We start from the raw sequence: 127,319 nt of genomic DNA, 5'->3' as shown, positions 1-127,319 counted from the left end.
GTTTTTTTTTTTTTCGTAAAGGTTTTTCCAAATAGAAACCAAACCCCCTTCATTGATCTTCTCTGTTGAATTCTAACCATATTAAATAATTACTGGACCTCATTATGTCTGCAAATGAATGGCATCTGCCTGGAGAACAGCTCATCATTTTTAAAGAACTTCAAAAGGATGTGGATACCTTCTGGCTCGGCGGAAAACTTTGATGTCTCCACGTCCCATCAGTGATGCGCTTCTTTCATGTTACAGAGGTAGTTTATTGATTTTAGATAAACCAAATGAGACCATTAATGAAATCAGGACTTCATGATTTCTCCCTGATCTCTAGCAGGTGTTGCATCACTGAATATCACCAGCACCCAGGCACTGTTGTTCTTGTAATAACATATGGACTTTCTCGATGAAAATGACATTAGACACACCAGACTGTGCATTTTGGGGTACATTATGCATAAAACCTTCATCATGAACCCAACTATGAAGCACATATACTTGTAATTTGCAGTGGTCCTGTTTGTTCGAATGGGAAGCAGATATTAGCATTAATGAGAGGGTTTGGATTGTATTTCCATAAGAACCGGTCAGAAGAGGCAATGGAGCACTATAATCCAGATTTAAATGATCTCAATTTGTGGAATGACATTATGCAAGCAGTTACCTTTCAGCAAATGTGAAGCAATCAAGAGGTAAAGTTTCAAATGATGTTAAACCACTGTGCTCTGTCTTGCAGTTAGCACAAAATTTATTAATCTTTGCTTAAAGGGGGGTGGAATGCTATTTCATGCATACTGAGTTTTTTTACACTGTTAAAGAGTTGGATTCCCATACTAAACATAGAGAAAGTTTCAAAAATTAAGTTGTACGTTTGAAGGAGTATTTCTGTTCCAAAAATACTCCTTCTGGTTTGTCACAAGTTTCGGAAAGTTTTTTCGAGTATGGCTCTATGTGACGTTAGATGGAGCAGAATGTCCTTATATGGGTCCTAAGGGCACTTCTGCTGGAAGAGCGCGCTCCCGTATAGCAGAGCACTGAGAGCACAACAGACTTCACTGATCAGAGCGAGAGCGAAATGTCACAAAAGAAGTGTGTTTTTGGTTGCCAGGGCAAGACAACCCTGCACAGATTACCAAAAGATAAACAGCATTAAGGGACCAGTGGATGGAGTTTATTTTTACAGAGCATCAACGGAGTTGTGCAAGTGTTTTTGTTTGTTCCCTGCATTTCGAAGATGCTTGTTTTATAAACAAAGCCCAGTTTGACGCCGGATTTGCACATCGTTTATTTCTTAAGGATAATGCAGTCCAAACGAAAAAGGGTCACGATCGTGTGTTGGAACCACAGGCGGTGAGTAAAATTGCTTCAAATATCTCTGTGTTGTTAACTTAGCTATCGGCGCGTAAGCACATCAAGTAAACAACATGCGACGTTGTCATCAAACTGCTCTTTCCACATGTACAGCTTAAAAAAAAAAAAAAAAACTATATAAAGTGGAACTTAGTCATTTTCCAAAACCGCTAAGGAAATATATACAGTTTCAGTACATACCACATAGAGACGTCGTTGCTGATGCTGCTCTTGTTAAATTTCATCCTCTGGATCTGATTCTGGATCATAAATATACGCTGAATCTGACTGTTAGCCATGGTTTGTTTTGAATGATTTTTTTTTTCCCTCACGGTAATGTCACAGCTTCCAAACGCTCTCAACGCAAAAGCCTACTGGCACTCGTGATTTTTTAGCTCCGCCCACACGTCACGCCTCCAGCCGGTCGTGTTTTTCTGGGAAAAATTGGTACAGACTATCTTTCTCTTATAAATATAATAAAACTAAAGACTTTTTGGAGTAATGAAGGATGCAGTACTACTCTATAGGTACTCAAGATTAACAGGATATTGAGTGAAAATGAGCATTTCACCCCCCCTTTAAATAACACTGAAGTATCATGGTCTTGAGCCTGTCTAATGTTCTATCAACTGCATTTTAAATTTTTTCATTTCAGGCTGCAAAGCAACAAAATTTGATTATTTACAAGGGGGGGGGGTGATTCTTTTCTATACCCACTATAGATGGTAAAGAATTTGAACCTTGGAAGTTTCCACATCCAGGGTTTTTTGAGTGAAACACCTTTGCTGTAAATACCATGTGACTACTTCCTCTGGACTGCAATGCAATGCAACTTTTGATTGGCAAGTAATAAATAAAGATTCTTTATGGTTAAGTTATGGCATCTATCAGAAGGGGCTAATAAGGCAATGTTATTCAGCCAAACTTTGATTTATTGGCCTCCACAACAGACACATTCTTCAATCTAAAAAAAAATTAATTATGAAACAAGGAATATAAAACTGCACCAGTCCTATGGCTATGGATAGATGTTTTCTGCTGGTTCAGCACCATTACTACAACAACATAATTGTATGAGTCTCCTTGCATAATACGGTGTTATGACCTCAAAAGTCTTTTATCACAATTCATGTTTTGTAAAATTATTTGTAAATACATTACATAATGCATAACAGTACCATATGCATGGCTTTTCTTAAGTAGGAAATTTGTCCTGTAACCATCTGGTACAGCATTGGACTTGCAAAGCAGAGCACTCAGATGCAGTCCGGGGAAATACAAATTATGAGAAAAGACATTTAAGGCATCTAAGAAACAAGCTAAAATGGCATGGTTTCTTCAGCAAATGTATTTTCATCTCACATTTGCTTTTGTTAACACTACTGGTCAGATTTAGAGTAGGGTTTAATATTGGTGGTAAGGTGTTTTCAAATGAATATTTCAACCATAATGCTACAATTTCAGCTTCATCTGTTTTGCATGAAATGGAACTTGCAGTCAGCACCACTCACTAGACATTTCAACTGGAAAGTGTTGAAAAACGTGCAAGAAGCAATCATATCAGAAATGTCGCCACTGGCACATTTTCCATTGAGGCTGGTTGAATTACATTTTTAATGTATAAAATGAGAAAAAAGTGCTAAATGTTATATATGATGTACCAGAAGCATTTTACCTAAGTGGTAAACTAATTATACAGATAGTACCTTTGGAGCAACCTGAGCGAAATTGGGGGTCAATAACCCTAAAGTTTATGGTTTGCCCTTTAACATTTTACTTTAACCATTACTCACAGTGGAAGATTGTTTTGCATTCAGAACCAAATTTTACCAGTACTAATGATATAAAGCAATGCTGTTGGATATCTTCGGTTGCATTTAATGAGGATGTTTCAGTTAGCTCTGTTAGTAGTAAGCTGTAAAAATGTACAGTAAATGAGCTGTAAAAAAATCTGTCATTTTCCATGTATTAATTCAAATATATTTTAGTATAGCCTAAGTATCATTTCAGATCTGACCCGCAGGGTAATTGTCCTCCGCCTCCACACCTGCTGGGTCTGGATTAATCTGTGCCTCTCCACTAACGTCAAAACTCTCCACAGGCCTTAGGAGAATTCCATATGATGGATCGCCTCTGCTCTGCTTGAGTCAGTGACCAGCCTTTTGCCACCATGTTTTCCCAATGATAAAAGAGCATAATAATCATCTACATGATGAGATTAAATAAGGAACCCTAAACCATGGTTTTTATGTGGCCTGTTTTACAGCAAAATCTGGAATGTCAAATCTCAGCGCCAAAGGTCATGTTTTAATTTCTCCTCTGACCTCTCCATTCCACTCAGTCTTTGTTGTATCAGTATTCTTTCTGTGACATCACCACATTCACGTATCTTGTATCAGCTGTCTTTAAAGACCCACTCGAGTGGCTGAATAGCAGGCATCCGATTTGATTAAAACTGACATATCGTCATCTTGATCTGATTTACCTATAATTCCCTCAACAGGATTCAGTGTGTATGCATCAAATTGCTGTGAGGTTGGGTCTGTTGCAATATGATAGTGTTAGTTTGCCACTGTTGTAAGATTGCTGTTGTCTTGAATTTCTTTGGATTTAGCAGTAGCAGTTACAGAGTGGCACAAACTCTGAGAAGTTAGCTTATTCATCTTAATAAAATATTATATCAATACCAGAAATGGCTATTGTACAATGCAATGCACAAATCAATCTTTTTATGTGATACTAACATTCATTTTAACCCCTACTGGAACAGATAACATGGACCTTAATCAGGGTAGTGAAATTGAAGTCATATTTTATTTTTGACAGGAATAAAAATCAAAATCAGCCTCTATATTTCAAGTGAATTTACATTGTGTTACCAAGAATAGGGAATCCCAATTTGAATTTGATTGTAAAGAAGTTGAATAAAAATGATTTGAATTTTATATTTTAATAAATGTTAAAGTTAAATTTAAATCCATTGTTAAGTTATTGTATAACTGTATACGTTTGCATTTAGTAAATATAGTTAATCATATTTTATAATACATATTATAATATATATAATACATTTCATCATATGTGAGGTTTGGCCAATTCCATTTAAACTCATAAATTGAAAGGGAGCCAATTCTGACTTGCTGCATGCACCTGAAAATTCCTTTCTTTATTCCTAGTCTTTATTTCTCAATCCAAGGCCATTACATGTCTTTTCAAAATGACTGTATTCATTGTGCCATAAAAAAGATGTGATTTTTTATGGCTGGATGATCAGTGAGGTCTGGATAACCCCTTCATTCATTCCCACAGCTCGGATTCTGATTATAATAGATCAAATCTCCTCTTCGTTCTTGCCATAACAAACCTTTGTACTTGCCAGGCTGATCACTTGCAATGTAAGCTCTCAGCAGGAATTTTTCACAAGTGGAATCAGTCATCAAAGCTTTTTGATTTGCAGTTGACCCCATTGGCGTTTGGTGTGATTGCATGAGGATGCTTTTGCTGTCTGCATGTGCTGATGTTCAAATGATGTGCAAGGCCTATTTGTCTAGCTGCTCCTTTTCTGCCATGATACTGAATTTATTAGTATGGTGTTTGTATAGAAGCATGCATTTTGCTTTAACACCCTCTTGTATTTTATGAATTTTAAAGACAAATGCAGTAGGATGATAAAATAATGGCATATTTTGACAAGAGGATGCAATGCATCAAAAGAAGCTATTTAATAGTCTCTCTTTAATGTAAAACTGCAGGAGGTATAATAGAGTTGAGCATTTGGAATATACATGAATTATTTGTGACATTTTGAAGAAGTCACCTCCATGAATGTTAACGCATGAAATAAAGTGTTTTAATAAAAAAAGATGCCCTCAAAACTACTATTTCTGCTTTCCATCGAATAAATGCACAGCATAGAGGTAATTTTTCACTTTTCTGTTCTCGTCTGTTCCATTTGACACTTTTATTCTCAGTAGGTGGATCACGAAACTCTCTAGAATTGGTTTGTTTCAAAACAAGTTTTCACTTTGTGCTTTAACAGGTCGGTGACCGTTCCTCAGGCGTATAGGCCTCCTTATTGATGCCTGCATTGGGAGAAAATCTTTAGCCATGGTGCTGACTTCAACAAATGTGCAAATGACAAACAGCACCCTATAGATGCAGCTGAAAGAGTGGAAAATCTGCTAACTGCCTCGTAACTTTTCAACCTCTTTACATCATCCATCTCTCTGTCATGGGACTCTACTGTCAGACCAGAAGTGTGTTAGTGCTTTAAAGAACCATATGCCAAATGTCACTTTGAAGAAACCAAGAACCCACTTCCCAGAGAAAAAGATTAATTGCTTCTATTTGTCCCCAGATACAGTGCCTGTCCTGTAGTAACGATGAAAAATATATCAGTATCATCACTAAGTTCAGATGTGAAATAACTGTGGCAGGGTCAATGTTAGTGTAGCCTACATTAATTTGAAGTGGAAAATGGGGCTTGCTGGCACGATTTTCATTCTTTATTATATCTCTGATGTAAATTAGTGAGTGATGTGACATGTGGCCAAGTATGGTGACCCATACTCAGAATTAGTGCTCTGCATTTATCCAATCCAAAATGCACACACGCAAGCACAGCCACGTATGCTACGCCCCCCATAGGAGCATTTGGGGTTTCATTGCCTTGCTCAAGTGCAGTTCAGTCATGGTAATGAAGGTGGGAGAGAGTACTATACACCCCCCCCCCCACCTACAATCCCTGCTCCATACAAGCCTCAAACCCACAACTTTTGGGTTACAAGTCCAATTCGATAAACCATTAGGCCACAACTTCCCCAAATGAAAGCTTAGGTCCTTGGGTATAAAACAGACACTTTAATGGCCTCATAATATTGCCTGAATCCTGTCAACGACAAAAGTAACATCTATGGAAAAAGTATGCACAGTGTCCTATTAATCATTTTCAAACTGAAGTAACACCACTCAACGCATTATTGACACTTATTTGTATAATTAATTTATGATATTTGATTAATTTTACGATATTTTGTAGTGTTTTACCACTTTGCATTTACATTTAGTTGACGCCAAAAATATTTAAGGTTGGAGCAGTCTTTACATGAAAACATTTTCAACTTAAAACTATGCGTTTTTTAGCATTGTTGTCGCATAAACCTGCCTTTTGTTTTCCACATACTATAAGTTATAAAAAATAAGTAATAAAAACGCGCAAAATTTCGCCATGTTTGTGGTAACCATTCGCTCTTTTTCGTTACGATAATTTCATCCACATAAATAAATGCTGATTTGTTTATCACTATTACGTTTACATTCCATAAACATAAAATAAGAATAAATGTAGTTGATGTGTGTGTACATTTTCCTTTACACATTCTTATTTAACCGGACCCCTTGAACGCCATTGTATAAGTTACACACTGGCTAATTAAACATAAAAGAAATAACGAAGGCAGAATGCTAGCTGTCATTTTCTATCATTGCCCCATCCGAGTTCGGTTTAGAGCGAGAAGGCACAATTTACGCACACTCAAAAGAGCGCACACCACAGCAAAGCTCGCGGAGCCCTGTGAACACACACGAGATGGGTTGGTGGGGATGAACATAGACACAGACCGACGCTGAGCTCTATTGTATATAGCGTCACATCACCTCGAGCGCTGCGCGTGGACTGTCCTCGCTGCAGTCGTCACTGCGTCTCTGCTTTGCGCCCCAAAGAAAGCTTACCGCAGCTGTCAGCCTATTAGTGAGCACTTTTATCGCGTTTACCTTTTACAGTCGCCCGAAGCAGGAATCGCCAGACCTCCCTTTGGTTTTCCTTTCGGTAAGTCTCTCAATGACTGTGTGTTTTCGCTGGAATAAGAAACCTTAAGAAAGTCACTATGGAGCTGGTTCATCTAGCCTACCTGCAGCATTGCAATGCATTGATTCATCACAGAGGATGTAATGTGTAGGATTATGATATTTAAGAATACTATCTTGTATACAAAATAATCACTCTATTAAACCACTTAATTGAATGTTATAGACTATATTGTAAGATTTTTTAAGTGTTAGTAATATTTATAAATGCATCACTGTATTATGAGTTCAAAACATTCAAAAGGGGGGCAAAGGGCTCACTAGTAAAGTTGAGGTAAAACATCTGAGCTTGCCTTGTCAAATGAATAGACATTAGTTGACAATGGCCCCAGGTGTACACGTCTGAGACAGCTGTGTCTTACGTAGCTATATCTACTGTGTGTCATAAGGCTAGGTGAGAAATGTGTTTGTCCACACAGGTTGGTGCATATAATAAATTTTGTATGCTTTTGACAGATTAGGTAGTCAAAAACAACAACAACAACAACAAAATAATAATAATAATAATAATTGTGTCCTGGATTATTTTTGGAGTTGAATATTTTTAACCATGCTGCTTGTATTTTGTTCCTGGAGAGTTAAAGAAAACCTAAAAATGAACTTTGAAATGATAGTTGTACTGTTGGTTCTATATATCTATTTTTGTCTTGTGTTATGATTTAATCCTATAGGAATTTCCCATTAATTTCACTTGCAGATTGGTTGTTTGTATGATTATGATGTTTTTTAGTTCAAATTTGAAAATACCTACTTGAACGAATGTCCTCAGTGCTAATACAGCTTCTTATATTCTGCAGGATCGATGCATAATGTTCAAAAGTGATAGAGCAGAAATAACAGCGTAGTGTAATTGTAAGCATGTATTTATATGAATCAATCTTACACTCTCAAGGTCATAATGTAAAATGATTAAATAAATGAAATATAATGTAACTTTAACTTGGCTGGCTCGTGTGGATGTGAACACTGTTGTAATGAGTCAACTCTGGGTTTAAAATGCCTTTTGATCTCTGGACAAGGCTCAGTTTGCACAGTCGTCATAACACCTGCTAATCAGTTCTTAGATGACACAAATGCTTGTACAACACATTGTTGTGTTGATCATAACACGACATTTTCTGTGCTACAATCATAAGATGAGCTCAACACAAACAGCAGATCTGAACATTTGTTCCACCGTGCTGCTGCTATTTTGCATTAACCAATGCTAGTAGTCTGTGTGTGTACACCAAAACCAGTTTAATCTATATGCATTACAGCAGTGTTGTGTGAAAAGGCAAAATCATTTTAAGAGATCGATTCTGTCTGCGCGATATAGTCACAGGGGACAGAGTATTCTCTATGGTCTCTTGTTGCAGCTGAAATAGCACTGATGCAGCCTAAATGGAAAATGGAGTGGACTCTTGCTTTTTAGGTATATAGGCTCTGCGGTTCCTTTTATAGCCTGCAGTGACCAATTCTTCCCAACAGTATCAGTAGATTAGTGCCTCATGTTCAGATGGATCTTCTTAATAGTTAGTAAGGTAGTTGATAAGTTTAGGTATGGGGCAGATGAAGAGATCTAAAATACCGTCACTGTCGCGATCTCTAGCTGAAGTGACTGTGAGCTTTGCTAGAGGACACTGACACTCCATTCCAGACTCTTGCCATTTCACCTCCATTTCCCATAATCCTTTGAATGGACTCATCATAAATTGCAATCACCTGTCTCTCATCTTCCATCAGTCTCACACTATAAGAACAGCACACACACACATGCTCGAATCGCTGGTGATTGAACGTTTAGCCCTTCAGTGTTTCCTAGTTTCCATGTTCTTAAGTTTTGCCTTTCTCGTGTTTTTATCCATGGACTGTTACCTTGTTTTTGGTTGACTGCTGCCTGCCCTGATTGTTGCCTGTCTTGTTGGATTACTCTTTTGTCTGTGTCTTGGATGTTATTGTTTGCTGGTATCTGACCCTGCCTGTCCTGACTACCCTCTTTTTTAATGAAGCCTGTTATTGGATCCCCACTTCGTTGTCACGGCGCCTCTATCGTTACAGTCATGCATACTAAGACATTAACATGTGCTTTCTTCTTAGTGAACTGGTTGAGCCAGTTCACCAAATTGGACAGAAACGTTTGAAATGTTTCACATCTCCAGTAAGCATTAATCCACAAATTACTTAAGTTATTCACTTTTTTTTTTTAACGTGGCTGACACTCTCTCTGAGTCAAAATAAACCAATATCCCAGAGTAATTCCTATCTATCACATTGTTGACTTTATTACTGTGCTATACATTTAAAAGACACTTATTTTATTTATATATAAATATTTCACTAGATTTTATAACGTTATTGTGCACCCTTGATTTTTCTTGCTGCTGAATTATCCGCTAACCTAGTTTATAGTAGTATTTTTGTGATAGATTGTAAATTAAGGCCAGGGCCAGGGACTGTAAATCTCTGAAAAGACTGAAAACCCCCATATGATAGCTTTGTGTGTGATTGAAATTTCAGTCACATGATGTTCACATGACATTAGTAAATTATGATTTATTTATTTTTATAGTTAAAGGTGCCAGATTTCTCAATATATGACGTCATACTCGGGGAAAGTCCCGCCCACCTGTGACACTCTCTGCCCTACTAGCATATATACGGCCCTGAGTGATAAACAACTTTACTGTTTACTTGCTGTTGCTGCTGGAGATACAGTGTCGGTGCCAAAGAGCCATTAAAAGTATTGTGTGTTGGGATGCACCAACGAACATAGGAGTCTCCATAGACCGCTGACGCTGAGGACATGGTGGTCACATTTCATTTTTGAAGGAAATGTCCTGGAGAAAAAATTTAAAAGTCCTATATGTTTGTGCTAACATTCTACACCGGACTGCCTTACTAAGAAAGGTCAGTTCAGCGCTGGAGTTATGCAAAGATTGCTTCAAAGAGGGATCCATGCCAATGCTTTGTGCGCAAATGTCCAGACTCCAGACAAAGTAAGCATCATGCATCACATTTTGCCACCATTGTCTGGTTTTCACTAATGCTGCCTTCACGTGTTACCAGAATGGTCGTGAATGTGAGGCAATGAATGTGAGCAATGTGAGGTCAGTAACATGGTCAGCACCAGTTGAACCGTAACCTCAGTATACCCATGAGAGTGAGCTCTTGAAGCTCCACACTCTTCTGAAAAGGGAGGCGGGAGTAGCAGCTCATTTTCATTTAAAGGGGACAAACACAAAAAACTCCGCATTTTGACTCATACCCTAAAAGGTGGGGTATTTTGAGATAAAACTTCACATACGCATTCTGGGGACATAACAGATCAATTTAAAATATTGTGTCAATGTATTCTATGGCACCTTTAAGTTAACTATTCCATCCTTTATTGGTAGAAATATTGTAAATCTTTGAAATGAAGAGAACAGAATGATTTCACAAATCCTATTGACCAATTATTGGATCTCTTGAACCTTCAGTTTTGTTTGAAAATGTAGGGATCAGCTGGATAAGGATTCAATTTTAGAATGATGCTGATTGTCTAATTAGTTTGGTATCATAAATCACACTTACAGAATGGGAACGAGCTACTGTATATGGTGATGCATTATTGCTGATTCATAGTCAGTTTCAGGGCAACTGTTTTTAGCACTCAGAATTTGCAGTGCTGTGTTTTTTTCCTTGTGGGTGGATCCCTCATAAAGAGAGGTATTCCCCAAGGATACAGGTCTCCAATGCAGTCTGCAGATCAAGACAGGCTATGCTCCTATCTTTAAAAGCTCCCCAGCTCAAAGTCTGGGCTTGGTGGCCTCATTTTCACCATATCTAAAATGTATAAATGTTTGTTTTGTAGTATTTTCTGCATCCATGTCTTTAGAGAACAGTCAAGATGCATGTCTTTGCAATTGGCTTGAAAATAAAATGCTGTTGTGTGGGAAATGAAATTAGTACTCATTATCGTCAGCATCACTGCTCGTTTGTCAGTCTCAGGCTGAAAATTTATTGTAATGAACTTTGAAGCGCAATGTTCCCATCGAGTGTTTACGTGAGCCTCTATGAGTGTGGTGAGAGCTCATCTATATGATTAAGTAGTGGTGAAGAAATTAAAAAGCAGGAGAATTACTCAGCATTTCATCCACAGCACTACTGCCATGCTTCTCTCTCTCTCTCTCTCTCTCTCTCTCTCTCTCTCTCTCTATCTGCTTTCATTGTATCCTTTATTAGTGTAACAGAAGGAAGGGCTTTTTCAATTTGCAAAAAAAAATTAAATGTCACATCGAAGCTTAGGATGTGATGACCTTTTGGTAATTATGTGAATGATGCTTTGTTTAATTAACCCATTTCCCTGACAGTAACGCTGTGTGTGACAGCCATCTAGGGGGAAATGTGGCTACTCTTATAAGCATGTGGGCAGGATAAAACACTGCTCATGCTCCAAAGGAACAGACAAATTTGTAATAATAATTATAAGCTGAAATAGGGGATTTCTTATGAGAATGCTCTTATGCCTAGTGAGATATTATTTACTGACACAGTCTATTCTGGAACATCTTTAGGCACCTTCTCATTTTCTCAGTGCTAAGACTACTGTATGACGTCTTTGTGTTAATGAAAGTGATGGGATCTTTCAAGGAAAACATTAAACAAGAGGCTTTACTGGTGGTCACAGACTTTTGGTGTGTTTGTCCCACTGATCTAAGCCTCCTTTAATTGTTATCAGCCAGCATTAAATGATATAATCCACAATCACTCACTCAAGCCATCATATTTATTCAGCTGCATGGCTTACTTAGTTTTATTTTAGCCATATTAATTATGAAATGAGAATTCCCGCTACGTATCTTTAGTATATTAGTGTTTGTGCACTTAGTCAAAATCACTTAATATCCCATTTTCTCAAATTCAATTCAATTTGTATAGAGTGACACCTATATATATATATTAAATATTCTGTCTTTGTTTATAAATACAAAAGTGTTTATTTTTATACTATACTGTTCAAAAATTTGGTGTCAATAAATATTTTGTATTTTTTTAAAGACATTTATAATTGATTCAGTAAGGATGGTTTAAACTGATCAAAAAGTACAATAAAATAAATTGTTTTTCAAAATACTGTCCTTTTGAAATTTCTATTCATAAAAGAATCCTTAAAAAAGTATCACAGTTTCCAAAATAATATTAAGCAGCACAATTGCTTTAAACACTGATAATATGATTTTTTTTTAGCACTATATCAGCATATTAGAATGATTTCTACAGGATCATGGACTGGAACAAGACTGGAGTAATGGTCACTGAAAATTAAACTTTGCCATTCCAGAAATAAATGATGTCTTAAAATATATCAAAATAGAAAGCATTTATTTTAATTGGCAATAATATTTCACAATGTTACAGTTCTTACTGTATTTTGGTCAGCATAAGAAATGTGAAAAATTGCCTAAGTCTTGTAGGACGACTTTTATATAGTTTATACAATTTATGTGGTTAAAATGAGCTCCAGCTCCAGGCAGAGTGAGATCACAGCTATTTTGACTTCTGTGCCTTGCAGACACCATGGGGAAACAGAACAGCAAGCTGACCCCTGAGGTAATGGAGGACCTGGTGAAGAACACAGAATTTAATGAACATGAACTCAAACAGTGGTACAAAGGCTTCCTGAAGGATTGCCCCAGTGGCCGACTTAACCTGGACGAGTTCCAGCAGCTGTATGTTAAGGTAGGGATGCTAGTCACTCTGTGATACAATTTTCCTACATGTTCTGGCTTTTCGTTGGTCCTGTTCCAGACTGAAGAGGTCACTGAGGAGTGCATCAGATGCAGCCTTCTGACTCATTCAATTGGATAGTCTGATGTATAACTGGCACCAAACTGAATTTAAATCTCCAGGGCTACGCTAGCTGGCTATTCAAATGGCTGGTTTGTATGGCATCTCAAGCACGAGCGGTTGCTGTCATGACAGGTTTTACTCTCTTTAGTAGTTTAGTCTTTTAGATTTGTTGGGATATATATTACAATTTTGACTGTTTAGCAAGGAAACATTTTGCTGCAGATAACACTTTGTCTGTTGAGTTTATCTACTGTACTGTACAGCCTTGAAGTTCCAATTATAACATTACAATACCTGCTGAATAATATGAATATGAATTATGTAAAGACATTATGCAAGATCATTTCTACTAACAGCCAGAGTAAATAACCACAGGTCTCACAGCTCTGCTCAGAAACCACAATGCTTACAGATTGGCTTGAAATGAAAAGAAATAGCAGCTGTATGCAAAGCCTTTAAGTGATCTGGGATGGCAGTTTTTACAGCAAAAAGATATCAATTTAAATCCAAAAGAGAGGAAATAGATGATCTTGCATTAGCAGGGCACTGAGTTCCTGCGGACTGGACTGCATGATTGCTTGTGTGTGTGTGCGCGCTGATACTTAAACTGCTTGTGGCATAGGGATACTGGGAGGAGGTGTTTTGTGTTTGGCTTTAGTCAATGATAATTCATCCTACTTGCCTTTTAATTTAAAGGTTTTTTTCTTTCTTTTAAGTTTAGTTTAGTTTTTTGCACAAACTGCAGAATTACTGTAAATTTTGTGCAGCATTACTCAATCTTGAAATCTCTATATTATACTATATAAAAAATGAATAATTAACAAATAAATAGTTAACAAGTCATCTCTCATAACTAAAACACCTAAAGGAAAATTCTAACAACTATACAGACATTTTTTAAAACAACAAAAACGAATAAAAATGACAAACAAAATTAATAAAAAAGCAGAACATGTAAAAATAAAATCTAATTCAAAATATTAACAAAAACTATAATAGTATCTCAATGATACTAAAATAACGCCGATATATATATATATATATATATATATATATATATATATATATATATATATATATATATATATATATATATATATATATAGTATATATGTATTATTTAATTGTATGTAATATATAAAACAATATATTATTATTTAAATATATTTCTGAAGTATAATATAGTATATATTTATTATAATATTTTATATTTTATATTTACATTATCAGCATTAACCAATAACTGTGCCAGTAAGGTGAAGGTTTTCAGATAATTTATTTAGAATGAACACCACTTGCAAAACATTTAAAATGGATAAAAATTATAGCAGCCTTTTTCCTTACCATTTATCAGTTTTAAGGTATTTGACATGCTATCTGTGTACCAGTATATAATCTGAGAGGGAAAATTTTGAGCCCATAAATGAGCATGATTTGTAAGTTCAAAGCTTGGTAGGCTGCTAGCATTGTCTTTTGCTCTGTTTTTGTGGAAGCCATATTGGCTGCTAAATTTAGCATCTTTTCAATGATTCATGCTTTTTTATAATAATAAATTGCCAGATTTTCCAAACAAATGTTATCACCGGAGGACCTGATTCTGAACACAGTTATTTTAAATGGTAATATTTTAATTTGTAAAACTTTTATATAATATAATTTTTTATATAATATTATATAATATATAATTATAATATTGTTTCAGTGTTCATCTTGCTGCTAGGCTGTTGTTTTGTACAGTGACTATTTTTAGTTGAATTATTTTTATGTGATTTCTGTTCATTGTATGATAATTGTACATAATTCATAATTCATTTATAAGTATAATAATCAGTATTGCATTTACATTTCAGTAAGTAGCTATATGAAATGATAGATAACAACCAGCCAGCTGGTCATTATCGCAAAATAAATCATTTTAGGGTGACACAAAAGCCCTCTAAATCATGGCAGGGTTTATTGGTTGACTGCAGAGGTTTACTGGGCTTGAATGGCTGACTGTATATTATCCCTTATGTGTAACAATGTAAATAATGGAAGGGAACGTGGAGTCGTGAAAATGGCTCTTTATAGAGACAATAGTTGGAAAAGTTCAGATTCTATTCTTGGCATTTTATTCCATGGCTAAATATCTCAGTGCATCCAACACTAACTACAGTACATTATTAACCTTGTATCCAGAAGTGATGGCTGCACATGGTGTCAGTAAAGTGATCCCTTTGTCTCCTGGTGTTTGATTGTTTGCTGCGGTTTCAGATGTTAATACTGTGACAACAGTAATGAGGTGCTGTGTAATGTACTTTAGGTTTGTGCTGAATGAACACTTCAATAGTGCATGTTAAAATCTAATTGGCAGTTAAAGAGGTGACGTATAAGGTGATGAGGTAGTTTTTAGGACTCAAAAAATGAGACAGTAAAGCCTCTGTCGCACAGAGATTCTGGAAAATGGATAATGTGTCCCATGATTTGTCCAGAATCTGTGCATGCATTCACACACACCCCATAAAGACAGGTGACATTACGATGGGACGTGTAATGTGACGCATACCGTTCCACTCTGCTGGTGAACGATCTCAGCTTAAACGCAGATGGTGTGGAGCTCCCTGATCAATGCTTCATTCCAGTTTGTATATATGTTTTAATTGTTAATGTTGATGTTAATGTCGTTAACGTCTGTCATCATTATAAGACACATCCTTTATGGCATTGGTCCTGCTTTTTGTTCACACAGGGCTTGTTCCTTCCCAGCAATGTTACTAGTTCCTCATCCCAGGATCGATCCCAGAATCAATCCTGGGTCGGGTTTGCATTCACACAGAAGGCCTGTGTGAATGGAGCTTAAAAATCTCTTGAGTAGAAGTGGGGTGGGGTATGCCAGATTAGCATTAGGACATTAGCTTTGCCAGAGGATTCTAACATGCTCCTGTTTGACATCAGTTTGTTACATCACCCTCACCAGACAGCTCAGACCTTCATCTTGTGGCCAAAAAGAGAGCTGTGGTGGATCGAACAACAGCCCTGATCTGAACTCACAGCACACGAATGTGGAATGACAGGATGACGTCTGGTTTGCAGCCCTGGCGTGGCATAGACAATGATGTGGCTTGACATTTTTCAAAAAGTAAAATAGTCTTGGTGAAGATTTTGAGTGTGTGTGTTTGTGTGTGTGTTTGTGTGTTAATCTAATATAGTTAAAGTCACCTATAGCTGATGTATTTCTGAAAGTTTACAAAATTAAAAAAAATCTAACTCTGTTACAAATCTAAAATATTATATTTGTTAAAATTATATATGAAGGGGTAGAAGGAATGGGATGGTGGTCAGGTTGATCAGGGCATCTAGAATTGATGGCTCAGAGAAAATCATATATTTAGGCTACAATTAGATCCCCCCGATTAAACTTGAAAGAAAGAAAATGTGGGATAAAGTTGTCTGAATGAATGAGAATAAGACAAACAGAATGGTATAAAGTGCAGATATATGAAGGTTTCGGGAAGTCAGGTGATCGTTTGGGGCATGGCCCTGCTCTTGAATGTCAGCTAACCAATTAACTCCCTTTACTGTTATTATTAATTTTGATTTGAGAAAACGTTTTACTTAAAATTGTAATAATCAGTTTTGTTTTAATACATCAACACAAGTACAAAAAACTGTTCATCAGGGCATTTGATGGGTTTTAAGTTATTTTATGTTTGTCTGTCACTGCCCTATTCTGTCAAACACACACACACACACACACACACACACACACACACTGTCTGTTACAGCAGGCACATCATTGAAGTTGACTTCCAATTCCAGCCACAACCAGCAGATTTTCTAAAATTAGCACACTTTCTTTTTCCAACATGCTGAGCAAGAAAAACATGCATAGGCTGTCTGGGCCTGTATCTTTTTGCACTTGTTTTGTGTTTACAAAGATACAAAGCAGGTGTCTAGAGTTTCCGGTGCTTAATTTCTAGCACAAAGATCAGTCATCACTTTTAATAACATGTTACTTAAACTGTGTCATGGGATTTTTTCATCCGTTCTTGAGTTAAATTAGATTTTCTGTCAAATATAGACCGAAACACTCAGTCCAGAAAATTAATTCATGTCGTCAAAGTTATACACCAGAATGAGAGGAAATTCTATTTCTCCTTTTTTTTAATCATGGCATCACTTAATCATGGCTTAATCACTTTTAATCATGGCTCTTCTGTCATAGATGTTTTAGTGATTGTTTTTTTCTGTAAAATCAGATTATACGCGGTAACAAAGTGAACCAAACTAAAACGCATCCTTAATGTCAGATGGTGAGATGTGGCAGGTGAATGACTGCCCACATATGTTGAAGTACTGTAGCAGAAGGGGTAAATCAACCCTTGTGTCGGAATGCAGTAATGAATGTCCTATGAACTCTGGATTTATTGACGTATATGTTGTGTGGAGAAGATGGAGGACTTTAAAGTCACACAAGGTTGTCTTTGAGAAGGAGACAAATTGCCATCCTGCGATCAATAGGACACCATCTTATTCCCCATCTACAGTTCTTGTAAGATGACCTATCAGGGGTAACAAGCCTTGTTTTTTCATATTTCTAGTATCATTATCATAAATCCTTTTCAGTTCAGGCTATCAGTTCATTTGCATTTTTAACATTGATGTATCTAATAATAATTATCATCATAATAATGGCTTTTTTAGAAGAATAGTTTTTGGTCTCCAAAAGGCGGTTTATGACTTACACATTAAAAAGGATTTATTATTATTGGATTTGTAAAAAAAAATGATTCAGCTTTATTTTAGATAACGACAATGTATTTAATTTTGCAGAATTAATATAATATCAAGAAAGTGATGCTCTTGAGTCATAAGTGGTGTATCAATGGTATGCACAGGTTCGGAGGTCTCTGCAGCGGTGGAAGAATCTTAATAAAATTAATTTAAACAGATACAACTTATATATCTAACTAACTGGATTTACATTATTTTAAGGTAAAATATGCATCTTTATTTGGTGCTAGCATAACCAAAATGAATTGTAAAAAAAATGCATCAAACTGAACACACCCCCTGCATTCTATTGGTCAGTCAAACAGAGAGTCCCGGCCCAAACTCACACCATTGGTTGAACCAATGTTGATGTATCAGACCAGTCAGAATGCTAAAGCATAACCTTGTACAATGTGTAAACAGTGCAATTTGAGAGGGTTCTGGTTGTGTTGTGTCACCTGGTTTCAGTTGTGTATGTCTTTTCATGACATTTTATGAAAGGCATTGATATAAATACATTGAAATGAACTTCAGTGATGATTAGATGGGAATTTCCAAATGTGAGGATGGCACCTTCACCTGCCTTCTTAGTTTAATTAACTTAAAACTTATGTGATTTTACATAAATGCCACCAGGTTTCAATGTGTCTAAGAAATTAAATTAAAATAATGCTCCCACAAGCTAATCTTATGAATTAATTAATATTGATAAATAAATGTTATAAATATTATTATTCTTATTGTTGTACATTAATTACCTATTATGTGTTTTATTTTATTTTATTTTACTTTACTTGACACAAAACAACACAACTCTTCTTTAGAAAGGCTAGAATATGTGTTCATGTGTTGACAGTAGTCTTCCCCATTTAACTTCTCATGATGTGCAAAGGCTGAATGCATGGAAAATGCTCTGAAGTTTCTCAAAATTTAAATTAGCCAGCATTCCCTATAGCAGCCTGGTACTACTCTTCCCAATGTCACCTCAAGGGTACCTGCCAGCAGAGTACTGTGCTTGTCTGTGATCCAGACACATGAAATGGGGCTTGTGATTCCTATATTATTTTATGTGACATATTCACCTGGGGTTAAGTGTCTTGTTGATGGGCACAATGGCTCTCCAGCTCCAGGGTCACTCCCACTGGGGTCAGAACGCACAACCTTTGGGTTAAATGCCCAGAGCCTAAACCACTCCACAAAGTATGAATGGAATTGGAGAGTGTAAAATATAATCATAAAAACACAGTGTAACAAAGTTACACCTCTAGAAGCATTAGTATGAATTTGCTTGATTGTTTTCAGGATTTATGTTGTGAACTTTCACTAAAGCAGAACTTTTATAAGGAATGTGGGCCATTGATTCAACCCTTATTACAAATTCCAAACTTACTGAGTGCTCAGCTTTAAGTTAAAAGTTTGATTGCACTGAAAAAAAAGCAGTTCTCAGAAATGTCAGCAAATATGTAATTTCGAGTGAATTGACAGAATTGCATTGCAGCAGCACTATGTATGTGTCGTTAAATCAACCCTGACCATTCATGAAAAGAAATGAACTGTTTGTTTTTTCTTCCCATTCAGAATCAGATCCGAAGTGAGCGGTTAGGAATAGAAAGTGTTTACATAATGCTATTTGGGGCTGTGTTAGTAATGGAAGGGTTGTGACAGCCAAGCTCAATTATCCCTTGGGCTCATCGCCCATATATTTCGATCAGTAGTGCAGGGGGGGACGGTGATTATCCATGACCCCTGTGTTAGTGAAGTCAACTCAGTTTGTGGTACTAACCCACCTTCTCCGGATATTTTGTTAACTTAGTCCTGTTCCTTTGAAACCTTATTATCTGTTTGTTGAAATGCTTTGTGCTGTAGAGGCCTAAGGGCTGCCTGAAGCTGCTTTGATACACTGGATCATAGGAAGAAGCTGTTAGGTTTAAAGGTTAGTTTGGACTGGCTACAGGATGCAATTATATAATCATATTTAAATGAATGTTGTAGTTTGCAGAACTCACTAACAATGATGGATCTTGTAGCACTTTTTTTTTTATTAAACTTGAAATATGACAAGGATATAAACGTGTTCTATAAAATATTCTATTAGTCCTAATGGTTGCAGGAATGGGCTGCCATCTGAAAGTAAACCAAAATCATTTAAGCGAAAGTCGAACTAAATGTATTATTTCTGTTCAAGTGCATTAACTTTTTCATTCTCAAATGATAAGACTTGAATCTTGGCATTTTAGGAAAACCATACGATTTGAAGTATGATGGTTTATGTATCCAACATGACAGCATTATAAATTGGCCTTTGTCAGGCTACACATTTTCATATCCTAATTATCTCATTATGCTTAAATGATCATACTTTATTAATTGATTTTAAAAAAAAAAAACACACACACACAAAACCACAAATGCGCATTTTGAACTAGCTCTGTGATGCAAATTCACACATTGTGTAATGATGTTGGAAAGGTCACGTGTGGTTAGTCTTTTGTCTGTGTACTCCAGTTCAAAAAGGTATGGTAGGGCGGATTTTTTCCTCCAACTTCAACATTTTCTAACATCGTTGTCTAACCTTTTTTTTTTGTAAAGGGCATTTGAACTTTCTTTGCACATTTGCTTTGTAAACACTGGGTCAGTACTTCTGCCTACGTTATGCGTGACCTTTCCAATGTGATTTCGTAATGCATGAAGTTGGTCTAGTGCGAGATTAGATTTTATTTTATTTTTTATAGAAAATGACTGATCGTTCTGCTAGATAAGACCCCTATCCCTTTGGCTGGAATTATGTAAAGCCCTTTGAAGCTGCATTGAAACTGGACTTTAGACCTTCAACCCGTTGGCCACCACTGAAGTCCATTATATGAAGAAAAATCCTGGAAAGTTTTCCTCAGAAACCTTAAAGGGTTAGTTTGCCCAAAAATGAAAATGATGTCATTAATAACTCACCCTTATGCTGTTCCAAACATGTAAGACCTCCTTTTATCTTCGTAACACATTTTAAGATATTTTAAATTTAGTTCGAGAGCTCTCGGGCCCTCCATTGAAGCTGTGTGTACGGTATACTGTCCATGTCCAGAAAGGTAAGAAAAACATCATCAAAGTAGTCCATGTGACATCAGAGTTGGAATGTTTTGAAGCATCGAAAATACATTTTGGTCCAAAAATAGCAAAAACTACTTTATTCAGCATTGTCTTCTCTTCCATGTCTGTTGTGAGAGAGAATTCAAATCAAAGCAGTCTGGATATCCGGTTCGCTAACGAATCATTCAGTTCACCAAATCGAACTGAATCGTTTTAAACGGTTCGCGTCTCCAACATTAATCCAACATTAATTAATCTTAATGACTTAAGATGTTAACTTTTTTTTTATGTGGCTGACACTCCCTCTGAGTTCAAACAAACCAATATCCCAGAGTAATGCATGCACTCAAACAGTACACTGACTGGTCATTCAGGTAACACAATGACTAGTAAGTTTTGAAAATATGTAATTATGTACAATGTATCAATTATGTTGTTTTGTAACAGATGCTGGAGATTTTTCTGACCACTGAAAATGTCATTCTCATAGCTGCATCACTTGCACATATCAAGCACACTTTCACATCAAGCATTATAGCATCGTTACAACAAACCGAGGAAATCCAGACAAACCACTGGGTTAATCTGTATCATGACTCACATAACATGACATTGCAATTACCAGTACAAAGTTGCCTTTAGAACCAAACTAAAAACACTTTAGACTATGAAGAGGAAAAGAAAATGCTTGGGAGATATACAAACATTTTATTTGAAAATTTGCTTGAAATGTCTCCAGGTAAGGATGTGCATTATGTCCCAGAAATGGCTAATTAGACATGTATTGCCATAACATGTCATTACTAATTTGACAGTTATTGCAATTGAATAGGTACAGTGGATCTGAGGAGCTTGAATTTGCTTTGTAGCTTCAACTCAAGTATAAAAGCAGGCCGAACTCAGAACAGCATGCCACCATCAGTTTACATAATCCATAGCAGAGCATGAGCCTAGCCATGCTCGTTTTCATGCTAATTTAAACGTATTGCAGATGGCACGCTGTCTTTTGCTGAATAAGAGAGTTCTTTAACTTCGCTCATTTTCTCAGCAGGAGGATGACATCATATCATTGTGGCATTCACCTTCTAAATGCTTTCTTTGGCCTGTTGTGAAATAACTTGTGTATGCTGGGAGGAAAGGAAATGTTGCATAAATTATAGGACAATGTTTTTCCTGAAACATGGGCTTGAAGAGAAGGCTCTTAAAATGGTCTCTTATATGGGAATGGAGGAAAATCAGTCATGTGTAATTTTTTTTCTTGGGACATTTCTTGTTTTGTGAAGTAATATATTCTGTGACAAAGTGGGTCATTTTTCATCTTTAAAGGAGAAGTGTGCAATTTCTTGGTATGCAAAAAAGGCAAGTTTTAGCTTTAGCTTTAATATTTTCAGAGATGATACTTGAAAAAGTACGGAGCCCTGCACATGACATGCAGGAAAAAAATATTAGTCTAAATCGTGTGCGTGATTTACTAATTTGTTCCCTCAATGTACTAAAATGTGCACATGATTACTATTTTGTTCACTCGATTTATAAATTGTTCGCACCATTTACTAATTAATTCGGTAGATTTGCTAAATCGTGGGAATGCAGTAGTAATCGTCTGCATGTTTTAGTACATTGAGGGAACGAATTAGTAAATTGTGCACACAATTTATTTATTTTTTCTTGCTCTGTAAAAAAGTAAATTTAGAGACAGGACTTATTTTGTCTTTTCTAATTCAATGTGTAAAGACTATTATAAAGAAAGACATTGTTAAGTTGTTTGTCTAAACCAAGGCAGGCAGTCAGGACAAGGCGAGGTGGTGGACTTGTTTTTTTAAAGTAATTATTTTTGCAGTACTTTAATTAACACAGAAATTACACAATTCACCTGTAAAGTATTGGTCATGCAACAACAATGCTAACAAACCAGTATAGTTAATATTAGCTAAAACTAAAACTATTAAAAATATTTTCGTTAATTGAAATAAAGCTAATGCAAAATATAAATATTAGATAAAAAAACATAAGAAAAATAGAAATGTTACTTTGGCAACTAACCAACATAAAATTAGTTTGTTGAAGTACTAAAATTACAAAAATTGCAATGAAAAAGCAATAAGATTGGCAAAAGCAAATAAAATGGCAAAATATAAAAATGAGCATTTGTTTTCATATGCTCATGTTTTCATATGCGATCATAACATTGATTATGATCAAAATGTGCAGCCATAATCTTGCAGCTGTTACTAATAACAGGTGTCTGATTGTGTTGACCACTATACAGTGCATTTGCGTAGGTGTGTGTTTGTGTGTGTGTGTGTGTTGTTGTTGTGAGATATGGCAATCTTCCAGCTCAAGCATTATCATCCACCCAGTTAGTATTATAACCGCTGAGGTCAGACCTGTTGTAGAAGCCGGTTGGTTTGAACTACACACTGAGCCCTCAACAACTGCCTCTCCTTTGCTCACTGTGGATGTTTATATGTAATGAGAGTGATAATAGCTTGCATTGTGAATTAGATGTTGTAGGATTGTGCTTTTGGTGCATGTCTTGATAGCAAGCAGAGGAATAAGAATCTGTATTTCTTGCTGAGCACACCTATGACATGTAGTACTGTCTTCTGTTTCTATAGCTTGACTATAGAGCTTAGTGCTAACAATGCCACAGTCATGGGTTTGATTCACAGGCTACACACATTCTAATAAAGTCATTAAATGCAGTTGATTGATGGTTTACCAGTCAATTAGTGAAGCTGATTAGGTAAATATATGAAGAATCTGGCCTATTAATAACCATAAGTCACTTTTCCATGTTATGACAGATAATCAATGGCAGATAATGTCTAAATAAAAATTTTAATTCTAAAATCTAAAATTGAATTGATGCAAGTGAATATGTCAAATACAAATATATATATATATTAGTGCTCAGCAACGATAATATATATTTTTTAAATCGTGATAAATCACATGATTGTTTGCAATTAATCGCAATTAATCACATTGTTATGCACATAACTAATTATGCATAAAAAATAGTCATTTGTGCACTTTTTTCATTTAAAAGTACTGCTATATAAACAAGTGCAATAACACTTGGTTTGCAAAGACTTTAAACAAATAAGGTGCTTTTTTACAGCACTATTCCTTTACATAGTAGCAGTTAAAATATTTCTTGTAAATCTTAACTTAAAACATTAATGTAATTAAATTAAATATAAAACAAGCGATCTGTCACTGCCCAGGACATTTATAGAAAATATTTTATAGTTTGTTAAAGGAAAATAAGTTATGCTCAGAGTTCAGAGCCTTGATCATAACATTATAACAGGCACCTTCCTATTAGAGACCTGCATGATCGCAGGACCCATCGCAGCAGAGTGTGGCGCGGACAACACTTGATGGACCGGTAGAGACTCGTGTGTGGGGTGCAGGAAAATAATAAGGGTGTGCTCACACTAGGCAATCTTAACACCCAAAGCCTGGTTCGTTTGACTAGTGTGATCGCTCCGTTTAGCAGTCCCTGAAGAGGTGGGCCAGAGAACAGTTCACTTATATAAAGATCAGTAAGTGTGAGAGCTAACCACACCGGAGTGCAGATTTTCTGATACGTGCTGCATGATTGCGTGAATATTTCTTAGCAGCAAAAGTGATAGATACCGCGTCCCATACAACTCAAAATAATAAACCACAAAGTTAACAAACAATGCACTCCACTGTGCTAAGCAAGCACTTCTCTTCTGTCTTCACGTGCTATCAGAACTTACTATTTCCCATTTATGAAGATGTGATTATGAGCTTTTCTGTTAAAAATAACAGTGGTTTGTGAATGCTGATGCTTAGCCTAAATAATTTGATCGGGACCATTGATCCCTCCTGTGACCTATAATTTGTCTGTATGTGTATTCAGACCCAGTGAGCAACGGACTTTCATAATATTAAAAAACTGCGTTAACGCACGATAAAATAAATATCAAATATGTTAATCAATTAATGCGTTAACAAGATAATAATGCGTCAACTTACATATATATATATACAATCACTGGCCACTTTATTAGGTAGGCTACATTTTGCTAGTAACAGGTTGGACCCCCTTTTGCCGTCAGAACTGCCTTAATTCTTCGTGGCATAGATTCAACAAGCTGTTGGAAACATTCCTCAGAAATTTTGGTCCATATTGACATGATAGCATCACGCAGTTGCTGCAGATTTGTCGGCTGTACATCTGATGCGAATCTCCCGTTCCACCACATCCCAAAGCCGCTCTACTGAGATCTGGTGACTGTGGAGGCCATTTGAGTAAAGTGAACTCATTGTCATGTTCAAGAAACCAGTCTGAGATGATTTGAGCTTTGTGACATGGTGCATTACAGATATTAATTTTGATTTAAGTTATTTAAGATTAGATTGAATAAAAAAAAATTAAGAAACAAAAAATATCCTAGGCTGTACCTGGATGAAAAATCCATGACTTTTGCATTGTTAAATGGCCTGCATTAGGAGCAGCGTGACAGGGATAGTGTAGACTGGCTGGCAGGACAGAGGCTGGTATCAGCTTGTGCTCTGAAAACACAGGCTTTTATTGGCTGGACCCTGTCTACAGGGTGTTTCTGTGATTGTGCAGTTTGCCTCACACTCTATACATCAGTTTAACTCAACAGCTTTGTAAGGGCAGGTTGTCTCTCTCACTCTTGCATTCTCATCAGGAGTCATTCTCACCTTCATTTTGCTCTTCTCACTCATTTATTTTGATTAATTTAGCAATCTAAAGTGATAAAAAAAAAACTACATAGACACTCTGGAGCAGGTTGAGGTAAAATGTCTCATTGTCACAATAGTAGCTAACAAATCAGGGTTCAAACCTACAGTGTTTTAGCTACCATCATAGATCTTTAACCAAGACTGCCCTGTCCTCTAAAGTAGTTTGGAAAATGTGTTCTTAGATTAAATGGTCTTAAATTTGTCTACTTTGTGTCATGATTATTTAAAGGGGGGGTGAAATGCTATTTCATGCATACTGAGTTTTTTACACTGTTAAAGAGTTGGATTCCCATGCTAAACATGGACAAAGTTTCAAAAATTAAGTTGTACGTTTGAAGGAGTATTTTTGTTCCCAAAATACTCCTTCCGGTTTGTCACAAGTTTCGGAAAGTTTTTTTCGAGTATGGCTCTGTGTGACGTTAGATGGAGCGGAATTTCTTTATATGGGTCCTGAGGGCACTTCTGCCGGAAGAGCGTGCGCTCCCGTATAGCAGAGCACTGAGAGGCTGAGAACAGACACTGATCACTGATCAGAGCGAGAGCGAAATGTCACAAAAGAAGTTCGTTTTTGGTTGCCAGGGCAAGACAACCCTGCACAGATTACCAAAAAAACAGCATTAGGGATCAGTGGATGGAGTTTATTTTTACAGAGCATCAACGGAGTTTGTTTGTTCCCTGCATTTCGAAGATGCTTGTTTTACAAGCAAGACCCAGTTTGACGACGGATTTGCGTATCGTTTATTTAAGGATGATGCAATCCCAACGAAAAAGTGTCACGATCGTGTGTTGGAACCGCAGGCGGTGAGTAAAACTGCTTAAAATATCTCTGCCTCCTTGTTAGTGCGTCCGCCTCCCATGCCGAGACCCGGGTTCGAGCCCCGCTCGGAGCGAGTCGTTGCTGCTGCTGTTCTCGTTCAGTTTCAACCTCGGGATCTGATTCTGGATCATAAATAGACGGCTGAATCTGACTGTAAGCCATGGTTTGTTTTGGATGATGGTTTTTCCCTCACGGTAATGTCACAGCTTCCACATGCTCTCAACGCTAAAGCCTACTGGCGCTCGTGATTCTTTAGCTCCGCCCACACGTCACGCCTCCAGCTGGTCGTGTTTTTCCGGGAAAAATCGGTACAGACTATCTTTGTCTTATGAATATAATAAAACTAAAGACTTTTTGTTATGACGGATGCAGTACTACTCTATAGGTACTCAAGATTAACAGGATATTGAGTGAAAACGAGCATTTCACCCCCCCTTTATTTAAAGTATGTTTACAGTATGCATCCATACATTAATGGAATTTCACCCAAATATGCAGATTTGATTGTCAATGACTCCCCATTAATTCTTTCCTCCTTAAAACACAAAAGGAGATGTTTGGAGGAATGTTTGAGCTGTTCTGTTGCATACAGAAAAAGTGGATAGATGTTTATAGCGTCAAGCTCAAAGCATATACTACCATTTAAATTAAATTCATTCTAAAAATCATTGCAAAGCATTTTCACAGAAAATTAAGGTTTCTACTTTAGATTTAGGAGTAGCTTATCAGTGGTGGTGACTATATCAAGGTGATGTTCATATGGCAGAAATACAGTAAACATTAATGTGTATATGAATGATTTGTCTATGATTTTAAATGCTTGTGGTACAGGTTGTAGGGTTGGTGACTCACTAATTAATCACCTTATGTACGCTGATGACTTGGTCATTTTTAGCCCATATAGTGCTGGTATACAACAGCTTTTGAGACTATGCACACAGTATGGGGTAGATTTTGATATAAAGTATAATCCAAAAAAGAGTAAAATTATGACTATAAGAAGTAGAGATGATAAACATTCTCATTTTCCTGATTTTTATCTATCTGGTACTGTACTTGATGTATGCACAGATATTACATATCTTGGCCATATTATTGCAAATGACCTGTCTGATGACAAGGATATTTATAGGCAGCGTCGTAAGCTGTATGTGCAAGCGAACATGTTGTGTCGTAAGTTTAGTATGTGCTCTGTCCCTGTGAAGATTTCACTCTTTAGAACATACTGTACACCGTTGTATACTGCCTATCTTTGGTGCCGTTATAAGCAAGATAGCATTAGAAAGCTTACAGTGGCTTATAATGACAGCATGAGGCTGCTGCTAAGAGTCCCAAGAGACTCCAGTGCAAGCCATATGCTTGTTAGTGCTGGGGTACCTACCTGTGCTGCAGTCTTGCGTAACTTAATGTTTAGATTTATGGGTAGGGTGTCTGAGTCAAAAAATGATCTAATTGCTGTGTTGGCTAACCCTAGACGAAGTTCTGTAAGATTTTCGTCCAGACTGTGGAACCAATGGTGTACATGTCTGTATGCTAGACACTGAACACTGTGGAGGGTTAATTTTTACTTCTTGTATATTTATTAATTGTGGTTTTTTTTTTTTTTTTTTTTTTTTTTTTTTTTTTCTCTCTATGTATGTGTTTTTGTATTGTACTATGGATCCCTCTGGGTCTGGAAATAAAGTTTATTATTCTTCAGTTAGTTAATGACATGCATTCAAACAAACAAACAAAAAGTGAACACTATATTAACAGCAATGGTTATATGTTTCAATCAAACTTATAGCAAAATTTGGATCAGGCTTTTCATCATCTGAGGTCCTTGGAGGGGTTTGCACCATTTCTGTGATTGGGGTCGGTAAGTTTTTCTACATGTTTTTTTAAAGACATATAAGGCTGCCTTTATTTGATCAAAAACAGCACAGTAAAAACAGTAATGTTATGAAAAATTACATATTTTTATTTAGAATTTTAAATAATTGTTTTTATGTAATTACTCTCATGATGCCAAAGTGGATTTTTGAGCAGCATTTACTTCAGTCTTGTCACATGATCCTTCAGAAATCATTCTAATATGCTGTTTTTTTTGTGATTAACTTATTATTATTATACATGTTTAAAATGGAAATCTTTTGTATCATTGTAAATGTCTTTAATGCCACTTTTGACATTAAAACTGACTAAAAGTCTTTTTTTTTCTTTAAAAACAAACATGCTACTGACCCCAACCTCGAAATGTGTGTTAAACACAAACTGTATGAATATTTACTTTTATGATACTTATATCATAAGTATTAAACAATATCATAAGTATTCACTTATAAACAACCATCCACTTTCCATATGGAAAATAGACTTACTTCTCCTCATGTGTTTCACACAAGAAAGAACAATTATTTGGAGAGTGATGAGGTTGTGTAAATGATGGCAGATATGTACGTTAGTTTCCTTTAACACAACCAGTTTACTGCAAAGTTGTGACACAAATGAGCTGATATGATATTATGTATTGTCTTGAATATGGCAAATTGCTGTTCATCTCCTTTATGTACTCATCAGATAAAAACAAATACTTGGATCCTGATCAGGTGGCATTCCCATGTGATAGCATATCTCCCGACAGAGTGCACATGTGCAGATCTATTTCTACATTCGGATGTGCTTGGATCCAAAAGAAAGTAAAAAGAAGAATATTTGAGAATTTCATACAGCCATGCCCTAGATAGTTTCTAAAAAAACAACAACACTCTTTTACGTAACAAAAAAAAATTATAACCTGACAGATTTGCAAGGAAGAACTTTGGGAGGGGGCGCCCAGCACAGCAGCAGCTCTCCAGTTCTTCATGACTTGCACTTTCTTTGTTTTCTTTTGCTCTCCTCTAGTTTGGTGAAGGGCAAGGCCATATGGAGCAGAAGGACCAGCCCCATGAGAGAATCATTTTGCATGTGTGCAGGGTACATCACAGTGTGCATTACTTCCTGTCTCATTTCTCTTCTAAACCCAGTGCCAGTCTGGCAGGGCCTTATGACCGGACCTATGCTATCCCAGAGGGTTTCTGCTTTCTGGAGAAGTTTGACAGTGTGTGAACTCTTTGATATATGAGAGCTCGCTGCATCTTCACAGGGTGGTGCTGTGTTCGATCATTTGATTTTGTGCTGGCTGGGTTCTGATGAGATCAGAGACTGCTGACGTCCCATCAGCCTCAGCTAGTGGGTTTGTGAGTAGGTGTCTTGCGTTCAAGTATATGTGCATAGGATACATCTATTTCTTTCTACAATACTAGTTGGGGTTACAGTGGAAAAAATATATATTTATATGGTCAGTATTTTGTCTGGCTTTTCAGTAAATGTAAACATTAAACATTTCAGTATTTAAAATCCTTAAAACCAGATAAATTTACTAGGAGAAGCATGCGGTATTAAAGGGGTAGTTTACCCAAGTTGATGGTAGCCATTGACATCCGTGTTATGGAAGAAAAGTCAATGGCTACCATCAACAGTTTGGTAAGGTTTGTTTAAGACCTTTTTACAGAAAATATGTCTTGAATTAAGTTTTGGTTTTGGTACTGCAGTGGCAAATATATGAACATTTCGAAAATGTAAATGATATTTACATATTATTTTGGCAAGGCAAGACAAACATCTGATTAAAGGGTTCCTATTATGCTCTTTTACAAATAATTGATTATGTTTTGGGGGTGTGCTAGAACAAGTGCTCATACTAGGTTGTTTGAACAAAATATTTTTTACATATTTTACATTTTTAAATAACCTCTATCCCCAGTCTGGCATTAACGGCTCAAATAGTTCCTGTATCAAATGTAGGCACCTGGTCAGGAAATGTCATGTCCCTTACCATAGTGCCTGCTGCGAGCTCAAATCAGTTTGAGTGCAATTTAAACCCGGGTGATTATAACCACTCTAAGCTAGCGTGTCACCAGACTGTCATTTTTGAAAAGTGATTTCTGTTAAATAAAATATCTCCTTTTGAATTGGACACTTGTTTATGCTCAAACAGCAACATTACAGACTAACTAAAGTTGAAAAAATGTAAAAGCATAATAGGACCCCTTTAAGCAAATGATTCATTCATTCATTCATTCGTTTGTTCGTTCGTTCGTTCGTTCATTCATTCTATATTTGACTTGCATTGTTTAAAATCTTTTAGCATTTATATATTTCATGTATTATTTTTTTTTTTACATAGCCAAATAAAGTTAAATGGATCTTACAGGAGCATGTTTAGCATAAACAAGATGTTATGTGATGACATTTGGACCCTCTTGTCCTTTAAAAGATGAAGAAGAGTATAAAGCTCAATGGCAGATTCTGGGAAATTCTTGGAAAACACCTCATCTGTCTATATAGAGCACTATGAGATATTCAACTCCATCATTAACCTTCTTGAACCCCCTGAAACACACATTATCTTGGTGGAGACTTTCCATTGACTTATTTGGCTTTTATATTGAGCTAATGAGATTTTCTGTCATCCATCCCAATCCCTAAACACACAAATATTTCTGCATATTTATATTTTTTAAAAGACATGATTTAGTATGTTTATTATTTTGTTTGAACCGGTCCAGTCCATGAGGAACTTTGTCTGCTCCCCACTATGTAAGTGATTTCAGTTTTTGCTGTCCTTGTGGCACATTTGCTACACACTCACACTCTTTTCTCTAATTTGGTGAAAACTATGAGAATCTTATTTCCCAGTCTCTGAACATGGAATCTGTTCCTAAGTGTTCAGAATTTATTACTGGCTTAGTTCAGCTCTGCCATCACTCTCCAGTGATTCCATCATTTAATATTTAACAGTCAAATAACTCTACACTCATATGTGAGGTTAGATAACTACGACACTTACACTGGATTCTCAGATATCTAGTGATAAATTTGCAATTTTCAGCTATTGATCTTGCTAAAAAGCCTTCATGTAAAGTATATTTACAATTGTTTTTTGGTTTATAAAACATGCTAAATTATATCTATTGTCAGTGGTGCACATGCATCTTTACTTGAGTCTCTGCTGCTAATTTCTGCTCTTATTTACTGAAAGGGTAACGGTATTAGAAGGGGAAGGATGCCTTTTTCAAAGAGGAGCTATGTGCTGCTCTTGTAGTGGCACAGACCGATTACACAGCTCTTGTCCGCATTGCAGCTCTCTTCTGCAGGGAGGCAGGCACTGTGCTGGACATTGATGGCCTTAGTTAAACACGCATACATATGCTCACCCACCTACCACTAAATTCTCATACATTCATAGTTAAGTTCCTGTTTTTAGCTTGATGCAAAAAAAAAAAAAAAAAAAGAGAGAGTTGACAAGCTCTGCAGCACTAAAATGAAGCAGGTTTTTTATGGGAGCCTGAGCATTTCTGCCAAACAGAAATAAGAGTCATTCTTATTATGCTGTACCTTTTTAATGTACAGTACAGTTCAAAAGATTTTTGAATGTTTTTGAAAGATGTCTCTTATGCTCATCAAGGCTGCATTTTATTTGTTATTAAAGTTTCATTTAAATATATTTTATATCTGAACATTTACTTTATTCCTGTGATGGCAAAACTGAATTTCCAATAGCTATTACTTTTGAAAGCATCAATGTTGAAAACAGTTCTTTTTATTTTCTTTCTCAAGTTTCTTTAATTAATTAAAATAACCACATTTATTTTCAGTTTTATAACATTGTCTTTAATGTCAATTTTGATCAATTTAACAAAATTTGGTCAAGCTCAGAATTCGCTTACATGAGGGGTAGCTTGGGTAACTGTATTTTGATAATAGGATCCAGGCTTTTGTTATTTTAAAGGCATCTTACTAAAGGCATTTCACAAAATATGTATTCCAAATAAAATAATATGGATTATATATGCTTAATATATTTTGTTCCCCTTTTTTCAGTTTTTCCCTTATGGTGATGCCTCAAAGTTTGCTCAACACGCTTTCAGAACCTTTGACAAGAATGGAGATGGCACCATCGACTTCAGAGAGTTCATCTGTGCCCTTTCCATCACATCACGAGGCAGCTTCGAACAGAAACTCAACTGGGCCTTTAACATGTACGACCTGGACGGAGACGGCAAAATCACACGAGTTGAGATGCTCGAGATCATTGAGGTACTTAATTCAGTCTGTTCTCCTGTTTATTTGCATAAAGCAATGATTAATACATTTTTTTTAAATGTTGTACTAATTAAAGCTCCAGTCACTTCAGCCTTCTAGAATAAGCTAGCTATATTATTTTATGTATTTATATTTACATACTCAAAATTTCTACCCAATGAAATGAGTTTGGCATAACTATAAAAGTCAATATTCGTTATGAGAAGGCCCATAGAGAGATTTTAATTTACTTGACTTTTCCAGGCCTATGAATCTCTTTTATAAAATTAGGCTAGGTTTTTCAAGACTATGGGAATACATATATATATTGATTTTTAGTCGTTTTGGGTTATTTTATTGCTTGTTATGTCTTATTTTAAATCATTTTGAGGCCTAGAAGATAAACTCTGGTTCTATATATGGACTGATTCGCCCCCTAATGGTCAAAGAGAGTTATGTTACCTTTATTAGTGCCACAGCTCAATGGGTCTCTGACTCCCCAAAATAATTTAATCCATATTGTTCTGTTTTTCTCATTTAAAGGCAATCTACAAGATGGTGGGGACTGTTATCATGATGAAGATGAATGAGGACGGCTTGACGCCCGAGCAGCGGGTCGACAAAATCTTCAGTAAGATGGATAAGAACAACGATGATCAGATCTCATTGGAAGAGTTCAAAGAAGCAGCAAAGGGTGACCCGTCCATTGTATTGCTGCTGCAGTGTGACCTGCAAAAATGAGCGTCTCAGAAAAGAGCCAGGGACTGCACAAATGATTAATGTTCCATTCAGTTTGCAGCTATTTCCACTGATAAAAAAAAAATTGCTTGGACTACCTTTCAATGAATCCGCTTCCTGTGTTTGAAACACTTGTGTGCATGAGAATGGTCTTTGCTAACGAATTTCACATATGCCCCCACAAGAACACCTTTGCACACACAAATTCTCTCTCTCTCTCTCTCTCTCTCACACACACACACACACACACACATACAGAACATGCCATGCACAAATAGAATTTCTGAATATATTATATGGATATTAATATACATATATATATTGACTGGTCAAAATTAACTGCAAAATATAAAGAGTGTGCAAAGTACCTTCTGAATCCACTGGAGCTTGCGCATCACTGATGTGCTGTATTAAATCCAGCTACTATTTATTGTACTGATGCTAGCTATGTGTACCATATACTGCATAATGTCAACCGAATCGATTCTTATGGTAATCGAAACTGTTCCGGGTTTACCCACTCGTCTGGATGGACAAAAAGATAAGCTTATGTCCACTGAACTTTTCCCTTCAAATGTGCTTGTACTGTTGGTGAATATAAATGTAGTTTATTTGCATGCCATTAGGTTTGCCTTAAGAGTACTTCCCTCATTTGCATCCTGCATAATGAATGATAACACGCCTTATTTAGAAGAAACATTAGAGATCTGAAATAGAATTAGATGGTTAATTCATTGGTTTTGAGAAGGTCTGTGATGCATTGATGGGAAAAGGCTAGTTTACTACACCTTCTATGTCTAGCATGTACATCACATGAGAGGGATTCAGTGTGGCCGAATGTAATCTCTGAGAATAATTCAGCAGCTGATAGCATATATTCATTCTCATGGTGGAAATATTATGCCATAAAAAATATTCCCATATAAAACCTACAAGCTGTGCAGTTTCAGAATGTCATCAAATGTAATAAAATTGCATATCAGTGTGCAAATTTATGTGGGGCCTGTGCATGGAATGAATTTATAAAAATCATTTTTGGGTTTAAAGTGATATAAAATCTAGACAGCCAAGATGTCCAAGACTGTATTTATTTCTACTTTTTACATAATGGTTTTAAAGGTGAACTCCACCTGAGGGTTTCAAAGGTTAACCCTAAAGTGATTACTTTTTAAATCCTGACATGTGCACCAACTGCACATTTTGAGCACCGACTCGATTTCTAAATATGCACTTTTCTGTGCTCCATTTGAAAGTACATTCTGCCAGTGTCAAGAGCTTTACACAAGCATAATCTTGGTCATTGTAATGTTTACCTAGGCACTGCTCCAAATTCATGGCAAACTTTTCCAATTTAAAAGTTATTTTGTACATGTAGCATGTATTGTGCCCCTGATGTCATGGCTGCTCTACTTCTTGTGTTGTGGTTTAAACTAATAAAAGAATACAAGGGATTTTTTCCTCAATGTCTGAGTTTGATTTGAAAAGATTTTGGTGGTCAGCATGTAGATATTGAAATGTATTTTTACCTGCAATGAGTAACTGATATGAGTAACTTTTATGCAGCTGCAATCACTTTTTAAGAAGGAATATACTTCTGTTGTAATTTAAGGAAGAATCTGACAGGCTTTCATTTTCATAAGAGAAATATATTGGAATATTTTTGCAAAAACTGTCAGATTATAACAGGAATGACCCATATAATTCTGGACAGCAAATGTGGTCTGTAAAACATAAGACGTCCGTTAGATGGCAGCAGAGTGTTGAATTTGTACGACATGAGGCCTAGATATGCATTTGAGTTGTATATATCATGCATATCTATAACATGAGCGGCTAAATATTGAAACATTCACGCCGATGTTGGTGTTTTTTGTCAATTAATTAAGTATTAAAATGTTATATAGTCATTTTCTCTTCGCTATTTTGATTTTTTATATTGCCAATGTATCTTAAATATATACATGAACATACAATAAATTCTTTAAAATAAAGGCATTAATATATATATTACATTTCGTCAAAATATATTGAATTCTATAGCTAAATAAATTAAAAAGGCAGCAGACGTGTTATGAAATTAAATATGAGTAATTTGAGGAAGAAATTGCTTGGATATATAAGCTAGCAATAGTAAATGTGTTGTTGATGACTGAATTTACTACAATTAATATGAGATTTGGCAAGGAGCAATAAAAAATAATAATAAAGTATTACTTTCTTGTTTTGTTCACGTTAGAGAAACCAAATAACATCCTAGAACAAGCAAAAGTATTTTTTTTGTTAATAAACAAATGAATATATCTAAAAATAGAAACTTTTGTCTTTAACATTTTTTAGAATGAAACCTGAGTGGAATCGCTGCTTGACGTCACCTCAAAGGAACCTGACCGCAGCCTTCCCGGAAATACGTCATCGCATTGCGCCATCAAACATTGCAAAGTGCGCAGCTACCTAGCTCGTGCTAGCTGCTACTGATTAGTACTGGTTAAGGCTTTTATTTTTATTTATTTTTTGGTAAAGTTTGAGTGTTGTTTTCTTTAAAAAGGTCCAGCCATGGCGATGCAAGCAGCTAAACGAGCGAATGTAAGTCCAGATTCGGTTCAAATGATCGTGATGTTGGTAGTGTAGGGCTCAAAATAGACAATCGGTACATTAGCGATTGATGTTTACTGTTGTTTTCCTGGTATAAACGCGATCAGTTACGTCTAAGACAAAGACATAAGAGTTATTGATATTTGAATATTAAATATATATTTTTCCTGCTTTTGTATTTTTATGATTAGACGTATTTAGGACTCGAGTGCCCTCTCATGTCGAAAAAACGGTCAAAATGTTTACCAAATTGCGTCCATGTCGGAATTCGTGAATTCTTTTTCGTGATGTTTGTGTTTTAAAACGGTAACATTTCATGTATGTGTATGTTTATGTTTCTCTTTGTTGGCACGTTTCAGATTCGTTTACCTCCAGAGGTGAACAGGATATTGTATATTCGTAACCTTCCATACAAAATCACCGCAGAGGAGATGTATGACATCTTTGGAAAGTATGGGCCAATTCGTCAGATCAGAGTGTAAGTATCAGGTGTCAGGTTTCACTTTTATTTAAAGAAAGTACTGATTGTGTATTTTGATAAGCTGGGTAACCGATTGTTCTTCTATTGTTTTAGTGGAAACACACCAGAGACGAGAGGAACAGCCTATGTCGTTTACGAAGACATCTTTGATGCCAAAAATGCCTGTGATCATCTTTCTGGATTCAATGTCTGCAACAGATACTTAGTTGTATTGTACTATAATGCAAACAGGGTGAGTTTAACTGTTTTTGCCTTTGATTCTCACATTAACTTTATGGCATGTGAAACTGAAATATTTCCATTATATTTTGTTGTATGTTAAAATAGTAGTTCACCAAAATATTAAGATTCTGTCCTTTTACTTTATTTCTGTTTCAAACAATTATAATTGTATTTCGTCTGGGGAGCACAAAAGAAAAAAACAAAAACAAAATAGTATTAACTATACAATGAAAACAGACAGTGACTATTGACTAACCTCAGAATGAGCCTTATTTGCCAAGTCTATGCAAACACATAAAATTTGTAATCTTTATACCGTTTTGTCAGTTCTTTTAAAAGTTTAATTCAATGAGTGTGATTTAAAAAAAAAAACTCTAATGTTACCTGTTTCCCTCCTCAAGGCTTTCCAAAAAATGGACACAAAGAAAAAGGAGGAGCAGCTGAAAATTCTCAAAGAGAAGTACGGGATAAACACAGACCCACCAAAATAGTCAACATTTGATTATTTCTGTTGTGATATTTTTCTTCCTTGTACCCATACCCATCTCACTTTTAACCTTTAAATAAAAAAGTACCTGTTGAACAGTGTTCATTACTAGGACTGAAATCTTGTTATATATTGACCTAATGTCTTTTTCAGTTAGTTTTCTGTAAATTTTTGAATAAAGTGGTAAAAATTTGTTAATCAGCATTTGTTTTAATAAATAAGTGTTTTTCTTTTTTTAAAATAACTGCTTGGTGTCTTATTTGCATATTTGTATTATACATGTAAACTAGTACATCATTTATAGCCATACATACATTTATAGCCAGCTTTTACAAATTAAAATACATAATGAACAATGATTTGACTGGAGAACATTTTGGATTCACATTTAATTGGTAATCAATATAATATTGCTTATAAGTTCATATACAGTATATTACTTTAAAAAAAATATATATATATATATATTTATTTATTATAATTGCATTTTAAGTAATTGCATTTAAATGATTTTGGTAATACAATAACATTAAAGTTGTTAAGAGATGAGTGAGGATAAAACATTAACCTGGAATTAATTTCATTACAACATATTCATCTTTATAGTCATACACTATATTAATTATTAATAATTAAATATCTTGCGTTGGATCAGGATTTAAACTTTGTTAAGTATCGTTGCCTCCGTCTCTTACTGAACTTCCGTCTGACCATAAATGAGCCAATCAGGTGAACGCGCCAGAACGAGGCGCGAAAGCAACATTAGTGGCATCTAATTAGAATCTTTTGTTTTCTTCTTGAAATTATCGGCTATAGAAGTTGGTCGTTTTCCCCGATTTTCGTATAAACTGAAACTTAGTTGATCGCTAAAACTAATATAAGTATCACGGGGTGAAATTTCTTCCTCATCGGTCCCATAAAAGAAGCCAAGATGTCGTTTGTCAGCACTGAAATAAAAGCGGAGTATATCCTGCAGTGGTGAGTGTTTGTCATAAAGGTTTTTTCATGTTGTAACGTGTGGCTTTATCTATTAAATGTGTGTTGATTGAAATGATTGACATTGGTCGAAATGGTTTTGTCGCGTTTCAGGCGTTTGTAAAAAAATGAAAGTCACAACTTTGAAACTGTAAATGGTGTTTTGTTGAGTTTATTAAATCGTATTTAATTTTCGAGGGAGTAAGCCGAACATTTAATGTCTGTGAATAAATGTCCTGACGCAACATAATCTAAAGTCATTGTCGGGAATTTTCAAAGGTTTGTTAAAACTGACAGCTTACGCCAAATACGAGGCTGAAGGTTACTTTACTAAATTGATTTTATGGACCAGTGTGTATGACATGCAAGACATTGCAAAATGTGAATTTCATGTGTTCGCTATCAGAGGCTGCACCAGTTGCCTGTAAATTAGCCCACACCTGTGATAACAGCCAGTTGACATACTCCTTCCAACACCTTCCCTAATTACTCGAGTAATTTTATACTTTTAACGTGTACTCTAGCTGGTACCTTGAGGTAAACTACGGTGTTAATGCTCATACTATGTATTGTCTTATGTCATATTCAGTGGTCTATAAATAAAAAATGTACAGAATAAAGTTTTTCAGTAAAGTATTTTTTTTCGTAGTGCATTTTCCTCTTTCCTGTCCCTTAGAGTTATAAATGTAACATTAAAAAACCTGAACATGCTTACTTTGATGCATATAAATTGTAGTCTAAACTCTTGACATTGGTTGTCTAATTGTTGGATGTTTGTCTAATGTTGTCCAAATTTATATATATATAAAGTGTGTCCAGTTTATGTCAACTATTTACAAAAGTTTACAGAGTAATGTAAGAGTCCTTTTTTTTCTTTCTCATACATCCTCTCTCTGTTTCTAGATATATCCGGAGAAATTTAGTCACAGAAGGGGCCACCATGTGTTCTATTCCAGGACTCCCATCAGCGGGTTCAAATGTACCTGTACTCATTACCAGAGTAAACCTGAACCCAGCATGTGCTCTGGTAGAGTTTTGGGGGAATTTTGATCAAGACAGAAAATTTGCATATCAGCAGCTGAAAAAAGAGATTCAGTACCCCAGAGAGGTTTTTTGTGAATCGGATGGAAACCCTGGTGACTTGTGTCTTGTACGAGTGTATGAAACATGGTACAGAGCCCGTATAGTGTCCAGAGATACTGATGAGTACAGTGTGTTTTTAATTGATGAAGGCAGAACGCTGCGTGCCACTTTAAATACTTTAGCATGGGGCAAAAGTGACTTTTTCTATCTTCCCCCTGAAGTTGAATTCTGTGTTCTTGCCAATGTCCTACCACTGTCTCCTGAAAACAAATGGTCAGCAATGGCTTTAGAGTTCATGAAGATCTTCTGTGGTCGAAGAGTCAGTGCCACTGTTCAAGATGTTCTTGTGCCTCACCGAACATTCCTACTTGACATTCCTTGTCTGTCCAGACAGATGTTTGAAATGGGCTTTGCAAAGAAGCTGTACAGTGATCGGTTCAAGGAGTTTGTAGCCAGATCTTTGCAGGCCAACAGTGGGCCTGGAGAAACTCAGAGAGTTTCTTCCATTAGGACCAAACCAATTGAGATCATCAAGCAAACACCGAAGCAGCAGGCCTACATGTACCCAGAGCTACAGACCGACACTGTTGAGACCGTTGTGGTCACGGAAGTAACAAGTCCATTTAGAATATTCTGTCAGCTTAAGGTTTTTTCCCAGGAGCTGAAAAAGTTAACTGAACAGATAACTCAGCATTACGAGGGAAGAGTTGGTTGCAACTTCGCAAAACTTGAGAATCTAGGCAGCCCGTGTGCGTCAAGAGGAAGTGACGGCAAGTGGTATCGGTCTGTGCTGCAGCAGGTCATGTCTGCCAACAATGTGGTTGAAATTTTGCAGGTGGATTATGGGAAGAAACAATTTGTACAAGTTGAGAATGTCAGACCACTTTCCACTGAATTCTTCAGGATGCCTGTCGTAACGTATGTGTGCTCCCTTCATGGAATAGTCGACAGAAGTGTTGGCTGGACAGCTTCAGAAATTGATTACCTGAAATCTCTCCTGCTCAACCGCACAGTGATTGCCAAGTTTCAGTATCAAAGCACTTCTGAAGGTGTCCACTATGTCACATTTTACGGAGAGGAGAACATGAACATCAACAAATTGTTTGAACTGAAACAGAAATGTTCACTGGACTCTGATATGACCCTTACAGACTTTGCTGTTCAAAAGAGCCCATTATCTCAAAAGAGCAAGATTTTGGAGACAACCAAGGCCACACACATCGATGAAACCCACTCTGACGTTAAAGGGAACAAGCCAGTTTTTTTTCACAGAAAGTCTTACACTTAACACTTCACATGTGGCAGTTGTACAGCATGTTGAGAACCCTGGAAAGTTTTGGATTCAAACTCAGCGATACGCAGATGAATTCAGTCAGCTAATGAATGGTCTTGGAAATCTGTACAGTGATCCAACAAGCACTGATGGATTGATAAGAAAGCCTGTTGTCGGTCTCCTCTGTGCAGCTAAAGCCCAGGATGGTGTGTTCTATAGAGCGGCTATCTATAAGGTAATTGACAAGAAAGCAGAAGTTTACTTCCTTGACTATGGTAATACAGAACTTGTTGATTGTTTCAACCTTAGACAGTTGCCTCTGAGATTTCAGCAGTTACCTGCTGTGGCAGTGAAGTGCTCCCTCTATGGCATTAAGTCCAGATTGAAACATTGGGACGAGAGGGCTACATTGTTCTTTTCAAAACTTGTTGAAGACCGAGTACTTGATTTGCACATACAAGACAAGCATCAAGAAACTCACATTGTCCAGTTAGTGGATCCGAGATTAGATGGAGAAAATGATGTGAGCAAGTTGCTGTGCAATGCAGATTTTGCAGACAGTGAAAAGAGCTTTGTGGATAATTCTACCACAAGATCTTGTAGTTTAAAAACTACACACACATCTGGTGTATTCTTGACAGGAGCTTTGCTTAAAATGCCTTCCAGCTCTTCTGCCATAACAGACAGTGCATCTGCTTTTAAGGAATACTTGTTTCCCATTGGAAGTTCACTGGAGGTGACTGTATCCTACATTGAGAGTCCAAATGATTTTTGGTGTCAAAAAGCCAAAAATGCAGCATGTTTACAAGTGCTAATGCAAGACATGCAGCGTTTCTATGCTCATAGTAAATTTCAGCCACCTTTGGAAGCAGCTTGTGTTGCCCGTCATCCTGAAACTGGCATATGGTACAGAGCCTTGGTCATTCAAAAGCACCAAACACCTCATGTGGATGTCTTGTTTGTTGATTATGGACAGACAAAGACGGTTGCTGTTGAACATCTTCGAAAGATCACTCCAGCATTCTTGAAGATGAAGGGACAAGCCTTTCGATGCAGTTTGTATAACCTGATCCAACCAGTTTCCCACTCAGCTTTAGACTGGAACCCTGAAGCCACATTGCAGTTTCAAGAGTTTGTTGACGCAGCAGCATCCATGAATGTGCCATTAAAGTGCACCATATTTGCTGTAATGTATGACTCCCAGAAAGTTGTATTCAATGTGGTAGACTTGGAGACCCCATTCCAAAGCATTTGCAATCTCCTTGTCCAAAGACGTCTAGCTGACCGTGCTCCCTCTAAGAAAGCTCCTCTTCCACCCTTTCACCTAGACACCTACTATTATTCTTCACATGGAGTCAAGACTGGGTGTGAAGAGGAAGTGAGTATCACCTGTGTGAAAAGTGTCACTCATTTCTTTTGCCATCTTGCCAGGAATTCGGAGGAGATTGAGAAACTTTCAAAGAAGGTCACTTTCCTATGCCGTCAGCTAGAGGAAACCAAGTGTCCTCAGACTTTTGGAACAGTTTGCTTTGCAAAATACACAGATGGACTTTGGTACCGAGGCCAAATAAAGTCTACAAAACCATCAGTTGTGGTTAATTTTGTGGATTACGGTGACACGTTGGAAGTAGATAAATCAGACTTACTGCCGGTTCCAATCGAAGCAGGAGAAATTATGTCCATCCCAGTGCAGGCAATTGAATGTGGGCTCTCAGATATGCCCGAAGATGTGTCATGTGAAGTTGGAAATTGGTTTCGGAATTTTGCGGACAGTCATTGTTTCACTGCTTTGATCGTGGCAAAAGACCCAGGAGGAAAGCTTTTGGTGGAACTTTATGAGGGAAAAACTCAAGTGAATGCACTGATCAGACAGAAGTTTCACAATGAAATCCATAGAAATGAACCAAGTGCATTCAAAGGATATAGTTCAAAGAACAGAAGTGCACAAAATGGGGCAACCCATATGAAGGAAAGTTACAGTGGTCTAAAGCGAGATTTCGTTCATCAAGTTCCCCAATCCCGTGACCGTTTTGCAGCACAAGAAGGGGAAGTTGAATCAAAACAGCCACAGAGCAAGTGGGGATTCCATACAGATGGTAGACCAGAACCAACAAGAGATTTTGAGACCTTGCATAATTCCCAGAAACAACATGATCCACAAAGAAAGTGCAATGATCGAGCTGATGTGCGGCACCCCTGTACGTCTGACGAAACTGATTTTTTAAAACCCAAGTCGCAGGCTCTTCTTAACGAATCAGCACTCCCTGTGAAAATAATAAAACCAGGTCTAGAAGCTGAGGTATTCATCTCTCATTGCAATAGCCCCTGTAGCTTCTTTGTTCAGTTTGCAACTGATGAGGATGACATTTATTCACTTGTGGAGAAGTTGAATGCCGACCAATCAAGGTGCGCAAACATCGATCCCAGTGATATTCATGAGGGAGACTTGGTTTGTGCAATGTTTCCTGAAGATAACTCCTGGTACCGTGCAGCAGTAAGAAAAAACATCGGTGACAGCATCGATGTTGAATTTGTTGACTTTGGAAACACGGTTACAATTTCTGCCTCAAAAATATGTCGTCTTGATCAATCATTTGCTTCGTTTCCTAGGTACAGCAACCACTGCTCTGTACATAAACTAAATGTTGAGAGTGGAGACCAAGAACTTGCACCCAACTTCAAACAAGTAATTGAACAAAACATTGAAAAGATCATGTGCACATTTGTGAAAATGTCAGGGACCATTTGGGAAGTGAAACTTGATGTTAATGGTGTAGTGCTTGGATCCACCTGCAGGGGTGATGTTACACCAGCAACTGAGCTTACGACCCCGGGTGTCAAGCAGACATCTGATATCAAAGTCTGTACCCATTACAAGAACCCTACCATATCAGCTGGTCAAATAATCACTGGATACACCTCATTCATCAAGGGTCCTCAACTCTTCTGGTGCCAGTATGCAGCAACTGACAAACTTCAAGAGATTTCAGATACATTACAGAATGCTGGTAATGCATCAGAAAAAACTATGAGTGAGCAATCTCTGCCAGTTGGAAGTGCTTGCATTGCCCTTTTCACTGAAGATAATTTGTGGTATCGAGCTAAAGTTACATCTAGGGAATTTGACACTCTCTCCATTACCTTTGTAGACTATGGAAATGAGGCAAAAGTCAATATTGGTGACGTTAAAACACTTCCACCTGAGCTATCAGATGTGCCCCCTCAGGCATTCGACTGCCAGCTTGAAGGTTTTGATCTTTCCAAGGGTTTTTGGGCTGAAGAGGCAGATGATGTGTTCTTTGAGCTAGTTAATGACAAGCTTTTAAATATTACTGTTGAGAAAATGGAGAACTCTGAAATGCCACACTTTGTCAAGCTGGATTGCAATGGTGCTGTCATTAATGATACCATGAGAAGCTATTGGAAAAGTCAAAGTGCTGAAACTTCATCTGTTGAACTATTAAGTGAAGCAAAACTGGTGCCCACCGATGTCTCTGTGGCTGCTGAAGTTAATATTGACTTAGTAGTTATCCATGATTCAGACACTGACAATGTTGACAATGAAGCCTGCACATCAGTTCTCGAAATGCAACATTCTGAGCAGGAGCAGTTTGATTTACTGACAAGTACAAAAGTTGGAAATGAAGCACCGGATGAGTCACTCGAGATGATTACTGAAAACGTTGCCTCCCTTGATACAGTGAGCATAGTGCCCTCTGATGCACAAGAGGATCATGAAACCATATGTGTCATGGAAGATGAACCAGTTTCAGCTTTCACAAGTCCATTAATCACAACACCCCAACATGCGTTTCCTGAGACAGACCCAACACCCCTTCCTGTAGGTTTGTCACAGCACTCTGAGGGAGCTACATCTATGATTTCCTCAGAGAATATAAATAGCTTCTTGATGAATAACACCGATTCTCAATTATGCATTGTTGAGGAACCAGAGTCACCATCATTTGAGATCATTAAATCAGGTAAGCTTGAATGTGACATACAATTTGTCGTGCAACTTCTAGAGATCCAATATTCACTGTATGCAAATGGCCTTCTTTCCTTTATATATATATATATATATATATTATAATCTTCATATTTTTAAAGACTTGGGCTATTTAAGGCGAGCAACAGAGATGAAGCTTGTTGGATCAGAATGTGTGATATGGTCTCATGCAAGAAGAAATTGGTGCAAAGCACAAATTTTAAAAATTTCTGAAGATGCTGCATTGGTGAGAATTTCTCTTCTCATTCACACTTTTATTTGTTTGTTTGTTTTAAGTGTTACTGTTAGATGTGTTTTCTGGTAAAGAAACCTGGTTTTGTTTAGTATAACAGCAGATTCATCTTCAGACTTATTTATTTATTTTTTTCAGGTGTTGCTTGTGGAACATGACTCTGAAGTGGTAGTAGATCCTCTCAATATCTTCGAAATTCTGCCAGACAAGCCATTGCAGGTGTGGAATGCTGGAGTCTTGTTTGTTTATAATCAAATTATTTTTTACTCATCTACTTCTTTAATTGCAGACCTCATGCATTGAAGCTGCATTTCTAAGTGGTAAGTATTGTATTTTTGTGTGTGTGTGTGTGTATGTATGTATGTATGGTATGTATGTATGTATGTATGTGTATAGATAACATAAAAACATAAAAATTATTTTGTAGATGAAGTAACCAGGGAGAAACGTACTAAATTGAAGAAAAGTCCTTCAAAGGTAAATGGATGTTTAGCTGTGTTATGTAGAATGTTTACAGCAGTTGAGAATTGAACATGTACTTTAACAACCAATTCTACCTCTGATTACACAAGGTGGAAGATGCAGAATATGGAACTGTTGTCACGTCTGAAGAACCAAATGGTAAGTGTTTGTAGAGATTAGCAAAATCACTGCATAACATACTGCATTTTTTTAATACACATTAAAATATACTATAGTTAAAATTGTGCATTTTCTTTTTTTTTTTTTTATTCATTTTTTTTTTTTATGTCAAGGTGAAGAAACACGCATTGCCCAAATGGATCCAGGTGATGAACTTGCAGACCAGGTACAGTGTGATGCTGTTGTACCAATCAAAAGCTAGTACAGTTGAGTGATGGTAATCTGATAGGGGTGTGTTCACTTGCAGCCTCAAGCCACAGGGTGTGTATCCTGCTCCATTGTTTTGGTTGAACATTCTAAGGGTAAGTGAGCTTGCTTGATTTACCTTCTTATTAAAAAGTATCGGGACCTCAGTTCCAAATTGTGCATAGTACATTTTATGAATGTACTGTAGAATGTCTGTTTGCATTAAAAAGTGATCTTCTATTAAATCTGCATTTAAATGAATGTCTGTGTTCAGACAGCATGAAATATCAAGTCTATGTGAAAAATTCACATTTTCACATTGACCAGGTTTGCATGCACATCATCGTTCACACAAAACTTTACTGGAAAAAACAACAACATTATTGTCCTGCTCTATCCTGGACATCAATGCCAATGACAGTGGCGATTTATTTTTTTTCAGTTGTAGATGTGTCAGGGGAAGGTACACAAGTACATGATCTTGTTGAAGTACTTACTGTAAGTACACAGATATGACAAAAGACTATTGAGGTTTAAAACTACTTAAATGGTTTTTAACAAGGACTCTTCAATTTATTTGTACTCCAGCCTGATCAAGTAGAAAGCAAGGAGCCCCAAGAGGTTTTACATACTTCAGATGGAGAGCATGGAGGTTACCTTTCATACTTTGAGATATAAACTCAAACTTCATTAAAAAATTAGCTGATTGTGCTATTTTATTGTAATTTGTAAAATATGACTTTTTAGAAGATGCTGCCAAGATGACTACTGGAGTGGAATTAATGATGGATTTCCTGGATGTGGCTCATCATAAGGTGTTTTGTCCTTTCTCTCTCTTATCTTGTTAAATACCTACAACAGTGGTTGAAAATATATTCCTTTCATATGTTTTTGCAAATACAGGATGTGTGTGAAACTGCACCAGAGACTGATGACTTGCTTGAGGAGTTTAAAAGTATGTCATGTTTGTGTTACATATTCAGATGAAAGTCTTTCAATTTTAACATACAGAAATGATGTTTAGCATTTATTAATTGTAGTTATTTATTTTTATTAGATGTACCTGAAGATCTTATTGTTCTTACCAGTGATGGAACGGAATCTGATACTGCATCTGATGGCACGGTATTATAAGCTTACCGTTTACTCAGTTCATTAACCACAATCATTTGAGGTGTTTATTGGTGTTCCTTACTTTGAATACTTCAGCTTCAGGGAGATACAGTTACTGTGGAACCCAATACTGATGCTGAAGAATCCTCATGTAAGTCATTTAAGTGTGAATATAAATTAAAAAATCATTAACAGTCCCACTGTTTTTATTTGAAATTATATTTTTTGGTTTTAAGTGAGAACTAACAAAGTCTCTTTAAGACGAGTCATGTCACTCGGCGGCCATCTTTGAAACGCCTCTGGGGCATCCAAGTGCAGCTCCTGTCTCTTTGAATGGGGATCAAATTCTCCAAAACTTTTCACTAAGCTTAGGATAAAATGTCATTTTTGAAATCGCCAAAGAAATCTGACAACAACTGTCATAAATGTTGTTACTTTTGCTCCAATCGCATTATAAAAAGCTTATTTCTCAGGCTAGATCAGCTAGTGCGCAACTGCGCATGCACAGTCCTAAGAGCACGTCTCAGAGATCTGGCTGTTTCAATAGCAACCGAGACTTCTAACGGCAGCTGTGCTGACTTTACCGATTATCGATTGGCTCTTTAATCCAAAAGGTGGGGCTTCCTGCAATTGAGCGCTGCATTTTTTTTTTCCCCCATTCAAAACTGTATGAGTGACATGTCTTGGGTATTCTATAGTCTTTGGAACTACAACAGCAGTGTGCTTCACAGGTGTACGAGAAAAGTCTGATGCATCTGATTGCACTAGTGCAGAGGATTCATGTGTCACTCATCTGACCCTGAAGGGTGAGGACACATCTGACGATGTCATTTTCGTTGGTGTCTTGCAAGAATCCCAGGCAGACGTATTTGAGCCAGAGAGAGAAAATGAAAAACAGAAGCTTGACTAATGTATACCTCTCGGGAGATGGTTGATGTATCTTAAGAGGCAAGCTACTTATGTAATGTTTTTCTTTTGTTAATCACATTTATGGTCTGCCTAATACCATTAACAGTATAATAGCAACAATAAGCACTACTGCCTGTTCATAGTGGAGCTGTAGTTTATTTCATCCCATTACTGTTCAGTGATTTCTCATTGCAGATGAAGGCTGTTTTGTTTGTTTTTCAGTTATTACATAGCCTTTCATTGTTTTCCTTTCTTGCATTCTTAAACAATATTTCTAAATTATACTTCTTGACTTTGGATTTTGTTGTTTGTTCAAAAGCTCTTAAATTTAAATTTGTGGGGAAAAGCAATTTGCTGCATTTTGTGGAAACTTGAAGTTTGCTTTAATAAATATGCAACCTTTGTGTAGCACTTGTATGAACATTTCATTGTTATTCAGACTATGTATGTGGGGGAAATAAAAAACAATACCAATGGTGAGATATTCTGTTTAATATACAAAATCTCACATACATATAAAGAACTTAGGCATTTTTGTGGCTTTACTGGAAACCATAGAAATCTTAATCCAATGTGATTGTGATTTTTTTTTTTTTTTTGCTGACCTGAAATTAGTAGTGTAAAAACTGATTATATTGACTTAAAAAATCAGAAGTTTAAGTTACAGATCCATAAGCTATGTGGCTAGTTTTGTGTTAAAATCATTGGGGTGAAACAAGCAGGCTATGCTGAGTATTTCACAGTATGGTATTTCATATTTTCAAATGATTTGCTAACTTTTGCCATGTAACATTTGTCACAAAATTAATTGAAAACACTGATATAAAAAACCCACTTTAAGTAACAACAGGAAGGCACATGATAAAAGGATGGTGAAGTGTTAAAAGTCTATTGCACGGTTTTGCAAGTGCTACCTTTCATAAGTCATCCTGTATAAATTGTAGTTTGTCATGTTAAAAAAAAAAATTAATTTACATGCATAGTTACAATCCCTAGTGCAAATTCAATCGTACTCAAAATATAGTCTTTTATGGAATTTCATAGTGATAGATTGGCTCTTGCTCAAATATGTAACCTTTTGACTCCATTTGTTACATGTGCGTTTGCAAGATTACATATATTTCATCTTAATCGATTAAATAGATGATGGAGGGATAGTAATATTGGTTCCTGCAATCAAGTTGTCGTCTTTTCCATCAATTAAAGGATCCCACTGATTAAAGTCTCTGTCCATATCTGGAAAATAAAGAGATGTGTTAGATATTGCAAACAAGTTTACAGTATTACATTACTGATGCAATTTTTTGGGGAAAAGTCTCCAGTTTAACATAACTCCACTGATTTGATCAAAATGGAGTACAACATTAATATTGTGAAATTGTATTACAATTTAAAATTTCAAATGTCTTACAGAGCTGAATTTTCAGCAGCCAGTACTAGCCTTCAGAAATCACTCTTATATGCTGATTTGGTGCTCAAGTCATTCATTTTTATCAATGTAGAAAAAAGTTGTGCTGCCTAATCTTTTTGTGGAAACATTATTTTAGGATTCTTTGATGAAAGTTTTTTTTTTTTTCTCACGTTTGATTAATTAGATGCATCTTTGTTGAATAAACACATTCAAACTTACTGACCCCAAACTTTTTAAAAGTAGTGTAAAAAAAAAATCTATAGAAAGTGAGATGAGGTACACTAACCCGAAAAAAGTAAATTAACTCACTTAAGTGGCGTTGAAGAAAAGCCAAAGTTGCTTTGTTGGAAAGATCCATGGCTATGTGTGGATCTATATCTCCTTTTAGCTTCATGAACCTTCCAATACACTTCCCGGTAAGAAATGTGAAATCTGGGAAGCTCTGATGGACTGTCCCTCTGCCAAAACACAGCACAGCACAATTAATTGAAGCACATTTTTCAGACTGAATTACAACTTGTAAAAAAAACAAAACAAAAAGGAATTACATACTTGATGGTTATCATTTTTCTAGAAAAGATGGCAGAGTCCAGCTTCTTCATACGGATGATATTCTCAATCCACTGGAATTTTTCAGAGTTAATAAAAAAGATTGGCTGCTTTACTCCAGGGAAGATCTCCTCATCCAGAGGAACCATCCAGGTGTCCAGTGCCACACCACAGCTAGGAAGCAACATTGATGACAGGATTAATCATTTGTTTTTTAATTTTTTCTTGCAAACTACATAGCACTACCACTGTGCTACTGTAATTAGTTTACCAAGTAAATGTGTCTTTTTTGGCTAGTTTAATTTGTTCTTAAAAAAAACCCCAACAAATTTATTGCTATGTTTTTTTATTATTATTAAATGATTCTCTCTTTGATGCAATTTTGAGTGCATGACAAGATTTCAAGTAGCATGACAGCATGTATAAAAATCTAAAAAACAGGAAACTTGCAGAGGGTTTCACAGACACCAGTGTGAAGGATAAAATAAAGGCCAACTGCACTAACTGAGAACATTGTTTCTCAGATTCCCTGATATAAGTTTATAATCTACCCACAAGATCTTGTAACACACAGACTGTTATGATATGTAAAGGTCACATGACTTTCTAGTCAGCTCAAAACATACTTGAATTTGACATCCTTGCTCAAACATTCGATCACCGTCGCGCCTCCAAAGGAATGTCCCATAATCGCTGTTCTAGACAAGTCCATGGAGTTCTGAAATGCAAGAAGGCTCGTCATCAGCAGACCGGAACTGAAAAATATAACTGAGCAGTTCTTAATTTGAACTAAACTAACTTAAACTAATTTTAATATTCACCTCCATTGCTGACAAATCAAAGTCACTCTGTAGTACGTTCTCCACAGACTTTCCTGAATTGATGTCAATGAGAATATCCAAGGCTCTGATGCATTCATCTGCTCTTTGCTTTACCTGAAAAAAAAAAAAAAAAAAAAAGATTAATTTGCATGGAACACAGACAGTTCTAGACAACGTAGAAATAATAGATAACGCTTATTGCTTAAAAGGATAATGATTATTGTTGGATTTTCCTTGCAAAACAACACAACACAAACATTTTTGGCTGCAAATATCACCAACGGGCCTAAAAATTTTAATGTGACTGTTTAGCATATCTGATATTCTTGATATCAGATGAGTAACGAGAGGATGATTTCCTCACTTGCTTGTTTCTAAGAGGAAACTCCTTTTCGTCTGGTTTCAACGGCCTGTAGTACATCCAAACCTCTTCTAGATTATCAGACACAGGCTTGGCTAGGTCACATGATGGATGCTTTTTTGTTCCTGGCTCAGTATGTTCTCTGAAGTAGAAAGTTGCAGAAGCAGATTCATCCCTGAAATTAAAATTTTTACATTTAAGTGAAAGAAAAACAACACATTACTATTAGTGATCTTGAGATTTTTAACAAGAGTGAGAATATTTAATGTTTTAGAGAAGCAAAATCACATTTCTAGTTAATGGACCCCAGAATGGATACAGATTTCCAGTCTGTAAATTAAACATATCCTTTTTTTTTTTCACATGTACATTTATAACATTATATTTTGTCTGTTTTTTTGTTTTTGTTTGTTTTTTACAAAGATGTTAAATTATATAATACGGTTAACGCTGATGCAAGAGTGTTTAAAATACAAGATTTAAAAAAAAAAAATACAAGATGAGGAAGTGATGGCAAACATGATATCTTTCTCTTTTGACAAATGTACTGTAATCAATCTCTCAATATTTTTTTTTTCCTTTTTTGGAAAGCCGTTGAAACAATATATATATATTTTTGCTATTGGGGCAAATGAGAAAATATATTTGTTATAATTCTCATTCACCACTATAGAAGTCAGAACTCAACTATAACAATTTGCACTTGGTACAACTAGTAATTAGATATAACAAATTTGAAAACTTTAGTTATAGAAAAAATTGTGTTCCCTACAATAGCAACACTACAAAGTATTTCCATTGCTACATTTCGATTTAAAGGGGTCATGAGCTGAGAAATTAAAATCTTTTGACAAATTGTTCTATAAAAACATTCTGTAAGTTTCAGAACTCAAAAATGTCTTGTTAGTCTAAAAACAGCTTATATTGAATGTACCACTTTATGAGGTAATAGTTTGGTTAAACCCCGCCTCCATAGAAAAAGATTAACGCTTGCTTCTTCATCACTGCCTGCTTAGCTCCACTCACCGATTCACACATGCAGTGTAAATACTTAAGAGAGGCAAACGCAGGTCTATGCAGAAACCAAGGGATAAAGATGCTCAGAAGAAAACAAGATGCTGTGCAGTGCCAAAGTGTGGAAAAAGAGTCTTTGCATAGATCCAACATTAGGAAAGAGTGGATTAGCTTTATTTTTAATGAAGTTCCACGCCGCATCAGTAAGAATTGGGTCCTTTGTTCACTACATTTTACTGTGGATTCATTCACAAACAAGGCACAATTCGACGCAGGATTTTCAGAAAGACTGATACTAAAAGATGATGCTGTGATGATTATATTGGAAACGACAGTAATGTTAACTGTTAACAGAGTAACTGTTTTTATTATGTGGCCACTATTGCTTTCCCTGTTATTACAGATTTTTTGATATACTGAGTATCTGTGCATTTTTAACCTAAATCATAGCAGCTTCCATCTGTAAAGGATATAGGCTGTCAAACATAAACAACTGTTAGCGAATCAAAGCAGTGGGTGTATACTTCTGAATCTACAATCCGACCAAGCCTATTCAAATATAGCATTGTGATGAGGGGAGTCAAAACAGGACAGAAAATAGCCTATTACTTCTAAATTATGTTTTTTTTAATGTAAAAATTTTGATAACATTATAAATGGACCTCAGGCAACAGCACAAAAAAGGCAGTTCACGACCCCTTTAATTTTAAGTCTAGTTGAATTCAGACCCTATTTCTTTTTTTTTTAAACCTGAAATGCAGTGTTTCACCAACACTGCTGTTCAGTGTTACTTGTCAGTCCACTGGTCAACACTGTTAAGAATGTGATGACCTAGTTTACACTATTGTTTGCATTCTTCTCACACACTTCGACTACTAACATACAAACACTTTCACTGGCACAGGGCAAGGAGAGTTTACTGAACAGCAATTGTAAACGAGTCAGTTTGTAGTAAGTGTAGTAAGTAATCTCTTATCTCAATATACTGGTCCAGTTGCAAAGAAAAAGAAAACTTTTATAGCTAATAAATTCCAATGGAAATCAAGCACCTGTGCTCCACAGCTGCAACAATGAAGCCCTGGGAAGCCATTTCAACGCATATGGCTGAGTACAATGTTCTGAAAATACAACACAAAAACACAGTGGCACTTTAAAACACTCAATCAAGGATTGACATCACGTTTGCTCCTGAATCTTCAAATCAAACACACCTGAAAGCTCCCAGTCCATGAGAGAAAATAATAACAGGATATTTCCCATCTGGTTTAAATGATGCATTCCAGGCTGCTGGGATTTTATAAGACCCTAATGCAAAACAAACACCACACACATAAATGTCCAAAGCATGACAACAGCGGCAACCAATGCTTTAACCACATCTCAAAGTGAGGAAGTGGCATGGTTGGCTGACATTTTCGAAGGGCTCAGCGCTCAACCAAAAATTCTTACCAAAGAGGTAGTTAAAAATTCTTTCACTTAGTGCTCTGCTCATATTCATAAAGTCTGCGAGGCCATTGAAATACTCCTTGCACGGGACCCAATCTGGCATATGAGGATTCTTGAATGCATGGCATGGATAGTAGAGTCTCAAGAATGCACCCTTGATGAAATATACATACATTGTTTAAACCTGATGATGACATACAGACAATTCAAGTACACTGAATTCAAGTGCATACTTACTTGGACTGTGTGCCCCACCATCAGGTCTGCGCATCCCACTTGGTGGGGTCCTTTTCCTGGCGGGATACCCAGAGTGTTGTGCCCGCTTGAATTACCCATTGTGCAAACAGCCAACCAGTTCCACTTAGGTAGAGACTTTAAACCTGAAAAACAAGATTACCACACTGTCACCACAGTTCATGACAGAGCATGACATGACATGTTTTAACAAGATACTTGACTCATCTCAGCTGGCACAGTTCTTGGTGCCTGACAACTTTTAGTTAACTCAGTGCTTTAACCATTCTGGTTTATCAGTCATATGAATACTGCTTATTAGAGAAGTAGCTCATGTGAGCTCACTGACTGTGCATGTGGGTGTAACAATGAAAGCCAATACTGTTATGTTTTACATAAATACAATATAAAAAGTTCAAACGATGGTCGGAAAATTAGAAAAATATGCAAAAACTTTTATGAAAATCAGTGACAAGATAGGAAGTGGCTGTCAATAGCGAAACCAGTGACAAAGACCAGCTTGTTTACTATTAGCATACAAGCCACTGCTATGACGAGGTGTCGAACAGCTGGTAAAAAAAAATAATTTCTTATGACTTACTCGACGTTGACTTGGACCATTCATATATCCTCTTGACCAGAGTCAGCTGAAAGAGTCTGCCAACAGAACACATCGACGTTAGCAAGGCTAACAAACATCGAATCTCAGCTTGAGCAGCAGGAGGAGCCTCGACTCGACTCAGAGTCAAAGATCCTGCTGAGTTTGAATCAGTGTGAAAATCGTACAGATTTTTTTGGGGGGAAAGTATTTTAAACAAATCTTTTCAGTGAATGATTCGTCGAAAGAATGATTCGAATTGAAAACACATCCCAGCGTTCTCGCCTTTAATGACAGATTGCAACGCAAGCCAATAGCATTCGAGTGCGGGCTTGTGAAGCAGCATTTCATTTGGTAGACTAACTGAAAGGAACACGCCCCTTCAATGAACAAACCAATTCAGAGTTAAGAATCGTTTCCAGAGTCTGAACTCTGAAGTTGAACAAGATTCGAAACGGCGAAACTGCTTAAAATGAAACACTGGAAATCTCGTCCACGAATGAACTAAACCAGTGGTTTTCCAACCGGTCCTGCGAGCACCCCCAGCACTGCACATTTTCTGTGTCCCCCTTATCTATCATTCACAACTGATTCAACTTATCAGATCATAGAGAATGAGAATGCAAGAACTGAAATGGGTGTTAGATAATGTGAAGGTGCTACTATGGTGCTTGCAGGACCGGTTTGAAAACCAGTGTACTTAAAAAAACAAAACAGATTTTCACGATCGAGGATCCACACGGCAGAGTCAAAAGCAGGCATATCGTTGGCTCGATTCATCACGTCATTTTGTGAAGAACGATGAAAGTAATTGTACCAAATAATTCTGAAAACGTAAAGGCTATTAGGCTATAGCCTATTTGTTACAAGTTTTTAATAAAGATTGTGAACAACTCCTTGTTTTGATTCTTCGAATCTTAAACTGATTCAAAAGATTCGAGTCACTTTTGATGAATCCAATCAACTCCATGCTACTTTAAAGCCTTCCTCGTGTGTTAATTGAATGCATTTAAATTCACACATTTTTGCTTTTAAAATCGTTGTATTGCCAAAGTTTTATCACAATTTTAGCACTTATTTGGCTATCATCTTGATTTATCTAATACAGACATAGGAATTCTGTTTTCTGTACTTTATAAATAGCCCAGTTCTTTTTGTTTCATTCAGTTACAGAAACATTTACTAGAATCTGGATTGCTTGAGCTGATTTTCAGTATGTTGGGCTGCATTGAGTTGCATAAGCTTTGCAAACTGCACATAATTTGCTAACACTCAGACACGTGTTCCTTGGGTTATAACAGTACTGTCAGCGGTGAGATGTTTCAAAGCCATTGTTCTAATAAACATGGTCAAAGGTTAAAGTTCTCTATATATAATTTAAGCAGTCACAATTTCTTGTACTCCAGATATTATCAGGATGCTTTTACCAAGGCTGCTTGTCTTTACAGTGCTGGCTGCAGCACTTCACGCTGTGAGTGAACAATTTTCTGAATTTATAATTTAAATTTGATAACATTTACACAGGCTTTGGACCCTGTTGACTGGTATCTCTAAATGCATTTAACCATATTCCTTCGATGACTTTCAGATTCCACTTTCAACTCGTATTCATGGTAAGACTTATGATTTTAATTAATTACTGTAAATAATACATTTTAATTCAATTCATCTAATTAATTATATAACACCATTTCTTCTACAGAGGTTGAAGATGAACCCGATTTTAACCCTTTCATCAATCTTGGTAATCTATATCAACTTTGATATATTACATTACACAACGAAGGCAACAAAGTTAATTTTAATACTACTGTATATTCAAATGCATACTTTAAGAATGGATTAATGTACAAATGCCTGAGGAACTTCTTTACAACCTTACTAAAAATTCATTTTTAACTTGTTTGTCAGGAGCAAAAACCCAGCTGATTGAGGGAGACATTGCCATACCTGTAGGTGCATAATCAATATATATATATATATATATATATATATATATATATATATATATATATATATATATATATATATATATATATATATATATACACACACACATATATATATATATATACACACACACACACACACATATATATATATATATATATATATATATATATATATATATATACATATATATATATATATATTTTTTTTCATGTGTTAAAATGTTCTTAATTTATCAGTATCTATTGTTGATTTTGAGAAGGTCTATTAAAATCTATCTCTTTACAGCCTGGCCGTGTTGGTCTTATTGACGAAACATACAGATGGAAGTTCCCTATTCCATACATTCTGTCTGACAGCCTTGGTAGGTGATTTTTCAGTTGCTTTCAAGTACAAAAACAGAAACTGACAAATCAGTATTTTAATATGACAATATGATAATATGGATAACTTATTTTCTTTTTACACAGACCTTAATGCAAAAGGTGCTGTTCATCAGGCGCTTGAAATGTACCGTCTAAAGTCCTGTGTTGATTTCAAACCCTACGAGGGCGAGAAGACATACATCAAATTTGAGAAGCGAGATGGGTATGTGTGAAGCCAACCACTAGAAAATACAAAATACAAATTTTGAGCATAAGCAGGTTCACACAGTATTTTGCCCCAATTTCAGTTCATCTGGGCCTGACACTAAGTGTGTACATGATGATAATAATAACAACAGATTTTTAAGAAACACATAGACTAACCCTAGCCTTCAAATAATGGTGCTCTTTAGGGGATTCAGCCATCAGAAAACATACAAAGTCAAATTTTATAAACAAATCACACTAACAGGACTTGCATTTGGTCGCAGGTGCTGGTCGTATGTTGGAGATCTACAGAATGGGCAGGTGCTTTCTCTAGGGCCTGGCTGTGATCATAAGGCCGTGATTGAGCATGAACTGCTGCATGCCCTTGGCTTTTACCATACACAGTCTCGCCAGGACCGAGATGACTATGTGAAGATCTGGCTAGATCAGGTCAATGAAGGTTAGTTTGTTTGGTGTCATTTGCTACAGCATGTAGTTTAATATTCATTACATACTCTTACAATTTAGCAGGTGCCTTTTTTATGTCACATATATTTTTGTTTTTTAGGCATGGAGCATAACTTCAACAAATATGACGACAGTTTTGTCACAGATCTAAATACTCCATATGACTATGAATCTGTCATGCATTATCGTCCATTTGCTTTCAACAAAGACCCCAATATTCCTACCATCACCACCAACATCCCAGAGTTCTTCAACATCATAGGGCAATACCTGGACTTTAGTGAGATGGACATTGTCAGACTGAATCGAATGTACAACTGCTGTATGTTAATAATGTTAATATAATGTATGGAATAGAATATATATACACATGTAGATGTAAACATATGAAACAATATATAATTATTTATAAACACTATTTATTTAATTATTATTTATTTGCTGCAGCCTCTTCTCTGACCCTGCTGGACCAATGCACTTTTGAAAACATAAACATTTGTGGGATGATACAGAGTTCCACTGATGATGCTGACTGGGTCCATCTTAAAAGCTCTCCTGGCTCCGAGGACCATACACTCAGTGGACAATGCAGAGGTTACAAATCTCAATCACCTGAAAAGTATCTTTTTTAAAATGGCTGCAGTTTAATCACATTCTTGCCTTGTGATTTTTAGATTTAGGATATACTGTGCACTTTGACACCTCCACTGGACATGCAGAGCAGTCTGCTCTCCTCGAGTCCCGCATCCTGTATCCAAAGAGGAAGATACAATGTCTCCAATTTTTCTACAAAATGACTGGAAGAGTAAAGGACAGGCTAGTAATTTGGGCCAAGATGGATGATGGAACCGGAACCGTGCGTAAATTAAAGAAACTCCACACAATCTGGGGTAATTGTTTGTCTTTTTGAACTTCTAGTAGCCTATATGTAGAACTTTTAATATCCATGGAATCTTAACACTGATTCTTTATGGTGAAAAAAGGATTCTTTAAAAAGTTATTATTATTATAATTTTTTTTTCCCAAAAAGCTGCATCTGAAATTGCATACTGTATATTAGGTACTACATTTAGTTTAAAAATAATAAATAGTATGTCATCTGGATATTTTCGCCCACTGATTTATGAATATGATGAATTTAGACATACCATTTAGCTACAATTACTAAATAGTATAAAAGTAGGCATATTCAGATGCAGGTTTTTTTTCTTTTTAAACGTTTAGAACTGAAAGGTTCTTTGTGTAACCAAAAATGTCTCTTTTTTTGGCATTGCTGTGAAAAACCTCCTTTGGTACCTTTGTTATTAATAGTGTATATTGCAGGAAAGCTATAAGATATGATACGCACAAGATTGTAAAATAATTTTAAGTCAACGTTCAAAGTCCGCTTATTCATTTATTTATTGTGTATAATCAAAACAACATGCTTAATCATTTACTATCTCTTAAATGATCCCTTATGTAATTGCTTATCATAAAATGAATGTGATGAAAACAAAAGGTTTTTCTCCCCCAGCTGATGAAGACAAAACATGGAAGATTGCTCATGTGCCGATACAAATAGGGGCAAAGTTCCGCTATGCATTTCAGGGAGTTAAAGGAGACCCCACTAACTCTGAAGGAGGCATATTCATCGATGACATCAGCCTGACAGAGACGCACTGCCCTGCCGCTGTCTGGCGCATCCAGAACTTCTCAGGCATCCTGGAAACAGCTGACTACAACACTGTGCTGAACAGCCCACGTTTCTATAGCCCTGAGGGTTATGGTTTTGGCGTTCAAGTACGACCACTGTCTGGTTACTCTGATTACACGGGCAACTACACTGGTCTGTACTTCCATCTGGCCAGTGGTGACAATGACATTGTGATGCAGTGGCCTGCTCTGAACCGCCAGGCCACCATAGTGGTGATGGACCAGGATCCAGACATTAAGCTGAGGATGTCCTCTGCTCGTAGCCTTACTACTGACATGAGCACAGGTATACTGAGAGTTATAGTGATTTGTATTGTGATTAAATTAATACAACAAAAACACATCATTTTTGTCTTCCTGTTCCCTAGTCAGTGGAGGCAAACTAATATGGGACAATCCAAGAAACGTTGGGACCTTTGACCCAAGTTGCCAGTGTTATCGTGGAGATTCATTGGGATGGAGGAGTTTCATAAAACACTACGACTTACGCAGACGGAATTACCTGAAAAATGATGACCTCATTATCTTTGTTGACTTTGAGGGTATGTTACACTGACTGTCACATTCGGTCTTAGACATTTATACTGTTATTGTCTAACGTATTTTTTTTTTGTGTCTTTTTGAAGACTTAACAAGCCTGATAAACAGTGAAGTTCCAATTGCACCAAAGGTTTGAGGCCAGTAAGTCTTTGCTAAGTTACGGTAAATATAGCAATTTTATTCTTATTGACCAAAAGCACTCACACAATTGAGTATTTTTTGGTTTAACTACCACACCTTTTGAATCTACTAATAATTCATTAGGAAATATCACTTTTTTGATAAATGAGTGATATATTTATGAAATCATATGAGAGAATTGACTTGTTTAATCTCTTGAAACAGGTGTCAAATTCTGAAGTCTGAAGAGAGAAAGCTGTGTGCATTGGGAGAACGTCATTCAAAACAATTTTTTAAAATGGAAGCATGGCAGTAAAATCTGTGTTTAATATACTCACACTGTTTTTAAGCACTCTCAATAAACTCTTAAATTACACTCTTTTGCCAAATTGTCATTTTAATGCAGTGAATAGTAGAGGTTTTGATACATATTGCACTGGCATCTGAAGTGATATACCTACATGCAGTTGAACCTTGTTTTCTCTGTGAGCTTTAATGTTAATGATATGATAATATCTTAATCTTATCTGAAATCTCCCTGATATGATATGACTGTATTCACCTATGTTTTAGGGCTGAGGTTAAACTCATCTCCATATCTTGGCCTGTAGTAAACCTAGACATTTGCAGATTAAATATCAAAAAGATCATTTACATATAAGCCTTTGGACTTGCCAACCGATGGTTTACCAAATCAATTCCACTAAATTAATTAAAATACATAAACATTGTAATGGCTGTTATTGATTATATTCATTACATATTTTTCATTTACATTTCAAGCATAATATGTATTTCCCCCTTCCATTCCAATGTTTATGATTGGCCATCAAATACAACATTGCTGCTCAAATATGGGCTGATTAAGATTAAATAATATGTTGTGCTTCATTGCTCATCAAATGATATGAGTGACTCTTTTGTAACAATGTGACCCTAACCATTCTGACCGATTTAACACCTGATACTGTTGACATAAAGATGGATACAAATAATAATAAAAATGATAGTGATAGAGAAGAGCTAAAATAGATAAAGAAGAGCTGATACAAGCAGTATAAAGACACTTCACTACACATGACAGCCCAGTAACTAACACTTTCCACGTGGGTCACTTCACCTGGTAATTGTCTCTAGTTTTCAGATCAAAGTTCCACTCCAATTCTGACTTTATAGATATGCTTGTATAAGTGTGTTAAAACCTGTTCTCCACTCTCGGAGTTGACATGGACTCTGTGTGGAGAATCATTTCCTTCATAGTACTTCTCATGCTCAAGGTATTTCAAACTTCATTTAATTATTGATATTTTTGGAATTTAAAACAGATGAACTGAACAGACTGAACTCTGGAAAAGCAAACACAACATATGTAAATATATTAATCTAATCTATAATCAATTTACCTTGCAGGGGCATGCCCTTCCAACTCAGTATGGTACAACACTTTAATGATCATGTTAAATTAAATGTTATCTATAGTATTTGTAGGGACTCTTATAGATATTTATGCTTTGTTAAATGTTAGGTGAGGATGCAGATGCAGGTGAATTACGGGAGGACATTCTTGAAATCAATTTAGGTCAGTAAAAAAAAGAAAAATGTATACTAAAAGTAACTTTATTATTTACATAAGTATCCTCTATGCAGTAAAATCCATATTATACATTGTATTTGTTCAATATGATTTTATACATTCAGATTCCCAAAGAGATTTGTTTGAAGGAGATATTGCTGGAGATGTAAGTCTTTCCTTTCAAAACAAAAATCCATTGTTCAAATCTCTATGCTTTTTGTTTTTTATATTTACTATTCAGTCTGATCATTACTAAAATTAATTCTTCCCAGCCACGGAGAAATGCAATATTAGATGAAAAAGCAAGATGGGAGTTTCCCATTCCATACATCCTTACAGATAGTTTGGGTGAGATTATTTTCTATTACGGCGAATGCAAAATCAACAAACTGATTTTCAAGATGAGAAAATTCATAAAGCTTCTCTTGTTTAGATCTTAATGCAAAAGGAGTGATTCTTCAAGCTTTGGAAATGTATCGTCTTAAGTCTTGTGTGGACTTTAAGCCCTATGAAGGAGAGAGCACCTACATTTCTTTCACAAAGCTGGATGGGCAAGTAAAATTCAGCCTTTCTGACATGTCACGAAAGTTGGAATGTCACATTTTTGATATTATATATTTCTTTGTTTTGTCATGGTTACAGATGTTGGTCATTTGTCGGAGACTTAAAGACGGGGCAGAATGTCTCTATAGGGGACAGATGTGACACTAAGGCCATTGTAGAACATGAACTTCTTCATGCACTGGGTTTTTACCATGAGCAGTCACGTTCAGACAGGGATGACTATGTTCATATCTGGTGGGATCAGATCATTCCAGGTTATTATTGCATCTATTATAATAATCTCTCTTCTGATATTTTGCTCATTACAGCTCATGCAGATTTGTGCATTGCATTGCAAAATTGTTGAGGAAGGATGGAAAATATGCACTTTTCTATTGTCACCTTCATTTGAGCAGGAAAGGAGCACAATTTCAATAAGTATGAGGATGATTTTATAACCGACTTAAACACGCCCTATGATTACGAGTCCATCATGCACTACAGGCCTCTGTCTTTCAACAAGGACCCTGATGTTCCCACCATAACCACCACCATCCCTGCCTTCAATAACATAATAGGACAGCGCTTAGACTTCAGTGTTCTTGATCTGGAGAGGCTGAATCGCATGTATGAATGCAGTAAGTTAGAACATGCTACAACTACCTCTCACAAACATTGACATATTTTGTGCATGTCTGAAAAGCAAATAAAACATAAACATTCCATACGTGCAGTATTGTCATGTCTACTTGGTTTCTTTCAGGTGCATCCCTCACTCTTCTGGATCAATGTGCCTTTGAGCAGATCAACATTTGTGGAATGATTCAGAATGATGAGGATGATGATGACTGGGTCCAGACTTCAAGCTCTACAGATGTAAAGGACCACACACTTGGAGGGCAATGCAGAGGTAAGGAGAAACTTTGAGAATTTCAGTTTAAATTAAAAGAATAAATCATAGTCAGGGCTTAACAATAATGATTTTTATATATATTTTTGTTGGAAGTTACATTACCAAAAATATAACAGATTTCAAATAATAATAATAATGTCCTGGTCTAAACGACATTTCCAAGACTATCCTATACTCATGCAATTTAAGTTTTCTTCTGTTTTAGCAAACTAGTTAGCATTATTTTATTTTTATTTAAAATAAGCACAATTTGAAACTTTCCTCTTGAAAATGATTAAATGTAAATGTAAATATTAAAAGTCCAAATGTTTATTAATGCCATTTTGCATAAACACTATGATTCATTGTTATTAGATGCTGGCTATTATATGAAGTTTGATACTGCTAACAAAGCTGAGGGACACAGTGCTTTGCTGGAATCACGGATTCTTTACCCCAAGAGGAACCAGCAGTGCCTTGAGTTCTTCTACAGGATGAGTGGAGACCCTGGTGACCAGCTTATCATTTGGGTCAGAAGAGATGATGGGGCCGGAAATGTTCGCAAAGTCAGCAAAGTTTACACATTCACGGGTCAGTTTTAATGCAACATAGAGACCCTATGTAGCCCCGCCCCTTTTCAGTACTGCGCTCATTATTCTCTGTCTTCCAGATACATACTGTACAGGGCTGTGTTTCCCAAAAGCATCATAAGCCTAAACTGATTCCATTGGTGGCAATGGGTCTACGATGCACTTATGCTCATTATGCTTTTGGGAAACACAGCCCAGTACATTATATATAATATAGTTAATATTTGTTATATATTGAATATTGTGTGGCTTTTCGATTTCTTCAGGTGATGGGGAGGAGTCATGGAAAATTGCACACGTCTCTCTAAATGTTGAGGAAAAGTTCCGGTATTTCTTCCAGGGTATTGTTGGCTCCAACAAAACATCAGGAGGGATCTTTGTAGATGACATTACTCTGACTGAAACATCATGCCCAAATGCTGTCTGGAGGATCCAGAACTTCACCAATCTCCTTAAATCGGTCCCACATGGTGAAAGAGTCCAGAGTTCCCGTTTTTACAACTCTGAGGGTTATGCTTACGGAATTAATGTTTATCCAAACGGCAGGAAAGGCTCATCTGAAGACTTTGTTGGAATCACATTTCACCTCTTTTCTGGCGAGAATGATGCAGTTTTAGAATGGCCTGCAGAGAATCGGCAAGTCACTGTATCGGTTATGGACCAAAATCCAGACACAACACTTCAAATGTCTAACAGCAGAAGCTTCACCACTGGTGTGTTTATCTGTCTGTCTGTCCCTCTTGTTATATATTCCAGTTTGATATCACTTTGCAGGACTTAAGGATTTATGATTTTTCAATGATTTAATGAAATCACTAACTTAGATGCTGAGTCGCGGTGGAATAAACCATCTTCATTTGAAGAATGGGATGAAAGTTGCTTTTGCTACAGAGGTCCAGAGTTTGGCTGGGGCACATTCATCTCGCATGATCAGCTCCGCAGGAGAGACTTCCTCAAGAACGACGACCTGATCATCACTGTTAATTTTGATGGTGAGAATCTTCTTAAATGGAGATATCAGAAAATCTGAATGTAGTGCAAAACTGTTTCACCCATCCCCATAATCACTACAGTATATTTTGATAACTATAGTGATAAATATATTTGCTAACTGTTAGAAGTGTGATCTTTTACAACCAGATTTGGCACATCTTTTAAGATCAGAAGTTCCAATCAAAGCTGGCCTCTCAAGCGACCCTCAATCTGTAGAAGAAAGCTATGACAGACCAAAAGTCCGGCAGCCACGAGCGATCAGTGACCCATGTCAGCCAAACCCCTGCCATAATGGAGGTGTGTGTGTCCTACATCGGGGGAAACCAACTTGTAGGTTAGTGCACCTAAATCTGACTGTTATCTCACCTTATTTCAATATGAAACCACAGTTTGCTGTTTAAGAAGTGTGTCGGGTTGCATCACCTGATTACATCAGGAGATCATTTGGCGTAAACTTGTGCCAAACAATTCCACTGTGATGACCTCTAACATGAGCAGCCAAAGGATAAAGACAGTCTGTTGTTTAAGAATAAAAAATGTATTGTGTTTATGTGGCTTATACAGTATGTTGACAGTTATATGCATTCTGCAGGTGTGTCTCTGGACAGGCCATTGTGTACACAGGAGACACCTGTGAGAAACAGCACATCGATGGAGGAATTCTGGGAGTTCTGATCGGTGGTGCTGCAGGAACTATAGCTCTTACTGCCGCCATTATAGCTGTGATCTACAGGCAGAACTAAACCTATGTCATCATATTTGACATCTGAATAACACCACTCTTTGATAAGCAAAGTATTTTATTGATGAATCATCTTACAATAAACATCTTTATTAACAATCCTATCTCTCTATTTTTCCATATCCCTTTACAACAAACAAGGAAACAGGTCTAACAAGAGAAAAAACTAAAAAAAAATATGTCAAGCTCAAGAAGAGTGCTTAAGAGCTGTTAAAATAACTTTGGTTCTTCGGATATTTAGTCACAATTACTAAATAGTACATAGAAGTTGATGTCATAGTTCCTTATGTTTTGCGAAATAGAAGCAGAGCTAAAACTAAGTAGCTTACAACCAAGCTTTGTGACCAATTTTTACATTGCATGTAGAGAGACATATTTACCAGACATGTAGAACAGTGTTAAATAAAAGACAACAAACAATCAGGGTAGAAAACTATAGATAATTGCTACATATATACAGCAGCACTTGTATTCACAATCATGAACATCTATATATATTTTGTTTTTAAATCTGTTTCTCACTGTTTGTTCCTAATGTTATTCAGTAAATAAAAAGGGATGACCACAGCCTACACTTTGTTCCATAGATGCTAAGTCTTTTAGAGTACTTTCAGGTCTTCACCAAACAGTTGTGCTCCCTCTTACATTTTTGTTGCTGCTGTGGGTTCAGACGTGGATGAGTATCCTGTAATTTTTTTTAACATGTTTTTTCTGCAATGCAAATTGGAAACAGAAAATACATTGAGGAAATTTCTTAAGAATTTTGATTTTCTTTTGTAAAGATGCCTTTGAAGTTGTTAAATAATGGATGAACACCGACTCTGACTCCGTTATGGAAGTGAATTGAATAAACATTGACTGACCTGATTTGAATAATGCTTTAGAGCTTAGTTTAATTAGTTTAATAATTGATTAATTTTTCAACATTTAGATTGCTACTGAATTTAATTAAATCAATATTTGAAACAAACTGGGTTGAATAATGAAAAGGTTGTCTTTTGTAGAGCTGCTTTACAGCTGGAATGGGATGTGCTATTTTCCTGTTTATTGCTGTGAAGCTGCTTTGAAACAATCTGCATTTTTTCAAGCTCTATATAAACAAATGCTGACATAAACACTCTTGGTTGTAAATCAAGCAAGGAAATGAATGTACATCCAAACACTTACCCTGTGTGCATTTACTTGTATGGATCATTTATTTTGTGGTTGTTACTGTTCCTTGATCTTTTGCTGATTTCTGATGGAAGGAAATCAACATTGAATATTTTTAATCATGATTTTATTATTATTAGTAATATATTTTGAATCAAGAATTTGATGCGTTCCCCACAACTTACCCCCAGAACTATTCTCAGTATTTCATCTCGGACCTAAAAAAAAGAAAAGAAAAAAGAACATGAGTGTCCTGTGGTGCTAACTCTACAAATAGCTGTAATGTCAATTTCAGTGCATACCCTTTTTTCTGCAAAACATCCTGTCAACAAGATGAAGAAGCCCTAGAAGGAATAGATGATACAGAGGAATCAGCTATAAATGATTTAATACATCTATTGTAATTATTTAAGTTTTATAATTTGCATGTAAAGACTGGTTTAAATACCTGCAGGGAGTTGACAATGGTGAATGCGTAATGCACTACGTATGTAATAAACTGTGTAAAGTCGTCCATCAGAAACACAAAAAGCCCCAGAATCCAAGTCCCACCAAAAATAGGCGTGAGAAAGATAACCACTTTGATGATGCTTTTCGCCGCTTCTTTGTCTCCCTTTTTGTTGCTCTCAGCTCCAGACGGCTTCAAAACGGTTGCAATGACCACCACCATGGAAAACACATTCACCAGCACGATGGTCCCGACTGGGAAGAGAAATGCGTGGATGGATCCCTGCATGGCTGACTTATAGGTAAGCCAGCACGTTTTAGAGCTGTAGTATGGGATGTCCTTTGTTTGGTCGTAGTACACATATGTAACAGCCACAGTCACTGTCGGACAAACATAGCCAATGGTGAATCCGAGGATCATGTACATCTTTTTTCCGATATGACTGAAGACGAACATGAGCTGGTGAACCAACATGACGCTCAGACACAGCATCCAAAAGAACATCGCAAGGAAGAAGTAATGCTTCGCCAACACCAATACCAGGCACAGGGATTCATTTAGGATTGATGGGAAGGAGGAAGCTAAGAAGCTGCAGTCTGCCAAAAGCAGACACAGAGAGATGTTGAGGAGAGCAGTGTGCCGGAAGTGGGAAAGGTTGGATTTGACTACGGCTTTCCAGACCAAACACTCGATGATGATGTATACGATGAGAGAGCAAATGGAGACTCCCAGTCCAACGTACGTGAGCTGATCTAGAAAAGGCATGCTTACTGCATGCTTAGACATGAGCATGGAGAAGGAGGTGAGATGGTTGCATTGACAGTACGCAAGGTTCCCAGAGCCTTTAACAAATTCGCAGCCCTCATCTGACCATCTTTTCTCAGTAACGTTCCAGAAAACGCAGGTCATCTTAGTACTGCCGCCCTGTTCATTCGGAAAAGCCATTTTTATGTTCACTGATGACTGAGTGTTGTTCTCAACTGTGCTGGATACAACTATGCTAGGAAAAGTTGAATCCTCATAGCCCAGCTTTGGCATGCGGTTGGCCAAGCTCTGTAATCCTACTGTTTTCACCATATCTGCTGTTGCATTCAGCTCAACATCCACATTGAAAACGGTTCTGTTGCAACTGCTGCCGTTTCGGCAGATCTGAAGCTGAATATTTGTGGAGTTGTAGCCTTCGCTGGCATTTATTCTGATGTTTTTCACGAGACCTTCAACGGATGACAGATATTGTGTGGCCACTGAATTGCTCTCTTCCTTGTCTCCCACATCCCAGGTTACATTCAGCATGCTGCTGGCTGAGTCGATGAAATCCTATAAGAGAACAGATTTGTTTTTACTGTAACTGGTAACTGTGAATAGAGCTTAAAGAATAGATTTTCTTTTACTGTAACTGGTAACTGTGAATATATTAACAATTTTGATAATGATGGAACCTGAGATGCATTTCAAGACTGTAACATGATGAAATTATATTGATTTAATATACTGTGTTAATCAGTTTTTTTAATTATCTAATTATATATTTATCAAAAGTAAGTGAAATGGATGAAATGCTTACTGCAAGAAGGTTCTCGCCTAGTGGCATGTTTGCTGATGCCTTGTTCATAGTTTCGAAAACAGAAACTGCTGCCTTGACATCACCAAAAGTGTTATCACTGTCATCAACTGTGTTATTTTTCAAGCTCTGAAAGATAAGCTGAGCGCCTTCTTGTGTTGCTCCAAGTCCTTTTTCAAAATCCTGGAGAGAGATCAAAATGAGACATTTCCACAATAAAGGCACAGTTCAGATGCTATGATTACCTCTTCTAGATTTGCATACCTTTGCTTGCAAAGCTACACTATTCAGGATTGCTTTAACACACAGAGAGACTTCTTCCCCCCATTGTTTTCCATTGCATTTGCGTTTCATTATGCCCTGTCTCCCAGGCGCAGTGCAATCTATACTGGCTGTTTCATTATTCTTTGTTTTTGGCCATATTCTATCATCAATTTTGTCCTCTGCACAAAACATGTCACTGGCTATAAAAACAAACAAACAAACAAACAAAATGAATCATCCATTCATTTTTTTTTTTTCTATTACTTTGCCAGTAACCAAAGGGTTTTGGACAATGACATATACACTTGCATTAGTAAAACATGACTTTCAGTACTTACGGTAAATGATTGGTACTTTTATTGTTTGATTTCGCAGCTGACCCAAAGAGTTCTCTAAAGTGCAACTGGCATCAAGTGAACTTGGTTTGCTTGCCGCTACACAGTCAACAGTGAATACCGCTGTATAACTGATTATTCCATTGATTTCTGCAAAAGATAGGTATCCTTTTTTTTTATCTGTGTTCGCTTCCAATTATGTATAAGTACAATATTCATGTAACATATGTAACAATGTGGATATGCTAAGCTTCTATCTATCTATCTATCTATCTATCTATCTATCTATCTATCTATCTATCTATCTATCTATCTTTTTTTTTTTTTTACTATTCTTCTAATAAAATGATTTCATTCATTCATTTTAAAATGTGACATATATCTAACTCCTTTTTTGGGGGCCACTGCAAGGCACATTTTTGAAGTTTGCACATTTTCATCATGTTTAATGAAACATGTTTACATTAGCGATACTTGGTAAATTGCTTCATTATAAAAACGATTAAAACTAAAACTATGTCTACATAAATATAATATAAACCTTGTGCGACTTGCAGACTCAACTGATCATCTGCTGTAGATAATAAAAAGTCAGCCTCACGTTCCATCGAATGAGAGATTTATAATATAATTATACCTGCTTTACTTGCTGAATTTTCAGTATTTCCGAGTTTTAGCTTTGCTGTGTAGGTTTCAGTGCTGTTTTCGATGGTACATGCGATGCTGACTTGGGTGGATGTTGATGCAGAACAGTCTGCAGTTTGTGGATTGCTTGTCACATTAATGACCTCTGGCAGCAGTGCAATTTGAATAGGTGCTATGGCCATGTGAGCTAAGTTCCCTGAGACAAAAAGGCAGCTGTATATTCCTGGAATATCAAAGAAATGATAAATTAGCACAACAAGTCACAATATAGTTAATGGAATCCTGCTTTATTCACATGATAGGATTCAACACACCTGACCAGTATCCATTTGTCTTGAGCAGTGTGACTGTTGAGAGATCTGTACAAGTATCTGACAGCTGTACTTCACTTCCTGGTCCCAGAATCAAAGGGTCCTCATCATCTCTGGACATCTGCCACACGCACTTGCTCATAGCTTCGATACTGGTACAGTTCAGTTGTTGTTTTGAATTATAACACACTTTTCCTGTAGGTGCCTCCATGTATACCATGCCTGCAAAAGATAAGAAAGTACTGTGGTGGTAAAAATTTGGGTAGGAATGGCTGGATAGATTGAACAAGTGGCCAAAAATACTAGTGCAAGTGTTTTACCTAGAGACCTAACACTGAGACTGTAAACTGATTTTTGCGTCAACAGCGTAGCAATTATGCCTTGGACTTTGCTGGTGGAAAACACAGAACTAAGAGACACTGTGAAATTGTGAGCGTACGTACTTAACCCTGTGTAACTGTGTGACAAAAGAGAAGAAACGTGATGTTTTTGGTTAGAAATCATCATAAATGGCATTAAAGAGGAAATGAAAATAATGATAGGAAGAAAGATCTCACGTGGTGCTTTGGATAGTCAGTGAGTTGAAGGCATTCAGCACATTAAAAGCACTCAGCAACTGAAAAGCAAATATGTTAGGATGATGAGTATAGAGCTTTGTCATAAATGAATAAATAGCTGCTCTGTATTTTTAGGATTACGTAAACTTTTCACTTATTTCACTAATATCATAGAACTTTATTATATGGCGCTCTCTATACATGACTTGGTGTGTAACTAAAGATACTTTTACACTTTCATATGGACCCTTTTCACAGACTGAGTTTTTGTATTTTTACTTTTGCATAAAATTACAAATCCGACCAAATTCTTTAATATGGAAACCAAATGAACCCACATCATACAACTGACCTGAGACCAGTTTAAACCATTAAACACTCATCAAATTACCAGATCAGAGCCACCTGGTGGCGAATGATCAGAATGTTGAAATGTTTCGAAACCAAGTTTTAAAAAAGTATGACATAACAATGCCTCATGTGGAGAAATCACATGGCTTGGCGACTTTGACACAAGCTGCATTCCACTGATTCCAACCAAAAGATGTTGCTAGGCCATTTGTACTGTATTTTTAGTGGACTTTTGTTATTTTAGAACAAGCCTCAAGATAGCATACAACAAAAAACTATTAAGAAATTTAACTTATTTCATCTCAAAGAAACATTTAGATTCCATGTCTTTATTTAGTGGTGTGTAGCCATGTAATAAGCAGGATAATGTATGGCCTTTGGGTCTCTCATCACTTCAAAATAAATCCCTATGCGTCAGTGTCTTGATCGCTGTGTGGGTTTTTATTTTGCTATAGTGACCTGCTGACTGTACATTATCTCTTACATATTTAATATTATATTATTCCGTTTTGTAGCTGCTTACAGATAGCTACTGCCTTTCACAACGAATGATCATTTCAAATGAGGAGATGTACACGTACCGTGGCTTCGACTGTTGCGTTGCTCCCAGTGAGCATGCCAATGAGTGAAACTGTAGGGTAGCAGCAGTGAGACAATCATAAATGCTGTAAATTATGAACTGACTTTAATCTAAATTTAAGACAACTTACCGTTCATTTTGGGCAGACACAGAGGTGTGTAGGTTGATATATTTGCCACACATTGTTGCACATTGCAGCATTTATTTACACTGTCACAAACAAGATTGCTCCAAACATAGTCTGTTCCACACCAGCATGTTGAGTTTTGGCCAATTATCTCACACTCTACAGCAAACATATGTGAACATATACACATATTTATACACACACACACACACACACACACACAAAATGCATATTTATTCTGTAAATGAAATGTAATCTGTCAAACTGGAATTTTTATGCATTTAATCCTTATTCTTAAAAGCCTTATCCTATTCCTTTTTACTGTTAATTACTGTCTATCCTGAAATGTTTTGATACCGATAGACTTGTGATTAAAAACAGAATAAACACTGTCTCAGAAAGCATAAACCATTACTCACATCATGGTAGATTTAACGTACCTGCTGCTATTTCAGCGCCTGTGATAGTTACTCCCGTTGTATCCAGAACAGTCCCTATAAGTCCAGGCAGATAGACTCCCACATTTAAGGTTTTATTTCCCTCAATCATGATCTCTGCCCAATAGGTCACCTCTGTGGACCCTGAAAACATATAAATTGTAAAATCATAAATCTGCTGCACTTTTTCTTGGTGTGTGCTATAACTCTTTATAGTTTGTGGATTTTAAAATTAGATTGTGGAAAAGATTACGTCTGGTCAAATGAAAACTTACCCACATTTGAAGGCTGTTGTGTAACAGAAGAAGAAAATAGTTAGTACCTTTGTTCTGCTTCTGCTTTTTAGTTTTTAATCATAAACAATTGATAATGTGTACCAACAAGAATGGAATTCTTACAGTATGTATTAGAAAAAAACTGTAAGGCATTGAGTCAACAATACATTTAAATGAATTTGCAGCACACAGGAGTATGTGACAATCAGGCAATTATTAATGATTTGTATTATTCAGGATAAAATCTGTTGTTTTGTAATACTGCCTTTATAAACTTACTTGGCCAAACATGAATAGTGCAGCAAAAAGCAGCATTCCTGCACCAGAGAGTGTCTTGATCCTAAAGAGGTTAGATTGGATTTTTGTTTTTTAAATACAGTCACAAACGTAGTCCTCTGAAAGAAACTTACAAGTGAAACCTTTCTCTGAACTTGAGTGAAATTGTTCTCAAATTTATATTTATACTATTTTATATGATAATACAATAAACTGAGGCATGTAATATCTTGCTTAATCAAACGGCAAAAAACACAACTTCACCAAAGCTAAAGGCTGCCTTCAAAAGCAGCAGTTAAATACATTCACATGGAACATTATTTTCAATAATTGTCACATAAACTGAACAATGATCTCGCATATCAAGTTTGAAGATCAAAAAATAAAAAATAAATTAAAAAAAAAATCAATAGATTTAATTAATTGAATCCAAATGACACAATGATAATTAAAATGATCAACATATATTGAAAGATGAGTTTTTTTTTTTTTTAATAAGAGCCTTAGTATTCTTATTTATCTGCTTTTGCTATAAAATATCAACTACAGATTATATAAACAAAAGTACTGACCTTATAATCTGCATTTTAAAAGAGATGATCCGCAAGTTTTAAGCAATTTTATCTGTCATTACAATGTTCCCTGTGAAGAACAAGTTTCCAGAGTGAAAGGTGGTGCTGAATGAGAATTAAAGAAAGTTGACGAATGCAGTGGGGCTGGTAAAAGCTAATTTACAAAGCTCACTCTTACATTTGCATTTTACATTCCCCAAGTCCATAGGCCACCTGGATAAGTTAGCACACGATAGTCATGGCTTCAGACTTTCCATTGAGATTTGGCTAACAAATGTAGCTCAGAGCTGCTTTGTCCAACTATATTTGCTAGATAGCCATTTGTGACTGATTTAGATAAATCATTTTCATGTTATACATGCTGTACTTTTAGAAATAAGACTTCTAGACTTAATAAGTTCTGCTGTTTCTGACTATTGAATGCCGGGTGGCCGATGTACGAAATTGTTTCAATTAAAGCTTCTTTTTCTTTTTCATTTGTTGTTTTAAACCACCAGTGTTGTGGTTATGTTTTCCTGTTATTTTGACCACAACCGTATCCAGCTCATCTAACTCACATATGACTATGGTAATATGTGGTAACACACAGGAGCTCCACCGACCATGTTTATTTAGCATGAAGGGTGAAAACACTGAGCCTCATTATTTGGCTGTGGTGGAGAACATGAATATGGACAGTTGTGTAATGTTATGTAAAGACAGATTTAAAGGGTACAACATTATTAGGGAATTAAAAAGCATCAGTGTTAATGGGCATGGTTTTCATCATGCACAATACAAACTCAAATCAAACTGCTGTTATTATTGACATCATACCTTCTGTGTCCAAGTACAACTTTACAGATTCAAAAGGTTTGTTTTCTCATCAAAACGTTACTGTAAACATGACTACTGTAAATACACTACCGTAAACATATATTAATTTAGTATAACATTAAATGAAAGTAAAGGTTTTAAGAACAATTTATTGTTAGGGAACACACTTGCAAATTAGATTCTTATTTTCTTCAAATGCATTTGTTTGTTAAATAAGCATCCATGGAAATCTATCTATTTTGCATTCTCATTCAAAATTCCATTCAAGAAACCATGTAAAATGTAAGCTGGCATTTTGTCATATCATTTGTTTGTTTCCTATTGATTTATCCTATTCTATTTATACTATTCCAAGGCAATGTAGCCTTCAGGTCAAAGCTGCAGCATTCTGTGAGGTGGAGCTGAATGAGAATGTCTGCTCTCCTATATACTGATTTTAATATGGGTCATTTTTCAGGTTTTATTTTCAGTGTTTACCATAGCAATAGGAATGGTGCATGTACAGAAATCAACTTAAGTACAAAAGATCACAAGGTAGAGTGTTTTGAAAAGCTGAAAAAAAGGACTTTTTCATTAAGTGATTCAGAGAAACAGTATGAACAAACCCGCAGCACCACAATTTACATCCTTTCCGGTACATTCAGGCATTGACGTCAAACCAGTGACTAATGCATTGATGGTCTCCTAAAAGTGTACTCACCAAAATGAAAGGAACACAGTAGACATATGCAAAATTCAGACTGTTTGGACATTCAAAATAAAATCTCCTGTGGATTGGAGCTTATGTAAAAGAAGTAATTGATAGTACCAACAATAATTTGTTTATTTTGTAAACAGAACAATGTACTAAATATAAAAAATAATGCATTTTTAAAAGTCATGGCTTCACCAGAATGGTACGAAACTTGGTGATTTTTATGGCATTTGGTATGTGAACACACACAAAAAAAAACGAAGGCATGAAAAGCTAAATGGTTGTAAAAAATAACAATTGTCACACTCATGGTCTTCGGTCAAAAATGTCCGACCATAGGAAATGAATGGGAAATGGGGAATTTTTTTTTTGGTTTTGTGTACAATCTACAAATCCCCCACAATGCAGAAAAATGACTATAAAGGGATGAAACTCTAAAACATCTAGAGTGCAAAATCAGCACACCAACTCACACACGTGTGGACACACACATACACAGCTATGAACAGGTGTGACTGTAATACTGTAACTATTAAAAAAAAAATTATATATATATATATATCTGACTGCAAGACAAAAAAGTGAAAAAAGTGGACGGCACTCACACACGCACTTACTTACACACACACACTCGCAGACACACACATACAGAATTATACACACTGTAACTGATATGGCTATAACCATATAGCCAGTCAGTGAGGGAAATAAGAGGTTAAAATCAGATCTGACTCAGAAGGATTAAGCTCTGATAAAGCATTAATGTTCATTTTTGTTACATTTGAATAGAATTGTAATGTTTTGTGTAACAAAGTGCTTTCTGTGTTCAGGTTTGAACTAATGAGAAAAAAAGAAAGAAAAAAAAACACTACACTTCAAAACAATGTTTAAAACATTTAAAAAGTACTCTATAAGAATGCTTTAATATACATTTTAATCCACAACCTAATAAAGTAAATAATTATGTATAAAAACAACTAGGGAATTCACAAGCCTCTCTAAAGAGTCCTATACAGGAATCTAGCGGTTACACCATGAAATTGTTATTATTTTTTTTTTTTTGCTCTCTTTTTTGCAATTGGATTTTAAAGGCCAAATCTCTACTTTAATCTGAAATACTGCATTTTTCTTTTGTATTCTTTCAAAATACAAAAGAAAAAATATTATTAAACAAAAATTAGATTGATTTTACAGAAGAAAATAATAAAAAGCAAAAAGAAAAGTTAAATGGACATTGAGCAATTGTAACTTCTCAACTGATTTATGCAGATGGAATTTGGACCACATACAGATGGATGGAACAGTGAACAAACATTAATTTACATCTATGAAAAAAAGAAACAAAATAACAAATATTGGATTTTAAATTAGACAGACACCTCAAGAAATCAACGACCTAAAGACATTGAACCACAATCATTATTCCAGAACGACGAAAAGACAAAAAACAAATAATCTGTTGGGTGATATTACACCTCAAGCAGGAAGAGCTAAAGCTCACAGTAGTGTTCAAGCTGTAAAGACGCATCAGCTCTGTACACTCAGGTTCATCAGATAAAACTGAATACAAAAATAAAAACAGTTCTTAATAGTTACCATGACATAAATTATTGCAGCTCACAGGACTGTCTTTATTAGAGATATTAAATCCACTCCAGCATGAAAACATGTCTCCCAATGATGTTAATACAGTCTGAGTATTGACCACACACTGACACTGCATCTTTACATTCATTGATGTTTGGAAATTAGTGAGGTATTCCATAAATGATAAAAAAAAAAAAAAAAAAAAAAATCCTAATTTATAATCATACAAACTTTGCTCAGAACACCTCTTTCAGGCTTCCAGAAAGTTATGCGTTTGTCCACATGATGGAGATAGTCTTGACTGACTGTATATATTTATATATAAACTGTATTTTATAATACCCCCCCCCCCCCCCCCCCCAAATGAATTACATCTCTGTGTCTGTGGATGAGTCATTTGTGTGAGAAGCACTGTGAATTTCTTTTTTTTTTTAAGATTAAACAAAATGGTCCAAATATGACATAATAACTATAGTATAATAACTGTAGTGAAAACTGCATATTTTTGACCACTGTGAATTTCATTACTAAGGGGAATTACAAATCAGGTGAACTTAATGTCCAATAAATCCAAAACTCAAAAAATGTTCAGCTAACTAACTTGATAGACAAGTTGACTACAGGAATCAAGAAAATGGACTGTAAGAAGTGGTGCTCCAAAAAGACTATTTAATTTTCATCTGTTTAATGGAAATGCACATTCTTGTAGTGCAATTATTATTTTTTATTATCTTTTAATCTTTAAGAAGTTTTATTTTACTGTAAGCAATAATTATTTTGTGTTTGATGCTAAATATATTCAGTTAAAAAAATAAAAATAAACACTGACTGAACTAAAAGGTACTATCATCATTGAAACCATGGCTATATTCATTTACTTTTATATTCATAGACATTTTGTCCCCACATTTGTTGTAAAGTGAAATGTATCACATATGTATTTTTTTCTTTTCTTTTTTTCTTTCAACAAAAGTCACTTAAATTACTCATGTCAAGTATAAAATAAAGAAAGCATTTATGAAACTCTCCGTCAGTATGTAAAAATATATTATGGGAGTGTTTATGTTATTGTGTTAATATCCAAGGACAGTCTTCACTTATATGGCAAAGAGGGAAATACATAGTCTCGCCACCAAAACCCAAATCGAACATTTTATGGAATCTTAAAATTTACAGTAACGCGATGAGCAACATAAAGCTCGTCAGTGAAGCTTTTTGATCTCACCAGTAGTCATGTCGATATTTAAAAAGTTGAGCTATTATTCAAACAAATAATTATGATGAATAGTTTGACTGTGAATAATGTTGTTGGTAACAACAATAGCCGCGTTTCCACCGCAGAAACTTTACCCAGGAACTAGGGACTTGGTCCGGTACTCGGTGTGTTTCCACCGCAGGAACCAGGAACTAAATAAAAGTTCCGGGTAAAAAAATGCCCCCCAGAAAGTCCCTGCTGGCGAGGTGGTACTTTTTTAAAGTTCCGGAACTTTCGGGGGCGGGACTTTGGCGCTAAACATGCTGATTGGTTGAGTTCACGCAGCATTGGTTGAGTTCAACCACCATTTATTCGGATAATTTTCAAATATTACTGTTATTGTGTCATGAAATGTAATTTTAAAAGTATTTCAGGCGAGAATGTAGTTGTTTAAAACTCAAATATGTTGTTTATTTATAAAGACAGCGCCTATTTAAAAATGTGTTTCGCCGATCTCGTAGACGGTGAGCTCCACTCGATCAGCGGGAGCTCAGTCCTCATGTATCCACAGAGAGCAGCCTCTCCTGGGATAGATCTTCTGATATGTGCCGCTGGCTCTGATGTGTCTTTAGTGGTTAAACATAACATAATTCAGCTGCGGGGTAAATCTAACAGGTTTTCTTTGGTCTGTATTCAATTTATCTATATGTTAAAATGAAAATAAAAAAGGCAAATTTATATAATATTTCGTTTCATTGTAATGGCTGCACATTTCCCTGAACTAAGTACATTTCTGCAGCTGTTATTATGCTTAAATGAAAACGAAAGGAGGCAGTGGTATTTGATATCATATTTCGTTTTATTGTAAATATACAGTAAGGAAAATTGGAGTAGCCATGACGAGCTGAGTGAAGTTATCAAGTACGCTGCTGTTTATAGATTTACCGGACTTGCGTCGTCGCGGACATCACACTCCTGAGACGAATGCACAGAGTCTGAACCAACTACCGAGGATGCACGTCCAAAATCAGCGTACCCTTTTTTTTGCGTACACTTCATTTTTTTCTTTTTATCAGCGGTACTTGGTTTTGAGAAACGCGCGCAGACCTACGTCACCAGTCTATTTGCCTAATCTACCCGGTACTTTACACCGCGGTGGAAACGCAGAAAGCAACAGGTCTGGGGGGAAAAAAGTTCCTGGGAAAAAAAGTTCCTGGTACAAATGTTCCGGGTAATTTCGGTGGAAACGCGGCAAATGTAAAAATGTGAAACACTGAAATTACAGGTGCTGGTCATTTAATTTGAATATCATCAAAAAGTTGATTTGTTTAACTAATTCCATTCAAAAGTGAAACTTGTATATAACTGTATATTCATTCATTACACACAGACTGATATATTTAAAATGTTTATTTCTTAAAATTTTGATGATTATAACTGACCAATAAGAAAAATTCCAAATTCAGTATCTGGAGCTGGATTCAGTGCTTCAAGAACCAGTACGCACAGACGTGTGCAAGAGATGGGTTTCAGCTGTCGCATTCCTTGTGTCAAGCCATTCTTGAACAACAGACAGCGTCAGAAGCGCCTTGCTTCAAAAAATGACTGGACTGCTGCTGAGTGGTCCAAAGTTATGTTTTCTGATGAAAGTAAAAAATGTTTATGAAAGTAAAGGGTCAGAGTCTGGAGGAAGATAGGAGATGAGGTCCAGTGTAAAGTTTCCACAGTCAGTGATAGTCTGCGGTGCCATGTCATCTGCTGGTGTTGGTCCACTGTGTTTTCTGAGGTCCAAGGTCAACACAGCCGTATACCAGGAAGTTTTAGAGCACTTCAAGCTTTATGCTGCTGACCAACTTTATGGAGATGCAAATTTAATTTTTCAACAGGACTTGGCACCTGCACACAGTGCCCAAGCTACCACTACCTGGTTTAAGGACCATGGTATCCCTGTTCCTAATTGGCCAGAAAACTCGCTTTACCTTAACCCCATAGAAAATCTATGGGGTATTGTGAAGAGGAAGATGCGATATGCCAGACCCAAGAATGCAGAAGAGCTGAAGGCCACTATCAGAGCAACCTGGGCTCTCATAACACCTGAGCAGTGCCACAGACTGATCGACTCCATGTCACGCTGCATTGCTGCAGTAATTCAGGCAAAAGGAGCCCCATCTACATATTGAGTGCTGTACATGCTCATACTTTTCAGTTGGCCAAGATTTCTAAAAATCCTTTCTTTGTATTGGTCTTAAGTAATATTCTAATTTTCTGAGATACTGAATTTGGGATTTTCCAATTGTCAGTTATAATCATCCAAATAAAAAGAAATACACATTTGAAATGTATTTTGAATGGAATTAGTAAAGCAAAATCAACTGAACTTATCGACGATACTCTAATTATATGACCAGCACCTGTTAAACATCAAAATCAGTTAAAAAAGTATTATTGCAGCAACATAATAATTGTATTTTAGAGTGTTGATACGAACAGTTCATGGATGCCATACTTTACATGGAATTAAAGGGATAGTTCACCCAAAAATGAAAATTATGTCATTAATAACTCACCCTCATGTCGTTCCAAAAGACCTCCATTTATCTGTGGAACACAGTTTAAGATATTTTAGATTTAGTCCGAGAGCTCTCAGTCCCTCCATTGAAGCTGTGTGTACGGTATACTGTCCATGTCCAGAAAGGTAAGAAAAATATCATAAAAGTAGTCCATGTGACATCAGAGGGTCAGTTAGAATATTTTGAAGCATCGAACGTAAATTTTGGTCAAAATTAGCAAAAACTATGACTTTATTCAGCATTGTCTTCTCTTCCGTGTCTGTTGTAAGACAGTTCAAAACAAAGCAGTTTGTCATATCCGGTTCACGAACGAATCATTTGATGACAAATGACTTAAGCTGTTAACTTGTTTAATGTGGCTGACACTCCCTCTGAGTTAAAACAAACCAATATCCCGGAGTAATTCATTTACTCAAACAGTACACTTACTGAACTGTTGTGAAGAGACTGTAAAGAAAAAAATAGTGAACCAACAATATTTTGTAGTTAACTGTACCTTGACTGGCCATGTTTCTAATTGATGTATGTTGGTCAAAATCACTTCAACATTCTTTAGAATGTTGTACTTTTAAAGTACAATACTGAATAGCACATTTCAAAGTCAAGGTAACAATGTCCTTCCATTAACTGTACTGCAAAAAGGAAATTTAAAGCGGTTACATATTTATAAGAATAAACACATTTTTACCTTCTTCTTTAAAGTCTCTGGAAATAACCATGAAGAGATGCCAAACTTGTTTTTTTTTTTTTAGGATCTGAGATTTAGTTTTCTCGTCAAATGTTCCAACCACAAAATCTGTGTGTGGATCAACGGCTAAACAAGTTGGATTCCCTCTATTATTTACTTGTTCTCTTTTGTGAAGAGAACATAAAAGAGGGCAGACGGCCGGGTTATTATCTTTTCTTTTTCATCTCGGGTTATGTAGGTAATCATGGTTTCCTGGGAACTTAGACTGAGAAGTAGCATGATGAGGGAACAATTGTGACTCCGGTTGGGGTGTAGGTGTTCTCTTCTCCGAGAAGCATGGTTACCTATGTTACCCCACACTTTCTCTTTCGAACTCACACTGTGTCCTAGGGCACTATGGAAAGCAGAACACCTACTATACATACAATGGGAGAGCTCAAAGGTCTGTTAATGCTAGCCTGCCAGCCAACATACCTAAAACATCTCTAGAGGGATTTAATTCAAACCTGCATTTTACTCAATCCTGTCAGATATGAGTCTGCATCCCGTGAGGCCATAGCTCCTAACAAGACGGTAACCAATGGGAAAGGATGCAAATATATGCAAACCCACTTTTCACCAGGGCCCAGATATGGGTATCAGAGTGTACAGTCAACAGTTATAATAATGGCAGAAATGTTAAGGGGTTTGCCTGAACCAAAAACAGAACATTGAGGACCCAAGTGAGAGGAATCCCAGTAGCAGGAATTACATTTTTTTTTTTTTTTTTTTTTACTATTTACTATTTTTAATATTTTAAAATATGCACACTTTCACACTTATTTGTAGGTCTCAATATGTTAATGTCTTGTCACAGTTAGTTAGGAATTACATTAATCATGAACAATGATACCATATTTTCAAGAAAAAAAAGTTGAGTAGTTTGCATCACTGCATATTAACTTTTTTTTTATGTAAAACAGGTTTTAAATATTAAATGTTTTACTCGTTCTTTACTCTTTTTTACATTGACTAGTATTGAACTCAATATCTCCCTCAAATGTTGTTTCACTTACACAGTGGATTTATGGAATTGATCTGAACTGCAAATTATATTTTTATTTGACAGTATGCACCCTCTTCATTTTTATTAGTATTCCTTATACACACTGAAATTGCACAACTGAAAAATGCTCTTGTCTCATTGTATTCAATTATAAATTACATGAATTTGTATGATGTGTAAATGAAAGCACTACTTTCGATTCAAAACAGCATTTGCATCACTGAAAATTGTTGGTCAGTTACATTAGTATAATATAATTGTAAAATATTACACATTTTCTGTAGTTTACTGATCGATTTAAATGTTTTCTGTTATTAATCAGTGGTTTAAGTACTGTACTTATACTTGATTAAGTAAATAATATATATTTTTATTACTACTTCAGAACATAGAAACACCTCAACCCAGAAATCAGTAGCAGATAGTGCAGTTTACATATACTTCTGGTATAGAAAACCTGCTTAGGAAAGGCTGTTTAACATGTAATTAAGTAAACTATAGTTTATGAAGCAGCTGATTATGCATTCATAGTATCTGTGCCACTGGAGCTGTGTGAAGATGTAGCTGCTGAGAAAGCATTGGCTTCAGATATGTTGAACACATCTGCAAATAGACATTCGCACATTATTTAAATATTTATTGTCTATTGTAAATAATGTTGACCTACTAAAGCTATTTTGACCAAATAAAAGTCTGTATAGTAAAATATGTAGACAACTTTATCTATTTTAATAATAAGACTTACTTCTCCGGATCCTTTGAAAGAAACCCAGTCCACTTGAAGATGATGGTCCTGCACTTGTACTCTGTAATTTAAAGATTTAAGATATCAGCTATAAACTTTGCATATCTATAATCTGGTAGCATAACTAAAGGAGTAAAAGCCAACTGTAATATGTTTAGCAGTATCGCATGGATCATATGCCTTGTTTTGTTAGTATTTACCCTGGTGCGGTTAGAGCTGGTAAGGTTTCTTGGTGACAGGCGTCCTGCCAGAGCCTCACGTAACTGCAACCATATAAGACAAAACAGGTTAAAGCACTGAAGAAGTACTGAATGACTCGATAAAAGTTTTAATAAAATAATTCTGACAAAATGTATTGTCAAATTGTCATGCAACAAAAATGAATTCATACCTTGCTGTCTAAAAGCGTTCCAAACACCAAAATAAAGAATCCCTGCACAAGTGATACAAATATATGATGAAATTGTCCTGAGTAAATAATTATAATAGTTGCTGTTCAATTTCATTTTAATAACAACAAAGAACATTTTATATTTTGTATAATAATACTCTGTTGTGAGGTTTCATAATGGATTGTTAGAATTATAGAATATAATAATTTGTTGTAAGTAAAGAAAGTAGTACCTGCAGTGAATTGAGGAGTGCAAACACCACATGAATGCCTAAATCTTGTGACACCATGGTTCCAATGCCAAATCCCCATGTTAGACCAAAGATAGGAGTCAAAAAGGCCACACACCTGGCAATGATCACCAGGGCATGTTTCTCATCTGGTTGAGTTGTGCCACCAACTCCTCTGCTCAACATCTTGTACAGAACCACAATCAAAACCACAAGGTTTATGGCTACAATAGTGAGAGCTGGAATCACAAATGCCAGCAGGGCCTTTGATTCGTACCAGTTCAGCCAGCATGCATTTTGTTTGGAAATATAATTTTGAGGTCCAGCTGTTGATGCTACAGTAATAACCGCTATGAGCAAAGGTGCACCATAACCGGCTATGAAGGCAATGACCATCATTTTGGCCCTTGACATTTGAGACAAGACCATAACTGTACGATAAAAGAGCAACAGCGCTGACATTAACATCCAGAAGAAAAGAGCCAAGTAAAAAAAGTGCATGAAGAAAACCACTGGACTGCAGCGACCCACTGAGGTTGGCTGTTCTGCGATCGCAGCTCCAATGATAAAACAGATGTTTGCAATCAGAAGGGACACGGCAATGTTGACTATGGAGACATGCCGCATGTAGGATGTGTCATTTCTTGTCATTGACTTCCACACGATAATCTCGATAATGAGGCACAAAATCAAGCTGGCCATCGAAATAGCTACACCAATGTAAGTTATATAGGCTAAGGGTATGTTCTTAATGGAAAATGGTGACATTAAGATTGAAAAAAGAGGTTGTGTGGTTGCATTCACATTTAATCTTGCCAGTTTCATTCCCTTTACTTATATAGGGCTTTACTTCACATCCAGTGGAATCCCATGCATCAAGATTGAAGTTCCAAAAGACACACTGAGGATTTCCCAAAGACGGATCATTAATGTCAAACGCAAAAGATATGTTGTTAATTGTTATGATGTCAATCTTAACTACAACCACATCTCCATTGATGTGGACATCTGATTTGCTAGTGTTATTACTTCTACTGGTAGTAGTATTACGGGAAGGTAGGATTTCATCAAGAGTTGTGAAGACTATGATGGTTATAGGGGTGGATAAAGGAATCTGTGGAATCTCAATCTCGGTAGTTGAGTTTGGCAGGTTTGATATTCCACTGTATGAGGTGCTGGTTGTTACAGTTCTGTTCAACTCAATAGATGTTTTATTAATCAAAAAACTGACATTTGTGAGACGGGCTGCTATGTTCTCAATAGCCCTTAGAAGTGCAGTGCTGGTGTTATCAGTCCTGCTGTCATTGTTCAGTTTTTCCCATGAATTAAAGGCCAGTTCCGAAACAAGGATATTCACTGTGTTAAGAAAACCCTGGAAATTAAAATCATGTTTAGTAAAAACATTTTTTTTACAAATATTTTATTGCTAAAAAAAAAGTTTTTGCCACAATTTGACTGATGTTTTTTGTGCATACACACTGTAAATGTACATACCTCCATCACACGCTGATTAATGAGAATGTTTTGTGAAATACTAGCTACTTTTAAAAGAATTTCAACGATTGTTAGGACAGTGACAGGAGACTGTGTTATTTCATTCTCATTCTTCTCTGTTACATTACTAAGCTCAGTGACAAACTCTGGTATGTCCTCCACCAACAAAACCTACAAAATAAATTACATAGTAAATATGAAATGTAAATATCAGAATATTTTAAATATAAATGGATTAAGATTACCTGAACTTTATTTGCAAGGTTGATGATCACTTTAAGAATACAGTTTGTCTCCTCAGGCTTCCATTCACCTGATATACATTTATATTTTATGGTGCCTTCCTTGTCTCTTTCACAGGGACCTATCAAAGTTTGACCTTCCTTTCCATCTCCAAGTTTTTCATTTTTACAGCTGAACTCTAGAGTAAATATTTAAGAAAAACAGAAAAAGTTATTTCTTTCAGAGAGCTGAAACAGAAAAACTATGTCACATGATAAAGAAAACTGAAGCTTCACCTTCGTTTACTTTGATAACTGTAACATTTGAACTACCATAGCTGAAACTTTGAAGTGCCTGGTTCTTGAGTCGACAAATAAAGGTTTCACTCCCACATTCTCCTTGTTTGATTATATGATTTAATGTGATGCATCCATTCTCTGATTGTATGAAAGAAGTAAATGCAATAATTGAAAACACATGAAAACATGTTGAATTGAACAAAGCAATTCATCACAACTCAAATCTCCAGTCAGCAACTTCTGTAAAAATATGTATTGTATGTACAACCTGTAGGTACCACAACATCCCCAGAAGATATTGGGGTCCACTCCACACTGTTTTTTTCTTCACAGCATTCAAGTAAAACACTCTTGTTTACACATTGGAACTTTCTTTTATTTTGACCCACTATGATATCTGGAAGTGGTTCAATAACTACATCTTGCCACTGAATGTAAGGTATTGTCCTGTTTATGATACATGCGTATCGACCTGCAATTAATAAAAAAAAAAAAAAAACCACAAGATTATTTATGCATTTATTATTTTCTAAAGCAATAAAATAATCTGGTTTACATAATTGTATTTATTCAATAACATACCTACAACTTACCTTCAATAACTTAACTACATTTGCTAGTTGAAAGCAATGTAAGCATAAGCAGTTATGCTATGGCATAATACAAGTGGAACATCATACTAGAACAAGAAATTGTTTTTGCTAGTCCACATTCTTTTCATAAAAAGAAAGTAAATGGAATCCAAAATGTCCCAAAAAGGACCATTAAAGTTTAATCACAAGTGCTTATTACCTGTGCACTATATTCTAAAATTCATACCCTCTGATATATATATGTATATATATATATATGTATATATATATATATATATATATATATATATATATATATATATATGTATATATATGTATGTATATATATGTATGTATATATATATATATATATATATATATATATATATATATGTGTGTGTGTATATATATGTGTATATATATATATATATATATATATATGTGTGTATATATATATATATATATATATATATATATGTATATACATATATATATATATATATATATATATATATATATATATATATATATATATGACGAACATTATGAAATTATTTTCTGGGAAATGCATGGTGAACATAGTTCCAGGCAGCACTCTTGACCGCATTACAGTTCCATATCACTTCACATAGTTAACTGTAACGACAGAAATTAGCATACAGTACCTATACAGCAAACAGGACTAACAAAAACAGCAACATGAAATCGTATGTGTATCAGTATATTAGATCTGTGGAACAATGTCTCTCGGGACATGGTGACAACACACTACTAATACAACTCAACCCGGTCTTGCGCCCTCTTACTTTCTTTATATATTCCTTGGGCAGGATTTATTTTAATGTGGGGTATTGTGATGTGTACAATCCTGAAAAAAAAACCTCAGATCTTTTTCATGTATAAAAAGCAACATTATTAAAGGAAGTTAAAAGATTAAAAATGCATAATAAAATTTTAAATCCTTTATTTTAAAAAGTAATCTATTGAAAAAATTATCTGAACTTGATAAATCTGTATAATATATATATATATATATATATATATAAATATATATATATATATATATATATATATATATATATATATATATATATATATATATATATATATATATATATATATATATATACTTTAGATGGAAAATAATTTGTTATAGTATGGTGTACTGCACCTTGCGTCACATTGCACCGGGTGTATGATATGTATGATATTCTCTTATCTTTACTGATTAAGCTTTAACCCTTTTTCCTATGCCAACTGTGTGTGTGTGTGTGTGTGTGTGTGTGTGTGTGTGTGTGTGTTAGACTAGTTTAAGTGTTTATGTAGTTAATAAAGCCTTACTTGTAAGATTATTGCTGGTAGGATGAAGATGTGTTACTCACCTCTGTCAAGCACACTGACACTCTTCACAGTGAGAGTACTATTGTCAGATGAAATTTTGTATTTATTGGTGCTTAATGGAAGATCTTGGTCATTTACTGTCCATCTCATTGTACCATCAACATAATCTGGGCGTGTGCATTTTAGCTCCATATTTTGCTGAGGATACCATTTTTCTGCAGTGGACAGGTTCTTTTGTTCTGAAAGTAGAGTCCACAAACAATATTTGACCTTTTTATATTTTATATTTATGGTTCTTTTAACATTTTTAAAAGCAGTATTAATCCTTATAACAAACCAGAATTTTGTAAGCAACAGATTGTAATCAATAAAAATTATAAATGATAAAAAAATCATTGAATTTACATTATTCACAGACATGAATAATGTCTAGCATTACCACTTTGAGCAAAACCATCCAGATCTACAGGGAATCCTTCTGTTATGAGAATGTTTCCAACTTCTTTGTTTGCTGCTGCAAATTCAGGGCTGTTGGGGCTGCTGGTTGTTGAGTTAAATTCATAGTCTGCTATAATGCTACTAGGCCTATGGAGCATAAATACAAACCACAACAATGAGAACACACTGTTTAATACAAGTCAATCTTTTAAGTGAAAACCTTACCTAAAACGAGTGACTTTTACTTAAACCGTTATATAGACTGCCAATTTTCTGTAACTTTCTTCAATCTGTACAAAATAACAAATGCACATTAGTTTACCTTATGATAAAACTGATTTAAATGTATGTCAAGATGAATTACTCTATGGTAAGAACCAAAGATATATAGATGACACCTGAGCATACAGATTTGGGCTGCTTTACTGTCAATAAACAGATTGTATCTTTATTGACTGTTAATTATTTATCTAATGTGATTTAGAATGATAATAATTCACAAGAAAGATTAAGTAAAATAAATACACATATTTGCAAAAAAAAAAAAAATAAATAAATAAAAAAATTACATGAAAAAAAAAGTTATACTCTGTATTACAAACTCTATAATTAACATTCGCACAGTATTTTTTTTAATTTAGCTTTATCAATACGTTTTTATTTACAAAATATGGAACTACTCACTGCTGATTCAATTTTACTGGCATAGCGAATGAACTTCTCATCTTTGTTGTTGCTGAGACTGGTATCAAAATCTTCTTTTATTCTCAATGACATTTGAAGAACTGTTAGAAAAAAAAAACCATTTATTCATCTGTTTCAGTCATATGACTATTTCCACCATATTCATGACCAACAGCAGGGCAAAGTACAGAAGATCCCAAAAATGTTTGTGTTTTTGTATTCGCTGCCATTATTTTGCTCTGCTCATGTTCATGAATATGTTGGCTGAATTGAAATGTCAAATGACTACTTTATAGAATTGTAGAATTGATGATAATACAATATAATAATAATCCAATATCAATTATTAAATCCTGATCACACGAAGAACGATAACTATGATGGCGGAAGATATCGTCTGGTTATTTTAAGTACACGCTCATCTGCTGCATTAAATTCTCGAGCTCGTTACAGCAGGATTGATTCGAATTGGGTATTTTTATCATTCATTAAATGGAAAAAACGAGAGTGATTCCAGTGATATCATGTATGTGTGCCTTTATCGTTATAGTTGCGTGTGGACTCTGCTATTCTTTAATATGGAGTATGATTTATTTATTGTTATCTTTAAAGTTATCGTAATTGATGTGAACAGACCTTTAGACTTGCTGGGCTGGGCAATACATACTGGCTGCCACTATTGTCAGTTAAAAATATTTCAGAAAAATCTAAGTAATAATAATAATAAATAAATAAACAAACCCTTGTATTACTTATTTACTTAAAACAGTGTCTTATTAGAGCAGAATAAACAGAAACACATACACAGTGTCTGTGTTGGTCTGGGTGTTGTCTATAATTAGTTTCCTGAAGATTCAAAGCAATTGATCTACTTTAGACTTTTTTTGTGTTTGTGATTTCTCAAATTTACTTTTTATGAACTAAGCTCTGTGTAAAATTAGTACTTGACTTCAAAGAGTTGACAATACTCATATCAAAATACGAAGCTATCATTGTTTTTTTTACTGCAAAAAAAAAAAAAAAAAACTAAATACTGAAAAAAAAAAACTGTTATATGTCTTGTCATTACATTTGTTTTGTGTTTTAATTTTTTATTTTTGGAAAAATAATATCTTCATTACAGATGGGGCGGATATGAAAATATAAAGATATCATCAATAACTTCAAACTTGCAATAACTGTAAAAAGGATCTATTACACGTGAGTAGTCATCAAATACATTGTGCGGTTTGTCATTTTTTGTTTCTATTACATTACATACCACATGTTGTTGCAGAACATTACTTAAAAAAATAAAATTGCAGCAAAAAAATCTGTGTTGAATTGGTACTTCACTTTGTTACTGTTGATGGGACTGATTTCAGAATTTATCATTCAAATAACTGTAAAAAGGTTAAATAAGTGTCGTGATCAAATACATTTTTCTGGTATATCAGGTTTTAACAGTACATACCTGTTGTAGGTGTTGTTACAGGTACTACGGCAGAAAAAAAGAACCAAATAAACCTTTAGCATTTTAAAATGTAATATTTATAATTGTAAAATGTAAAATACCCCCTGTCGTGTTGCAAGCAACCAATTCCCCTGTGCGCCTCAGCACTAAAAGAGCATTTCTTAAAGAGCAAATTTAAAAGAGCTTCACGGGTGCATCTTTGTAAAGACGACGGATCGGCCTTATAAGGATGCCGTTTCACCCGTGTGTTTCTGGGTGCTGTTGTTACCTGCCAACGGGTGATGGTCATGATCGCTGCCAAACGTGTCTGGGTGTCGAGCACGCTGAGGTGGCCTTTCGTGGATGAGTCATGTTCCCACTGTGGGAATATGACCATTTCGGAGCTGCAAACCAGGCTCTGCAACCTGCAATCTGGGGATCGTTCTGGCGCGGGTGGTTTGATGATTACAGTGGTGGCAAACCTCGCAGGGACCAGCGGTATTCAGTGGGACTCCCCCTGACCAGATGTCGATCTCAGCATCGGAGGGAGAGCTGTCTGATGAAGATTCGTCCTTGCTGCCGCCCCCCGGGACGATGGCAAAGTCTGGGTCAGGTCCAAAGATGGCACCTATGCTTCCCCAGGCCACCGAGATGGTAGGGCTTGAGTGGAATCCTACACCGTCTCCAGAGCCAGTACTGTATACTGCCTTCCCGTGCCTGTAGGCATTCGTCGAGTCTAACTGGCGGTGCCTATGTGGGCTTGCGAGGAATCTGCTTCCGCCTTACATGCCATGGTGTTATTGCAGGTGCACCAGGCTCAGGCACTGAAGGACCTGCACTGAAGGACCAACCGGTCATAATCCAGCAGTTCTGAGAGAACTCTGAAACACCACAAAGGTGTGCGATGTCCATGTTAGTGGTTAGTGCTATCTCTGGCTGTGTCTGGCAGACATGAGGGACACTGACAAGGTCCGGTTTCTCAATGCCCCTGGGTCCCAGGAGGGCAAGGAGAGTTGCCTACAGCCAAGCATTGGACCTCACTCATCCTCCTCCTTCGCCAGATGGCAACAGCGGGCGGTTCGGGAGCATCAACAAAGGCCCTATGCACGCACCCTCTGCAAACCTCTGGAACCAGGTGAGCCCTGCACCCCACACTCACACCACATTCCGGCCTGCTCACAAGCCACCCGAGTTGGGTTCCTGGGTTCCACCTCGCTGCCCCACCGTGGGTGCAGCTGTGGTTCCGCTAATCCTGCTACAGTTTCTAAACACCTGGTCAGCGCTGCCCTGCCCATCTAGCTGGCTTCTACGGACCATCAGCCTCGGTTATGCGATGCAGTTCACCTGGTGTCCACCCTTGTTCAGCGGCATCCGCTTCACTACAGTGAAAGCAGCCGATGCCCCGTTCTGTGGGCAGAGATCGCAGTCCTACTGGCGAAGGACGCGATAGAGCCGGTTCTTCCAGCTGATATGAGGACGGGTTTTACAGCCATTACTTCTTTGTACCCAAGAAAGGCAGTGGGTTACGTCTGATCTTGGATCTGCGAGTTTTGAATCAGGTCCTTTATCAGGTACCATTCTAGATGTTGACACAGAAACGCATCTTTGAGATTTGAGGTTTGCAGCGATCGACCTGAAGGACGATAAGCTACCCATGCCACACACACTCATGCAACCCCATACCATCAGAGGTGCAGGCTTCTTAATTGTGTGCTCATAACAACTTGGGTTGTCCTTGTCTTTAGTACGGATGGCATGGCGTCCCAGCTTTCCAAAAATAACTTCAAATATTGATTTGTCTGACCACAGAACAGTTTTCCACTCTGCCACAGTCCATTTTAAATGAGCCTTGGCCCAGAGAAAACACCTGGGCTTCCGGATCATGTTTAGATATGGCTTCTTTTTTGACCTATAGAGCTTTAGCTGGCAACAGCGAATGAATGGTAGATTGTGTTCACCGACAAAATTTTCTGGAATTTTCTTGAGCCCATGTTGTGATTTCCAGAAGCATTCCTGTATGTGTGCAGTGGCGTCTAAGGTCCCGAAGATCACGGGCAACCAGTATGGTTTTCCGGCCTTTACCCTTATGCATAGAGATTGTTCCAGATTCTCTGAATCTTTAGATGATATTATTAATTGTAGATGAAGATAACTTTAACTCTTTGCAATAGTTCTCTGAGAAACTCCTTTCGGATATTGCTCCACTTTTTTTTGCTGCAGCATTGAGGCAATTGGTGATCCTCTGCACCAATCCTCTTGATACTGAGAAACACTACCACTCTGAGAGGCTCTTTTTATACCCAATCATGTTGCCAATTGACCTAATAATTTGCAAATTGGTCCTCCAGATGTTACTTAAATGTACATTTAACTTTTACAGCCTCTTATTGCTACCTGTCCCAAATTATTTTGAATGTGTAGCTCTCATGAAATCCAAAATGAGCCAATATTTGGCATTACATTTCAAAATGTCTCACTTTTCACATATTTTTTCATATGTTAGCTATATTCTATTGTGAATAAAATATAAGTTTAAGAGATTCGTAAATTATTCCTTTTTTACTCACAATTTGTAGTGTTTGAATAACTTGAACTACATGATGCCAGCTATCAAATTTATCTTAAAAATAAATACATAAAGAATGCTTTCTACTAAAGTCTGTGTAAAATAGGTACTTCACTTCCTTACAGTTCACTTCAAAATGTAAAAATGTCATAAATAGACATTTTGATTTCAGATTTGTAAATAAAATGTTTAATTATTGTATATGTGAGTAGTCATAAAATACATTTAGTGTTATTACTTTTTTTCACAGTACATACCTGTTGTAGTAGTTAATGTAGGGGTTGAAGGTGATTTTACAGTTGCAGCTGTTGTTGAAGTTGTTGCTGGTAGGTAGGTAGATAGTTGGAGAAACAAAAACAAATCAATCAAAACTAAATAGAAAAGAAATCATCAAACCTTTTAAGATAAAGTCGTTTTTTAAACAGAACATACATATTGCTGGAAGTGCTGTTGGTGTTACTGCAGAAAAAATAGAACAAACTACTTTTATAATTTTAAAGAAAATTAATATTTAAATGTATTTATTAAAAAGATGACACTAACTAAAACAAAAAAAAAAGTAAAAGGGATTGTTCACCCAAAAATGAAAATTAGACTATGATTTACTAATCCCTTTTATACGTATCTTACATCCCTCTTTCAGACGAATCCAAACTGAGCTTTATTACAAATTCCCCTGGCTCTTCAAAGCTGAATAATGGCATTAAATGTTGCCTCTGTTTTTGAAGTTGAAAAAAGTGCATCCATCCATCATAAAACTACTCCACACAGCTCCATGGTATTAATAAAGACCTTCTGAAGTAAAACTATCCACTAGTGAAACAATATATAGATTTTAAAAATGTATAAACTGAATACACTCAAGCAAGTGTGTTAACAACAAGGCATTTAAGTGTACGAGATAGTGTAAGGTGCGACGTAAGCTTTTCAAAGAATAGTGCAGTCTCACGACAACCATGTTTTGTTTACACCACACCACTTAAAATACATCTGTGGTTTATGCCACCAGTAGTTTTATGATGGACGGTTGCACTTTTTTTTGGCTTCAAAATTAGGGCCACCATTCACTGCCATTATATAGCTGTCATACTACATGAGGAGTCAAGTAGCCAGGAACGAGGAGACGAGGAATTCACAAAATGAGAGTCTATAATAATCCAATTGGAAAACATAAAGACGCGATGTTCAAACTGGTGTCATAGAACGCACAGAGTGTGTCATCTGGGTAGTTAGTGAGGTTTGCCTGTACCCAGAAAAGTTCTCCCTCTGCTCCAGCAGGAGAAGGAGGTATTCCAGGCGAAGTGGGGGGTCAATGGGACACAACAAAATGTACAATTCTAATAACTGTAGAAAGGGTATCTTATAAGTTTGTTGACATCAAGTACATTTTGTGGTATATAAGTAACGGAACATACCTATTGGTGTAAGTGCAGGTGTTATTACAGCTGCTGTTGGTGATACTGCAGAAAAATTGAACAAACAAGAACAAACTGAACTTTTATAATTTTAAAGAAAAATAATATTTACATTTATTTATTAAAAAGATGACACTAACTGTCAGGGTTAGGCAAGGAGGAACTCCGGTGCAGACAGGAAGTAACGAAACAGGATTTATTTAACAAAAAAAGGGGAAAACAAAACCCACGAGGGGGAAAACAGGACTAGGGCAGATACAACAATAACTAAACAGGACTGATTAATCAAGATAAACAAAGACTCAAAACAGGAGAACACTAACTACAAATAACACTCACGGTTATACAGGATACAATATCTCAATCACAGGTGAGGAACACACAAATCACATCAGAGGTACAATCACAAATGATGAACACAATGAACCGACGCAAGACAGAGCACACTAGGAGATCTAAATAGGGGGAACAATCAAGAGACAACAGGTGGCACAGATAAGGCAATCACAACAAGACAAGGATAACAAGGGGGGCGGGGCAAGGGAACGAGACAACACAAGCACATGGCCCAAAGACAAGGCCATGTGCTTGTACACAAAACACGGGTCTGCCATGATCCTGCCTCAAGACTAGGAAAAATCAGGGACACGAGGGCAGGATCATGACACTAACAGTAAAAACAAAACAAAAACAAACAAATGTCAAAAGGATAGTTCACCCAAAAATGAAAATTAGACAATGATTTACAAATCCTCAGGGCATTCTAGACGTATCTGACATTACTCTTTCAGACGAATCCATTCTGAGTTATATTAAAAATTCCCCTGGCTTTTCCAAGCCGTATAATGGCATTAAATGTTGGAAAAAAGTGCATCCATCCATCATAAAACTACTACAAGGCATATTTTTCTTACACTAATGCATTGTTTCACTTCAGAAAGCCTTTATTAACACCACAGAGCTGTGTGGAGTAGTTTTATGATGGATGGATGCACTTTTCTCAGCTTCAAAATCAGGCCCACCATTTGCTGCCATTATATAGCTGTCATACTACATGAGGAGTCAAGTAGCCAGGAACGAGGAGATGAGGAATTCACAAAATGAGAGTCTATGATAAAAGAGCACATGGAAGACATATAAGAACCGACATACACAAACTGAAAGGACTAGGGCTTATAAAGATAGAATAATTAGGGAAACACAGGTGCATAGAATAATTAACAGGGACATGGAACACATGAAAGAAACACAATTTAATGACTCCAGGAGCTGATGGAGGGAGGAGCCATGGAGGAGGAATGGCTGCCGACTCCATGGTGCTGAGCAATGGCGGCATTTGTGAGTGGCAGGCACTGGAGGGCATTTTTTAGGAACAGGCACTGGAGGGCACTTTCTAGGAGCGGGCACTGGAGGGCACTTTTTAGGAACAGGCACTGGAGGGCACTTTCTAGGAGCGGGCACTGGAGGGCACTTTCTAGGAGCGGGCACTGGAGGGCACTTTCTAGGAGCGGGCACTGGAGGGCACTTTCTAGGAGCGGGCACTGGAGGGCACTTTCTAGGAGCGGGCACTGGAGGGCACTTTCTAGGAGCGGGCACTGGAGGACACTTTCTAGGAGCGGGCCTGGAGGACTGGAAGCCCCCTCAGGGCTGGATGAAGGAATTGAGGACGAAGGAGGGCTGGACGGACCAGCGGAGATGAAAAAGAGAGGAAAGGGGGCAGTTCGATCTCCAATTCAGACTCCCAGTCTATTAAATCCCTCTCCCGGTTTTAAACATTGCTACGAACAGGCATTTAAGGTCGAGCAGACAGCTGCATTCATCTCAAAGAGCAGCTGAGCCCAGGACTCTGAAAGTGGGTGCCTCTATTATCAGAAACATCAATAGCTGCTTTCATCAAGCAACGTTCTCTTTTGTGAACAAGGAACTTCGGATGAAGCAAAATACTTCAAATCAAATCATCATCCATGAGGGGAAGAATTATATTTTGAAAAAGCAGTCAGAAATCCTTAAGAAAGATTTCAGGGAACTCTTTGAAACACTTAGATGATTCAAAGTTCAGTTGCTCATCAGTGGACCACTCCCAGCAAGGGGAAAAAATACGTTTTCACTGATGCTTGGGCTGAACACAAAGATCTAGCAAGGAGGAGTGAATTTCATAGACAACTTCAATCTTTTCTGGGGACCCTAGACAACTGTTTAAACCAGATGGCCTCCACTCAAACAAACTTAGTGTTAAGGACAACATCTACTTCTCCCTCCGTCATCCTTCAGCAGAGTGTGTGAAACCATTCAGCACACACACACACACCTGGTCTGAGTTGTCATGTGATTGACACATCCCACCAGGACCTGGGATATGTTTCTGCATTCTGTCACAGATGGAGTTCTGGTTTCTTGCCACTGTCGCATCTGGCTTGGTTAGTTGGGGACACTTCATTTACAGCGATATCGTTGACTTGATTGCAAATGATTGCACAGATACTATTTAAACTGTGTGCTGCTGTGCGTCCCTGTGTTTAATAAGCAGCATGTACGTGTGTTGCGGACCTGCCTACACTAACTCGCTCTTTAAATAACAAAGAAAAAACATTGGGCCAGTCTTTAGACCAAGTTTGAGTTGGTCTATGATGCAGTCTATTTTCAGTTCCTTAAAATAGCAATGCGCTTTAAAACACCTCTTCTTTAGACCAGCACGCCCATGGGTGCACAAATTAACACAAATGCATTTGCTAATTAAACGACGCGGCGCTGGACGGGAAAAAGCGAACAGCACCAGACTGAAATGAGCAAACACACTTGCACTGCTCCTTGCGTTGCATTGCACCGGGTGTATGACAGGGCCCTTCATCATTAACACCAAGCCTTTCTTCAGACTCTGTTGATCTTCTCCTTGATTACTTTAAGACTGTTAATAGCTGCGTTTACATGTACTCTACTAATCCGATCGTAATAGGACTAGAAGCACAATCAGAATACAAAAGTCACATGTAAACATGTCAATCGGATTGAATTGGCCAGATCCGACTAAAATTTTGATCAGATTGTAAGGGGTGGTTTATTCCTTTTGTAATCTGAGCGAGAGGAAGTGTAAACACTTGATCGGATTGAAAACCAAAACTGGAAAGTACTGCGCATGTGCAGTGACATAGGAATAGCGTAAAGACGTATGAAGCGTGGAACGAGCTGTTCTTCCTGGTGAATAAAGTGCCATAAATAAGTGTCCTGTTATTATAAAACTCCTTTCACTCTGCGTATGTGATGTGGAACAGGACCATGTCCCACCAATCCTTGTTTAAGACTCTCATCAACTGACGACTCGTTTTGGGAAGGGGCACATTTACACCTTTTTTTTAAAGTAATGTTAAGCTGCACATCAGTTCATGTGCTGGTCGTCGCCTACTTAGGACCCGAAGTAGATAAATATCACGTGTGCTTTTTAAAACAGTATGCAACAGCAGCAGGAAAATGGGCATGTCAAAAGTGTAAATCCGATCAGAAGCTTGTGACATATAAACGAGCATATCAAACCGATCACTTTATTCAGCATCATGCAAACACTATGTTTGGATTCGTCAATCAGAATGAATTAACCGATGGAAGCAAAAAGTGTAAACGCACCTACTGATGGCATTTCTCCCAATAATTGTCAGTGAGAAAAGAAACAGAAATCAGCTTGGAGAAAATCAAAAGCAGTACAGAGTATGAAAAGACAAAGCAGAAAAGCTGAGCAGATGTGGTGGAAGACAAAACTTGAAATTCACTATTGTATCTATAAGCAGTGTTGGGAAGGTTACTTTGGAAATGTAATAGGTTACCCGTCAAAATAAAAGTATTTGACAGAAATCTATTACTATTGTACAGCAGAATGTAGATAGCCCACTACTACTACTATTAAAATGAAACGAACATAATTTTATAAGGAATAATCACACAACATTTCTCCCATGTTTTATTTTTAATAGTAAATCCCCTTTGTTTACCAAAAAATAAAGTTTGCTTAATTTTAAATAATGAAAAGATAAATTAAATGAATGTTTTATGCCTTCATTTGATAATCAGAAAAATTTTAATACACAGAATTTCTGAAGGGAAAAAAACATTTCACATAAGGCTATTTTAAGAATTGTTTTTAACTAATTAAGTTGTTTTTATGCATTTAAATAATTGCACATGCTAAAACACAGAATTAGGTAACAATAAAACCTCACATATGGGGAAGAAAAAAATAAAATGTTTCATAGGCCCCTTAACATGTAATATTTGCCATATTTGTTTTTGCAGTAGTTTTTTGGGGGTTATTTTTCCTGTAAAGATATCGAGATATATATCGTATATCGAGATATATTTTTTGCTCCATATCGCCCAGCCCTAACTGACAGCTAAGGAAAATCCCAAATTCAGACGCAGCAGAGAGGAGTGAGTATGAGAAACATTCAGATACACAGGCTGATTCAGTCTTCTGAATTGGGAGTAGCGAACATGCATTATAAACTTCTTTCAAATTAGAATCTGTTGGGGAGATAAAATGTGCAACATATATGTACTAATAAAAACATCAAACAAAAAAAATGTATCTTTTACTCTCCAGTACTGAAAGCAGAACTGATAAGGGAGCCCTTGATACTGTGACACAGCTCTTTCAAATTAACATTACCTTTTCTGCAGTGGCGGTAGTTTGTATGTCCATCTATAGTTGCCATCATCTAAGGTCTTTTAAGTACTGGTATCATCTGAAGTCCTCACAAGTCCTGCAAGTCCTGTGCTGTGCAGTTTCTAATAACCCTGGGATGGACATTTGCAGAAACAGGAAGGCAAAGGGAGAAAGATTAGCATAACTGCTGTTCATATCATTTCAGGCAATGTGCACTTTTTACTATTTCATCAATGGAGTACATTGAGTACTATTTTTAATCTAGTAGGTTTAAACTGAAATAATTTTTCTAGATCCCTTAATAAACATATTATTTGTTGTCTGTTTTTGGGGAACAGACACAGTCTCTATAGAATGGACTGCATATGCCATAGTAACATTTAATACATTTTAATAAAATTTAACTGGGAGGAACATCATAATTGTAATTTACACAACCATTCAAGAGTATGGGGACTGTAAGATATTTTATGCCTTTATAAAAAATCTCTTATGCTCACCACGGCTCCATTTATTGAATCAAATTACAGTAAAATAGTAACACTGTGACTATTACAATTCAAAACAACTCTTTTCTATGTGAATATTATGTTAAAAAGTCATTTATTCCTTTGATCAAAGCTGAATTTTGAGCATCATTACTCCAGTCTTCAGTGACACATCTTCAGAAATCATTCTAATATGATGATTTACTGCTCAAGAAACATTTCTGATTATGATCAATGTTAAAATACAGACGTGCTGAATTTTTTTTTTTGTTGGATTCGTTGTTACACAGACTCCAAACATTTGAATGTTAGTGTTACATGCATAAAATTGTCCAAAATCATCTGTTTCAAATAGTGTTCCTGTAGCTCAACTGGTAGAGCACTGCGCTAGCAAGCAAGCAAGTGCAAGGTTGGGGGTTTTATTCCCCGGGAACACATGATATGTAAAAATTGATAGCCTGAAATAGAGATCGACCGATATGGGTTTTTCTATAGCCGATGCCGATGCCGATGTTTAGAGGTCAGGGTCAGCCGATGGCCGATATGTGCTGCTGATTTTTAGGGCCGATATCTTGGAGTGTTCCCCTTGATTTGCATGCTAAAATGTCACACTAATAATAAGTGGATGCACAACACATTTTTTCTAAACCTATCATAATTTATTGAGCAGTGACTTGAACCATCTCTTCATTCATCTTAATTTAGTGCACTGCACTGTATTAAAATAAAAAAAAAATGTATCCAAAGTTAACCAAACAAATTAATAAACTGACCATATATAAAACAGGTAATCTATATATATATATATATATATATATATATATATATATATATATATATATATATATATATACATACATACATACATACATACATACATACATACATACATATATATATATATATATATATATATATATATATATATATATATGTCAATCATTTACATAAAAGTTCTACATTTATCAAGTAGAATTTTTCAAGTTTGTTGGAACATAAATGTAAACTTAAATATACATTTAAATAAATACAATTTTAGAAATAAAAATCAATTAAACTGAAAAATATAAAAAAATAAATATATAAAAAATAAATAACAGTGGTGCTGCAAAGACACTAGCAACCAGCAACATTTGTGTTTGGTATAAATGACACAGAACATCTAAAGTGCATTCTAATTTCGAACTTACATCGCAGTTTGTTCATTATTAAAATAAAGTAGAGTCAACCAAACATTTAAAAAGTTACACTGGTCAGTTTAAATACACCCTATACCGGTCCTCTCTGCTGTTATGCAAAGGACGTTTTTGCTCATGTGAAGAGGATGATTTTTTCCGTCTAGTTTACATTTAAAAAAAAATTATAGTTTAACATTCAGATACATTGCGAATATGGAAACATTTGGATATGTGCAGAACGAGACGTGAGCAATAACCGCCAAATACAGCTAGTCAAACCCGCGCTCGCTCGTCCTCGTATGGACTTAGTGCACATGGCATAATATCTTCTTTTTAACATAATAAGGACTTCTCATCTCCCAGTCTGCTGTGAAGAAGTGAGTTCTCCGTCCCCCTGGACGTCCACCCGTCTGTCGTCAGCGCAACAGAGGATGCTCGGGATAGTTCATCCACAACTTTTTTCTTCTCCTGTTCATAAAGATCTGGCACAATCTTTTCACTCTAACCTCTTTCCTTCATCATTATATCTGACAGGGAAGCCAAAATGCGCGGGGCGTTCAAGCTCCTCCGCTCGGCATTATCACTGAGTGTGGACTGAACATGCGCAACTTTTTTTTAATTTTTTTTCATAAATCAATCCGCGGGTCACGCGTATGCCGAACTGAAGATATTGATTTGAACGGATCACGGCTCAATGATGATCCGTTGCACAACTACTATTGAGAATGAGAAGTTGTCGTCATAGCACAAAGCCCCTCCCACGATATCACAGTCTCCGCCACGTTGGAAGGATACCGGCGGCGAAACAGGATTGTTTACATGTGTTGTTAAGAGGAGGTTCTCGCAATTCTGCACTGTTTTACCATGCCTGGAAGTTACTGCTACGTTAAAAACCGCTGCAGTACCTCACACGATACATATGGAAAACATAATACAGTTATTTTTAGGTTACACCAAGCGCAAAACAGCGGTATTTGGAGAAGCTCTCAAGCATACAAAATATCGACCCATACGAGCTCCCAGCAGCGGAATGGCACAGAGACCTGGACCATTTTCCTCCATGCACACATATGGACATTGGGAATTATATATTTTTTTGGTTTAAGTTACTACACAATGCAGGAGTTTAAAAGTCACAAGTCTTTGGAAAGTTACGAGGCTTTCTGCTGTGGCTGGGTCCATCTACAGCAGGTGATGAAAACATGTTGTACTGGCCAAAGTAAGTTTATTCACATGCGTTTTAGCGTATTGTAATTACATTGCATTTAGAATGCACTTCTTGACCAAAATGACAAAGTAATTAACTGCGAATGAACACTAGATTGTAAGGAGATGTTCAATGTATACGAACGTTTCCAACATATTTTGATGTAGGCTAAAGCTGTATATGTTTAGTTATAATTTGATTTTAACCCAATGACACATACTGTACCAGGTTTTTTTTGTTGGGGGCTGCAAAGTGGACAAACCAGTTCTGGGTTAGCTAGGGTAGTTAAATCTGTGATTGCTAGATGTAAATGTCCGGGTTAGATTAAGCCATTAACAGCGTGAATGCAATGTGACTTACATTGTAAACAATATAATTCCCAATGTCCATATGTGTGCACTGAGGTATATGGTTCAGGTCTCTGTGCCGCTGCAGGGAGCTGCCCGAGAGCTTCTCCAAACATCGCTGTTTTGCGCTTGGTGTGAGCTTGTTCCTGTAAGGTCCCCTTTCTTTCGCCTTATGTTTTTGCATTGCTTTACTTTCTTCCTTTTCTTTCGCGTATTCGTAGATCCGTCTCGATCTGTTCCGCCGACAAAATAAATGCGCAAAAATGAAAGCGCTCTGAAATGTTTAGTCGCGCCTCTGTGAAGTTCTGAAGGCATTGCCCCTGGCAACAGATAGCGTATCCTTCCATCAGGGCCGACCGGCTCAGACCCCTCCCATATCAACCCAAATCGGCACGTGACTTCTCATTCTCAATAGCAACAACGAGCACCACGAAACCATTTAAAGAGGCGCATTCAGCGGTCTCCTTGACAGAAAACATTCAGCAAAGTAAAATGATCTCAAACGTATGGCGCGCTCTCTTCATTTTATCAAACGATCATAATCACATTTATTCATTTTACAGTCCTGCTACTAGAATTTTATTAATACTAAAACCCCTTTAATTCAGGTGAGAAAGCTTTTTTTCCAAGTGGCTTTTGCACATAATAATAATACCGCTGCAGACGCATTTTGCAGCATTAAGGTTATTACTTGATCGTTAATTTAAACGACGATCGATCATGGAAATTATCAAATATTGACATCCCTAAATACAAATCAGTTGGATGGAAAACTGGTTATTGGCTGCATCAAACCATGCTTCCGAACACATGTTAGTCATTGCTCTGGGCAGCTCCAGGACGTCTGTCTCTCAGAGCGCGGTGCTGTCTGTGAGCGGGGCGGAGTAACGGAGCCCTCAATCACGCTGCAGTGTTTGTAAGAGCTGACAACTTCTCCACCCCATTTACAGAGTGAAATTCTCTGACTACCTTTATCTCGCATGTCTGTTGTTGAATCTTCCAAAAGTTTTGGCTTGGAGTGCTTCACATGCAGTGGCTGCAGCAGCACTTTCCACCGCACCAATAACACGGGGCTGCCCACCGACGTGCCTGACTTTAAATAGGCGCTACTAAACACAGATATCGGCCGATGCCGATATATAAAAAAAGACAAATATCGGCCTGATATATCGGCCGAGCGATATATCGGTCGACCTCTAGCCTGAAAGCACTGTAAGTCGTGTCTGCTAAATGCATAAATAAATGCAGGTCTTTTGAACTTTGTATTCATCTGTGAATCCTGAAAAATAAAATGCATCATGGTTTCCACAAAAAAATTGAAGCAGCACAACTGTTTCAACGCTGATAATAAGTTTCTTGAGCAGCAAATCAGCATTTCTGAGGGATCCATGTGACACTGAAGACTGGAGGAATGAATGAATCTAGGAACAAAACAAGCTATTTGACACAGAGCCAACAATATTTAGTCCGATATATGTTGTGAAAAAAATGCATATTAGGTTACTTAACCTTTTCAGCGCTTCCTAGATCTCCGTCAGCAGCTCCCTTCAGAAATATTGAAATCTTGGACACTCCCTTCTGTTGCAGAAGGTTTATTGTGTCACTCTTGAAATCGCAGAACAGTTTTATGTTTACAATAAAAGATCAAAACAATTTTAGTTTTCTGCCAATTTTCGCGCTCCTTGATAACTTGACGTCATCGATAAACAGAAAATGTTAAGGTTAAATAAATTAAGCAATTTCCAATCATCCATTGAAAGATTGCCAACAAAACAGTCAAAAGCTATCTACAGATGAAGATTTGATTAAAAGCCCAAACTTTCATAAATAAGAGCACAATAAAGTTATCATACCTGACGGTAAGTCGCCTTAAAACGGTAGAAATAACGGACTTTTTCGAAGACATTAAACCATTCCTATAAAGTAAATAAACAACAGAAGCGAATCAAATACAAGTAAGAGAAGTGTCAACAACCGTTATAAGTAATATTTGTGTAATTTTATGGACTTAACTCACCTGAAAACAGTGAAATCCGCGAGAAACGGGGTGTTTCCTCGTGACATGTGCAGTGTTGCGCTCCGTTTCCATGGCAACTCCATCCGGTCCGCGCGCACGCCCATGAAAGCACGTCACGAATTTAAAGTCACACGCTTACGTTACATAAATAAACATATGAATAAACATATGCCCCTTATTTTTTTCTGTAAGAGGGGGCGCGGCCATTTGTAAATTTAATGTGTCTGGCTTTCGGTGTCATTCCAGCTATATTAGCTGTACAAACAGCTTGTTTTGCTGTTTACTGTTGCAAACTGCTGTATCTTATGTTATTTTTAATGTATTGTCTTAATTATGAACGTACTGGTTTGTAGTGCAAACAGTTTTACCGTTTACTGCACTTTGTTCTTCTTGTTATGTCTCTATAACAATGACCATAAGTCTCACACATTCACATACAATTGTTTGGTGGATAGAATTAGAACACTACATAATTCAAAATGTCTTTCAATTATGATATTGCTAATTTAAAATTCATTTTGTAGTTCTATAGCCCAGTGCAAAATGCCAGGCCTGCACATAATATAGGGACAAAGTGGCACTTTTATATTTTAAGATTTTGTATTGTTGCTATTACGAACACTCATATATGTATGTGTGTGTGTGTGTGTGTGTGTATAAGGTGCATCTTGAAGAAATGTGAATATCATGAAAAAAGTTCATTTTTTGTAACTTTTTTTATTAAAAAGTGAAATTTTCATATATTCTAAAGATTCATATTTTTTTATGATTAGAGCTTAATTTAATGAATGTAATTATTGCATTTAAAAGTATAAAAAAGGAGTTAAACAAATATTATTTAATTATTTAAAATTATTTTTAAAGAAACTTTGTCCTGTGGTGTGACAGTACAGGTGTCACAATGGAGGACTTTTCAGCCTTTTCTGTCAATTAATGACCTTGCTATTCCAAGCTAATCTGTCATTAGTGGCAAGCAGGACACATTTGCAAAATTATAATTTAGGGGTGTCATATTAATGCACAACAAAGCATAAAAAATTTGTAGTGGTTCCGAAAAAATTCAAAGCACATGGTGTCACACCAGAGGACATAGTACAAAAATGTAAAAAATTCAAATAACATTGCAGCTTCATAACAGGTCCGTGTAGGTCAAATAAATGTGTGTATGTATTTATATTAAGTGTCCTGAAATATTATGGGCGTCCAGTACTCAAAATAGTTTTAGAACCACTGACTGGTAAAGTAAGGTGATCTGCCAGGACGTGTCTTCAGAAAATGGCACATCTGGTCACCTGGTATAGGCCATAAATGGCCCACATACAACAAGCCAGAACTCACCCTAAAACCGGTTTGTCACACACGAGCTGGATCTGGCCCACAAACAGCAAGCCACGACTCAAATTAAAGCCAGTTTGTCACACACGGGCCAGATCTGGCCCACACACAGCAAGCCACGACTCAAATTAAAGCCGGTTTGTCACACACGGGCCAGATCTGGCCCACACACAGCAAGCCACGACTCAAACTAAAGCCGGTTTGTCACACACGGGCCAGATCTGGCCCACACACAGCAAGCCACGACTCAAACTAAAGCCGGTTTGTTGCACACGGGCCAGATCTGGCCCATAAACAGCATGCCACAACTCAAACTAAAACCGGCTTGATGTGTGTGGGCCAGAGATGGCCCATATAACCTCTGCCGCTGCCAGAACTGAGCCAGATGTGCCATAGTTGGCCCAGATGAGGCCCGGATATGTATGCTATCTGGGTATGGTTACACTAATCTTTTTCAACAGAGCGACGAATCGACTTGACGTATATATATATATATATATACAGTGCTTTAAGTGGGCCGGTACGCACCAGTACTCAGTACTGCCACTTCCAAATATAGCTCTTGAGCGTACGGCCACCTCTCCGTGCGCCCAGAACGTGCTTTTAGCGTACCGGTACGCTCATTTGGACATCTGTTTTAATAGAGGTTTTAATCTTTTACCTGCACTGCCAATTTTCAGAGCACCCTTTACAATGCAAGCTTCCTAATTCATCCCACCGAGAGCAGAAACTACAGTACCCATTCACCCTTAAGTTATACAAGTGAATAGCGCATCTGTAGCTTTTCCCACTGCAACTGTCAACAACTCAACGTGGCCGGAGAAGGTGAGTGAAAGTCGTTATGAGTGTACACTCGGTTCGGTTCAAAATCAAATAGGGGAGCGCGGGGCACAAAGTAACGCGGGTTAAAAAGTAACACAGACATTTTAGATAGTTGCAAAGGGTTAACTATGACCTTCTTCCGGGCTTTTCACCACACTGTTGGCAGACGTCTTCCTGCCAAATTTCGAGAAAGTTTGTCACATATTGGATGAGAACTGAGGTGAAACTCTTTCGTCAGCATGTAAGTATTGTTTTTTTATAATAGTTGTTTTTTCGATTTTTAAATTATGTATGAAAGTATGTTACCTACAGTTAACAGCATTTGATATGTTCTCTTGGCTTCAGACTCTGAATACTGAAAGAACAAGATCAGAATCAGATGATTCGCTGACTGACACCTCACCAAGTCTGAATGATATCACTGCAGGTCAGACTCAAGCTAATGAAGTAATGCAGCTCTTTCAGGTAGGATGACCAAACGTCCAGAAAAATTCGGGACAGTCTCGAAAATCTAAACTGTTGTCCCGACTCCCGAATCTAATTGTCCCGAAAAAAAAAGCGCGAAAAAACGGGACCTTTAACATTTTGCTAACATGTCACTAGCATGATTAGCATGCTGCTAGCATGTTGCTAGCATGATTAGCATGAGACTAGCATGTTGCTAGCATGTTTCTTGCATGTTTCTAGCATATTAGTCAGATGCTGAACTAACAAATACAAATCGCAATTTGAACAAACACAAAGATGTGAAGGAGCCCAATTCAGTACCCGCGGTGTTCTGGTGTTCAGGGCTCACGCAGAGAGAGGCGTCTCAAAATGCTTTAACACCGAATTTGCTTCTTTTTGCTCTTGTGCCGACAAATACATAAAAAATATATTAAAATATCCGCCTTGGAAAGTATGCACGAAAAAAAATGTCAGTTATTTCTTAAGTGAAAGTAAACAGTTGAGGAAAAAAATGGGATGTGTATTATATTGGATGTGTTCATCGTCTCTTAAAGTGACCGCGGCAAAAAACTAACTGACTGTAAAAACTAACTGTAAAAGTCTATCTATCTATCTATCTATCTATCTATTGAAAAATTGAGATAAAAAAAATATTCAGCACCTTATAAAGCACCATGTATTGCTTAAGGTTTTTTTTTTTCTTGGTAATTGGTCAACAAAGTATTGATAATTGTGCAAATATTGTCATAATAACAGTTGTCTGTAGTTTTGGTTGATTGTAATCCAATACATCTCAAAGTTATTACATTACCAAGACAAATTTGTTCTGACACAGTTTTAACTCTAAGTTCTTTGCATATTTTCTAACCATTTTTACAAGCGATAGCATATAAATTGTAATAATGTGAGAAATGTTGAAGGTGTCTGGATAAATGTAGGTTTGATTGTACATTTCATTTGTACATTGAAGACTATCCAGTTTCTGTACCTTGACATACAAACTTGAAAAAAAAATGCATAAATACAAATGAACGAACATACAAATGAAACAATTTCACAGGGCCCACTGGTACAAACTTCACCGGGGCCCTGCTGACCCCAGCTACAGCCTTCCACCCACTATAAACTAGTGAGAAAAATGTAATGCAAAAATTGCATTTATATATTTACTCATAATTGCTTTTTATTATAATTAATAAAAATGTATAGCTATAACGTTATTATAAAAATGGTCAAATATATACTTTATACAAGGGTTCCCTGTATAGTTCAGTTTAGAAAAAATTAGAAAAAATAGTGTAGTTACCAGTCAAAAACTTTTTAAAGGTCCCGTTTTACGCACTTTTTTGTAGCTTTGATTGTGTTTACAATGTGCAATATAACGTGTTCATGTTTCACGTGTAAAAAAACACAGTATTTTTCACACAGTTCACCTATCTGTATACTGCTGTTTTCACTGTCACAAAAACGGGCTGATGACTTCCTTGGTCTATGAAGCCTCTCCTTCAGAAATACGTAACGAGTTCTGATTGGGCCAGTGGTACCTGTGTTGTGATTCGACAGCAGCTGAGAGCAGGCTGCCCTCCTGGTAAAGTGATTGGGCTAGAACACACGTGCTGGAGATGTATTTATAGTCACAGGAGCGTTTTTACTGACGAGATGCGCATGAAAACCGCATTTGCTTTTTTGCACAGCCCTAACATCTAGTTAACAAAGCTAAACAGCGTTGCCCTTTGTGTAATAAGTTACAGAAACTGTTAAACGCACCAACTTAAATAATAAAATACACTTACCAGTTGTGGTCCATAAACAACGCCTTCTCTGGGGGAACTGCTCCATCTTTCAAGAATAATCTTTGTGCAAATCCAGCATTAAACTGATTGAGATTGAGAAAGTTGTCCTCAGCAAGCTGTCCTCAGCAAAATGAGCTGCACAAAGTTTTACATGTGCATTATAATTTTCGGGAACCGAGTTAAACATAAATTGTAACCATTAATCTCAAAGTACAGCGTTCCTGGGAAGCCCAAACAAAAGTGATTGGAAACAGCGTTTCAACGACATGGCGACAAAAGGGATGCTTCCGTAATGTATAATGTATGTATACGTAATGTATTCCATAATAATTACTTTTTTAAAGCAGCAAATCTGAATATTAGCATGATTTCTGAAGGATCATGTGATTGGAGTAATGAAGCTAAAAATTCAGTTTTGAAATCACAGGAATAAATATATTTTTTAATATATTTAAATCGAAAGCAGTTTTTTTAAATAGTTAAAATATTTTCACAATATTACTGCTTTTGCTGTATTTTGGATCAAATAAATACAGGCTTGGTGAGCAGAAGAGAATTCTTAAAAAATAAAAATAAAATAAAAACATTAAAGGTCCCCTTCTTCGTGATTCCATGTTTTAAACTTTAGTTAGTGTGTAATGTTGTTGTTAGAGTATAAATAATATCTGTAAAATTCTAAAGCTCAAAGTTCAATGCCAAGTGAGATATTTTTTATTTAAAACCGTTTTTTGACTAACCTCCGCCCACATGAATACACAAAAAAGGGGACGTGGTCTTGTTGCGCTCGCACGGAGGAAGAGTTGCGTTTGAAGAGTGCTTTTGTCGCCATGTTGTTACAAACTAAGGTAGTGCTAAACGTAAAACAAAGTGCGAGATGAGGATTTGAAACAAATAAGGAGTTTACTGATGAAGAAGGGGAATACAGACAATATACAAGATTACGTTCAGCATATACACATTTAGGTTGGGTTACAAACATCTACATTCGAAGATACAAACAATCACAGGTTCCCAAAAATTATAATCCACATGTAAAACTATGTGCAGCACATTTTGCTGAGGACAGCGAGTTTCCTCAATCTCAATCAGTTTAATACCGGATTCGCACAAATATTATTCTTGAAAGATGGAGCAGGCCCCCTCTTTGTCTGGAGAATGTGTTGTTTATTGACCACTACCTATTTTTCCTGTCTCGTGTCAGTAATAGTACAACCGAAAGAGCAAATAAAATGCTTATTGTTACAATTAATAAAATAAATAAAATTTTATTGTTACCATTGTTGTGTTTGGTGTGACTGTGTATATACCATGTGAAAATGGTTGCCTTCATGATATTGACACAAATACTAAAAGATGATATACAACCCAAATAAAAACTTCACAAGGTGTTTATGAAAAACAATAAAATTGTAGAAAGATTGTTAATCAACATGAAACATACAGCTAATGTTTTAAATATAAGTTTGGTTATCTTATAAAAGTAATCAATTTATTACTTCCCTTCCTTTGAAACCAAATAACTATGAATTCATAATGTATTGTTGCATCAGTAGAAAGAGAATTATAATGATATAACTAAGTAAAGATAACTAATTATATCCAAATAATGTAAACTATTGGATTTTACAGTATATTTATTATATATTTCTGAAAAAAAAGAAACATTTGCAATCATGCAGATACACAACACTGCTGCTTAACATATTGCTGAAGTACCATATCATGTAATATAAAACAAGAACACCTAAATGAGCACTTTGTTTTCCACAGCTTGACATTTCTAGCTCTGACTGATGGCCAGTATGTATATATTAACATATACTTCATTTATAATGTTAAAATCACATTATATGAATGATAAGAACCCAGTGCAAATGCTTCTATGTTGATGAATGAAAATGCATTTGTCATTGCAAAAATAGTTCTAGAAATTAACCAACCAGGCCTATTCTAAAAAAGGTCAAATGATCGAGCAATGGCTGCAGAAAGACCCTTTTGTAATGTTTTTGCATATGTGTTCATATAGTTCATAGTTTACCTGCCGCACATATAGAACATTAAGGCAGTACTATTACGGTTTAAAAAAAACAATATATATATATATATATATATATATATATATATATATACAACGATACTAATGTAACTCTAGACCATATTAATACAAAAAATAAAGAATCTTTTTAAACAACCTGTGTAAAAGCCGTGCACATACAATTATTCTAATTCTTACAATATTTTACCATTTTGTGGGAGGCTGTACAGTAAAAGAACTAACATGTAGCTTGTTGTAGTAAAAGAAACACTTTTGGTGCTCTAAGTGTCCATAACAGCGTATGAGCCATTGGAGCTGTCTGAAGATGTAACTGCAGAGGAAGGGTTGGTTTCAGATACGTTGAGCACATCTGAAAAAATTAGTTACATGTTACTCACTGAACTGTCTACAGTATTTGCATAAACTCATTTAGGAGTCACATTTATTCAAATGAGAAATACTGTGTAACAACATTAGAGATTAACTAAAAATATATTGTCAAATATTAGCTTTCAGATATGTCATCTACTCACGTCTCCGTCCGTTCCTTTGCAAGAAAGGCAGTCTAGATGCAGATGATGATCCAGCACTGGTGCTCTGTAGGGAGATGTCATTCAAAATTAATTACAGTCTCAATGTAAAAAAATATTTAAGCATGGGGTAAAAGCTGAACATTTACGGAGCCCTGCACATGACATGCAAGAAAAAATAAATAAATTGTGCGCACAATTTACTTATTCGTTCCCTCAATGTACTAAAACGTGCACACGATTTAGCAAATCAAGGGGAACGACTTAGTAAATCGTGCACACAATTTATAAATCGAGGGAACGCAACATTAATGGTGTGGACGTTATAGTACATTGTGGGAACGAATTAGTAAATCGTGCACACGATTTAGCCTACTATTTTTTCCCTGCATATCATGTGCGGGGCTCCGTAGAACATTAGTAAAAGAGTTCATATAACTATGTGTTTTTATAGAATGGCATTTACCTTGGTACGACTGGAACTGAGTTTCTGTAGCAACTGTTTTCCTGGTAGTGACTCACGAACCTGCAATCATAGATCTCTAGTTAACTTCTAGAAATTTCTTGAAAAAATCTTAAATGTCTACGTATTACACAGCTCAGTTTGTCACTTGTACTTTCATTGGTCAGATATTTTCTAATTTTCATTGTTGTTCATGTAATTTGTAGTGGTCTACTGTTTTTTTTTTTTCTTACAGATAAAATTATTAAATACTTTCAACTTATATGAGGTCGGTATTCACATCATAAGCAGGATAATAATTCAAGTAAAAGCCTAAACAAACCCCACCCGGTTAATATATTTGTCAAATTTAGAATGCATTGTTTATATATAACATCATGGCAGATTATCAGATCTCTAGTTTAAATTCAATATTACAAAGTTAAATGGCTTTTCGTAAGCTCTGTGCAATAGAAGTAAACTCATACCTTACTGTCTAGAAGCGTTCCAAACACCAAAATAAAGAATCCCTAATAGAAGGAAGTGTTAAAAATACATGAAGGTATCAGTTGCAATATGGTTTCACTTAAAAACAACAACAACAATAAAAAATCTTAAATAATAATTTAATGTGCAGCATTAGTGGATATCATATATTTGAATAGGTGCACAAAATGTAATCTTGCTATAAAATTGACATTATAAAGTGATACCTGCAGTGAATTGAGGAGTGCAAACACCACATGAATGCCTAAATCTTGTGACACCATGGTTCCAATTCCAAATCCCCATGTTAGACCAAAGATAGGAGTCAAAATGGCCACACATCTGGCAATGACCACCAGGGCATGTTTCTCATCTGGTTGAGTTGTGCCACCAACTCCTCTCCTCAACATCTTGTACAGAACCACAATCAAAACCACAAGGTTTATGGCTACAATAGTGAGAGCTGGAATCACAAATGCCAGCAGGGCCTTTGATTCGTTCCAGTTCAGCCAGCATGCATTTTGTTTGGAAATATAATTTTGAGGTCCAGCTGTTGATGCTACAGTAATAACCGCTATGAGCAAAGGTGCACCATAACCGGCCATGAAGGCAATGACCATCATTTTGGCCCTTGACATTTGAGACAAGACCATAACTGTACGATAAAAGAGCAACAGTGCTGACATTAACATCCAAAAGAAAAGAGCCAAGTAAAAAAAATGCATGAAGAAAACCACTGGACTGCAGCGACCCACTGAGGTTGGCTGTTCTCGTTCTGCGATCGCAGCTCCAATGATAAAACAGATGTTTGCAATCAGAAGGGACACGGCAATGTTGACTATGGAGACGTGCCGCATGTAGGACGTGTCATTTCTTCTTACTGACTTCCATACAATAGCCTCAATAATCAGACAAATAATCAAGCTGGCCATCGAAATAGCTACGCCAATGTAAGTTATATAGGCTAAGGCTATGTTATCAATGGAAAACGGTGACATTAGGATTGAAAAGGAGGTTGTGTGGTTACATTCACATGTAATGTTACCAGTGCTGTTCCGCTTTACTTTACATCCAGTGGAATCCCATGTGTTGAGTTTGAAGTTCCAAAAGACACACTGAGGATTTCCCAAAGACTGATTAGTAATGTCAAATGTCAAAGAAATATTGTTGAGAGTCTCATTAACCTTAACAACAACCACATCTCCATTGATGCGCACATCTGATTTCCTGCTGTCATTAGTACCTTGAGAAGGTAGGACTTTGTCAAGAGTTGTGAAGATTATGATGGTAATGGTAGTCTCATGAGGAACCAGTGGTAATACAATCTCTGTTGTTGAGTTTGGCAGTGCTGAGGTTAAAGTGAATGAGTTGTTAAATGTAGTTCTATTCAGCTGAATGGATGTTTCATAGATATTAAACTCATCTCTGAGACGGTCACTTATATTCTCAATAGCACTCAGAAGTTTAATGCTGGTGTCTCCTGTGTTGTTGCCTTTGTTCAGTTTGTTCCATGTATTACTGACATTGCCTGATACAATAATGTCCACTGTGTTTAGGAAACTCTGGAAATGTAATATAAAGTTTTGTATTAAATTATGAAATTTAGCCCATAAAATGTGGAATATATATATATATAAAGAGAGGGAGAGAGAGAGAGAGAATTAGAAGAATTCTTCTAATATAATATAATAACATGTGGCTTCGCAATGGGTGTTTTTTTTAACTACCACATAATGCATTGAAATAGTTTAAACTACCAATCTCCTAGTACAATCTCTCTCTTTCTCTCTGCCAGGCAAATTTACCTGCCAGCAAATCAGAATTGAGTATTCAGACATACCAGGCTATAATATAATATATTAAAACTATAATATAATATATTAAACTATAATATAATATAATATATTAAAACTATAATATAATATAATATAATATATAATATAATATAATATAATATAATATAATATAATATAATATAATATAATATAATATAATATAATATAATACAGGTCCTTCTCAAAAAATTTGCATATTGTGATAAAGTTCATTATTTTCCATAATGTAATGATAAAAATTAAACTTCCATATATTTTAGATTCATTGCACACAAACTGAAATATTTCAGGTCTTTTATTGTTTTAATACTGATGATTTTGGCATTCAGCTCATGAAAACCCAAAATTCCTGTCTCAAAAAATTTGCATATCATGAAAAGGTTCTCTAAATGAGCTATTAACCTAATCATCTGAATCAACTAATTAACTCTAAACACCTGCAAAAGATTCCTGAGGCTTTTAAAAACTCCCAGCCTGGTTCATTACTCAAAACCGCAATCATGGGTAAGACTGCCGACCTGACTGCTTTCCAGAAGGCCATCATTGACACCCTCAAGCAAGAGGGTAAGACACAGAAATAAATTTCTGAATGAATAGGCTGTTCCCAGAGTGCTGTATCAAGGCACCTCAGTGGGAAGTCTGTGGGAAGGAGAAAGTGTGGCAAAAAACGCTGCACAACGAGAAGAGGTGACCAGACCCTGAGGAAGATTGTGGACTGAGTCTGGAGTAGAAACATCCAGAGCCACCGTGCACAGGCGTGTGCAGGAAATGGGCTACATGTGCTGCATTCCCCAGGTCAAGCCACTTTTGAACCAGAAACAGCGGCAGAAGCGCCTGACCTGGGCTACAGAGAAGCAGCACTGGACTGTTGCTCAGTGGTCCAAAGTACTTTTTTCGGATGAAAGAAAATTTTGCATGTCATTCGGAAATCATGGTGCCAGAGTCTGGAGGAAGACTGGGGAGAAGGAAATGCCAAAATGCCTGAAGTCCAGTGTCAAGTACCCACAGTCAGTGATGGTCTGGGATGCTATGTCAGCTGCTGGTGTTGGTCCACTGTGTTGTATCAAGGGCAGGGTCAATGCAGCTAGCTATCAGGAGATTTTGGAGCACTTCATGCTTCCATCTGCTGAAAAGCTTTATGGAGATGAAGATTTCGTTTTTCAGCACGACCTGGCACCTGCTCACAGTGCCAAAACCACTGGTAAATGGTTTACTGACAGTGGTATTACTGTGCTCAATTGGCCTGCCAACTCTCCTGACCTGAACCCCATAGAGAATCTGTGGGATATTGTGAAGAGAAAGTTGAGAGACGCAAGACCCAACACTCTGGATGAGCTTAAGGCCGCTATCAAAGCATCCTGGGCCTCCATAACACCACAACAGTGCCACAGGCTGATTGCCTCCATGCCACGCCGCATTGAAGCAGTCATTTAGATAGAAATTTTGGGTTTTCAAGAGCTGTATGCCAAAATCATCAGTATTAAAACAATAAAAGACCTGAAATATTTCAGTTGGTGTGCAATGAATCTAAAATATATGAAAGTTTAATTTTTATCATTACATTATGGAAATAATGAACTTTATCACAATATGCAAATTTTTTGAGAAGGACCTGTATAATATAATATAATATAATATAATATAATATAATATAATATAATATAATATAATATAATATAATATAATATAATATAATATAATATAATATAATATAATATACCAGTTAAATTCATGATAATAGAGAGAGTGGCTATAGCAATACAAAATAACAGTTAGTAAAATGAATAGTCATTTAATTTATCTTAACTAAACATTACTTTAATTAAATCCAACAAGCATAACATGTGTGCAAATAATATTTTACAAGCTTGAATGTGAATATACATACCTCCATCACTGGTTTTTTGATGACAACAGTTTGTGACAAATTAGCAATTTTAAAGAGTATGTCAACAATTGCTCTGACAGTAGCAGCAGACTGTGTTATATTAAAATTATTCTCTGATGTGGCAATGCTGAGGTTAGCCATAAACCCTGGAATCTCCTCCACACGCAAGGACTAAATTGCAAAGTACAAAAATACAAATATCAGAAATCATTGTAGATCATAGTAGATAGATATGATGAATAGATATGATCAATAGTTTACCTCAAGTTTGTTTTTAAGGTTGTCGATAACTTCAAGTACACAGTTGTCCTCAAATGGTGTCCAAGCATTTGATTCACATCTGAAAGTTTTTGTGCCTTTTGTGCCAGTTCCACAGACTCCTGTTTTCACGTCATTTGTTTTTCCAGCTCCAAGTTCTTCATTTTTACAGTCAAAACCTGAAGAATTATTTGATTAAAAATCAGAAGTAAACAGATGGGATTTAATGGTTTCTCTCAGAACAAAACATCACACTACGATTTATAAATTGTGGGACTTGATAGTACCCCTGCAAGCTACTTGCACAGTATGCAGAAGCATCAGAACTAACTAGGGTCAAATGCCAAACAATTTATCAGTACAGTCAACACCAGATAATCAGGTGTGATACGATCTAAAGAAAAGTCTGCTAGAATGTAAAAACTAGTAAGACTAAAAAGCACTTTATTGCTGAAAACAATGAGAAACTGAAGGCTCACCTTCTGGGCTTGTCCTTACTGTGACGCTGCTATAGCTATAACTGTAATTCTGTAGTTGTGGCAGATCCTTGAGACGACAAGTAAAGGTTTGATCTGTACAATTTCCACTCCGAGTAGCATTGTTTAATGTGATACTGTCAGTTCCTGATTGTGTAAAAAGAGAAATGCATTTACTATTAAACATATTAATAACATGAATGTTTTATTTGAAGGAGAACTACTCAATTACTTTTAGAAAAATTTTTGATGAAAAACAATGATTTGTATGTACAACCTGTAATCTTTACTGTTCCATCCAGAACCCACTCAAGATTGTAGCCAACATCAACAGAACATTTCAGTTCAAAACTGCTGCCATCACATGGAAAAACACGTTGATTTTCCCCAACAATGATACGGGGACGTTGATTAATAATTATGTTTTGCCACAGAATGTATGGTATTGTATTCCTTTGTTTAATGCATGAATATCGACCTGCATATGAAAAATCAATACAGAATCATAAGAGCAAAACTGTTAAACAAAGTAGGTTTTGTTTACTGAACACTGTTACTAAACATTGAAGAACTTCATACCTTTTCAAATGTATTTATTTGCTAGCAAAACAAAACTTTGTTAATGAGGCGATGTTCATGACATTTACACACTATGAGAGTAGCTTTATTTCAATTAGTTGCATAGTCTATGCAACATACAGAATAATCTAATCTAATTTTATGCTATAGTATATGAATATGCTAATGTACTTTTATCAAACTATGGCAAATTTTTACAGCATTCTGTTTTTTAAAACAGGACTCAAATATCAAACAGTTATTTTGCCATGTGATATCATAGACAAGACAAAGATAAATCTCATGTCACTCACCACTGTAACTTTCAGTAGCGTTTAGCATAGTGAGAGTTTTATTGTCACTGGAAATTAAATATTTTGCGTTTTTCACAAGATCTTCGTTATCCATTGTCCATTTTATCGGACCCTCTGCAGAGTCTGGCTGATTACATTTCAGGTCTACCCTTTGCAGAGGATATAACTGATCGTTTGTGAAAACTGTCTGTTCTGTAAATAGAAACCACACAACTCATAACACCCAATAATAAACAAAATCGAAATAATAAAGTGATAAATATAGTAAAATTAAGAAATGTGAAGGGTTTTTGATAAGGCACTGACTACTCTTACCACTTTGAGCAAAAGCATTTTCAACTAATTGAATTTTTATTTCCTTAAGAGAGTCAGAAATCTGTGTGTTTGCTGCTCCAAAATCAAGGCTATTGGATGTTGCACTTATTGTGTAGTCTGCTATAACACTACCAGCCCTATGGAGTGAAACACAAACCACACCAATGTGAAGACATTATTAACATTATGTTTGTTTGAAAAACCAGTAAAGAAATGGGAACGTTGGGTGAACAAAATGTGAGAATTTAAATGGTAGATCATACCTGAAGCCAGAGACTTTTACTGAACCAGAAATGTAGCCTTTTAGCTTATTAGAATAACTTTCATTAATCTGTAAAAAGCAACATACACAATTTATCTTCCAATAATGAAAATAAAATAAAGTCATTGTGTGTATCAATACAAGTTACATCATCATGTGCATATGAGGATATTATATTTTGGATATTATATTTGGACTGTTTCTGACTGTCAACTGGATATAAAGGGAAAATAAATACAAAAATGTAATGATGTAAAAAACAATATTAAACTATTAGGCAATTTTCAGTCCTTGATTCTGATTTGTCAGTAATACACATAACTGGTGAGTGAAGCAGTCATAGACATGCTTTACTGAGAATAAAACACATCTGTTGACCAGTCAATAATCAAGATATAAACAAATAAAACATTTTGTTATACATTTGTTCATAAACAAATTACATTTCACTAAAAATCAAGAACAAAATACTCACTTTGAACTCAATATCTCCAGATAAATTTTTGTAAGTCTCGCTTTCAGGGTCCGTAAGAAGTATGTCAAAAGTTCGATTTATTGTCATTGACATTCCAATTACTGTAAAATAAATAAATAAATAAGTACATATTTATGAGCTTTGTATCAAAAAGTTTAAGCAACAATACTCAATCTCTAATCATAAAATAATACAAATACTACCTAGCCAGAGGGGATACACAAGGAGAACACAGGTGTCCCCCAATGAACATTAATTCATGATAACATAGTAAATTAATAAAACAAAATATTTCCTGTAATTAGTTATTAACATGCATTTCATACCATTGTTGTACTCTTGCTAACACAAACATCATCTTAATTCCTTATACTTTTCTGCAACATTTAGATTTACAGTGCCTGTCTATGCTGTTGCTAAATTAGAAATATTAGCACCAAAGTGAAAATAATTATATCCTGCATGAAACCAAACAGATTTTGTTTTAATGTGAATACCTGTTGGCTTTGCTGATGGTGTTGTCTGTGTTGTTGATGGTGTTGTCTGTGTTGTTGATGGTGTTGTCTGTGTTGTTGATGGTGTTGTCTGTGTTGTTGATGGTGTTGTCTGTGTTGTTGATGGTGTTGTCTGTGTTGTTGATGGTGTTGTATGTGGTGGTGTTGCACGTAGTATGCACTGGTTATTGTTATTTATAGTCTCATTCATCTGTGTAGCGTTATATCCTTGCCAACAAGAGCATGAATAGTTTCCTTCGTAATTGGAACAGTTAGCATTCGGCCCACACGCCAACGATGAGTTGAGACATTCATTAATATCTGAAATAAAACAAATGATAAAATATGGCTGCTAATGAAAAACAGTATAAAACAGTATACAGTATAAACCGTATAAAACTCTGATTGTCAAAGTCATAGAAAATTTATTTATCCTTATGCACTGTGTGTCTTAATTTACAATAAAAGGCATGAGAAAAACTCTCGAGGCTTCACATGTATCTGAATAAAGAATTTACCTGTACAAATATTATTGACGCTGATGGGGAGACTTGAGTTTGTTGCAGTGAATCCATCCAGACATGAGCAATTGTAACTTCCCAACTGATTTGTGCAAGTGGAATTTGGACCACATACAGATGGAATGAACTGACATTCATTTATATCTGGAAAGGGAATAACACATTTCAGAAGAATATCTTAATATTCCTAATCCTTTACAGAATTTTTTTTTTTAATTATTATTGTTTTACATATGAAAAACATCAAAATTCAAATAAATAAATCACACCTATGCATGGGTTATTGTTATTTATAGTCTTCATCTGTGTAGCGTTATATCCTTGCCAACAAGAGCATGAATAGTTTCCTTCATAATTGGAACAGTTAGCATTCGGCCCACACGCCAACGATGAGTTGAGACATTCATTAATATCTGAAATAAAACAAATGATAAAATATGGCTGCTGATAAGATTTGAATGTCCTGTCTGACAGCATCAATAAATATACCAGTTTTTAATCATGTACGACAAACAGAAACAAACTGTTCAGAAATTCAGCTGATCATTATATCATAAGAAAAAAAATAAGGTTATTAATGAAGTTCAGAGTATACACATGTGAAGCTAGAACCCACGTCTACATGTGTTATGTATCTTCTACATGCTCACCATTGCATGGGTTACTGGCGCTGACTGGTTCACTGCTATTTGTTACAGTAAATCCACTCAAGCAGGAACAGTTGTAACTCCCAACTGAGTTGGTGCAGTTAGAGTTTGGACCACAGAACTCTGATGTCTTGAGACATTCATTTACATCTTTATTTCAGGAAGAGATGAACAACAGTATAAAACTCTCACTGACAAATTAATATGAAATATATTTCTCCTTATGCACTGTGTGTCTTAATTTACAATAAAAGGCATGAGAAAAACTATCAAGGCTTTACATGTATCTGAATAAAGAATTTACCTGTACAAATATTATTGACGCTGATGGGGAGACTTGAGTTTGTTGCAGTGAATCCATCCAAACATGAGCAATTGTAACTTCCCAACTGATTTGTGCAAGTGGAATTTGGACCACATACAGATGGAATGAACTGACATTCATTTATATCTGGAAAGGGAATAACACATTTCAGAAGAATATCTTAATATCCCTAATCCTTTACAGATTTTTTTAGTTTTTTTTAATTGTTTTACATCTGAAAAACATCAAAATTCAAATAAATAAATCACACCTATGCATGGGTTGCTGTTATTTATAATCTCATTCATCTGTGTAGCGTTATATCCTTGCCAACAAGAGCACGAATAGTTTCCTTCGTAATTGGAACAGTTAGCATTCGGCCCACACGCCAACGATGAGTTGAGACATTCATTAATATCTGAAATGAAACAAATTATAAAATATGGCTGCTGATAAGATTTGAATGTCCAGTCTGACAGCATCAATCAATATACCAGTTTTTAATCATGTACGACAAACAGAAACAAACTGTTCAGAAATTCAGCTGATCATTATATCAAAAAGAAAAAGAAATAAGGTTATTATTGAAGTTCAGAGTATACACATATGAAGCTAGAACCCACTTCTACATGTGTTATGTATCTTCTACATGCTCACCATTGCATGGGTTACTGGCGCTGACTGGTTCACTGCTATTTGTTACAGTAAATCCACTCAAGCAGGAACAGTTGTAACTCCCAACTGAGTTGGTGCAGTTAGAGTTTGGACCACAGACCTCTGATGTCTTGAGACATTCATTTACATCTTTATTTCAGGAAGAGATTAAAAACAGTATAAAACTCTGAATGACAAATTCATATGAAATATATTTATCCTTATGCACTGTGTGTCTTAATTTACAATAAAAGGCATGAGAAAAACTCTCAAGGCTTTACATGTATCTGAATAAAGAATTTACCTGTACAAATATTACTGGTGCTGATGGGGAGACTTGAGTTTGTTGCAGTGAATCCATCCAGACATGAGCAATTGTAACTTCCCAACTGATTTGTGCAAGTGGAATTTGGACCACATACAGATGGAATGAACTGACATTCATTTATATCTGGAAAGGGAATAACACATTTCAGAAGAATATCTTAATATTTCTAATCCTTTACAGAATTATTTTTTTTAATTGTTTTACATCTGAAAAACATCAAAATGCAAATAAATAAATCACACCTATGCATGGGTTGCTGTTATTTATAATCTCATTCATCTGTGTAGCGTTATATCCTTGCCAACAAGAGCATGAATAGTTTCCTTCGTAATTGGAACAGTTAGCATTCGGCCCACACGCCAACGATGAGTTGAGACATTCATTAATATCTAAAATGAATTATGTACAACAAACAGAAACAAACTTTTTACAAATTCAGCTGTTGATTACATCAAAAATAAAAAATAAAAGTTTATTATTGAAGTTCAGAGTATACACATGTGAAGCTAGAACCCACTTCTACATGTGTTATGTATCTTCTACATGCTCACCATTGCATGGGTTACTGGCGCTGACTGGTTCACTGCTATTTGTTACAGTAAATCCACTCAAGCAGGAACAGTTGTAACTCCCAACTGAGTTGGTGCAATTAGAGTTTGGACCACAGAACTCTGATGTCTTGAGACATTCATTTACATCTTTATTTCAGGAAGAGATGAACAATAGTATAAAACTCTGACTGACAAATTAATATGAAATATATTTATGCTTATGCACTGTGTGTCTTAATTTACAATAAAAGGCATGAGAAAAACTCTCAAGGCTTTACATGTATCTGAATAAAGAATTTACCTGTACAAATATTACTGATGCTGATGGGGAGACTTGAGTTTGTTGCAGTGAATCCATCCAGACATGAGCAATTGTAACTTCCCAACTGATTTGTGCAAGTGGAATTTGGACCACATACAGATGGAATGAACTGACATTCATTTATATCTGGAAAGGGAATAACACATTTCAGAAGAATATCTCAATATTTTTTAATCCTTTTCTGCTTACTTAAAAAATTTAATTAGAAAAATTGTTTTACATCTGAAAAACATCAAAATGCAAATAAATAAATCACACCTATGCATGGGTTGCTGTTATTTATAGTCTCATTCATCTGTGTAGCGTTATATCCTTGCCAACAAGAGCATGAATAGTTTCCTTCGTAATTGGAACAGTTAGCATTCGGCCCACACGCCAACGATGAGTTGAGACATTCATTAATATCTGAAATAAAACAAATGATAAAATATGGCTGCTGATAAGATTTGAATGTCCTGTCTGACAGCATCAATAAATATACCAGTTTTTAATCATGTACGACAAACAGAAACAAACTGTTCAGAAATTCAGCTGTTGATTATATCATGTATTTATTCTCATTCACTGTGTGCCTTAATTTACAATAACAGACATGAGAAAAACTATCAAGGCTTTACATGTATCTGAATAAAGAATTTACCTGTACAAATATTATTGACGCTGATGGGGAGACTTGAGTTTGTTGCAGTGAATCCATCCAGACATGAGCAATTGTAACTTCCCAACTGATTTGTGCAAGTGGAATTTGGACCACATACAGATGGAATGAACTGACATTCATTTATATCTGGAAAGGGAATAACACATTTCAGAAGAATATCTTAATATCCCTAATCCTTTACAGATTTTTTTAGTTTTTTTTAATTGTTTTACATCTGAAAAACATCAAAATGCAAATAAATAAATCACACCTATGCATGGGTTATTGTTATTTATAGTCTCATTCATCTGTGTAGCGTTATATCCTTGCCAACAAGAGCACGAATAGTTTCCTTCGTAATTGGAACAGTTAGCATTCGGCCCACACGCCAACGATGAGTTGAGACATTCATTAATATCTGAAATGAAACAAATGATAAAATATGGCTGCTGATAAGATTTGAATGTCCAATCTGACAGCATCAATCAATATACCAGTTTTTAATCATGTACGACAAACAGAAACAAACTGTTCAGAAATTCAGCTGATCATTATATCAAAAAGAAAAAGAAATAAGGTTATTATTGAAGTTCAGAGTATACACATATGAAGCTAGAACCCACTTCTACATGTGTTATGTATCTTCTACATGCTCACCATTGCATGGGTTACTGGCGCTGACTGGTTCACTGCTATTTGTTACAGTAAATCCACTCAAGCAGGAACAGTTGTAACTCCCAACTGAGTTGGTGCAATTAGAGTTTGGACCACAGACCTCTGATGTCTTGAGACATTCATTTACATCTTTATTTCAGGAAGAGATTAAAAACAGCATAAAACTCTGAATGACAAATTCATATGAAATATATTTATCCTTATGCACTGTGTGTCTTAATTTACAATAAAAGGCATGAGAAAAACTCTCAAGGCTTTACATGTATCTGAATAAAGAATTTACCTGTACAAATATTATTGACGCTGATGGGGAGACTTGAGTTTGTTGCAGTGAATCCATCCAGACATGAGCAATTGTAACTTCCCAACTGATTTGTGCAAGTGGAATTTGGACCACATACAGATGGAATGAACTGACATTCATTTATATCTAGAAAGGGAATAACACATTTCAGAAGAATATCTTAATATTTCTAATCCTTTACAGAATTATTTTTTTAATTGTTTTACATCTGAAAAACATCAAAATGCAAATAAACAAATCACACCTATGCATGGGTTGCTGTTATTTATAATCTCATTCATCTGTGTAGCGTTATATCCTTGCCAACAAGAGCATGAATAGTTTCCTTCGTAATTGGAACAGTTAGCATTCGGCCCACACGCCAACGATGAGTTGAGACATTCATTAATATCTAAAATGAATTATGTACAACAAACAGAAACAAACTTTTTACAAATTCAGCTGTTGATTACATCAAAAATAAAAAATAAAAGTTTATTATTGAAGTTCAGAGTATACACATGTGAAGCTAGAACCCACTTCTACATGTGTTATGTATCTTCTACATGCTCACCATTGCATGGGTTACTGGCGCTGACTGGTTCACTGCTATTTGTTACAGTAAATCCACTCAAGCAGGAACAGTTGTAACTCCCAACTGAGTTGGTGCAGTTAGAGTTTGGACCACAGAACTCTGATGTCTTGAGACATTCATTTACATCTTTATTTCAGGAAGAGATGAACAATAGTATAAAACTCTGACTGACAAATTAATATGAAATATATTTATCCTTATGCACTGTGTGTCTTAATTTACAATAAAAGGCATGAGAAAAACTCTCAAGGCTTTACATGTATCTGAATAAAGAATTTACCTGTACAAATATTATTGACGCTGATGGGGAGACTTGAGTTTGTTGCAGTGAATCCATCCAGACATGAGCAATTGTAACTTCCCAACTGATTTGTGCAAGTGGAATTTGGACCACATACAGATGGAATGAACTGACATTCATTTATATCTGGAAAGGGAATAACACATTTCAGAAGAATATCTCAATATTTTTTAATCCTTTTCTGCTTACTTAAAAAATTTAATTAGAAAAATTGTTTTACATCTGAAAAACATCAAAATGCAAATAAATAAATCACACCTATGCATGGGTTGCTGTTATTTATAGTCTCATTCATCTGTGTAGCGTTATATCCTTGCCAACAAGAGCACGAATAGTTTCCTTCGTAATTGGAACAGTTAGCATTCGGCCCACACGCCAACGATGAGTTGAGACATTCATTAATATCTGAAATAAAACAAATGATAAAATATGGCTGCTGATAAGATTTGAATGTCCTGTCTGACAGCATCAATAAATATACCAGTTTTTAATCATGTACGACAAACAGAAACAAACTGTTCAGAAATTCAGCTGTTGATTATATCATGTATTTATTCTCATTCACTGTGCGCCTTAATTTACAATAACAGAAATGAGGAAAATATACCTCTACATGTGTTATTGATGCTGATGAGGAGACTTGAGTTTGTTGCAGTGAATCCATCCAGACATGAGCAATTGTAACTTCCCAACTGATTTGTGCAAGTGGAATTTGGTCCACATACAGATGGACAGAACAGACATTCATTTATATCTGGAAAGGGATCACATTTCACAAAAAATAGTTCAATATTTCAAACATTCAAACAGTGTTTAGAAAAGACTTGACTATATAAGACTATTCTATCAACTGCAACATCATCAACACAACAAAAACATGATAATGCAATTTCAATGAATCACCTCTCTGACAAAGTGAACCCTCTGAAGGAAGACCTCGAATACATCCACAAGTGCCTCCCACGATGTCATCACACACCTGATAGACCCTGCAGGTGTCACTGGGCCAAAAATGCTGCTCCTCGCACTTGCACTCATATTCTGTTCCATTTAACTCACACACTGTAATAGAATGGTGATGCAAGACATATCAGTTCATATTATTGGTTAAACTTAACATTTGACATATTCCAAAAAAACAAAAAACCCAGACAGGTTTATAAAATCTTGAGTGACTCTGAAGGAAGCCTTTTTTATAATAATGCTTACTAACAGGCATCTGTTAGTAAGTTAGTAAGATTTTTATTACAAATCTTCAGCTGAAAAACTTATCAACACTGTCTTTCTTTACATGTCTTTTTGTCTATTTTATGTTATTTCTTATCCAGCTTATCTTGCCAGCTTGTTGTTCTCACAAGCGATATGTGTTTTCTTTCTGTAATTCCAGCAATTTATCTAAATCTTTGTGCTTCCCCTGTAAACTGAACACTGAAGTCATGAGTTTGAAAAAAAAAAAAAAATAAAAGTCAGAAGTCATTTTAAATCATAAAATGTCGCAGATTATGAAAAAAGAGCGTAGACTAGCGGTCATGTAATTAAGTTTAACATTTCTTCAGCGAATGTTTTATTTTCACCTGACATGAATGAAACATTAGATTCTTAGTACCAGTAGTCATGTCGATGTCTGTGATGTGTGTGTTGTTGTTCAGAGTCAAAGGCAGGCTGGTGTTTGTGACGAGATTGCGCAGGAACTCCGCCGGGAACAAGTCCAAAAAACTAACATCAATTTCAGCCTCATACTCGTACGTAAACTCAGAAATTGGCTCTGTGAGAACAAACAGTAAAGGTTTGAGCAGAACAATTGTATTCTTATAGTGTTAAAACGTTTCCTATGGTTAAGTTCTAGACTATTATAAATAGGAAATATTGTGATTGGACAACTTTGCATTTGTTTCACCTTGGCAGAACTGTCCGTCGACCGGAAGGGCATTGATACATGTACACGAACCATCAGTGATGTCATCACAGACTTCGTATGAGTGACACGTGTCATTCGGCCAAACAAACAGACCCTCACATTTACACTGATACTGTGTTTCATTCAAAGAACATACTGAAAAACAGCAAGAGTGGAATAATTCGATAGAATAATAGATATCAGTAGTAATGTTCTGTTGTTGTTTTTTTATAGTAGTGTAGTAGTGTCACTACTTGTAGATTAATTGTAAATTTACAGACATCAGAAGGATCTTTAACCAATGATGATGCTTTGACAGTCTCACCCGTTGAAATGTTAAAAGCTGTAATTTCAACACTATCGTCCACTTGAAATGGAAGTATGACAGAGTTCACAGAAGATGTTATATCGCTGATCACTGCAGCTTCAGATGCATTCACTTCAACGACCATAATGTATTCCACTGGATCTATACATAAGAAAACATAATACAATTTTAGTACTGTAACCATGAGTTACAAGCCACTCAATGAACAAATAAGTGAAAATAGTTTTATTATATATATATATATATATATATATATATATATATATATATATATATATATATATATATATTATGTAACTATTATGTAACATAAAACTATAACATAAAACTATTATGTGTATTTGAGTGGAGGACAAGATTGTGAAGCAGACCTGCACATCGTCCTCCTGTATGATGCACTGACCCATCTGTGTAGGTAAACTGGAATGGTATATATAAAAAAATCTCACAGTGAGTGAATATTGCTAATTCCAGAAGTATTTATTTAATAATTATTTACATTAAAAAGTTTATCACATGACTCAAGAGTTTTTTGGGTTCAGTGTTGCATACTGTATATCTTACATGTAATAAACATTATACATATTCTTAGATTAGATAGCATCTAAAAAAAAAAAAAAAAAAACTTTCCTTACCTGTAAATTCACGCTTGTTCCTGAAAAATCAAGAGTTTCCACAACACACACATGGGTCAGCAGGAAAGCCAAGACGATTCCTATTCCTATGGACCAAAATTGTATAATTCTCAAAAATGTCCATAATTATATAAAATGTGCATCATATCAATGTGAAATATCATTGTTGTAAACTGGTATCAAAAGAAGAAAGTGAAAGCACCTTAAAACTGGTTGCCTACTGTACAGCCTGTAGGTGGAAGACTTGAGCAGCCTTAACAACATGAGAAGGAGACAGAGTCTGTGCCCCCCAACCCCCCAATTTCATTTGTAATGAAAACATTATATAAATCATCATATTTATTGTTTTTACTGCTAAGTCATATTAAATGATTATATGAACGTCTTAAGCAGCATAAGAAGTTTTCAGAATATTTATTTTTTAAATGAATATTTTTTAATGACAATAAAATTATTGTATTCATCAAAATAAGCAGGATATGATACAAACTTTGCAGGATTGTTTTGAAGTATTTGCTTTGATATTATGCAAAACACATTATTTTAGCTAAAGTATTTATGTGCCCTGCTATTGAGCCCTTTACCCCTCATATAATGATGATATTTTTTATTATATATATATATATATATATATATATATATATATATATATATATATATATATATATATATATATATATATATATGTATGTGTATATATATATATATATATATATATATATATATATATATATATATATATATATATATATATATATATATATATATATATATGTATATATATATATATATATATATGTATATATATATATATATATATGTATATATATATATATATATATATGTATATATATATATATATATATATATATATATATATATATATATATATATATATACAGTACAGACCAAAAGTTTGGAAACATTACTATTTTTAATGTTTTTGAACAAGCCTGCATTTATTTGATCAAAAATACAGAAAAAAAAACAGTAATATTGTGAAATATTATTACAACTTAAAATAATAGTTTTCTATTTTAATTTACCTAAAAAAAATAAAAATTATTCCTGTTATGCCAAGCTGAATTTTCA

The 127,319-nt window shown here is 36.0% G+C and overlaps 8 protein-coding genes, 1 long non-coding RNA gene and 1 pseudogene across 10 annotated transcripts in view; 5 read left to right on the top strand and 5 right to left on the bottom strand.

The window, feature by feature from the left end:
• The first annotated feature begins 6,878 nt into the window (after positions 1-6,878).
• LOC113062857 (visinin-like protein 1) lies at positions 6,879-34,725 on the top strand. Its single transcript, XM_026232885.1, has 4 exons — positions 6,879-7,168; positions 12,743-12,909; positions 32,324-32,539; positions 33,068-34,725. The coding sequence occupies exons 2-4, from the start codon at positions 12,748-12,750 to the stop codon at positions 33,263-33,265; spliced, it is 576 nt and encodes a 191-aa protein (XP_026088670.1). The 5' UTR covers positions 6,879-7,168; positions 12,743-12,747; the 3' UTR covers positions 33,266-34,725.
• A 933-nt stretch (positions 34,726-35,658) lies between these two features.
• On the top strand, positions 35,659-37,276 carry sf3b6 (splicing factor 3b, subunit 6). The gene is made up of 4 exons (XM_026232883.1): positions 35,659-35,845; positions 36,214-36,332; positions 36,429-36,567; positions 36,959-37,276. The coding sequence occupies exons 1-4, from the start codon at positions 35,816-35,818 to the stop codon at positions 37,046-37,048; spliced, it is 378 nt and encodes a 125-aa protein (XP_026088668.1). The 5' UTR covers positions 35,659-35,815; the 3' UTR covers positions 37,049-37,276.
• Positions 37,277-37,630: 354 nt separating this feature from the next.
• LOC113062852 (tudor domain-containing protein 6-like) lies at positions 37,631-47,874 on the top strand (annotated as a pseudogene).
• Positions 47,875-48,049: 175 nt separating this feature from the next.
• On the bottom strand, positions 48,050-54,177 carry LOC113062855 (platelet-activating factor acetylhydrolase). Its single transcript, XM_026232882.1, has 11 exons — positions 53,904-54,177; positions 53,306-53,448; positions 53,072-53,222; positions 52,834-52,927; positions 52,672-52,740; positions 50,612-50,783; positions 50,248-50,361; positions 50,053-50,144; positions 49,430-49,600; positions 49,187-49,335; positions 48,050-48,702 (listed from the first exon to the last, which is right to left on the bottom strand). The coding sequence occupies exons 1-11, from the start codon at positions 53,974-53,976 to the stop codon at positions 48,602-48,604; spliced, it is 1,329 nt and encodes a 442-aa protein (XP_026088667.1). The 5' UTR covers positions 53,977-54,177; the 3' UTR covers positions 48,050-48,601.
• Positions 54,178-55,239: 1,062 nt separating this feature from the next.
• Positions 55,240-59,621, top strand: mep1a.1 (meprin A, alpha (PABA peptide hydrolase), tandem duplicate 1). 2 transcript variants are annotated; one of them, XM_026232881.1, is made up of 14 exons: positions 55,240-55,371; positions 55,489-55,513; positions 55,603-55,644; positions 55,812-55,852; positions 56,139-56,214; positions 56,321-56,438; positions 56,707-56,882; positions 56,991-57,212; positions 57,338-57,484; positions 57,565-57,780; positions 58,407-58,871; positions 58,954-59,127; positions 59,212-59,266; positions 59,471-59,621. In XM_026232881.1, exons 1-13 carry the CDS (start codon positions 55,318-55,320, stop codon positions 59,259-59,261), a joined length of 1,806 nt encoding a protein of 601 aa, XP_026088666.1. In that variant the 5' UTR covers positions 55,240-55,317; the 3' UTR covers positions 59,262-59,266; positions 59,471-59,621. The 2 variants fall into 2 exon arrangements, with proteins under 2 accessions (XP_026088666.1, XP_026088665.1); XM_026232880.1 differs by having other exon boundaries at positions 59,212-59,287.
• Positions 59,622-60,074: 453 nt separating this feature from the next.
• Positions 60,075-64,679, top strand: mep1a.2 (meprin A, alpha (PABA peptide hydrolase), tandem duplicate 2). Its single transcript, XM_026232879.1, has 14 exons — positions 60,075-60,522; positions 60,656-60,680; positions 60,771-60,824; positions 60,944-60,984; positions 61,091-61,166; positions 61,252-61,369; positions 61,461-61,636; positions 61,778-61,999; positions 62,125-62,271; positions 62,629-62,844; positions 63,110-63,556; positions 63,707-63,835; positions 63,984-64,170; positions 64,429-64,679. Exons 1-14 carry the CDS (start codon positions 60,472-60,474, stop codon positions 64,577-64,579), a joined length of 2,040 nt encoding a protein of 679 aa, XP_026088664.1. The 5' UTR covers positions 60,075-60,471; the 3' UTR covers positions 64,580-64,679.
• Positions 64,680-65,277: 598 nt separating this feature from the next.
• On the bottom strand, positions 65,278-73,319 carry LOC113062850 (adhesion G-protein coupled receptor F3). Its single transcript, XM_026232878.1, has 18 exons — positions 72,470-73,319; positions 71,901-71,961; positions 71,622-71,634; positions 71,350-71,490; positions 70,913-71,068; positions 70,784-70,833; positions 69,852-69,910; positions 69,615-69,751; positions 69,298-69,516; positions 68,976-69,206; positions 68,342-68,488; positions 68,004-68,203; positions 67,743-67,922; positions 66,179-67,495; positions 66,033-66,074; positions 65,916-65,948; positions 65,746-65,815; positions 65,278-65,289 (listed from the first exon to the last, which is right to left on the bottom strand). The coding sequence occupies exons 1-17, from the start codon at positions 72,481-72,483 to the stop codon at positions 65,774-65,776; spliced, it is 3,042 nt and encodes a 1,013-aa protein (XP_026088663.1). The 5' UTR covers positions 72,484-73,319; the 3' UTR covers positions 65,278-65,289; positions 65,746-65,773.
• Positions 73,320-81,139: 7,820 nt separating this feature from the next.
• Positions 81,140-127,319, bottom strand: part of LOC113062847 (adhesion G-protein coupled receptor F1-like) — a 66,940-nt gene continuing 20,760 nt past the window's right edge. The window contains exons 17-20 of the mRNA XM_026232875.1: positions 82,201-82,242; positions 82,010-82,072; positions 81,810-81,870; positions 81,140-81,667 (exon numbers count right to left, since the gene is read on the bottom strand). Of these exons, the coding sequence (XP_026088660.1) occupies positions 81,582-81,667; positions 81,810-81,870; positions 82,010-82,072; positions 82,201-82,242 (252 nt within the window). The 3' untranslated portion in view covers positions 81,140-81,581. The remainder of the gene's footprint in view (positions 81,668-81,809; positions 81,871-82,009; positions 82,073-82,200; positions 82,243-127,319) is intronic.
• On the bottom strand, positions 102,309-102,811 carry LOC113062849 (uncharacterized). Its single transcript, XR_003278598.1, has 3 exons — positions 102,782-102,811; positions 102,618-102,680; positions 102,309-102,342 (listed from the first exon to the last, which is right to left on the bottom strand). It is a non-coding gene; the product is annotated as an uncharacterized LOC113062849 (long non-coding RNA).
• LOC113062848 (adhesion G protein-coupled receptor F5-like) lies at positions 109,327-116,095 on the bottom strand. The gene is made up of 10 exons (XM_026232877.1): positions 116,001-116,095; positions 115,406-115,606; positions 115,132-115,275; positions 114,656-114,831; positions 114,395-114,565; positions 110,899-112,233; positions 110,674-110,715; positions 110,210-110,269; positions 109,747-109,810; positions 109,327-109,583 (listed from the first exon to the last, which is right to left on the bottom strand). Exons 1-10 carry the CDS (start codon positions 116,092-116,094, stop codon positions 109,495-109,497), a joined length of 2,376 nt encoding a protein of 791 aa, XP_026088662.1. The 5' UTR covers position 116,095; the 3' UTR covers positions 109,327-109,494.

The sequence above is a fragment of the Carassius auratus genome, chromosome 45, assembly GCF_003368295.1.
Source record: "Carassius auratus strain Wakin chromosome 45, ASM336829v1, whole genome shotgun sequence".
Lineage (NCBI taxonomy): Eukaryota > Metazoa > Chordata > Actinopteri > Cypriniformes > Cyprinidae > Carassius > Carassius auratus.
This window is presented reverse-complemented; position numbering and strand designations above follow the sequence as displayed.

Bases quoted from the DNA above. Each gene is read 5' to 3' on its own strand.
- sf3b6 (XM_026232883.1), top strand. From the start codon at position 35,816: ATGGCGATGCAAGCAGCTAAACGAGCGAAT. The intron at 35,846-36,213 runs GTAAGTCCAGAT...GGCACGTTTCAG, and splicing joins AAGCAGCTAAACGAGCGAAT to ATTCGTTTACCTCCAGAGGT. The intron at 36,333-36,428 runs GTAAGTATCAGG...CTATTGTTTTAG, and splicing joins CCAATTCGTCAGATCAGAGT to TGGAAACACACCAGAGACGA.
- LOC113062855 (XM_026232882.1), bottom strand. From the start codon at position 53,976: ATGTGTTCTGTTGGCAGACTCTTTCAGCTGACTCTGGTCAAGAGGATA. The intron at 50,784-52,671 runs GTGCTTGATTTC...TTTTAATTTCAG, and splicing joins GTTGCAGCTGTGGAGCACAG to GGATGAATCTGCTTCTGCAA. The intron at 48,703-49,186 runs GTGAGTTAATTT...TTTATTTTCCAG, and splicing joins TTTTCTTCAACGCCACTTAA to ATATGGACAGAGACTTTAAT.
- LOC113062850 (XM_026232878.1), bottom strand. The intron at 68,204-68,341 runs GTAAGTACTGAA...TTGTTTTTATAG, and splicing joins AAAAGTACCAATCATTTACC to CCAGTGACATGTTTTGTGCA. The intron at 65,816-65,915 runs GTAAGTTGTGGG...TCCTTCCATCAG, and splicing joins TACTGAGAATAGTTCTGGGG to AAATCAGCAAAAGATCAAGG.
- LOC113062848 (XM_026232877.1), bottom strand. From the start codon at position 116,094: ATGGATAACGAAGATCTTGTGAAAAACGCAAAATATTTAATTTCCAGT. The intron at 115,607-116,000 runs GTGAGTGACATG...TTTCATATGCAG, and splicing joins CGCTACTGAAAGTTACAGTG to GTCGATATTCATGCATTAAA. The intron at 110,270-110,673 runs GTATGAGTTTAC...CTATGATTGCAG, and splicing joins GAACGCTTCTAGACAGTAAG to GTTCGTGAGTCACTACCAGG.
- mep1a.1 (XM_026232881.1), top strand. From the start codon at position 55,318: ATGCTTTTACCAAGGCTGCTTGTCTTTACAGTGCTGGCTGCAGCACTT. The intron at 56,883-56,990 runs GTTAGTTTGTTT...TTTGTTTTTTAG, and splicing joins GCTAGATCAGGTCAATGAAG to GCATGGAGCATAACTTCAAC. The intron at 57,213-57,337 runs GTATGTTAATAA...TATTTGCTGCAG, and splicing joins GAATCGAATGTACAACTGCT to CCTCTTCTCTGACCCTGCTG.
- LOC113062857 (XM_026232885.1), top strand. From the start codon at position 12,748: ATGGGGAAACAGAACAGCAAGCTGACCCCTGAGGTAATGGAGGACCTG. The intron at 12,910-32,323 runs GTAGGGATGCTA...CCCTTTTTTCAG, and splicing joins TCCAGCAGCTGTATGTTAAG to TTTTTCCCTTATGGTGATGC. The intron at 32,540-33,067 runs GTACTTAATTCA...TCTCATTTAAAG, and splicing joins AGATGCTCGAGATCATTGAG to GCAATCTACAAGATGGTGGG.
- mep1a.2 (XM_026232879.1), top strand. From the start codon at position 60,472: ATGGACTCTGTGTGGAGAATCATTTCCTTCATAGTACTTCTCATGCTC. The intron at 60,825-60,943 runs GTCAGTAAAAAA...TTATACATTCAG, and splicing joins CATTCTTGAAATCAATTTAG to ATTCCCAAAGAGATTTGTTT. The intron at 62,272-62,628 runs GTAAGGAGAAAC...CATTGTTATTAG, and splicing joins ACTTGGAGGGCAATGCAGAG to ATGCTGGCTATTATATGAAG.